General features: G+C 43.4%; 1 protein-coding gene across 3 annotated transcripts; it reads left to right on the top strand.

Moving 5' to 3' along the window:
- Positions 1-40399: 40399 nt before the first annotated feature.
- RYK (receptor like tyrosine kinase) lies at positions 40400-131983 on the top strand. 3 transcript variants are annotated; one of them, XM_054729881.1, is made up of 15 exons: positions 40400-40828; positions 68179-68300; positions 78911-79010; positions 80663-80797; positions 81915-81968; positions 84531-84675; positions 90268-90368; positions 93584-93709; positions 95184-95270; positions 105383-105452; positions 109093-109225; positions 110440-110549; positions 110714-110873; positions 128743-128879; positions 130873-131983. In XM_054729881.1, the coding sequence occupies exons 1-15, from the start codon at positions 40600-40602 to the stop codon at positions 130982-130984; spliced, it is 1821 nt and encodes a 606-aa protein (XP_054585856.1). In that variant the 5' UTR covers positions 40400-40599; the 3' UTR covers positions 130985-131983. The 3 variants fall into 3 exon arrangements, with proteins under 3 accessions (XP_054585856.1, XP_054585854.1, XP_054585857.1); XM_054729879.1 differs by having other exon boundaries at positions 90268-90369; positions 93576-93709; XM_054729882.1 differs by lacking the exon at positions 93584-93709.
- Positions 131984-144179: the final 12196 nt, after the last annotated feature.

Genomic DNA, 144179 nt, shown 5'->3' with positions numbered 1-144179 from the left:
TTGAGTGATTCATGGAGCCACCTTCTTCTCCCTAAGGCCCGCCTCACTCTCCGGTCTCTCCAAATTCCTGTGCTTATTCAAAGCCCATCTCAATTCCTGCCTCCTGAGGGAAGCGCTCCCTGGCTGCCTCAGCTGCAGTGACCACTTTCCTCTGAAGTCCCCTGTCACTTAGGACCTGTGTCACATGCCACACATAGCCTTCGGTTGGCCAGTATTTGTGCTGTCTACAAATTGGGCAATCTGTTTCCCTGGGGCCAGGTACTCTGTTGCATATTATGCTTCCTTGTAACCCACCAACCTATCACCTACCACCATCCATTGCCCATCTGATATGCTCAGCTAGTATTTTGGGGCTGACTTGCATTCTACTGCATGTCAACATTTCAGGCAATCTTGGTGAGAGAGTGGAAAGAAAGTCTGATCCAAATTAGTGCTTTTAATGTTGATCAGCAATTGATTGTGGTTATAGAGGTATGTGTGGTGGGAATGGGGTGGAAATGGCTGCAGGAAGAATGGCCAAGAAATGCCAGTTAGGCTATCTTCCAGGAATGTATGTGTGATCCACCGAACCCAGCCCTCGCGTGGCCCATCTCTGCACTGAACATCTTCAAAGACACAGCCGTTCCAGGGAGCGGTGGGCAGGGGAGGGGGGTGAACTAATTAAGAGCACTTTGAATATTTACTGCAGCCTCTCTTTTTTGTTTTTTGTTTTTGTTAATCCTCACCTGAGGGTATTTTTCCCATTGCTTTTCAGAGAGAGTGGAAGGGAGGGGGGAGGGAGGAAGGGAGGAAGGGAGAGTGAGAGGGAGGGAGAGAGGGAGAGACAGAGAGAGAGAGACAGAGAAAGAGAGAGAAACATCAGTGTGAGAGAGACACTTCAACTGGTTGCCTCCTGCACATATCCCAACTGGGAGGCGAGGAGCAAACCCATAACCCAGGTGCATGCCCTTGACCAGGAATCAAACCCACGACCCTTGGTTCCATGGGCTGATGCTCTAACCACTGAGCAACCAGCTAGGGTTTTACCGCAGTCTCTTAAGGAAACTAGAACGTGGCAAATCTCAGAAGCCGACATATCAGCTAGGCCTTGAGGGATGGAGAAAAACAGGAGAGGTGTTCCAGGCGGAGAGACTAGCTATGATGGATGCAAAGGGACACAGTGCCTCCTGGGTCCTCAGAATGGCCAGTGAGTGTGGGAGGAAGTAAAGGATGGCGATGATTAAAGAGAGGCCGGAAAGGAAGACAAGAGCCAGTATATGCAAGGTCTGGGACGCAGGTGAGGGAGGTAGCCTCCAGGTGGCACCACCCAAAGCTTAGGATGGAGAAGTGGTGTGATGGGATCACTCTGGCAACTTACAAAGGGTGGGAGGGAGACCAGTCGGCACAACAGCAGGCCCTGGGAGAGGCGTCCGGGCCAGAGAGAGGCTGCGGACGAGGGCTGGCACAGTCAGTCCACCTGCGCTACCTGGGAGGCTGCATCTGAGCCCCATGCCCTGTGTGGTATGTTCTCAGGCCTGGGGCCAGCGTTGGAGGGGCTCCCACACACCTTACGCAAGAGACCCTTCCAGAGGTCCTGGCCTGCCTGGCTGGTCACCACCAGACCCAGCCCGGCCACTCCATACTGTTCCCCCAGCATTTGAGCTGAGATCAGAATCCCCCCGGCTGTTGGCAGGACCAGCCTCAGCTGCTTTCACCCACAGGGCGACATTTTCCATTTATGTCCAAGCCAAAGGGTATTTATAGCCACCACCAAATAGGAAGAACAAACAAACAAACAAAAAAGAAGCAAATCTTTAGACTCAAACAACATGAAATATATTTCAATAAAAAAATTTTAACAGAGGAATGTCCATTTTTACCAAAAGATTTTAGGAGTCTGGGCTGCTTGGGTTTACCAGGAAGCTGATGCTGAGATGGAGATAGGAATGCAAGATGACTTAAAGGGGAAGGAGGTAACGCCTGGGAAAGAGGAGGGAGAAAACAGACTTGTACCACCACCTGTTTCAGTCGTTGGCCAAGGCCACCTCAAGAGCATAAAAGCTCTGGCCAGTGTTTCTCAGTGGTTAGAACGCCAGCCCGACCACCAAAGGCTTGCGGGTTTGATTTCCCGTCAAGGGCATGTACCTCCGTTGCAAGCCCATGTGTCTCTCTCACATCAATGTTTCTCTCGCTCTCTCTCCCTCTCCCTCCTTCCCTTCCACTCTCTCAGAAAAGCAATGGGGAAAAATATCCTCAAGTGAGGATTAAAAAAAATAAATAAAAAGAGCATAAATGTGGTTCCAAAGCTGAGTAGACCCTCCAGGGGCCAACAGCTGTAGACTACCAGCTGACCACAGCCTTGTAGCTGGACAGTCCTTTCTTGGAGAGAAATCTTTGTGTCTGCCATGGAGCCCTTCCTCCTCCCACCCTCAGCTCAAGTGGGCCACACCTGGTGTGCTTGAGTCGTAAGGGGTCCCCTGCACTCTCTCCATCACCCTCCTTCCCTCCTGCCTCACTCGGCAGAGGGTATCTCTCTCCAGAATCTGTTCTGAGTTCTCCCTCCCTCCACTTCCCAACCCTCAAGCCTTTTCTTCACTTACCTCCTCACAATACTATGTCCCAAACTCGCCAGAAGCAAAATTAGAATATGGATGACTACCTGGGAAAAGATCTGTGTAACCTGAATCACCAAGGACTCGTCTTCCTAAAATATGAAAAGCTCAACACAAATCATAGATGTAACCAAAGAGAAAAGTGAGCAAAAGATATAAATGAGTGGGCTATGGAAAAGGAAATAAGATGGCCCTTAGATGAAAAGATGCTCAACCTGACTCATAGTTTAAAAAAAAACTCAAGTTAAGACTACACAGAGATACCATGTTCACCTATCAGATTGGCAAAGATCAAAAAGTTTGACTCAGCACAGCGTTGGCGGGGAATCAAGCACGCTCACACGCTGCTGGTGGGAACAGCAACTGGGAAAACTTGTATGGAGGACAATTTGGCAATGTCCCTCTAAGTTACAAATTCCCCAGATCTTCAAAAGGCAACAGAATGCAATGGTTAAGAGAATGGCCTGGAGCCAGAGCACCTGGGTCGGAACCTCAGCTGTCATCTAACGTCTCCCTGCCTCAGTTTTTCTCCTCTGTAAAATGGGATGATAATAGTACCCACCTCTGGAGATTCATGTAAGGATTAAAACACATTAATGATTGTAAAGCACTTACCACACCTGCCCAGCCCTTGGTAAATGCCATGCAAATGTTAACTATCATCATTATTAATTGACCCAGCAATTCCACTGCTAGGAATTTACCCTAGAGATATGTTTGCACATGTGTTAAAGGAGTTTACAATGTTATTCATTACAGCGCTGATGCAACAGGGGAGAAAACTGGAAATAATCCAAATGTCCATAAACAGGCTAAATTAATTGCGATGCCTGTATCTAATAGAATGACACACACACACACACACACAAAAGCTCTTTAGTACTGATCCAATGTGTACAGAATACTACCATAAGTTTTTAAGTAAGGAGTAGTATAAACACAAGTCCACATTCCCTTATCCACAATTATGAAATTGAAAAATCTCTAAAAGAACAGAAGTTTTAAAAAAAATTATTATCTTTTTTTTTTCCCCCAAACAACATTTGGTAGCAAAACCTGAATTTAACCGAACTGACTTAAGGCTGATTACAGCTTTATTTACCCTACCTGGTGCAGAAATATTAGCGTGCGTTATCACAGTCCCTGCTGAGGTGTGACATATACACACACTACCTTTGTTGTTCCAGGAGTAGAGGGTGCTGTCCCATCCCAGGGCTTTCAAGGTAAGAAAGATAAAGAAAGATAAAGTTTGAGCACAGATAAAGTTTTAGCACAGCCTCTGCTGCGGAGTGTGGTCCTGCCGTCACCACCACCCAGTAACCACCACCTGCGGAATGAAGTTCCCCTGCAGGGCTACCTTTGTACGCACGTTGAGTTCCGAATTCCCAAACACACCTGCCCCCAAAGGTTCCAGATAAGGAACTGTGGGCCTTTATCTGCCTTTTTTTTTTTTTGGTTTTGTTTTCCCATTAAAACACCCCTTTAAGGAAACTGGCTCTAATGAAAGAAACCGCCTGGCTGTGGGACAGGAACGTGAGAAACAATTTCCCTGTGTTTGAATCCAAGAACTCTGACGAGTCTATGGGTGTTTTACTCATTCTGAACAGAAATAAATACCACCGAGGACTTCCTCAGCCCCGCTGCCGGGTCCTGTTAAAGCCTGGATGCCCGCTCCCGGGCATCTCCGTGGCAGGCAGCCTGGGAACTTCAACCTGGGAACCAGGGCTCCAGGGTGGGGGCCGGCAGGACGGGAGCCTCATCTCTGACTCACGTGCTGCCCTGGGCATGGCGGCCAGGCCTCCTCCCTAGAAAAGTGGAGATAATGAGAGTGACTAAGTGGCGAGCGCCCCGATGGGCCGATTGGTGGGGAAGCCAGGTTTCTGCACCAGCACCGTCTGCACACCTTTACCCTCCGGGAGGGCGAGAGCCACGCGCCACAGGCCGCCTCGGCTCCTCTCCTAACAGAGACCCGGAGGGGGTGGGAGGACGGCCGAGGCATCTGTGCGTGTAGGGGCCCGCAGATTGAGGCTCAGGGTGGAGAGCAGGGTTCCCAAACCAACCCCACTGAGCCACGCCCACCAGGCTCATCAACTTTTCTTATCGTTATCTAAGGAAAATGTGTCACTAGTGTAGTTCTATTTCATTCTTTTTCATGACTGTATAGCATTCCTACATATGGATGTGCCATAACTTGCACAGCCATTTACCTGTGACCGGACATTCAATTCTAACTTCTGGGACACTATGGAAATGCCACAATAAATATCCTTATTTGGAACAAATATTTGAGAACAGATGATAAGGAATGGGCTGGTGGTCAAAATATACGTATACACATGTAATGTGTATGTTATACTTAATTTTATATAATAATTTTAATTGATATTGCCAGATTGATTTTTTAAAGACTATTAAATGCACATTTTTATAAACAATGTAGTATATGAATATCCCTTTCTCTGTGTGTCCACTAGCAATAGGTATTACCAATCCATTTCATTTTTTCACTAACTTCTAGTGCTTTTTCATATTTTTTGGCTCTTTGAAACTGCTCTTCCATAACTCACCAATATTTGTATTGGTTAAATAATCTTTTTCCTGTCAATTTGTAAAAGTTTTTTGCACCTTTTGTTCAGATTTAAAATACGGTTTCCAAATCTCTTGACTTGTTGTCATTGCGTTATCTTTTGCCACAAAAATTTTAAAAGTTTGCCCTGGCCAGGTGGCTCAGTGGGTTGGAGCGTCAACCTGTTCACCAAAAGGTCTTGGGTTTGATTCCTGATCAGGGCACATACCTAGATTTCGGGTTCAGTCCCAGGTCAGGGCAGGGCGGGTATAGGAGGCAACCCATAGATGTTTGTCTCTCACATCAATGTTTTTCTCTCTCTCTCTCTCTTTGCTCTCTCTCTAAAATCAATTTTTAAAAACAACAACATATCTTCAGATGAGGATAAAAAATAAAAAGTTTAAAAGTTTAATCTAGTCAAATATGTTCATTTTTTCTTTCATTGCTTCTGAGTTTCTGGTATTTGTTAAAGCTTTCTCCCACCTCAAGTCTTCATGGTCCAAGAAGGCTGCCAGTGCTCCAGCCATCACATCTGTATTACAGGCAGCAGGATGAAGAAATGGACAAGAAGAGCATCCCACCTCCCTTGAAAGAAACTTAAACAGAAATTTCCACATGGGAATTCTACTTACATGTCTTTGGTCATAACTCAGTTACCCAGCCAGAGCTAGGTGCAAGGAAAATACTATCGCGGCTGCCTTTGGGATATGCCATCTGCCACACCGATGCTTAGAACCAAGGGCACGCTTGCTTCGTGGCATTCTGTAGACAAGCAGAGACCATACACTGCTGAGGGTGATCTGGAACCTGGCAACCCATCTCTTAGGAGAGAAAAGGCCTCTATTTTGTCCCCCAGAGGCATCAGGCTTAAGACATAGGCCTACTAAGTCACAGAGAGGGCACCCAGGAGGGTCTCAGCTCTGAGGCTGTGGAAGCACAACCCACAGTAGCCGCAGGTCCAGAGGTGGCACCTCTGCCTTGGGTCCCTCTCCTGGAGTCTTCCCCGCAGAGGGGCTAAGGTTTGTGGCTGGCGGGGAATAGCTAAGCCTGCTGGCATGCAGGGCTGATGGCTTCTGAACTCTGGGAAGAACCGCCAGGCATTTCCAGGCAGATGGGGGCTTTAGGGGATGACTCATGATTCATGCCAGTCTGCGGAGTGTGTCTGTGCCAGAGAGAAAAACACAACATTGCACATACTTTCTCAGTCACTCAGAAGCCCACTCGTCATCCACCGAGGGCCCAAAGAGGGGCCAGCCACATCTGCCCAGATATTTCTTGCAGGTTTTCTTCCGAAGGTTCTGCTCTCAGGTGAGAAAAGCACCAAATGGGAAGAGGTAGGGCAAGGGAGGACAGCTGGCCACGAGGAAGAGAGACCTCGAAGGTTCAGCTTGGAAGAAGCTGGAAGCAAAAGACAGCATTCCATGCTCTGGGCGATGTGGATCCCAGCAGGATGGCCTGCAGGCACAGGCCCATACCACCATGCCCCAGATGGCTACTCTTTTTTTTTTTTTTTTCCTAGCCCGGAGGGTCTGTTTATTGATTTTGGAGAGAGAAAGTGTAAAAGAGAAAGAGAGAGAGAGAAACACTGATGTGAGAGATAAACATCAATCGGTTGCCTCCCAAACATGTCCCAACCTGGGATCAAACCCACAATTTAGGTACTTGCCCTGACTGGGAATCAAACCTGCAACCTTTTAGTGTCCGGGCCAATGCTCCAACCAGCTGGGCCACCTGGCCAAGGCCAGATGGCTGCTCTTCTCCTAGTGCCTCCACCTCGCTGAGCCTTGGCTTCTCATTTCTAAAGTGGGGGTGGCCATCCTGGCCCTGCCGCCTGGCCAGTGTGAGAAGGGTTGATCTGGACAGTCCTCTGGGCTCTCAGAGGTCAGAAAGCTCATGCGGACCAGTGTGCTCTGCTACGCTTCTCTTGCGTGTGCGTTTTTTAAAATAACTTTAATAAAATTATATAAGCATTACATGTTCACCGTTAAAATAATCAGGAAGCACAAACAAGAAAAAGGCAGTACGAGAGAGAAAAGAGCTTTTACATCTCCGCATATGCTCTTACAGTTTCTAATACCCAAATATATTTTCAGTAGGAACTTACTTTATATATGGTTGTGTTCTCTCATTTCTCACTCCAATGTATGCCATGAGTTTCTTTCTGTCAACAAGCAAATGCCCACGACATATTTTAATGCTTATATGATGACATTCTCCCAAAGCCGTATTCAGTTCTGATCAGAGGATCAGCATTACTGATTTTTCCTTTGCCTCGGGTCCCAATAGGCCTCGCAGAGAACTGTTACTGATCCTGTCTTTATTTAAAATGTTGCTGTTTTGTTCACCATGGATCGATTTTTATTTCCCAAAATATTACTTATCTTGATTACAGAATTTCTTGGTACCCCTTAGATTCTTCATCCTAGGCAAGTACCTCACTTGCTTTCACCCTCGTCCCAGCCCTGTGTCATGTGAGTAGTCCATACGTTATGTGACGAACTGTTAGGATCCTAAGATTGTTTCCGTTTTTTCCAGTTTATTTGTCTCTGGATTTCCAGCACGGTGCCCAACACCTGGTACGTACTTGCTAAATACTTATCAAATAAGTGCAGGAATGAACGAACGAACGCATTAATGAATGAATCGTGAAGTAAAGAAATACTACAATGATCGTTCTTGGGGGAAGTGGGCGTCAGGAGAGAAGGGCAAGAGGCAGGGGGCCACCTTGTACAGGAAAGCACCCTGCCCCCGTCTGCCACACAGAGCTCAAGAAAGGAGGCAGCCCCGCCAGGCGGGCAGGGGACAGCTCCCTGGTGGCCTGGGTGTCCTCTCAGTGCACGCACTGCACAGGCCCAGCTGAAGGCCCCTTTGGAGGTTCCACCGCGTCCTAACGGAGCCATCGTTACCCTAGCCTGGCCCTGGCCCTGGTCCTGGCCCAGGCAGCTGAAACCAAAACACTGCCACGTCCCCGGGGTGGGACTAGGATATGCTCATGCAGAGGCACACACACCCAGCCCCCAGAGCCTTCCGCACACAGGCTGACTCAGGAGCTACTTGGACACCGGGCTGCAGGCTCCCAGGCCAGGGCAGCGGGCCTGTGCCCCAGTGTACGGCTGCCTCTCCACGGCAACAGCAACAGGGATTTTCCCAGCCCAGCCAGTGTGTGGAATTTCAACCTAACAAAGCCAGCATCCAAGAGAGGAAATTCTAAGAACATGAAATAAGTCAGAGGAGCAGAGCGGGGGGGTGTTTATTTTCCATCCACTGCCTGGCCTTCTGCCTCCCCCTTCAACCTCCACCCCAAAGGGGGCGGGGGGTGGGGTGGGAGGAAGGGGTCCGGATTCAGTTGTCAGCACCACAAATCTAAAGGAAACCCATCTTCCTGTGTTTGCCAAGGAACAATGCTGGAGAGGACAGCCAAGGCCTGCACTTTTCCTCTGCACAGAGGAATTTAGGTCCAGTGCATTCCTGGGAGGGGGGCCGGACAAGGAATTTCTGGATGTAAACATTCCTGTCCCTTCACTCGGGATCATTCGGGACACACAGGTGGGGACATGTAGGACACCCGGTGGCCTCCTGTGATCAGATCCATCCCACCCACACCAGGTAAGGATCTGGTCCCACCTAGCATCTAAGCAGTTAAAAAGAATTGGTCTCATCTGCCGCCTCAGTGTCTAACTCCCAACACTGTTTTCTCTTCTCCCTTCCTCAGCTCTTATCAGCTTTCATCACTCCTTTCCTGGATGGTTGCCCAATTCCGGCCTTCCTGGCCCTGACCCTCCTCGCTTCTTCATTCATTCAGGACCTTACGATAGCCAGTCACACCACTTTCATCTCCAGCATGCTCCGCTCCTCAACCAGGGAGGGTCAAAACAACAGGAAGTTCCATGACGGTGTCCACCTCCACCCGCCCCAAACACCCCCTCAGGGATGTAGGACTGGACAGCTGCCCTTTTCAGAGGTAGAAATGGCTACTTTAAGGGGGAAGATAAAGAGTCCGAGAATCATCCTAGCTGGTTTGGCTCAGTGGGTAGAGCGTCGACCTGCGGACTGAAAGGTCCCGGGTTCAAGGGCACATGCCTGGGTTGCGGGCTCGATCCCTAGTGGGGGTGTGCAGGAGGCAGCTGATTGATGATTCTCTCTCATCATTGATGTTTCTATCTCTCTCTCCCTCCCTCTTCTTTCCTCTCTGAAAGCAATAAAAAAAATATTTTTTTATTTAAAAAAAGAGTCTGAGAATCAGGCCAAGTGTTGAGACCAGTCAGTGTTTACTGAGAACCTGTCAGGTGCCAGGCACCATGCCCGATGCTTATGCGCCTCACCTCTCAGTCTCCACGGTACCCCAAAGCATTATGCCAGGTCCCGATCCTCCTTACCCTCCTCACAGGCCCGCCCCTGTGCCTCCTGCAGAATGGGCTTCATAAACCAACCAAGATCATGGAATCAACTGAGGTGGACACCATGGTCCCTGCTGTGATGCAGCTGGCCACCTGGCAGGTCTGGGGGGGCGGGGGTGGAGCGGGAGGAGGCGGGGGGCAAGCCTAGGCTTTGCTTGGGGACACTCGGACCACATGCTCATCCCTCAGTCTCCACACACAAGGTTCCCTCAGTGTCTAGAACACTCTTCACCCATCTTTTGGGCTACCTTCCTAACTGGCCTTTCAGATCCTTTTACAGCCTCCCCCGAAAATCCCTCCTGGATCCCCACCCTACTCGGAGTGGTTCCTCTGAGCCCCAATACCGTGGGTGGGCTTCCTCACTTTCTCTGGGTGCTTCAGCAACAGTCTCTAGAAGGTCAGCTCCTCAAGGCCAGGGGATGCCTTGTGCACCTCCGTGCTCCCAGAATTTAGCTCAGGGACTGGCACACAGAAGCTCGGCCAGTATTTGTCGAAAGAACGAAATGCTTACTCCTGGGTTTTCAGTCACTCCCTGGCTGGTCAGAAAGCACCTAATCCCAAACTGGATTGTCTGCTCTTCCCTTCTCTCCAGGCCTTGCCATCCACAATATGCCCTGAAGGTGGGCACCTCTCAGGGTCTGATCCCCGCGCCCCCTGAAGCTGGTGGGGGAGAGCGTGGATCCCATCTCCCCTCCCAGCTCTTGGCTGGCCTTCTTGGGGCCTCAGTAGACTGCTTTTGGTTGCTGTCCTTTTCTAAACCACACCTGGTCTCAAAGTGCCCCTGCCCGGGCCCTGGTCCTGAGGCCCCGCTGGCCTGCCAGCCCGCAGGGCCGTGACCTCCACCGGGAGGCTCAGCGGGCTCTGTGGGGGGTGCAGAGGGGGCCAGCTCTGGCCGCTGCCCGGCGTTCTCTGACGGGAGGGACCCAACTCGTGCGTCCAGGGCGCGCAGTGAACACCCTGTTCACATTCCTGCGCCGCCGGAATGTGGACAGGGGACGAGCCAAAGGCCGCATTCCTCGGGACCCGCGGGAGCTCAGCCCGGGCCCCGCCCCGGCCCGCCCTCGGGGAGGCAGGTCCCGAGCCCGGGAGGGCGCCCCCTGGCGGCGCGGGAGGCCCGGCGCCCTCCGCCCTCCACCCTCCACTGCGCTCCCACGGTCCGCCCTCCTCGCCTCCTCCCTGGCTCTCCACGCCCTCACCCAGCCCGCCTTTTGGATCCCCAAATCCCCTTGTTCCTTTTCCCCGAAACTTCTGGGCACTATATTAGGACTCCTTTTGTTGTTTCCATCTCAGCAACCCCGCTCCACTGTTGTCTTTGTTTTTTTTTGTTGTTGTTGTTGTTTGATGCCAACCAAATCAGGTAAAAACCAATTGCCTCCAGACCCCTAACAGTAAAAATCCCAACCCCAGAGTGACTTCCTCTACCGGCTTCCCCTCAGGTACCCGGGGAGCCGACCCTGACCTTCTTCTCTCTAAGGCTCCTGCACCACTGGGCCTGCTCCCAGGCGGATCCCGCTGCAGGAATCTCCCACCCTTGAGTGTCACCTCCTCCCCACAGACCTGGGTGCAGGAGCCTCAGGCCTCACCCTGCGCCATCAGGGTGCCTCCCCCTGCTCCACTGAGGCTTAGGGGAAGGAAATATGGCCCATCCCTAGTCCCGGTGACTCTAGGTTGAAAATTGGGAAAATGGGCCAAGTAGGGCTGTTCCTTGGTCCCCATTGGAAAGAGCACCATTGCCGCATAGCAAGGATCACAGCTACTGATGGGAGTTGAGACGTCAAGAAAGTTGAAAGCCGCTGGGCTACTGTGGCTTAGTTGGTTGAGCGTCCTCCCATGCATCAAAGAGGTTGCAGGTTCAATTCCTGATAGGGGCACATGTCCAGGTTTCTGCCTAGTTTCATCTCTCTCTCTCTCTCTCTCTCTCTCTCTCTCTCTCTCTCTCTCCCCCTTCCTCTCTTTCTAAAAATCAATAAAAACATATTTTTTAAAAAGGAGAAGAAAGAAAGTTGAAGGCCGCAGGGCTGAGGTTTTCCATGATGGTATAGAAACTCCCCATATCACATGCACACACACAACTGCACCAGCATCAAAACACCACTGAAGCAAAAACGTTACTCCTACCCTGTGGACAAACAAAGGGGTTCTATGGAAAATAACCTCACAGGGTGATCTGACCCAAAATTCCTAACCGGGCAGGTCATGGTGGTAGTCACACCCCAGGCATACAAATTCTTTAGTAAAAGTTCGTGTCGTGGCTTTAAGCAAGCACTGTCCATTGTGTTTGTGCACCTAGGCTAACACCCTTTGAAATAAGTCATAAGCACCCTTGAGAGAGCGCATAATTTTAACTAGCCTGTACTCCAATCCCCGCCTTGCTTTCTCCACCCTCAAGTAATCTTCCATTCCTTCCCCCCTTAATCTCAAATGCATAAAAGACACTGCAAAGGAAGCAGAAAACATTCGTAAGTGCAGAGACCAGACGGATGGTTGTCAGAGGGGAGAGCGGTTGGAGAGCTGGGTGACAAAGGTGCAGGGATTAAGAAATGCAAATTGATAGTCACAAAATATATCACAGGGATTTGTCAAGTACAGACCAGGGCATATAGCCAATAATATTGTCATGACTATGCATGGTGCCAGGTGGGTACTTGAATTATTAGGGGGAATCACTTGGTAAATTTGTATAACTGTCTAACCGCTATGCTGTACACCTGAAACTAATATAACATAATATTGAATGTCAACTATAATTGAAAAAGAAAGTTTCAAAACAAAACAAAACACTGCAAAACTGTCATTCTCCAGAGCATTTGCGAAATTGTTCCGCAGCATATGTCATCAGTTTTGGCTCAAACTCTTTTTTTCTTTTTTAATATATTTTATTGATTTTTTTACAGAGAGGAAGGGAGAGGGATAGAGAGCTAGAAACATCAATGAGAGAGAAACACCGATCAGCTGCCTCCTGCACACTCCCTACTGGGGATGTGCCTGCAACCAAGGTACATGCCCTTGACAGGAATCGAACCTGGGACCTTTCAGTCCACAGGCCGACACTCTACCCACTGAGCCAAACCGGTTAGGGCTGGCTCAAACTCTTATAAAAATTCTCTACAGGTTTGGACATTTCTTATGTTGACAACCCCTAACAGGACTGGGCTGTACCTGTTTAAGTCACTTCCCACCCTCTAGGGACTTGAAGGAGAGGAGTGTGTACTGTTTACTAGCTGTGGCATGAGGGGACAGGCAGCTTGGCTCCCCAGATGCCTGGTCACCAGGAATGTGGGACAGTGCTGGGAAGGCCTGGACTCCCACCCATTTTCTGAGCTTGTTGCCATGTGTCAGCCTTAGTGGGAAAGAGGCTGCAGCCGATTGCTGTTTGCATATAGGAATTTGCATGTTTATCAGCCCACAGCGGTTCAGGACTCGCCCTGTGGTTCCAGTGACACCTGGGAAGCCAATAATGAAACAAGGCATGCCTGGAACTTGCATTGCTCACCATCAGGAAGGGCTGTGAAGGTTGCCAGGAAAGGTGGGAAAGCAGAAGCCAGACTCTCATTGGCCACGTACCGTGCGTCCTGGGCTGCAGGAAAAGGTGAGGAGTCGGGAGAGCTGGCTTGGAGGTGGGGTTTGATAGCCGGTTCACCTTGCTGGCTGGGTTTCTCGGCCTCTAGGAGGAAGAAAACGCAGCGGTCCCTTCCTGCCTGGCAGGTGTGCCCGTCGGGAGGTAGGTCCAGAGTGACACGGTGGCAAGAGGCCAGGCAGCCCTGGTTTGAGGTTGCAGCCCTGACTCCCGGTTTGCCTCCTCCCCATGACACAGAAAAATGGACATTCTAGATGTTTCTCACCGCCCTGACATTCATCAAATGGCTGCCAGGGCTCTGTCTCAGCGGGGTCCCAGGGCGCTTGAGGTGATAATGACTTAAGTTAGACACAAGAGAAGCTCCAGGGATGAGCCTGTCCATTTTACAACTGAACCCAGGCCCTACCTCCAAGAGACTGACTGTCCAGGGAGGCAGACACCCAACCTGGCCGGTATAAGGAAGGCAGAGTGATAAGTAACAAGACAGAGGCAGGCCCAGAGACAGTGGGAGGACTGGGGAGTGGCGCCTGCCCAGCCCGGGACAGAGTGTGGGCACAGTGGGTCCTGTGGAAGGGGGTGTTCTCCAGCGAAGCCCTGAAAGAGTTGTGATTGACCAGTGGGTGGGGGGCCGGAGGCGGAGCTCTGATTCCCGCCTGTGCTCTTTAGTATCTGAGGCCAACATGCCATCGTGCTGATCTTCGGCTACAGGATCTCTGTGGGTTTTGCTGGTCATGTGGCTGGATTGGCTAGCCTTTCGGTTGTGAGTTTTAAAGTCATTCTCTGAAGATGAGCGGGATTCTAATTCCTACTGGGCCCAGGTGGGATCTGGTTTCAGGGATGAATTGGCCCCAGAAATTCACCTCCTTCCCCTGGAGTTCCTTCAGGCCAGGGTCCTCTTCATTGATGTGTGGAGCATCATCTCACTCACAACCCTGAGTGTCCAGTTATGTGGGGGAGGACTGGGCGGGGAGGGCCAGGTCCCGCCTGCTGCTAACACTGTCACACACTTAGGTGAATGGCCGTCCCTCTCCCCCTCCTCTTTCCCCCCCTCTCCCATACCACTACCACCGAGCCTCAGTCCACCCTTGTGCTTCAAACCAATAGAAGGCTGTCAGGCCTTACTTTTCCTATGTTAAAAAATAAATAAATTGAGGTAAGAAACTCTTTTTTTTAAAAAAAATATTTTTTATTGATTTTTTACAGAGAGGAAGAGAGAGGGATAGAGAGTTAGAAACATCGATGAGAGAGAAACACCGATCAGCTGCCTCCTGCACACACCCCTACTGGGGATGTGCCCGCAACCAAGGTACATGCTCTTGACCGGAATCGAACCTGGGACCTTTCAGTCCGCAGGCTGACGCTCTATCCACTGAGCCAGACCGGTTTCGGCAAGAAACTCTTTAAAAAACTATAGTTTTTTACAGTATCATTATACAGAGTAATGTTTCTTAAAATTCTGAGTGTGCTTCAGAATGACCAGTTGGTGGGCAATGGGAGAAGGGTTTGTTTAAACTGCATTTTCCTCGGCCCACTCACAGATTCTGAGTCAGGAGGTTGCAAATGGGGCCCAGGAATCTGCATGTTTAAAGTTATTCTAAGGACTCCTGATGCCCTGGGTCTTTGGAAGGCACTTTGGCAAGAAGTGACACAGATGACCTTACGTCTATTCTCAGTAAGCCCACTTAAACGACCTCTGCCTCTGTCAAGCTTTGGACAAATTCCATGAGATTTTTAAACCTTTTGCACCTGAAAGGAAACACATAGGGAAGGGGGCTGAGAGGGCGGCCCTGTGTGTGCAGGATGGGAAAATGTGCAGTGAACCAGGGTGGACCCTCAGGAGTCCACAAAGTAGACATACTCCAGTGAGCAGGGTAGAAGGCTTCACCACAGAAGGCTGCCCCTTCCTCCTCCTCCTCCTCCTCCTCCTCGTCCTCCTCCTCCTCCTCCTCCTCCTCCTCCTCCTCCTCTTCCTCCTCTTTGACAGGAATCAGACACTCATGAAGCAGACCAAAACCAAAGAAAACCACCCAATTTCAAAACTTGGTTCAGGTTTGGGAATCTGAACCAAATCCCAAAGGACCAAAGTGCCAATGTCTGGCACTAAAACAGCATCAGCTACAATCTTCACAAACCCAATGCTTAGGCCCGTGGCCCACAGCCACCTCGAAGAAATGTCAGGACAGGGACGCTGGACTGATGTCAGCCACACGCCCCAGCGATTTCCACGCTCTTTCGATCGGCACCTCAGCCTCCAAACAGGTCTTTGCTTGCACCCCTGACATACCACAGAGTCGAACTGTCTCACTTGCTACTGCTGCCGATATCAAGGCACGGCTACTTTTGATATTATAGTAAGGCCCATCCTAAGTGATAATAGATATACTTTTAAATAGTTTTGACAGGCCTGAGTTTGGGAGTCTGATGTCTTGTCAGATCTGTTTTTATGTCAGAATGCAGCTAAGTGTTCATGCAGGAGTGGAAGCGACAGCTCAGTCATTTATCTTCCCTGGTTCAAAAGTGCAGGGACTCTAGGTGTTACCTTCAAAGCTTGGTTTCTTCGAAGGAGCCCTTAAAACAGGCGTCCTCAAACTATGGCCCGCGGGCCACATGCGGGTGTTTTTGCCGTTTTGTTTTTTTTACTTCAAAATAAGATATGTGCAGGGTGCATAGGGATTTGTTCATAGTTTATTTTAAACTATAGTCCAGCCCTCCAACGGTCTGAGGGACAGTGAACTGGCCCCCTGTTTAAAAAGCTTGAGGACCCCTGCCTTAAAAGCTACCTGTCCGTGCTGTGAGGATTACTTTAGCTAAACTATGTCATAGGCTGCGTGAGTCCTGTCCGCCAGTGCACGTCACTGTGCTGGGTTGGCAAGGCTCCCCCATGCCCCTCTTAGGACACCACGCACGCTTGCTGACACAGGGCTGTCGGGCATACAACATGCATGGCTGAGTCAGAAAGTCCATTATGGCCAGGTAGCTCAGTTGGTTAGAGCATCATACTGATATGCCAAGGTTGTGGGTTCCATCCCTGGTCAGGGCACATACAAGAATCAGGAGTCAGCACCAATCTGGATATCAAATAGTCATGAAGCCACATTCGCATTTTTAGATTAAAAAATATAAATACATAAATAAAAGTTTGGTGTTTCCTTCCTATACCTCCAACAGACCATCTTGCACACCCCAATTTGGAGACCACTGACCTCACTGGAACCTCCCACCCCAGGGGCCCACATCTCTGAAAGCCAGCCTTCCTCTCTCAGGAAGGGGACCCAGCCGTTAGCCAGGCCCCTGAAAACCAGGCAGGCAGGCCCCTACAACAGGAACAGTGCTGACAGCGCAGAAAAATCGTGGCCCGGTTCAGATTTCTACCGTGGCATCTGCCATGGCCAAGCTCCCCATGCCCCCTTTTGTCAGGTTGGGGGGGCACGCAGACTGAAGACTGTGCTGAGGACCCTGGGAAGATGGGGAGGGCTACATAGGATTTGGAGGACTCTCTTAGGGTCTCTGGTTCTAGCGGGGACTGCATTCTTAGAGGGCAGCCAGGTTCCTGGGTTGAGCATGGGGAAACAGCGGCCCCTGGTGGCCCAGACACATCCTGCCTCTGAACCTCAGCATCCCTTCTGCTCTCAGTGTTTCTGCTTTCTTGCTAGGTTGAAAAATAATGGTGCTACAGTATGAGAACTGTCCTGCAAAGTCCGGTATAGCTGTTCAGCTTGGGGGTGGGCTGCAGTGGGAGAGAAGGACTGGGAAGCACCCACCATAAAAAACAAAGCTTCATTGGAGACATTCTGAGGTCAAACGACAGACTCCTAAAGTTTCAGTCCCCGATGGCCGTGGACTGTTCTCCCCTTTCCAGGCCCCAGCCTTTTCCTTCCTCTCGTCTCTCCCTGACACCCTGGTCCTGCCTCTCTTGGCTCTGTCCTCAAACCTCAAGAAGGAGAGAAACAAAGGAATAGGCCAATCCGTGGAAAAGGGCTCTTCCAAATTCAAGTCCTTTAAAATTCCTTTGGGAGGGTTTAGAAGGCCTTAGTTAAAGGCTCATATAAATCTAAGTAATAACAACAATAATAATAATCTCTAGGAAAATCATAATGAACATTTTTTATTTATTGATTTTAGAAAGAGAGGAAAGAGAGAGAGAGAGAGAGAGAGAGAGAGAGAGAGAAGAGAGAGAGAAAGGAACATCAATTTGTTGTTCTACTTACTTTTTCATTCATTGGTTGATTCTTATATGTGCCCTGACCAGGGATAGACCCACAACCTTGGCATATCAGTATGATGCTCTAACCAACTGAGCTACCTGGCCATAATGAACTTTCTGACTCAGCCATGAACTACACTCACATATTAACACCCCCCCCCCCAATAACTAATAATTTAACAGGAAATTGGAACATAACTGCGACAGTAGGATGGAGAGAAGGGCAGTGGGGGCATGGAGGTAGTATTAGTGATAAATCTTCATATCCCATAAAAGGAAGTCAAAGATAATGACTAGTGTTGAGAAATACAGAAGTTCTCAGCAAAAAAAAAAGTTTAATAATGGGTATCAGGAGTAAGACATTGCAGAACAGTGTTATCTGTAAACCATTTAACCATACTTTATTTAAAATGTAACTCTCATGCACTACTTTGACTTTTTAAAAAACCACAGTAATCTAAAAATGTTGTAAAAGCAAGCGAAATGTCAGAGTAGTGTTGAGAAACATTTCCTTTAAGGCAGAGGGAAAAGACCAACAGATGGAAGATGTGAGATAAAAACAAAACTACACGAGGACAAATCCAGATGTCTGGATGCAGGGGTTATAGCAGAGGAGAGAGGTGAGGGAACTGTTGAGGAAGTAACCAGAGGACATTTTCCTGAGGCAAAGAAAGACACAGGTCATTGGAGAAAGGATCCCTTGAGGCCAAGAACAGGAAAAAGAAATCCAGATGGCCAATAAACATAAGAAACAATACCAAGCCATACATTCAGCTAAAGAAATACACATGAAAACACCAATATTTTCATCTATCTAGATTGGCAATACTTAGAAAGCTTGATATCTTTATTATCTATATAATCTTTTTAAAAAGATTCACTTTTTGCTATATGCCAGTATAAATTTTTTTTTTCCTGGATGGATGGATGGATGAGCCAATGTAGATGGGTAGAGGGATTGTAGGTGAGGATGAAGAAGAATTATACTTCCATGTTTCACCCTTTGCATGATATTGTATTATTTTATGCTTTAAAAATGTTAATTGGGATAAAACGTTATTGGGTGGTAACATTATTGACATCTTTGTTTTCCTCATAATACATTTTGGTATTAAATCAAAGAAATGTTTGGTTTTGGTTTTGTGTTCTATTAAGGAACCCACTGAGGGCCAATGAGAATGAGTAAAGAAATAGCACATTTAAATGCACTTGGGTAGAATTTCAGCAGTTAAAGCAGAAAGGGAAAATCATGTGAGTTTACCAAAAGAAAAAGCAGGTTACATATGAAAAAATGAGATTCAGCCTAACATCAGATTTTGCAGGAAATTCACTTGAATCTGTAATTCTATCACCAGCCCAATTACCACTCAAAGTGAAGGCAAAATAAAGACATTTTCTGAAATCCAGGGGGTCAGAAAATACACCAATCAAGCACTACATGTGAAGAAATCACTCAAGATGTCCTACCAAAGTCATTCAACAAAGAATAAGAGATATTTAAAAAAAAAAAAAAAATGAAAGCTGAGTGTAGAAAGAAATATAAACATAGAAAAAAATAATGAATGGATACTAGTTTAGACTTTTATGTCTGGAGTATGTATTGTCCTTTGACCTACAGATGTTTAGTAAGCAATATAAAGTTATTTTCTTCTTAAGTCATACTACTTGATTCTGCAGCAAATAATATTTACACAAACATGGTAATTATATGTTATGTGCAGTTTACTATCTTAGACTCAATCTGTAGACAAAACATATAATAAACAGAACAGAATGTAAATAGTTTAAACCTTGACAAAGTAAAGGGGAAAACAAAAGTGCTGAAGGCCAGGAAGCTAGAGCCTCTCGATTCCTTTAGCTGCAATTAGTGTATGAAAAGCCAGGCCCGGGGCCCTTCTCCTCAGAGAGAGCAGCAGAGGAACCAGGGGGCCTTGGGTGTATGGGTGCTCCCCCGCCCCCCGAAACTTCAGTGGGTACAGTAAGGGCCCTCACATACCCGATAACCAGATGGCATCTTGGGGAGAGGGAGTGAGAGGGACAGAGCTGAGAAAGACCGTGAGTTTTCCAAGTGTGGGAAACCAGCCACACGAGGGAGTTCATCACCAAATGGACGGAATACTTGGACTGAAAGGAGACTTGCTCAGTGTACAAAGACCAGTCTATTGTTCAAGGGCAAGCCCGGGCTTTCCCACTGCACATCACGGGGAGACTGCCAAGGAAGATCCTAATCTCTGCAAGCCTGGATGTGGTGTGCACATTTGCAAGCCTGCTGCCTTGTATCCAAGGCACTTTCTGTCTGAAATACCCTCCTGCCTGCTTTCTCTCCCTTCCCTCCATCTCCTGTAACCCTTGGACACCTGGCTACCTTCTCACCTTCCCACACTCAGCTCAAGTATCTCCTCCCCCAGGAAACCTTCCCTGGATATCTGGGTAAGCGAGGGCCCTTACTGTACGCACTGAAGTTGTGTGTGTGTGTGTGTGGCGGTGGGGGGGAGGGGGTCCTCATATACCCAGGCCCCCTGGTTCCTCTGCTGCTCTCATCGCAATCCACACCCACCTAATTTCAGGGCAGCACTTTGAGTGACAGCAGGCATAGGCCCACAGGCCAGGAGCCAAGGCCTTCCTGATACTCACTCTCATTGAGCCTGTTTCTCCATATGGAAAACGGGGGTAATAATACCAGACTCACCAACTTATAGGATTTTAAAAATTAGTCTATGATCTGGCTAGTGAGGCTTAGTGGTTGAGAGTCCATCTATGAACCAGGAGGTCACAGTTCGATTCTCAATCAGGGCACATGCCTGGGTGGCTGGCTCCATCACCCAGTGTGGGGGCATGCAGGAGGCAGCCAATCAGTGATTCCCTCTTGTCACTGATGTTTCTATCTCTCCCCCCCTCGCCCTTCCTCTCTGAAGTCAATAAAAAATATATATATATATTTTAAAAAAACAATGAATGATTGTTTTTAAAAAATTAGTTTGTGAATGGGTACTACATGCACCTCGTACCCCATTCAAAAGGCCTGTAAGGGCAGAGAATGGGAAGTCACTCTCCTCCCCAGGTCTCTCCGCCAGGGTCTCAGCTCTCTTCTCCAAAGACAATGCCAGCACCAGTTTCTTTAGATTTCCTCATAGAGACGCCATGTGTCTTGGAGCAGTTATATTGCACGTCATCACCCAGGCAGCATTTCAGGGGAGAATGCATAGCCTGAATCTGACTGTGAGGAATCATCAGACAAACTTAAACTGAGGGACATTCTATTTTTTAAAAAAGTGTGGGTTACACAGCGTCACTACCACAGAACAGAGTGATAGATAGGCGGATGTGTTTGTTCCAGAATTAAGGAGAATGGTAGATTAGATAAAAGCATTGTATACATGTTAAATGTACCAAGGTTGATAAATGTACAGTGGTTATGAAAGAGAATCCCTTTTAAAGGAAACGCACACTGACATATTTAGGGGTAAAGGCACACGATGTATATAACCTACCCTCATATTCAGGAACAAGTGTGTGTGTTTGTACATGGGAGGGGGAGGGTGGCTACATGATTGATAAAGCAAAGCGAGTGAAATCTGGGTAAGTTGTTGATGAATATTCATGTCCTATTTTTATTTTTGCAGTTTATGTCTAAGGTTGAGATGGTTTCCCCTATAAAGCTGATGTTCATATTCACAGTTTCATATTTGCACGTTTGTCTACTGCTAACGTTTATTTGTCAGCCCCAAATCAATCCTCTGGGCACTTTGTCAGGCGTAAGCAAACTTGTGCAGAGCAACGAAAAATGCGAGTCCCCCCAGCCGAGGTCAAATGAGGCCACGCTCTGCCTTCCCCGTTCAGCTCTGGTCCTGTAAGTAAGTGTCCTGTTTGCAGTCTATCTAGTGCCACGTTCTTCGCATTTTTGTACTTTTTGTTGATTTCGCTGTTTAGAATGGCCTCCAATCATAGCGCTAAAGTGCTGTCTCGTGTTCCTAAGAACACAGGAAAGCTTTGATGTGCCTTCCGAGCAAACACATGCGTTAGGTGAGCTTTGTTCAGGCATGAGTTACGTGCTGCTGGCTCACGTAACGCATGAGTTCAATGTTAATGAATCAACCGTATACGTGAAGTAAGAAGTCTTTAAAAGAAACACACATAAAATAAGGTTATATATGCATTGATTGGCTAGTGAAAATACTGTGACCAGAACCTCACGGAAACCCAACCCTGCATTTCTCCCGGGAGCCATAGTTCAGTATCTGCTAATTCAGTGTTCCCGGCAACTTCATAGAACACAACTACCCTGAGTAACAACAACCAACTGTGTGTGTGTGTGTGTGTGTGTGTGTGTGTGTGTGTGTGGGTGTGTTTCTGCACAAATGATAGAATACAATACCCACTGTTCTGTACCTTATATGTTTTTTTTTAATAATTTTAGAAATCATGGTATTAGTTTATATTTATTCTTTTGAACAGATGCCTGGAATGCCCTGTGTGGATATATCCTAATGGATCCAATTAGCCCTTTAATGACACACATTTGGATTTTATCTTCTCAAAATGCAAATCTGATCAAGTTGCAGTCCTGCTTAATTTAAAGCACTTCCATGACATCTTCTGGCTCCTGGGATAAAAATTAAAGTCCTTCTGCGTGACCTGCCAGACGCTCTCACAGCCTCCTGCCTCTGCATTTCTCCCCTCCAGTCTTCTTTCAGGCGCCGGTGTTATCCACACTCCCTCTCACCACAGAGCATCTGCACAGGCCTTCCCCGTGGGACACCTTGCCCATCTCTCACCCTTGACCTGGTTAACTATTCTTTTCCTTTAAACCTCAGCTTCACAGTCCAGTCTTGGTCCTCCCATGCATCCCTGGGCCTGGCACAGAACTTGGCATCTAGAGGATGCTCAATGTACTTTTGTTGAACAATTGAAGGAATGAGGCAGGAGGCAGGCAAGGAGGCACGCCAGCTGGTAAGGATTATGTGGGTCTCTTTTGACCAAACACATGGTCTTAAACTCTTAGCGGAATACAAAACGGTACAGCTGCCTTATCTTCTCCTCTCAGCCTCTCAGCTCATCAGCACTGAAGTGATTTCTGGTGAACTAGACAAGTGATGATGATGGGAAATCAGTGAGTCCTGCAGAACGACCCTGAGGAGGTTGCCATGTCTTTCTGTGCCAGGTCCTCGTCCGTGAAAAGGGTGAAAATATCTGGATCTGGCTTGTTGTGAGTCACGCACCAGGCACTTAGACACGTTGCGAGGGCTCTCCTCCCTCTCTCCATCGCCAACAATTTGTTAGATGTTGACCCTGTCCTCGGAGAACACCCTCAGCATATTGGCTCCAAACGAAAGATCTGAAAAGAAAGATCCAGTTCCAGGTCACCATTTCCCCAACCATTCTCCAGCCAGGAGATGCCTGGTGGCCACAGGGGAAGGAACCACAGAGGAGGTGTCATAGCAAAGTGTTCTGCCATCTCCCCGGAGGCTGATCCCCTGGTCCCTGGGCAGGGAGGGCAGCGCTCTTTCAGAGCTGCCACCTGAGCTTTGTCTCCTTTCTACCTTGGAGCGACTCATTCTATTCTCCTGGGTTCTCTAAAACTATATGAAAACTGTAGTAAAACCCATATCCTACCCATATACCAAAAGGCCCCCGGCCACATCCTCCCAGTGACCATCACCCCTTTCCCTAGCTCACATAAAAGGAGAGGGAATGGGAGAGAGAGGGACAGAAAGAGAGGGAGAGAGGGAGAGAGATTACACAGGGTACATCATATACCCAGAATCCAACCTGCTACTTCTCGCCACCTACCATCCACCTCCCTGGTCTGATCCACCTTCATCCCTCACCTGGTTTATGGCAACACCCCTAGCTGACCTTCCTGCTTTCACCTTGATGCTCTAAATCTTTCTCCATATATAAAGAAAATACAGGATACTGAGTTAAATTTGCATTTCAGATGAAAGACACATTTTTAGAATAAATATGTCATAAATATATGGGATGTCCTTCTACTAAAATATTCATTTCTATAAAATGCAAGTTTAACTGGACAGTGTGAAGTTTTATTTACTAAATCTGGCAACCCTATCCACGTGGCAACCAGAGTCGTTCTTTTAAAATGTAAAGTGGCTCATAACATCCCTTTGCTCAAAATCTACCAAGAGCTTCCTGTCGCTGAGCAAAGTCCTTACCGTGATCTGCCTTCCTCAGTACTTCTTGGGTCTCGTCCCTACCACTCTCTTCTCCACCTCTGGATCCAGCCATACACATGGCTTCCTTGTTGTTCCTTGCACTTCTCCCAGATAGCTGCATTGCCAGCTCCTGCTTTAGGTTTTTGCTCAGTGTTACTTTCTCAGCGGGGCCTTCTCTGACCATCCTTCAAAAACGGGAGCCACCCTACCTTCTATCACCTCTCCCTGCTTTTTCTCCATCACGTGTGTCCTCGCCTAACATACCACCTTACACATAGTTATTGGTTTGCTCTCTGTCTCCCCACTAAAATGTATGGTCCATGAGGACAGCTACTGCATTTTGATTTTGTTCGAGCTGGATAGCCGCACCAGAACCCTGCTTGGTACATAGTAGACACTCAAATATTTGTTAAACTAATGATGAAACCCATAATTTATGGTTAGGCACTTAGATTATTTCTAATTTTTCAATATTGTAAGTATAATTAGCCCTTCCCGGTTTCACTGTGTTTATAGTTGGGGCCACACTGTCATTGATACCGCTGTATTGTCAGGGCTGAGTCACCACCCATTCATGCAGTGCCTCGGCTCCTATCCCCACCCAGATCAGCCCCAACTACTTCCCAGTGTCCTCAGGTGGGTGATGACCACTAAAATTCTTTTGCCCATTCAGAAATATGCACCGCGTGCTTGTTGTATGCGAGATACTATGTCCGACATACATCTGAGGATACGGCAGAAAATGAGACAGATGTAGTCCCCACCCTCACATACTCTGTTTATGCTGTTCTTCTCTGCCCATACCACGTCTGCTTCCAGGAACCCTGTGGAATGCTGCTGAGAACTCTGCCCGGACAGTCTGCTGCTGGTCTGTGGTAGAGTGGAGAGGGGAGGAGATGCTCCTATTGCTGCTCCGCATGGCACTCAACCATTAGGCTCTGCAGCTGCACTGCTTGGATGAGGACTCTCGTGGCCCTTTTATTAATTCTGCTCCTTCTGCTTTTCCCATGAAGCATTAACACCAGCGAGGCAGCCAGTCCTAGGGTGGAGACTCAAACCCTTCCATCCTCCCTGGTCCTCATCTTGATCGTCCCAAGGAAACTTTTCTTCATTCTTAAACTATAATCCCAAAGTTGCCACATACGTCAACTCATGCAAACACACACTTGTGGAGAAGGGTGGCTCCAGTGCCACCCACAAGGAGCATTGTAGGCTCAGGGCCAGGTCTTCCAGACCCCCTTGAGACGACAGTAACACTCAGTGGACATCACCAAGAAGATTGCTTTCTTTTAGGTTATTTCCCTAGGATAAATTCCCAGATGTGGGTCAAAGTATTAGGATACTTTTTATGGCCCGAGCAGGTATGGCTCAGTGGATAGAGCATCAGGCTGTGGACCGAGGGTCCCGAATTCAATTCTGGTCAAGGGCAACATACCTCAGTTGCAGGCTCCCAGCCCTGGTCGGGGGCATGTGGGAGGCAACCAATCAATGTGTCTCTCTCACAGCGGTGTTTCTCTCCCTCTCCTTTCCACTCTCCCTAAAAATCAATGGAAAAAATATCCTCGGGTGAGGATTAAAAAAAAAAAAAAAAAGGTACTTTTTATGGTTATTTATGGTTCTTAAGTCAAGTTGACAAATTGTTTTCCAGGATTTGCATGGAGGATAAGCACTATCTACGGTCATAGCAATGTCTTGCATGTCACCAGGATTAGAAATTATCATTTAAAATTTTGTCACTGTGATGGGCAACAGTCATTCTTTTTCCTTCAGTCTGTACTTCTGTGATCACCACAGGCTTTAATCTTGTGCCACATTTGTTTGTGGCAATGTTTCCACTTTGGTTTGTCAGCACAGCTGTTGATTCATTATTTATTCCAGCCTTAATTTCTTAAACCAATTTTTATAAATACTTTTATAAGGAAGAAGTTAGTCTTCTGGTCATGGTTATTGCCTCTTAGAGCCTCCACCCTACCGCCCCCTTTCTGGTCTCTTTGACTTTTTGTTTTGGTTATTTTATTTTCATTGCTTTTGCAGAAGTTTTGCATCAGTTTTGCATTATTTGTGCAGAAGTTTTACATTTTTATTTAGTCAAATTCATCAGTCTTTTCCTCTGTGGTTTCTTCTTCTTTTTTGTCTTTTTTTTTTAATTTTCACTTCAATGCTTACAAATATATATATTTCCTGTCCAGAAAATTGATCAATACTTGATTCTATTTTCTTCTAGTTTGTCTTTTTATGGTTTTTTTTTGTTTGTTTGTTTGTTTGTTTAAATATATTTTATTGCTTTTTTACAGAGAGGAAGGGAGAGGGCTAGAGAGTTAGAAACATTGATGAGAGAGAAACATCCATCAGTTGCCTCCTGCACACCCCCTACTGGGGATGTGCCTGCAACCAAGGTACATGCCCTGGACTGGAATCAAACCCGGGACCCCTCAGTCCGCAGGCCCACGCTCTATCCACTGAGCCAAACCGGCCAGGGCTATGATTTGTTTTTGATATTTAAATCTTTAACCCAAATGAAACTTACTTTAGTGCTGTGCCATTTGTTTTTCCAACAAGTAGGAAATGCAAGACTTCCTACAATTCCTTGAGCCAAATAAATACATTTTAAAAAGCACATTAATAAAAAATAAATAAAAGAGTGAAGTTTAATCAAAAGTACCTTGGGACATGTGAGGTCTGGGAATGGGCCTGGTTATAGAAATTCCCCTCCCTCCCCGCATTCCCTCATGTTCCTGATGAATGAACAGTGTTGGGAATGGCCCATCCATTTAACCCCTTTCCCAACAGAGCACCTCCAGAGGAATGGAATGAACTCCAATTGGTAAAATCCTTCTTTCTTCTTGAGTGTCACATCTACTAGCCATCTCAAACATTCAGACCTGTCAAGCCTCCAGCTGACTCTGGCCCCAGTTGTTAGCTGACTGCAGCAGCATGCAAGGCCCTAAGAAGGAACCATCCAGCTGAGTTCAGGCAACCCCTAGAACTGTGATCAACACAAATAAATTGTTATTTTAATCCACTACATTTTGAGGTAGGTTGTTACAAAGCAATAGATGTATAGGGCATACCTATGCCTTTGAGGAACCCAGAACAGGTTTAGGCAGGGTGCCAGATACTGGGGAGGCTACCAAAAAGTTTCAGATATTGGTAGAGAAGATAATTAAATGGGTCATCGATAAATAGTAAAGAATAAATATCATAGGGTTATGGAGGAAGGAGAAATCACTTCTGGAGGTCAAGGATGGTTTTCCTGGAGAAAGTGAGTCTTGAAGGCTGGGTAGGCTTTCATAGGTAGAGCACAGAGAGACTATATCTGACAGACATCACATAGACAGCAATAGTAAACCAAAAGAATGAAGGGTAGATAGGAACTCTGAGTAGAATTTGTTGAAAACACTCATCTTTCAAGATTCAGTGCAAGGGTGCCCTCTACCAGGCACAGATAGCCAGTGCCTGCCCCTTTCTTCCATTTGCCTACTTTCTGCCCTACCTGAACCGATTTTTCCACTTTTGTCATAGCACTAGGAGTACTTTGGCTGCTGTTTTTTTGTTTTGTTTTGTTTTGTTTTATGTTCCTGATATGGTTAGGGTAAAAGTAAGTGTCTATAACAAAGAGTTCCCAAAATACAATGGCTTAAGTTATATGGATGTTTATTTTTTCCCTCCCATATAACAGTTATGAGATGAGACCTGCCCCTCATTGTCATTCAAGGACCCAGGTCCTTCTAAGTCATTGCTCTGCTATCCCCTTGGGCAACGTCAACAACTGCATGATAGAAACTTGGTCAGCATCAGATGCAGGCTCTAGCCAATCTGGAAAGTGGAGGAGAAGTGGAGGAGGCGGGCCTTGTGTCCTGGACCTGGAAGTGGCACTCAGCACTTCCAGCACAGGCCTTTGTCAGGAACTTGGTCACAGGACCTCTCCTAAGCCCGAGGGAGGTGGGGAAACGTAGTCCAGTGGGGTAACCATAGAGAACAGTACATCTTTCACTAGGGATGAGGGGGATTTGGGGCGGGCAGTGGCAATCTGTACACATCTCCTGAGTCTGGGAGTGCCTTGGTGCAGGAACCACATTTTCTTCATCTCTGGTCCCCAGTGCTGAGTTTGCTTCTTGACACAGAATAGTGTCCAATCCACGCCCGCTGAATGGATGAAGCTGTTGCAGTGGCCTAGGCTGGCTGTGATAAAGGTGTAAACCAGGGTTGGGACCTGAGAAAGAAGAGAGAGGACAGATGTGGAAGAGTTCACTAGGGAAATGCATGGGGCTTGATGAATCTTGCCAGAAGAGAGAGCTTTTAATGTTATGATCTTTTGTGATCTAGGTTGACAGCTCTTTGGCACAAGTTTAAAGAAGTTGAATTGAATACCTCGCTTAACAGAAATTTATTGAATACATTCCAAAGTTAAGAAATTCCTCAACTGTTTCAAAATCACTTTAGGAAAGAGCATGCCTTGAGCTGGATACTTTCAGGGTTCTTGTTCAATACTTGCCTCTGCTACTGTTAACAGGTTAGAGCACCTACCTGCACATCTGGGCTCTCACCTGGCGGCCATTCCACACCATGGACCACACCTTCCTGCTGCAACAACACCTTTCTGGAGTGAAAACAAACTCTCCACTAAAGAGAAAGTGATGTCCAGACACTATCTACCAGAAATCAGGCCCTGTGGCTAAGCACGGGTTGGACGTGTCATCCTTCAATGTCAGTACAGATTTTGGCATCAGTACAGAATGAGTCTGAATTCTGGCTCTGCCATTTACTACCTATTTTGGTCAACTTCATTTGTTTAAATCCCAATTCCTTCACCTGTGAAGTGGGGGTTGAAAGGGGACTCCATCACTTGGTGGGTGAGGGTTTAATGAGGTTCTAGGTATAAAGCACTTGGCCTTTAACAGTTCTTAAACTCTTATGACAAGTAGGTTTTCAGGCCACTGTGGCCTCTTGAGTTAAAGGATATTAACAAGTGCAACAGAAATAATAGCCCGTTATGGCCATTCATAAAACTCAAGTGTGCAAACCTGAACCTTGATCATTTCTTACGCTGGCCTTCGTTTCTGACTTTATGGTTCTGTCCTGGCTTCCGGAGGACAATCTGATCCTAATGTATGCCGTCCCACCCCATGACGTCTTGGCCAAATTTGGGATGAGTCTCAAATTGGAGCTCAGAGTTCCATTTCTACTTCCTCTCCTCCTCCCTGGTCTGGCATAATCTGAGAACTCTGATCATCAGCATAGTCACCATGTAGATGGAGAAGTGGGTCCCTTTTTGACCTCCTAAGCTTCTGGGACCCATGTTCTTGTCAGCGACTGATGTCCTGTGGTCTGTGGCACTCTCTTAGAGATGACAGTGTGGCAGCTCTGGTCAGAGACACATTCTGTTCCATCTCAAGGAACCCAACCTCATCCTTCCCTCACTTCTAAGGAACAGGCCTGTCCCTCCCTTACCTCCTGGAGCAGGCCATGCTCATTCCCCAATCAGGCCAGCTAACCCGTGGCTCCCTATGAGCTCATAGAAGTCCTCCAAGCTACACCTGGGCCTGTGAAAAACTGTAGCCCACTCATGTCTAAATGCACCATGCCACCATCCCTCTTGCTTCTCTTGTCAGAAGGTGCAAAACCAATCTGAGCGACTGCAGCTGGGAAACTGAGCCCATCACCCTTGCCTTCCTTTGTCTTGGATCCCCCTGTCCTTCCCAGAGCAATGCTTTCCCCCCTTCCCTTTCTCCTCATATCAGAACTAATGTTGAGGGGGAGGAGTTCTTCCTCTAGAGTTCTGGCTCCTCTTTTCCCTCCTCTCCCAGCACAAAGCTCTTTTTATGTAGGTGGAAGGGATACACACACACACACACACACACACGCGCACACACACACACACACACACACGCACACACACACGCGCGCACGATGATGGAAACCAGTTCTCCGAGTTGGTGCACACTTTCCAGACTGTTTTGTCTCCCATCCACCAGAGAACAGAACGTCTTTGAAATGGTAAGCTAACCAGTCTGCCCTTTTTGTTGTTGCTGTCTTTGCGCGGTGGTTGAGGGGAGGGAACTTGCTATTTGATGTCTCGGCTATTATTCTGCTGCAAACTAATACTTCATGTTCGATCCTGTCTCGGGCGGTACATGGCTTTTTACTAAGTTAATGTAGTTGGAAAGAGGTCTACTGGGCTGCCTAATTCCCGCAGCGGGCAGAACCCCTTGATTGTGCTCCAGTTGACCCCTCTATATTCCATTCCAATCTTTTAATTTAATTTTTATCAAAATTGTAGACTCATGTAGTTTTAAAAGTCAAACAATTCTCTAAAACACCAGAAAAACAGCAGTCTTCTGGTCCCCTCTCCAGTCCTCCGCTCCCAGTCTCACTTTAGCTGATTATCTTGATATTTTCTTCTATGTGGCTAGAGAGTGGGATTGTACTGCTACTTCTTGATTTTTAGGCACTTTTTTTACTGATTTCAAAGTAGGGGAGATGAAAATTTAGCTCTTTTTAAAGATTCCCACATGCTACCTTCCCCTTCGTCCATCAATATTTAGGGTTTGCATTGTTTGGGCAAGGTACATCCTAGTCACAGGTGAGCCCTGTGGTATCCTTTAATTGCCTTTCATTTCTCAGAACAACTTTTTCTTTTGCTTGGAGTTAATAATTGCCCCTTTCCTCCTTTGCTTAATCTTCTATGTATTTATCTCTAAATCATTGCCCTCTTCTTGGAGACTGCTCCTCGATCCTTCTATCTAACCATGTAGGCTGTTGCTCTCTTGGTCGGCAGCGCAGCTATCAGCTCATATTAATTCTCTTTTCTCTCCTATTTTCTATCTCTATATCTTTGTTCTACTTTCTGGGATATTTCTTTAACTTTCTATTTCAACTTTTATATTGGCTTTTACATTTTTATTGTCATAGTTTATTTTCTAAAAGTCGTCTTTGTTTTTTGACTGTTTTTATTTCATGAATTCTATATTATCTCTAATTTATCTAGGATTATTATTAATATCATCAAATTTTCAGTATTTTCTTCTATTCTTGGTATTGTCTATTTATACCAATTTCTTTTTTTTCTGTCTATTTGGGTTTTTGCCCTTTTTTTGAGAGAGAGAGAGAGAAAGAGAAAGAGAGAGAGAGAGAGAGAGAGAGAGGAAGAGAGAGAGAAACATCGATTTGTTGGTTCACTTATTTATGTATTCATTGGTTGCTTCTTGTATGTACCCAGACCAGGAATCAAACCCACAACTTTGGTGTATCAATATGATGCTTTAACCAACTGAGTTACTTGGCCAGGGAAGTCTTTGCCTTTCATGTTCAAGAATTACCTCAAATGTCTAGTGGCCTTTAATGTCTGTTGCTTTTCCTTTCACTTTTAGGCGTGAGGCTAAAAATTTTATTCTTCACTGGTAACCTTTACCTCGAGTAATAAAGGTGGAAGGGGTACCAAATGTCAGTATCTTTAGATATCTTTTTCTGGGCTGATCAGATTCCCTGGAGAAAATCTTCCAGTCTCCCGCCTGGCTGCCAGCATCCTGGGAAGTGAGTTTGGGAAGAGAGCTGAAAGTAAGAGGGTGGGGGGTTCTTCTCTATTCAGTGTTCAGACATTCACTGTGTCCTCCTAATTTTAGTACGGAGCCTTGGCTCTCATCAGTGCCTGATGTCCTCTAGCCTAAAGACCTCTGTTGTAGCCTTTCCAGATCATAAACTTTTAGCTTTGTGCTTAGGTTGGAGAGAAGACCTGGGCATCTCTAGGCCTCTCAGAGAGACACTCAATCCATCTTCCATTCTTAGCCCTTCCTGCACTCCCCTTTCAGAGATACTGGTGCCTCAATCCCTGACTTAGGTTTCAGCTAAGTCAGTCACCACTGTTCATCTGCTTTCAACTTCCAAAATATAGTTACCATTGTCTTTATTCCTATTCCCCTTTGTCACTTGGGTTTATGCCCTTAAAAAAAAAAATCCCTTTCCTTCCATCTTAGTAGGGTTCAGGGAGACTGCAGAGACAAAAGCTGTGTTCAATCTGCCATCTTTAAGCAGAAGTGTCTCATTCTACTTTAGCCCTTCCTGGTTTCACTTGGGAACTATCTAAGCTAGACACGATGGCATCGCCTCCACGACCTTACTCCTTTTCCCTTCCACTGCTCTGAAAGGTTATTCTCTATCCATCACAATGGCACCACCGCCGCCTGGTCCTACTTCAAACACTTGGGATTCGTCCTTTGCCTCCCCTCCTCCCCCCAATCTTATTCAATCTATCATCAACCCTATTGATCCTAACCCATATACATCCCTCCTATCAGGTTCCACCTTCCCATCCCATTGCCCTCTCCTGTGCAGTCCCAATCCTCTCTCACCTGATTTATTGGAGAGGTCATGCTGCCTGGTTTACCAGCCTCGGATCTTACCATTTCACTTCTAGTCCGTTCTCTGAATCTTCCCCAAAATGATCCATCTAACATGCTTGTCTGACTGTCATGCCTCTCCTAGGCATATTTAAGCAATAATTCTAATTGTAGCAGAGAGGGAGGAAAGCTAATATTTAAAATCATAACAGACTGCAGCTGCATCTTCCCCTCAGGCATGCATTCCTCCTGAGCACAAGGCTCTTTGTTTGACAAAACACCTGGGTAGATGTGGAAGGTGAGCAGTTGAGAGTATAAAACAAAGAGATAGTTAAACTCCTCTGCAGAGGACATAAACCAGAGTTGGGGAGTTAAAAGGCATCCTGAAAGGGAAGAGAACTGAGTGAAGTCTTGAGGGGTGGGAGGGTGAGATACCATCTCACCATCTCAGTGGGTGGCTGGAGAGAAGTGGGCAGTGGTAGGAGTGGGACTATCATGTAGAGATTAGAGGTGTCTAACTTGTCCTCGCAAGATTTGGACCCATCTGTGCTGGTCTAGAACCCCTCCCATTCTGCCCTCAACCCTACTTCCCTTTGCTTGACATCTTTAATAAAGTTTATTACATAAACACTGCCTCATATGATCCTGCAAATGGAGGAAAGGGGTTGTGTTCTGTCAGGATCTGCTCTGTATAGAAAACTAAGAGCAGAGGTGGAGTGTGTCCCTGGTGTCCCTGGGAATTCTGGGTAGGACGAAATTAGAGCCTGCACATCCTAGGAACAAAAGGGCTTTCTTCTTATTATTATTTTCTCTTTGTGGATCTGGTAAACCAATTGGAAGCAAAGGTGGGGTTTCAAATCAATCATATTTAAACTAGAGGCCCGGTGCACATCCTTAGCACTGCTGCGATAGCGGAAGAGGCACCCACCAATGCCGCTGTGCTTGCCAGCTGTGAGCCCGGCTTCTGGCTGAGCAGTGCCCTCCTGTGGGAGCACATTGACCACCAGGGGGCAGCTCCTGCATTGAGCGTCTGCCCCCTAGTGGTCAGTGCACATCATAGCAACTGGTCGTTCTACCATTCGGTCGACTTGCAATTAGCCTTTTATTATATTACTAGAGACCCGGTGCACAAAATTCGTGCATGGGTGGGGGTGGAGTGTGTCCCTCAGCCCAGCCTGCACCCTCTCCAATCTGGAACCCCTCGAGGGATGTCGGACTAAATGGGCAGTCAGACATCCCTCTCACAATCCAGGACTACTGGCTCCCAACCGCTCACCTGCCTGCCTGCCTGATTGCCCCTAACCACTTCTGCCTGCCAGCCTGATCACCCCTAACCACTCCCCTGCCAGTCTGATCAACGCCTAACTGCTCTCCTGCCGGCCCGATTGCCCCTAACTGCTCGCCCCTGCCCACCTGGTCACCCCCAACTGCCCTCCCCTGCCGGCCTGGTCGCCCCCAACTGCCTTCCCCTGCTGGCCTAGTCACCCCTAACTTCCCTCCCTTGCCAGCCTGGTCACCCCTAACTTCCCTCCCCTGCAGGCCTGGTCCCCCTCAACTGCCCTCCCCCGCAGACCTGGTCCCCCACAACTGCCCTCCCCTGCAGGCCTGGTCACCCCTAACTGCCCTCCGCTGCCAGCCTGGTTGCCCCTAACTGCTCTCCCCTGCAGGCCTGGTTTCCCCCAACTGCCCTCCCCTGCAGGCCTTGGTTCCCCCCCCCCAACTGTCCTCCCCTGCAGGCCTGGTTGCCCACAACTGCCCTCCTCTGCCAGCCTGGTCATCCCTAATTGCCCTCCCCTGCCGGCCATCTTGTGGTGGCCATTTTTGACTACATGGGGGCGGCCATCTTGTGTGTTGGCATGACAGTCAATTTTCATATTACATCTTTATTATATAGGATATTAGCTACATTTCCTATGGGCCAGGCAACAGGTTGGGTACCTTGTATGCACAGTCTCTTGACCTCCTCTCTGAATTCCAGCTGCAGAGTTGGTGTTAACTCCATTTACAACGAAGGACTTTAACTTGCCTGGGGTCACAGAGCTGGAGGGGGATTAGGGAGTTGGGGGTCTCAGCCTTGCTCTGTCTCACTGCTATTCAGTGCTCTCTCTTTGCTCTTGGATAAGCTCTCAGCTATTCCCATAGGTCTCAATTTTCTAATTGTGGTCAAGTCTAAATAAAAATATCAAGTCTATCCACCCTGTTTTGCAAACTAGATGAGTTACTCCAAAGAAGCACAGGGGCCCTGTCAAGGGGCTCAGTAGACTAGGACAACGTTCCCTTCGCTCCAAGCCCCATGCTCCTTCCACTGCACCAGTGTTCCAAACTTGGTCTATAGAACTGTTGATGCCAATAAGTGTGCCATGAGAAACGTGTCCTGGAAATTACTGAGTTAAGAAAAGTTTAACAGGACTTCTCGTGATCTTCAATACGTCCATGTGCATTTGATTTTCCCAAACCAGGCATTGCTGTGCCACGTTTCCCAAATAAACTGGATAAACTCTTAACCTCTTACCAAGCTGGTGTATTGTGGAATAGAGTTTGGGGACTCTGGCTTCCCTTACAGAAAAGCACTTTGAGGAAATGCAGGCACTTAGCCTCCTCACAGAACCTGACATACTTCCCCTTCGCAGCCTCCATGAAGTTTTCTTGGCAGCGATATGCATCCCTCCTTCCCTGGAAACCCTAACCTAGCCCCCAGCCCCACTTCCAATCCATCCAATTTAGCTTCTTTAACCGAGCTCCTGAGAGCACAGATCTGGTAACTCTCTCCTTGGGGTGAGGAGAGCCAGGCTGACCTTAAGCATTTAAGGGTACCATAAGCTAAAGTTCCTCTTGAACAGGGAGGAAACAATGCCTTCTCTTTCTTTGGCGGATGAATTCACAGCAGGAACTCCTAACAGGCACCACTGAAACAAGAAGATGTTTTCCAAGAATGCATCTGTCACAAATATATTGTTTATTTGTTATGATTATATTTGTAGTAAAAGAAAGGAAAAAGCTAGGGGTAGTTTCAGTGAAACAGGGAAGCCTGGGAAGGGAAATTCAGTGAAATCCTACTCCCAGGGGAGCTTCCTGTGTGGGGCTGGGAAAACCATGCAGTGATTCGGACACTTGAGTGAAAATGACACCCTACGTTCGGTAGCACTAACGCCTGGAGTGCTGTGTGGCTGAGCGCGGGAGTCAACAGGTCATGAACACTGGTTGCTCAACATCAATAACCATGAATAACAATAAACAACCATACACAGTGAAAAGGAAAAGAATAGGAAGTCTGGCTGCAATAGCTCACTTTATGTGTTACCTTGTGCCCAGTTGTTTGGTCAAACACCAGTCTACATGCTGCTGTGGAAGTGCTTTATAGATGCGGTCGACATTTAAATCAGTTGATTGGAAATAAAGCTGATTGCCTTCCACAATGTGGGTGGACCCCAATGTAATCAGTTGAAGGCTTTAGAGAGCAAAGACTGAGGTTCCCTGAAGAAGAGATTTGGCCTCCAGAACATAGAAATTCTGCTTGAGTTTCTAGCCTGCAGGTTTTGGACTCAAGGCTACAACATCAACTGAATTTCCAGCCTACCAGCCTGCTGTACAAATTTCAAACGTGCCAGCCCCCACAATGACATAAGCCCATTCCTTAAAATCGTTTTACCTCTACCTCTACTTCCATCTCCTGTAGCTTCTGTTTCTCTGGAGAACCCCGACTAATACAGTTGGTTACAACCACTAAGAGCAGGATATTCAATAAATACAATAAATAGTGTGTGAAACAAATGCCTCCCCATATGGAAAAAATAAAATCATGTCATATACCATACATAAATATAAATTCCAGATGGACTGAGGAGCTCATTTTTTTAAAAGAGAAAAGTACAAAAGCATTAGAAAAATATAAAACATTATTAATTGGGAAGTCCTTCTTAAGCAAGACACAAAGTCCAGAAGCCATAAAGGAAAAGATTGGAGGATTTGTCTAAAATAAAAATCCAAAATTTAAATTGGGCAAAGGATATCATAACCAAAGTTAAACGAGATGAGATAGAGTAAAAGAAATTATCTACAAATCGATAAGACACAAACAACCGACTAGAAAAGTTGTCAAAAGATGTGGACAGATACTGCACAAAGTAAACTGAGTGGGCAATAAATATATATGAGAAGATGCTCAACCTCATTAGTGAGGGAAATACAGATTGAACAACAAGTTATTTTTCTTTCCCCAGACTGTCCAAAGCAAAATGAAAAACACTGATGTTCTGTGTTACCTTGTCTCCTTCATTTATGCCATTGGTGGTAGTGTATATTGGCAAAGTCTTTGGAAGGGCAATTAAGCAGGATCTATCAACATGAAAAGGTAACTCCCTTTGACTCAGCAATTCCACCTCTGAGAACCTACCCTCCTGATTATCTACATATGTGCACAAAGAAGCATGTGCAAGGATGCACAGTCCATCATGATCCATCCCAACCAAAAGAGCACGGTTGCTGTGCCTCTGTGTGCCCTGCTGTGCAAGTATCCTCAAGTCCTCAACTTATTTTGATCAGTGAAAAAAGCAAATTATGTAGACCATTACTTTTTGTCTGATTCCATTAATATAAAACTGAAAAAAAACCCTATACACATGTATAGTGGCATGTCTAAATGCATCTATATGTAGGTAAATGTCTAGATAAAAGGCTAAAGAACATACACCAAACTGGGAGGTTGGGGAGAGGCGGGGCGATTTGTGTCAAGGAGGTTGTTCATATTTCACTCCATGCACTTCTGTGCCACTTGACTCCTTCACAGCGCAACAGGTTAATATATTCCTTGTGGAGGGGGAAGTTGTAAAAAGTAAACTGCCCTCTAGTACACAGAATAGCATCCCCAACTGCTTTTGGCAAAGGAAGGAGGTATTTTGAGAACTTAGAGCCACCGCTTTTTAGATCCCTTCCCCAGCTGTGAGCACAGTCCAGGTTGGGGATTTTTTTTCCCAGGGCTTTCTGAGCTGGGTGTCTATCCTTGTGGACATGAGCTGGGACTTTAAGTGGGGCACCAGACTCCATGCATGGAACACCCCAGTCATTTCTATTATAGTAAAGGCCTCACCCTATGCCTCTCTCACCACCACCCCCTCCCCCACCCCGCACCTCCCAAGTGCTCCCACCCACCCACCCTGCTGCGTCTCGAGCCCAAGGCTGTCCTTTCTTAAGCAGTAGTGAAACAAGTCCTGGTGATGCTATTTTCCAGTCCTTCTGAAATTTGACTCCAGGAGGAACAGAATAAGGTCAACCACAGTGAAAAGCAAAACCAAGAGCCGGGGCAGGGCATAGCGTATGGTGGTGAGTGTGGCCTTCATTTCCTCCAGGCAAAGAAACCTCAGGAGGCTGAGGTCAGGGTTTCCCAGCATTTTCACGCTGAGGCTTATTGGGAAATGTCAAAAGGTGCCACCCACACTTTGGCTGGGAAGGGAAAGGGGACTCCTTCTCCAGGGATGGGTTCGGGGTTGTGGGAAGACCTTTGCGTGAAACCAAGTTACTCTGGAGAGTCAGGAGAGATGGAACCGGTTCCTCCTCTGGGGAGTTACAGTGTTGGGAAGTTCACACTTTTAATCTTATTTAGAAGTTAACCTTTCAGCATAGATTTGAAGAGGTGAGAGGTGAGGCCATGTAGATCTCTGAGGAAGAGCATTCCAAGTTCAGGGAACAGCACTGCAAAGGATTGTGTCTGGTGTGTTGGAAATATAGCAAGGAAGCCATTGTGGCTGGAGCTGAGTGAGTAGGAGGAGAATAGAAGGAGATGAGATCAGAAGGGAAGAGGAAAAAGGTAGAGTGTGAGCACTGCCTTGATATCTTTAAAAAAAAACTAGTTGGTGACTTATGAAATGCCTTGATATCTTGTAAGGCCTTTGCCTTTTATCCTAGAGGAGTTAGGGAGCCATTGGCAGTCTACGAGCCAGGGAGCAGCACGATCTGGCTCATGTTTGACAGGATGGCTCTGGCTGCTGTGTTGAGAACAGACTGAAGGAGTAAGGGGAAAGCAGGGGGTGGCCAGTGAGATGACAAATGCAACAGCCCAAAGGAGAGACAGCGTGGCTGAGTTTCCCGTGACAGAGTGGCCAGCATCACCTGGAGGGCCCATGACGCTCTTTGGGGTACAAGGACTCCTTAGCACAAACAATAAAGTGCATATGCCAGCTCTCTGTGTGTTGCTAACAAAAGTTACTTCCTGTTAGTCCGGGGTGAGGCTTAGGAATTTGCATGTCCACCAGGTTCCAGGTGAGAATTCTGCTTGTCTGGCAACCACAATTTGAGAACCCACTAATTTTCCCTTCAGAGCACCGATGGTAGTGTGCAACAATCACACCATCACGGCACATCCTCGAGAAAGCACCTTGCTCACCTCTGTGTCCCCGTGCCAAGCGTGATGCCTGGCACGAGTGTATTGAGCTTGGCTCTGGCCCAGATATGGTGCTCTATCGAATGACCTTCTTGAGGATCCCTGGTTTGAACGGTCTGGTGGTTCCCGGTGATGAAACTTTCCACAAAGTGGCCATCAGAGGGAAGGGATTAATTATGATAGCAATAACAATGGGTGTGACTGAGTCTTGGTCCAGAGTCTGCCTAGGTGTTTTACTCACCTCTTCTCCAATGAAATCTTGTAAAAGCCCCGTGAGTCTGGCATCATCACCCCGATTTCGTGAATGAGAAAACCAAGGCTTGCAGAGTTTAATTTTCTCAAGGTCACCCCATTAACAAGTACCAGACCCCAGCCAGGCTGGACTGACTGCTCTGCTCTGTTTATATCACAGACTGCCTCAAGGAGTCCCTGATAAGAGGAGATTGCCTTGCCCACAGGAACTTCCTTACTTGGGGACTGTGAGCCATATTAAAAAACTCAGGGAATATGCCACCCTTTAAAAAAAAAAAAAAGGCCTCCTGTCTGAATGGGGAGCCCTGTTCACATAGCACACTCCCAGGCCCCAAGCTATTCTTGATAGAAAACCCTGGTCCCCTAATAGGCAGTGCCTTTTCCAACGTAAGTATTTTTTGCTGATCTGTGTGGTTTTGATCAGTCTCTGGGGGAACAGTTTCCTCAACCCTCCACGCTCTGCCCAGCCTCCTCCTGCAGGATGTTGGGTACAGTATTGCGCTGGGGGGCTGAAGCTTGAATAAGTCGAGGCCAGCTAACCTCCAAAACAGTAAAAGAAAATCAAGTTCCAAGACTTCCGGCCTGATCAGCCTCTCTCCTCCCGCAGCCTCCCCAGAGGATAAAAATAGCCGCCGCCTCCGAGGGCCGCACTGTGGTGGAGCAACTGCCCATGGAAGCTGCCTGGCCCAGGAGCAGCTGCTCCCCCAGGCTCCGGCCAACAGGAAGGCTTGGGGGTCAGGCCCGGGACCTGCCCATAAGGGGCGAGGTGACCCGGGCCAGGCAGGGACGCTTAGAGGCCTCACGGAAAGAGGGAGCACTGGAGCAAATTTGACCGCGTCGGTGGGTGGCTCGCATTCATCAGGAGGCCTGGAGATACTCCGTGGCTTCGCTGCCTGCCTCTGAAAAAGACCATGTATCCGTGATTCTTAACCTCCTTGGGGTACAGGGACCCCCTACAACACACGTTGAGATGTACATACCACACTTCTCTGTGTGTGCTCAAGCATACAAAGACATAGATGTTGTACACCGACACACGCAGAGATACAAACACACTTTTGCACACAATGTTACATTCTTGGGAGAGGGGCTGTCAAAGCCTGGCTGGACCACAGGTTAACAACCCCAGATGCGGGTTGGTAATAGGGACGCAGAACAACTATAAAAAATAAAAATTTGGCCCTAACTGGTTTGGCTCAGTGGCTAGAGCATCGGCCTGCGGACTCAAGAGTCCCAGGTTCGATTCCAGTCAAGGCATGTACCTTGGTTGCAGGCACATCCCCAGTAGGGAGTGTGCAGGAGGCAGCCGATTGATGTTTCTCTCTCATCGATGTTTCTAACTCTCTATCCCTCTCCCTTCCTCTCTGTAAAAAAAAAATCAATAAAATATATTTTTTAAAAATAAAAATAAATAAAAATTTGTAACATTTAACAATAGGCGACTGAAGTTTCCTAAGCTCTTTTTGGAGAATAAATGTATGGAGTATATATGCATGAGAACAAACACAGGAATGTTAACGTGGACCTCTGATGGTGGGATACAAGGTGATTTATATTTTTCTCCATTTTCTCACTAAACAAAAAAGTAACTTTTTCTTTTGCAACCAGAGCGGCCGCATCCAGGCATTTCCTTGGACCTGGGGAGCCCCCTAGGCTGCAGGCGCGGCCCCGGCCGGCCTGGCCGCACTCCCCGCCGCGGTGAGGGTGTTGCAGACAATAGACAAGCAAACATCAGGCTGGTGACAACGTGGGGCAGGGGCGGGCTCCTTTCGAGGGTGACCAGAGAGCCCTTCGCGGGCGACGGCACTTTAAAATCAAAGCGCTCCGCGCCCGGCCCGGCCCCGCACGGAGCGGACGATGCCTGCGCGCGCGCTCCCGGGGCGGCGGCGACGCGCACGGGCGCGCCCCCGCGGCCAGCCCCCCGCAGTGGACGATGCCGCCGAGGAGGAGGCGGCGGCGGCGGCGCGCTCCGGCGGTCTGAAGCGGCGGCCGGCTGCCACGGGCCGGCGGCGCGATGAGCTGGGCGGCCGCCCCCGGCTCGGGGCTGTGAGGGGCTCGGGGCCGGGGGTGGGCGGCGGCGGCGCGGCGGGCGGCCAGCGCTCTTTCCCGGCGGCGGCGGCGGTGGCCATGCGCGGGACGGCGCGGCCGGGGCCGCCGTGCCGGGGCCGCCTCCTGGGGGCCCGCGGCCTGAGGGTCCCGCCGCCGCCGCTGCTGCTCCTGCTTGCGCTGCTGCCGCTGCAGCCCGCGCCCGGCGCTGCCGCCGCCCCGGCCCCGCGGCCCCCGGCGCTGCTGCCCGCGGCCGCGGGGCCCAGCGTGAGCCTCTACCTGAGCGAGGACGAGGTGCGCCGGCTCATCGGTGAGTGGGGCCGCCTGCGCCGGGGCGGGCAGGTCGGGCCCGGCCCGGGCTGCTTCCGGCCGTCGGCGGCCCAGTCCGCGCGCGGTGGACCGTGGGCCGGTCCCCGCCGGGTCCCCTGGTGCTCCCTATCCCGCCCCAGCACCCGGGGTCGCCTCCGGGGCCCGGCCTCTGCCTGCCGTGCTGGCTGGGAGGTGTGGTCCCTGCCTCGCCCCAGCGCCCCGGGTCAGCCTTCTGGCTTCTCCCCTGCGCCCTGGCTGCTCCGCCACTGAAGGACCTGGGGATACCTTGGCCGCCGCGAAATACCCGGGTGGCACCCCATTCCCTCCTCCACATAGCCTCTTCAGCCCTTCACCCCATTCCCTAGAGTCAAGCACCCTTCCAGCTTGTCTTCCCCGCCGCACCAAGTTTCTTTGACCCTTTCTACTATGCGTGTCACTCTAGGGCCCTGGATTTGGGATATCCCGAAATCCACGTTTTATGTAGACGAACCCCTGTAAACCCTTGGCGGGTGGTTTTGATGCCCCAGTAGAGGCCACACTACTGAGCTCATATTTTCTGGTTATCACGCTTTAAAAAAAAAAAAAATGCGAGAGAGAGGTTATAGGGGCATTGCATGCTCATGGCAGTCTCCAAATCTTGCGACCGAGAGGCATACTTTTAAATAGTGAATGGGTCTCCAGGTAGCCTGCACCTTTGAGCTTCTTAGCTGGGATGTGCTGGAGTTTGACTGATCCTGATTCCTGGGCCACTGTCCTACTTTGAATACTTTGTAGGGAAAGGAGAACTTGGCTTTGGGTCAGTTGGTTCTGTTCTACTTAATTAGTTAGCTTTGTCGTTTGGGAATTAATTAAAAAAAAAAATAATGGTGTTCTCATGTTGGGACTTGGTGGATTTTGGAAATGACCCCTCCGAGGAAGGTCTGATAGAAATGGCCCCAAATGGGAAGTTTTTGATAGTTGCAGATACTTAGACATTTAACTTTCTTTTGTGTGTTATTTCATCTCAGGTTTGTGGTGCATCTGAGGGATCGATTATCGGTCAGTTTCATTTTTTTTTTTAAAGTTGTAAGACCTTGAGGTCTTTTAAGGAATTGCTTTTAGCAGACTGTTTAGATATTGTTACATATAAGGGTTTGCAGTCTTTAACCAAAGAAGAATGCTGTGTTTTTATAATGTCTTGCATTCTTAATCCTCTTTCTAGTCTAGCTGAATCAACTGAACTTAGTTTAGCTGAATTAAAACTGCAAATTGGGTTAGTACTTGGAACATAAAACTAAGGTTTAGGAAAAAGTATGAATACTTATAGATCTGCTCATATAATTAATTTAAAAAAATTTTTAATGTATTATGCATGGTGTTGTAAAGTTGTTGTTTTTTGTTGTTGTTGTTGTTAAAAGCATGTATATTATTTGTGCTTTGTTTACATGTCAGAAACCAGTCTGGGTGGGGGTAGAGGATGGGACAACCAGAGGCTGACATTGATTGAGTGCCTGTGCCATATACCTGCCCTTACTTGTTTTATATACATCATTTCCTCGACTTTTCTTGTGACCCAGTGAGATAGGTATTACTATTCCCATTTTAGAGATGAGTAAAGTAAGTCTTTAAGTAACTTGCTCAAGATCACAAAATTTATTATCTTTTAAAAAAATCAAATATACTGTTGATATAAGCTGCAAAGTTTTATTGAATGAAGAAGATATTGTTTATTCTATAGCAGCTTGATTATGGCATGGTGGAAAAATAATGATTGCTAATGAATACTTGAAATGATGTATTTGTTACCCAATTGATGAGCAGAATGGGCTGTTGGGAGCAAAGAGGGTTTGCCTTGATGATGAACCTCGTCCACCTTTGGGCCAGAGGGATCTCCAGCAGTATTTTCTCTAATGCAAACAGAGTTGACCTGTTACAGTGGGTCTCTTGACTATACACCCTGCCAGATCCAGGTCCTATCCTTCCAGTCCCCTTCCCATGTCCCTTATACATTCTACCTTTAAAGTATTCCTTGGATGCACCTGGGTGCAGAAGAGCAAGTGGGTAGGACTGGGGTGTATACCAGGCATCCTGAGTTCTTAGAATGCAGTTTCCCACGGAAAATCTTATGGTATTTACAACTACTTGAAATAATACTTTGTACCATATTTTTGTATCCCTATGGGTTAAATGCCTTCAGAAAGCTGACTTGGGAAGCTAACCATCATTTTATAATATTTCTAAGACAATGAGTTTGGAATTCCGAGTAGGAAACTTATAAATGAAGTTGATAGTGACAGTGCTATAAGTTGAACTGATTGCCTGGATATGAGACTAAGTTGTTGTTTTAGTCAGTTACTACATGCACATAATTTATAAAATAATCAAATAGCGCTAAAAAGTTCAAAGTGAAGAACAGCAGACTCCTTCCTACCTTTGGCATTTTAATCCCCCAGGCTGTACTCCAGTGGAAGCTGCTATCCTATCTAATAAAAGGGTAATATGCAAATTAACCGTCACTCCGTCACAAATATGGAGGTGCTCATAGCCACAAGATGGCGGCGCCCAGTCCTCTCAGCCCCACCTGAGTCCCCCCAGTCCCGGGGGCGAGGGACGACCGCTGAGAGTGGGCAGCGTGAACGGCCTGGCGGAATGCTTGCTTCGTCGCTGCGGCGATGAGGCAAGCGTTCCACCCCGGCAACAGATGGCCCTCTGGCCAGGCTGGGGCGTGGAACACTTGTGTTGTCACCCCGGTGATGAGGCAAGCGTTCCGCGCCCGGCTGCGGATGGGCCTCTGGGCCGTGGAGAGCCTCTGGGCAGTGGGCGCAGAGCGGCCAGGCCCCGCAGAGAGCTACTGGCGCACGGATTCGTGCACAGGGCTACTACTCTTAAACTAGTTCTGCTTATTCCCTGCCCCCTGTTTTTTACTTTCATATTTCTAAATCAGTGTATAATAAGCATTTGACTTGCCAGTATCATAACTGAGTACTTGCCCTCTTCTCTTCCCCAATTCCCCCAATATAGTTATATAACAACTAGAGGCCCAGTGCATGAAATTCATGCACAGGGGGGTGGGGTCCCCTCAGCCCAGCCTGCACCCTCTCCAATCCGGGACCCCTCTCACAATCCTGGACTGTTGGCTCCTAATTGCTCACCTGTCTGCCTGCCTGGTCACCCCTAACTGACCTCCCCCCTCCGCCCCGCCGCTGACCTGATTGCCCCTCACTGCCTCTGCATGCTGGCCTGATTGCCCCCAACTGCCCCTCGCTGCCTCTGCATGCTGGCCTGGTTGCCCCAAACTGCCCCCTCCCTGCCAGCCTGGTCGCCCTAACTGCCCCCCCCCCCCTGGCCTGGTCGCCCCCAACCACACTCTCGCGTTCCCCCCCCCCCCCGCCAACCTGGTTGCCCCCAACTGCCCCACCTGCTGGTCTGGTTGCCCCTCACGGTCCCCCCAGCCAGCCTGGTTGCCCCATGCAGCCTGCTGTTCAGTCGTTTGGTCGTCCCTCACTAACCCCCCTGCTGGCCTGGTCGTAGGCAGCCATCTTGTGAGGATGTGAGGGTTAATTTGCATATTACCTCTTTATTATATAGGATTTTTGGTAAAATGATGGTTAGCAGTCAGTATTTACATTATTGTGTATATATTTATTGCTCATTTATGAGTTAAGTAGTGACCCATGATTATATTTTTTCCCCTATATATATTTTGGTCTTTCCTGGAGCAAGTAATTAATTGCCTTTTAATTTAAAAATATTTTTTATTCATTTCAGAGAGGGAGAGAGCGATAGAAACATCAGTGATGAGAGAGAATCATGGATCGGCTGCCTCCTGCATGCCCCCTAACGGGGATCGAGCCTGCAACTAGGGTGTGTGCCCTTGACCCAGAATTGAATCTGGGACCCTTCAGTCTTCAGGCCAACACTCGATTCACTGAGCCAAACTGGCTAGGGCAATTAATTGCCTTTTAAGTTTTTTGATTATTTTTTTATATGTACCTATGGCTACATTCCTTCAAATATTCCAAGAAATACATTAAATGCCTTTTGATTTCCCCCCAGGTAGCACATCAGATCATTTATCAGTTCCACTTCGTTTCCCCTCACAGACTTGTCCCTCCAGAGCCTCCCATCCTCTTACTCCAATCTGGACAGTAGGATTGTTTTTCCTGTGGCTTCTGTTCCTTTCCTCTCTTAGAGCCTGTTTCCTAGATCTCCTGTCTTCCTTTCTCTTGGTTTGCTTTGTTTTGTTAAAGTGCACCCGCTTTAGAAGGGGTGCATGGGAGGTAAATCATTTGAGGCCTTGCATGTCTGAAGGTGTCTGTCTGTCTTCACGCTTTATAGGTTACTTGGCTGAATTTAGTGTATTAGGTTGAAAATAATGCCCCCCTCACAATTTTGGTGGCATTTTCACACTGTTTTTTTGCCTTAAGAGATTTTCTGATGGAAATCCAAAGCAATAGATTCCTTTTCTTTTTCTTTATGTCTTTAAATCTTTTTCTCGGGTGCTCTGAAATTTATAAGCTTCTGTGTGGGTCCTTTCTGTCTGTCTGTCTGTCTGTCTGGGCCCTTTCAGTCTAGAGGCTCATATCCCTCAGTTTTCAAAAACGTTGATTACTTCTTTGATAATTTCCTACCCTCTACTTTTTGTTCTTTCTTTCTGAGATGTCTGTTGGTTTGGTTATCGAATCTTCTGGAATTGATGTTCAGGTTTTCTTAACTTACGTTGCCTCTTATTTATATTTTTATATTAGAGGTGGTAAAAGGGGAGAACTTCTTAATTTTGTTTCCCAAGTTTTTATTTGTAAAAATTTAATGATGGCCCTAGTTGGTTTGGCTCAGTGGATAAAGCATTGACCTGCGGATAGAAGGGTCCTGGGTTAGATTCTGGTCAAGGGCACAGCCCTTGGTTATAGTCTCTATCCCCAGCCCTGGCCAGGGCATGTGCAGGAGGCAACCAATCGATATGTCTCTCTCACATTGATATTCTCTCTCTCTCTGTCTCTCCTCTTCCCTTCCACTCTCTCTAGAAATCAATGAAAAAATATCCTTAGGTGAGAATTAACAAAATAAAATAAAATTTTAATGATGATGTTTTTAAATTTTATAAGCTCTTTTTGTTCTCTGTGTCCATTTCCATTTTATTCTTATTTTATAAATGTACTAGAGGCCCAGTGCATGACATTCGTGCACTTGGCGGGGGGGGGGCGGGGGGGAAGGTGTGGTCCTCAGCCCGGCCTGCGCCCTTTCGCAGTCCAGGAGTCCTCGGGGGATGTCTGACTGACAGCTTAGTGCTGCCCTGGAGGCGGGAGAGGCTCCTGCCATCTCCACTGCACTCACCAGCCATGAGCCTGGCTTCTGGCTGATGGGAGCGCACAGAGCACCAGGGGGCAGCTCCTGCGTTGAGCATCTGCCCCCTGGTGGTTAGTGCGCGTCATAGTGACCAGTCATTCCGCCGGTCGATTTGCATATTACCCTTTTATTATATAGGATTATCTTCCCTTATCTTTGAGGTGTGTGTGTGCATGTTGTTTTTAATTTTTCTATATATTTAATATGTTTTTAATATTCTGCTTCCTCCAGTGTGCTGTTAATTTCAGGGTTCTTTTTAAGTTTGTTTATATCATAAATGTCTGGTGACCCTTGGCTGTCTGTTACTAAGAGCGAGATGCTGAAAAGTTGAATAGGTAAGAGAAAGCATGTGTGTGTGTGCATGAGCTCTAGTGGTCTAATTTGACTACTCTTGGGGTGCAGGTGGAATCTACCCCACATATCAGCACTTTCACGTCTTCTTTGGGACTAGTGTCTACAGAGAAGACACCTCCAATTTCCTGCCTCTGGTATGTTTGGCGATACACCAGCAGCCTGGGTGTGGGTTAGATTTTGACTTCTGTTTACATGTGATCCTGCCAACATGGCTCAGTTTTTCAGAAACAACTTTAGGTCTCCTGCTGGACCTGGGGGCCCAACTGCTTTGAATACTTCCTTCAGAAGCCCCCCCCCCTTTGTCAGGCCTTTGGTGGCTCCATTGCTGAGCCCCTCAGGAGTCCTGAGGGACAGTGACCATTCCTTCAACTGCTTAACTTCTTACAAACGTTGTTGAAATGTATGATGTGCTGTTGTCTCCTTTTCCTTCTGTTTGTCTTTGTGGTTTAATGCCTTTATGATTTCATTGCTATCATTTTAGGGGAGTTTTGGGAGGAAATGGGGATAAAGGCTAGTGGCCATTCCCTAATGTGTAACTGGCACTTAGGGTTGGCTTTGACTATTGAAGAACTAACTGGTGCCGTGTAGCAGTTTTTTGGTAATAACACTATTAAAACTAGTAGTGGTGGCTGAAGTAGCTAACATTTTAGAACAGGGGTCCTTACACTTTTTAAACAGGGGGCCAGTTTCACTGTCCCTCAGACCGTTGGAGGGCCGGACTATAGTTTAAAAAAAAAAACTATGAACAAATTCCTATGCACACTGCACATATCTTATTTTGAAGTAAAAAAACAAAACGGCAAAAACACCCGCATGTGGCCCGCAGGCCGTAGTTTGAGGACGCCTTCTTCAGAAAGCTGCTGACCAGTGGAATCTTTCGTCTGTCAGGTCCTAAGACAGTCACCGTGTTAGGTGTGTACTGTTATTTCCGCTTTACAGACGAGGAAACAGCTCGGAGGAGGCTGTGCCCTTGACCAGACCAGCCCAGTTCCTTGGTAGTGGCCATGCAGTCCTATGGAAGTCCATTGGTCCAGAGACTCCAAAGCCTCAGGAGCTTTTCATCAGATGTGCCCCTGGGCCCTGCTCCATTGCTCTCAGTTACTCTTCTTAACACTCTGCATTCTAGGCATCCATTTCCTCCTTTTACTGCGGAGGACTCTGATTCTGGGCCCTTGGGGTAGCCAGGAGAGTGTCAGGCCTTGACTAAGTCCTGCCTGCGTCCTGAATCCCTACTGTCGCTTTGTCAACTCTAGAGGAGCTAGTAACCAAAATACTCGGAGAGTACAATCTGCAAGCCTGCTGCCATGTGTGCTTGCCGTAGTCTGGGTCCTTATCTGCATCCTCCCGGGGTCTCTAAGTGAGTTTCCTGAGGTCCAGAGCTTGTGCAAGTGGCATGTGGCTGGGTCAGTGCTGGGGTTTAGGAATAACATGCTGGTGAGGGGGGGGTATGGTGTAAACTGGTCATGACAGCAGTATTGGTGGTGATAGGGAATCTGTAGTGGTCAGAGGGACTCCTAAGAATAGACTCTGCCTCCCACCAATTAGAATTTCGCTTGGGACAACTTGCTTCCCCTGGAAGAGTTAAGCATTCATTGTTCGTATCTTATTTAAAATCAGGTCAATGCTAGTTGAGGTCGTTGCTCTCCAAATCAGTCCAGTGAAGAATTTTGAAGCCCATATTGTGGTAGAAAATGGTGATTCGAAATTATTAAACTTTTCTTGAGGAACTTAGAATTTTGTAGGGAAGACTTATATCTACAACTATAACACTGAGATAAGAGTTATACTGCTGGTTGATATAAGTAAGTTATTGTAGATGACTTTTGACTATAGAAGGAGGGAGGGGGGGAGAAGCTTAGAGAGTTTCAGGAAAGGTGTTCCAGGAAAGGAGACATTTGAGTGTCGTCTTGAAGGATGAGTTAGATGGGCAGAAAAGAGAAACAGGTCATGCTAGGCAGAGAAAAGAGTATGACCAAAGCCATAGTCCTGTGGAATCAGAGGTGTGTGAAATCAAGGAGTAGAAAGCCCCTAATGTGGTTAAGATGAAAAAAAATTGGCAAAGTCAGAGAGTGGTAGAATATAAAGCTGAGAGGTAGGTTGAGATTGGATTGGGAATTTATCTGATAGGTAATGAGGAGCTGTTGAAGAACTTAGGAAAGGAGTGTGCACAATCAGGACTGAGTTATAGAAAAGATAGCTTTGGCCCCAGTGAGAATGGTGGTTTGTAGACCGAAAAACTGGATCTGGGAACGGGGACAAAGCCAGCCTTGTGATAAGGGGATCAACTAGGGCAGTTGAAGGGGTGGGACGGATTTGTGAGGAATTTACAGGGAGTTTGTAGGAGACTTAGTGGAGACAGGAGGGTTAAAGAAAAGTCATAGAGGAATCCAGGGTTTCAGATTTGGGCAGCTGAATGGAAGGACTCTCTCTTTTTGGGAAGTGGCTGAGGGAAAGAAAAAAGAGATGAGCCATGTGTTCCTCTTCTCCCAGCCTCTTCTTTCCTCTTCAACCTCAGGCCAAGTGCTTGGTGTGGGAGGGCATGAGGGTGTCCTCTCTGCTGTTGAGTCTGGCATAACCTACCACTGCTGACACCCCCAGGAGGTGGGGTGCTGGTGGAGGTGGGTTAGCACCCTACTGCAACCTCTTCACCCTGGGCCTTCTGGGTGGGGTTGGTGGCATTGGCGCAGCATCAGTTTGAATCCATGTGTTCTTCATTGGGAGAGCAAGGCTGAGTGAGACATTGTGCAATTGTGGGTTTTGAGTTATTTTTTCCTTCTTCGTGCTACACATGTGGGAGAACTCTATCCAATTATAGCTAAACCTGTCCCCTATGAGTCACATCCTGAGTTGACTAGTCAGTTCTGAAGGTGCTGCCTAAAATACTTTTCAGATTTTAAGAGTCACTTTAGAAACAAATGAAAACATGGAGATATTCTTTGAGCACCATGAACTGAGGAGTTCCACAGCATTACTTTTGGGGTTTTAATGCAGTTATGCCAGTGTTCTGAAAAAACTCTCCAGCTCTACAAAAACTAAAAACTATAGCACACAAAAACTTGGACATGAAACAGAGCCATTAACTAACTCTGAAATTATATTACACTTAAAAGTATGTTTTTTTTGGTGTTATTCTTATTGATGTACATCAATAATAATATTTCTAATTAGAATGTTTTTAAACAGCTTTCATTTATGAAGGGCCTCTTTAAATGTGCCAAAAAATAATGCATGCGTATTGCTGAGTTACATAATACATACTTATCGAAGGATTCTTTTTACTGTGCCTAGCGAGGGACAGTGTGAATTGTAGAATATTTCTGAAAAGTAATTTCATAGGTCCCATTCATAAGAAAAATAAGTTATGTCTCGTTCATAAATAAATATGTTCTTGTATAAATATGTCTGTTTTAGTGCACCTCTTGCTGGGTGACAAGTACTTCACGTGTGTTCTCTTTTGTCAACTGTAGGAGTTAGGTGGCATTGACATTTTTGTCAGATAAAGCTGAGGCTCTGGGGAGTTACAGAATTTTCTGGAGGTCACAGAGATGTCTGGGGCTCCGTGACTCCAGAGTACGTGCTTTCTCTGTTGTGCTGCCTCTGAAGGTTAGCAGTTTAGTCTTTTATCTGGCCAGAATCATCCGAGGGATGTAAACAAAATGCAGTTTGTTTAGGAGATCCGAGATGGGCCACAGCTAATGAACCTTTTGAATGCCATGTTTCATTGATTGTAAAATGTGTAGTTTTTCTACATTTGAACATCTCTGAAATTGGAACCATTTTACAGTCAATGGAGAGTCATCAGTTAATTGACAGTTTATTTTTAATTCTTTAGATTAAAGAAAGCTTACACATAATTTTCCACCCTTTTTTTTTTTTTTGGTGCCTGTTACAATTTCCAGAGTTGTGAAATTCACTGGTGGTATTTATTATTTGCTTACTAGAGGCCCGGTGCACAAAATTCATGCACTGGCGGGCGGGGGGGGGGGGTGTCCCTCAGCCCAGCCTGCACCCTCTCCAATCTGGGACCGCAATCTGTCTGACTGCCAGTTTAGGCCTGATCCCACAGGGACTGCTGGTTCCTAACCACTTGCCTGCCTGCCTGCCTGATTGTCCCTAACCACTTCTGCCTGCCAGCTTGATCGCCCCCTAACTGCTCCTCTGCCAGCCTGATTGACACCTAACTGCTCCCCTGCCAGCCTGATGGCCCCCAACTGCCCTCCCCTGCCGGCCTGGTCATCCCCAACTGCCCTTTCCTGCAGGCCTGGTGGCCCACAACTGCCCTACCCTGCCGGCCTGATCACTTCCCTCCCCTGCTGGCCATCTTATGGTGGCCATCTTGTGACGTGGGGGTGGCCATCTTGTGATTATGCGAGTGTCACCTAGCCTTTTATTAGTATAGATGGTAATGTCTGTGTCTTTGCAGGGAATCCAAATGACTGCAGTGTGATATTACCATTAGGTTTAAAAGCAAAAGCAGTTCAGTGTTTAGCTAGGAAGTTGCTGGCAAGGGTAATGTCAGTGGTTCTCAACCATTTTTTGTGTGAAAGCCTTACGGCCTTTTGCTAGACAAAGGCATGGGTACCCCACATGATAAGCACCTAAAACGTAAGTTTTGTACACTGTGTATGGGATTCTTGGACTTTGGGGGCCTTGCAGGGACACCTGTTGAAAGCTTATGGGTGTATCTGAGTCCCACAAAAGCTGGTTCTGGAAAGGGGCATCTGTTACATTCTGTATTTCATCCTGGATTCACTGACCTCCTACAGCAAGCATGTCAAACTTGCGTCCGTCAGGCCACATGCGGCCCATAAGGAATATTTTTGCGGCCCAGCCGATATAACGGTACGTAAGACACGTTTTAATAAAAATTTTGTAACTTAATTTTTATAAAATCCTGTTATACATAATTATTAATAACGAACTACAACGTTCGATAATGACTAATTACAATAATCCTGTTGCGCAGGCACACTGTTTCTCTCCACTCATACTAGCAGCAAATATTTTAGCACCAATTGCCATGTCATTAGTCTTGTATGACTTGCTTGGTGTGCACAACAGGAAATATTTTGCTTTCGGAGAACAAGAAAAATAAGTTTATTTGTGTTGTGCTTATTAATATGTGCAGTTATTCAGTGTCTGGTAAGTTAAGTTCAAGAAACAATATTAATTTTTATTAAAATGTTCTATTATTTTATGTTAACCATTACTCATTTATTTCAGCCCTTTATATTCAGCATGTCTCTATTGAAATAAACCTATGTTTCTATGAAAATTGAAGCTTTTGTTTTTTTGCGGCCCACATAAACTTAATTAAACCTTGTTTATTTGGCCCGTGTTAGCCTTTGAGTTTGACATGCTTGTCCTGTAGAATTTAAAAAAATTTGCATTCTTTGAGGTTCTTAATGTTTTATGGGTTTTGACAAATGTACAGTGCCATGTATCCACCAGATTATCATACAGAATAGTTTTTCTACCCTAAAAAAACCCTGTGAGTAGGGGGCATTTATATTTATAAATACTCCCCTGATATTTTAAATAATTTTGCTTTTTAAAAAACATATTCATTATGGAAAATCTCAAACAATAACTCATGGCCAATTTTGTTTTGTCTATACCACTCCACTCCCCAATCCACTCCCTTACCCTCACTTCCCCATTCTTCACTTCAATTATTTTGAAGCAAACCCAGACATACAATTTTGTAAAACTTTTTATTATGTATCTCTAAAAGATAGAGACTCTGTAAAAATTTATAATAATTATCATTATACCTAAGAAATAAACAATAATTGGTACATATCAAACATCTAGGCTGTTCAGATCTTCCTGGTTTATAAATGAACTAGAGGCCTGGTGCATGAAATTCATGCACTCGGGGGGGGGGGGGGGTCCTCCAGCCTGGCCTGTGCCCTGTCACAGTGCTAGAGCCCCACAATCAATCACCCCAAAGAGGTAGGCCCCGCCCACCCATCCAGGGCTCCTCGATGGATTGCTCCAAAGAGGTAGGCCGGAGCCGGGGGTCCCGCCTCTGTGCCTACAGGCGGGACCCCCAGGACCCCCAGGCAGGCCTCACTGAGTGGAGGCGGGACTCCCAGGCAGGCCTCACTGTGCAGAGCCGGGGACCCCAGGCAGGCCTTGCTGGACCCCCAGGCAGCCTTGCCTCACGGAGCTGGGGGACCCCCAGGCAGGCCTCGCCGGACTCCCAGGCAGGACTCCCAGGCAGGCTCCGTGCTGCACATGCAGTGTCAAGCCCAGCCCTGCCCACCTGCACGTGCCTGCTGTGCGCACAGCCATCTTGTGACGGCGTGAGGGCATCACGGCGTGGTGACCACTTAGGCTTTTATTAGTAAGGATGTTTATATTGAGACTCTTGCCTGACACTGGTTTCCTCTCCTAACCCTGCCATGTGTTTAGTTACCTGGTGCCATGCTCCTTCTTACCCTGGGGTCTGCCTCACATACTTTCCCAGATCTTTACATGGTTAGAGCCTTCTTGATCTTGATTGAACATGCCACTTTCTCAGAGCCTTGCCTTTCTAGGTTTGTGCCATTCTGTTCTCTCACCTCTGTTTTATTTTAAGCAATTAATACTTTTGTTGTTTCTATACCCCATCCCTCCCATAGGAAAGTTTATTTTCTTTGAGTAGAGACCTTATTTATATTTCTACTCTATATCCCTAGCACCTAAAACTTAGTATGTATTAGATGCTCAGTAAAAGATCAGTGAATGAATCCTACCTTTTTTTTTTTTTTTCACTATCTTGTACCTCACTGAGGCCATCATTCTCTTGATCTTTTCTCATTGTCTGATAAGTCTCAAAAGGGGAATTGGACTGAACTTATACTTATGAATGGAAGTTTAAATAAATTAGTTTTTAATAGCTTATTTTCTTTGAAGTTGCTTAATTTCCCCAAGTCTCTGCCCCTTGTACCCGACTCCCTGGGTCAGGTGCTCCCCATCTTGGCTTCCGTAATTCCCTACAAACAAGTCCCTGTCACTGTACCCATCACATTGTCTTTCCTCTACTGCACTAAGGCCACCTCCTATCTTGGCACATAGCAGTCTCTCAGGAGACTCTTGGTACACACTCCAGTTAAAGGGTGTGAAGTATTAAAGAGAGATTCTGTGTGTTTTTTTCCAATAATTAAAAGCTGGGAAATATAATTTCTAATCTTTTCATCTGAAATGCATAACCTGCTGTTAATTCTATCCAGTGTATTTTTTCATCTCATAACATCTCATAACTTTGATTTGGGTCTTTTTATATCTTCCATGTCTCTACTTAACTTTTGATCATCTGGATGGGTTACAGTTATAATAGTTGTTTCAAATTGTTTAAATGTCCTTGTCTGCTCATTCTAACATCTGTGCCAGTTCTAGGTTGGTTTCAATTGATCTGTGTATCTATCTATCTATCTCCCATGCCTGGTAGTTTTTGACTGGATGTGACACATTGTGAGTTTTTCCTGGTGGGTGCTGGATATTTTTGTATTTATATAAATATTCTTGGCTTTTTAAAAAATAACTTTTTTTTTATTGATTTCAGAGAGGAAGGGATAATGAGAGAGAGAGAAACATCAATGATGAGAGAGAATCATTGATCAGCTGCCTCCTGCACACCCCCTAATGGGGATCTGCCTCCTGCACACTCCCTACTGAGGGTCAAGCCCACAACCTGGGGATGTGTCCTGACTGGGAATCGAACCATGAGCCCCTGGTTTGTAGGTCGACGTTCAACTACTGAGCCACTCCAGCCTGCTAAATATTCTTGGTTTTTGTTCTAGGACTCAGTTAAGTTACTTGTAAAAAGTTTGATGCTTTCAGGTCTTGCTTTTAAGACTTGTTAGGTAGCACAGGAGCAGTGCTCAGTGTAGGGCTAATTATTCCCCACTACCTAGTCAAGTCTATTTTGTGTCCTTTCTCCAGTGACTGGGAATCATGAGGCTTTCCAGTCTGGCTGGTGGGAATAGGCAATGTTTCAGATCCTATGTAGGTGCTAGACACTTACCTTTTATCCTTTTTCTGTGCTTGCTCTGATCAGTACTCAGCTGAAGGCTGGAGGGTAACCCTCTGCAATCTTGCAAGTTCTCTCCTCTCTGGTTCTTTGTCCTACATATTATAGCTGTCTTTTTCTTTATGAATTCTTACATATTTTGTTTGTTTTTTGGTTATTACAAATGAGAGGGTTAATCTGGTCCTGTTATTCTATCTGGTCCAGAATTAGAAATAACCAAGGATTATCTTTTTTATTGTTTGCATCTTTCCCACAGTTGTTTAACTCCTTAAATTATTTGTTAAAGGAGAGAATTTAGTCCAATTTAAAGAAAAAGATTCCAAGGCTTTGTATGTATGCGTGCATGGGTACATAAGTATAGATATATAGTAGATAACATGGTGTGGGACAATATTGGACTTGGAATCAGCATATTGAGTTTTAATTCTCCTGCTATCTGTGTAGGCAAGTAATTAATGTTTCTGAGTGTAGGTGGGTTTCTTCATATTAAGATGCTTTTCAACCAGCAATAGATGTGTATTACTATAGTTGCTATGATGTATATGAAAATGCTACATAAATCTCAAAGCAATTTATTTTAGTGATTGGTGGGGGATTTGCGTGTTTTTGGATGAAAACTAGAATCATAGAATGTTAAAAAGAGAGGTCATTTAGATATCACATGGTTGATTGATTGCCTTTAGTAGCAACATTTATCACTCACTCACTGAACAATTATTTATTGAGTATATACTAGGCTGTATTTGGGGGGTATGGGACATATTCTGGTGAATAAAACAAAGATCTTTGCCTTCATGGAACTGACTTCTAGCAGAGCACTAAGTGACTTGCCTGAGAAAATAATTCAGGTAGCTTTGGATCTGGACTCGAAGTTAGCACTTTGCAGTGCTTCCTGTTGCTGGCAGGGAGAAATGTGTTTGTGAGTTTTCCATTGTGCTTTGAGACCATGAACAAAACAGCAAACTAAGTTACTAATGGCCTCCACAGCTGACTGTGGAGCATGCTCCTGTTAGGAGTTGCCTGTGAAAGAAGTTGAATGGTGATTATGTCAAACTATGTGCAAATTGCTGCATCTCTCTTATAGGGCAGGAACCAATGACAAATTATTTCCCAGTATCTTTTAAAAAAATATATATATTTTATTGATTTCAGAGAGAAAGGGAGAAGGAGAGAGAGAGAGAAACATCAATGATGAGAGAGAATCATTGATTGGCTGCCTCCTGCATGCTCCTTACTGGGGATTGTGCCCTCAACCTGGGCTTGTGCCCCTGACCGGAACTGAACCTGGGACCTTTCAGTCTGCAGGCCAACGCTCTATGCACTGAGCCAAACCAGCCAGGGTTTTCCCAGTATCTTTTTACCAGATAGTGAAACATTCTGGCACTATGGCTGGGCATGCTTCATATTTTACGTTATAGTGCTTGAGATCTGGGTTATGTTTTTATTCCTTATTATCCTTGGATAGGATTTGGGAATCACCTTTAACATCGGTGCAGTTGTGGTACAAATCACATCTTTGGGGGAATTCTTTTATGGTTTTTTTTTTTTAAAAAAGACATATATTAATTGGAGGTGAAATCTTGTTCCCTGATCCTGTATTTTAGTGTCTAGCTCTCTCTGTAATTTCTTCTCCAACTGCCGTAGTATTTTCCCATAGGGAGGTGACAGTGCATCATCCAAGTCATCCATTTGAAATCACAAGTGACCTTGCTTTCCCTCTGATTTCACATAACTTCTTCCAAAGATGCCATTATCACAAGTATTAGGGAGGTGGACAGCTTTGGGGGATCTGAAATGTAATCTCTGGAAATGAGGAGGGCAGGGGCAGAGATGCTTAAAAATGGACCTTTGCACCCTGTAGCTTGGTTTGTTAATGCAGTGGTAACTAAGAGCCACTCCAATGGATTGTTTTTAAGTGAACTATTGATTTTGACCTCATATCATGTTTTCTTCCTGAAGTGGCCAAGTGCGGAAAGGTGCTCAGAGACTACAGATGCCTGGCTTTTTGGGAGGATCAGGAGATTCTCTTCCTTGAAGCTGACTCCTTATTCACCTCTCAGGGTCTAAAAGGGGGTGGGGGTCCTCTTGCCTTTCCTTGGAGGAGGCTAGTCCAGTCTCAGGCAGGAGATGTGGAGGCATCCTGGAGGAAGGGCATGGAGGGTGGTGGCATATTTACCTTGTCTTCTGTTGTTGATCCTGCATATCTTCTTTCTCTTAGAAACTCACTTTAGTTCTTTTTTATACTCTCTGTGTGTACTTGTATACACCTCAACCCAGCTCTGCCAAGGCACGTTAGGTCACCTGAGGATAGGAGGCCAATGCTGAATGGACAGAGGATTACATGAAAAATTGTATTTAATCTATAAGATTATTGTTTAAACAGCTATAGCGATTGAAGATTTACATGCCTTTTCTTTTTTAGTTATGAAGAAATGCCCTTTCTAGTTAAATATTAGGTCTCAGCTAATTTTCTTGGTATAATTTGACTATAGATTTATTGGATTCTGATGGACAAATTATTTTATTATATCTATTTCAGCTTGTTAGTTTCTATAAACTAGAAACATTTGAAATAAGACTCCATATTTATTATCTTTTAGTGTCGGTTAAACTATATGTAATGATTTCATACGTATTGAGTGATTTTGGCTTTTTTCCACCTGGCTCATATACCATACTGTCCTCAGAACCTAGATCATTTTGACTAAATACATTTTTTTACTTGAGTTTGACTAGCATTTGGAAACCATGGATGATATCATAGAATAATGGAGTTTTGGCTGACATTTGGAAACCGTGGATGATATCATAGAATAATAGGATTTTGTGGCTGGGGAGGGACATTAACATCATCTGGTTTACCTCCCTTGTTTTAGAGTTGAGAAAAATTGATGCCTGGAGAAGGTGGTTAAATAATTGATTGCCAAAAGTCACTCAGCTACTGATTAACAAAACTCTGCTTTAGTTCTCTTTCTATGACATCACTTTTATCTTCTTGCCTTAACTGATTTCTGAATTTAAAGAACACACACAGAAAACCCATTTCATTCAATTCATCAGAATCCATCTTTGATGTAGTTGACCTTTACCAACAGCCAGCCATTCATGGGTTTTACATTTGAGTAGCTACCAGTTCTAAGATTGAACCCTGCTTGTGAGGTATTGGGGAAGACAGACATGTGAGTAATTCCCTGGAATGTATTTCATCAAGTGCTATAAAGGTAGCTCTTTTTATAAAGGGAGGTGGCTTGCTCAGTGACACTAAACAACCAATGTTGTAGCTTTGGGAAATAAGTAGTTAACTTTTAAGATCATTTGGAATAAATTTTGAACTATTAAATGATTTGAACTTGAGCTAGACAGGCCAGGTCATGCAGAATAAATACACGCCTGAATTAAGTTTGAACTTAAGATTGTCTGGGGAAAAAAGAATTTTTCTTAATGGGTGTTGAGTTTTGCAGGAATAACTTTGGTTTTTCAGCTTGGATTTTGGATGTTTGAAGTTATGAACAAAAGTCATATTTTCTAACAAGAGAGCAACATTCCTACTTTGCTGGAATTGGCAGCCTGGTGATGGTAATTGAACAACTAGGTTAGAAGAGAAAAGTTCTATGCTTTCTAATAAAATGCTACCTCTTCAATCCACAGCTGTCCACTCCTGTTGCTATCTGCCTTCCTGCAGAGGCCTTTTCCTCCCTCTACCCACTCTGCTTCACCTGCTCAATCCTCTTTCCTGCTGGTCTTTCACTGTTATCTCCGGAGCTCCAGTTTTGTTTGGAGGTCTCCTCTGGCTCTTTTCATAGTGCTTCTTTATCTCTTCAGTTGAACTGAAACCTGATTTTCTCTTGTAAGTAATAGTTTCCTCATAATCCTTTCACGTCTCTGGAAGCCGGTTTTATTACACTCCCTCCTCATTTATGGGTCAGGGGTCAACTCTTTTTCTTTTCTTTTAAAAAAAAAATAATTTTTTGAAGTCAAATTTGCATAACATAAAATTAATCACTTTAAAGTGAACAATTCAATAACATTTAGTATGTATATGTGTAGTTGTACAACCACCAACTCTAGTTTAAAAACATTTCCAATGCTCAAAGTAAAACTCCTTACCTGTTAAGCAGTTTCTTCTCACTCCCCTTTCCCCCTAGCCTCTGGCAATGACCAATTTGCATTCTATCTCTATGGATTTATCTATTCTGTATATTTCATATAAATGGAATCATACAGTATGAGACCTTTTGTGTCTGGCTTTTATTCAGCATAATGTTTTAGAAGTTCATCCACATTGTAGCATGTATCAGTATTTCATTCCTTTCTATGGCTGAATAATATTTCATTCTACATATATATATACCATAATTTGTTTATTCATTTATCTCTCAGTGGACATTAGGACTAGCTCCACATTTTCACTATTATGAATAATGCTGTCATGAGCACATGTATAAATATACTTGATTGAGTACCTGTTTTCAATTTTGGATGTATACTAGTATCTAGGAGTGGAATTGTGGGTCATATGGTAATTCCTTGTTTAACTTTTGAAGAACCACTGAACTGTTTTTCACAGTGGCTGAATCATTTTGCATTCCCACCAGCAGTGTACAAAAGTTCTAATTTCTCTACATCCTCACTTACACTTGCTATTTTATTTTTTTAATTAACATGATCCTAGTGGGTGTGAAGTGATACCTCATTATGGTTTTGATATGCATTTCCCTAATGATTCATGATGTTGAGCATCTTTTCATATGTTTGTTGGCCATTTGTGTATCTTTGGAAAAACGTCTATTCGAGTCCCTTGCCCATAATTGAGTTGTCTTTTTAATATTTTTATTAATTTCAGAGAGAAGAGGGAGAGGGAGAGGGAGAGGGAGAGAGAAACATCAGTGATGAGAGGGAATCATTGATTGGCTGCCTCCTGCACGCCGCTTACTAGGGATTGAGCCCGCAACCCAGGCATGTGCCCTGAATGGAACCGTGACCTCCTGGTTCATAGGCCGATGCTCAACCACTGAGCCATGGCCAGGCTGAGTTGTCTTTTTGTTGTTGAGTTATGAGTTCTTTATATATTATGGATACTGGGCCTTCATCAGATACACTAGAGGCCCGGTGCACGAAATTGGTGCACTGGGTGGGTGTCCCTCAGCCCAGCCTGCCCCTTCTCACAGTCTGGGAGCCCTCAGGGGATGTCCTATTGACAGCTTAGGCCTGCTCCGCATGGGGAGGGGGCTTAAGCCACAGTCTGGCCACGGCAGCTCGGAGTACGCCCCCCTGGGCGGGTCCGCTGGGGGCCTTGGTCCTGGCCGCGGTGTGGCTTGAAGCACGCCTCCCTGAGCGGGTCCTTGGGTCCGCTGGGGGCCTTGCTCCCAGGGCAGGCGGTGTGCTGTGCCTGCCCGTGAACCCCTGGCAGGAGTGGCCTGGGAACTGGTGGCGCCAGGGCTGGGGCGGGCTCTGAGCAGCCGCGGCGCGGCTCGGAGTCCACCCCCAGCTCTGGTGTGTGGTGTGTGTCTGCTGGGGCTGGAGGTGGGCTCTGAGCTGGTCATGACACAGCATCCTGAGCTGGTCATGATGTTCCGGCCTAATTTGCATATTTCTCTCTTATTAATAGGATAGGATAATTTGCAAACATTTTCCTCCATTCTTTAGGTTGTTCTCACCTTCTTGATAATGTTGATGCACAAAAGCTTTTCATTTTTATGAAGTCCAATTTACTACTTTTGCTCGTGCTTTTAATGTTGTATCTGAAAATCCATTGCCACATCCAAAGTCATGAAGCCCTGTGTTTTCTTCTAAGAGTTTTATAGCATAATATCTTATATTTAGGTTGTTGATCTATTTTCATTAGTTTTTATTTATGGTATTTGGTAATGGTCTGAATTCATTATTTTGCCTGTGAATATCTTCTCCCAGCACCATTTGTTGAAGAAGCTATTCTTTCCCCATTAAATGGTCTTGGCATCCTTGCCAAAAATCAACTGACTAGAAATATATAGGCTTATTTCTGGGCTTGGTGTGCATGTCCTCGTTATGTTGGTACCACAATGTTTTGGTTTCTGTGGGTTTGTGGTGAGTTTTGAAATGGGGAAGTGTGAATTCTTCAATTGTGTTCTCATTTTTCAAGATTCTTTGGCTCTTGGTGGCCACTTGCAATTCCATATTAATTTGAGAATCTGCTTTTCCATTTCTGCAAAAAAAAAAAAAAAGATGGTTAGAATTTTGATAGGGATTGTACTGATAGATCTCTTTGGGTAGTATTGCCACCTTAACAATAAATAGTAAGTCTTCCAATCCATGAAGATGACCTGTCTCCATAATTAGGTCTTTCCCGTGTTATTCTCACTTAAAATAGTGAGCATGGGTAGTCTAAGAATTTTCTTCTCAATCTTGTTGTCAATGTTTAGTGTGGAAATTCTGAGCTTTCATGTTCTCCTTCAGTTCATAGTGCTTTGCCAAATTTAACTTTTAGTATATTTGGGTACTTTAAGGGAAAGTCAGAGGAAAGTTTTAATAACTTATTATTACTAGTGTTAATCTTGATATATCAGAGATGTTACCATTACCAATGTAATGGTGTGATTTTTTTTCAGTTGTGTTTTGTTATTTGAGGGCTTTCTCTACCTCCCACTGGCCTTTATATATTATTTTAGGCAGTAATTGGATTTTTGTTTAGTTAATTGCTGCAGCTGTATGTGTATTTCTTTAAACTTTTTTGAAAACTTTTTTTTTTCCAGTTAGCTTTCATAGAAAAACATGAAAGCTAAGAGAAGAAAAAAAACTAAAGCATGCAATAAAAGTAACCCATAATTCACCATTCATCATTAACCACTGTTAATATTATTTTGGTGTTTCCTTTCTTTTTTGAGAAATGGAGCACACACATTGTACATATACATATGCTTTTAACTTTAATCCACTGGACATTTATTATTACCTGCTATGTGTAGAACTATTCTAGGTCAGACATTATTAAAAATTTGCTGTATGCATTTTGTATCTTACCTGTTTTTATTTAACATTACACTCTAAGCAAAACCCAGTTCATTAAAATTTATTACTATAGTGCTGTTCATGGCTTCCTGGTCTTTTTCAGTATTTTTTGGTCCTTAAAGCCTGTCTTTGTAGGGGAAGCTCAATATGTCACATAGATGAACAGGGAGAGATTTGATTGAAGGGATATAGTGGCTTGAGGTACCATCTCTTCTCCTCCAAAGAAGAGAAACTGTGAAAACTATTGTTCTCTGTTATGGATGCATTATAGTTTATTAATCAATGCTCTAATGCCAGATGTATATTCTTTCTTTTCTTCAATTTTAAATATTTCTTTGATTAACATCTTTTTACATAAGAATTTGTATCTACATTTGGTTTCATTAGGATTGATTTTTAGAAGTGGAGTTACTGGATCAAAGAGTATAAATATTTATAGAACTGTGATATATATTGACAAATTGCTTACTTAACTATACCCTGCCTAACATTTAATATTATATTTAAAGAATGTAAGTGTTTCTGTTACTACATCACATACATTCCTTAAAAAAACACACCTTTAAGATTACTTATTCATTAAAAATAACAGGCTTTATGGGAAAAATAAGGTTAAGGGTAAACCACTCAAGACCTCTGCAATTTTCAAACAAGTACTAACAAAAGCATAATTGGTACCTTATGAGATAACTTGGATAGCCCAGTCAAGCCACTTATAATGGCTGAGGCTGCTTCAGAGGAGAGTTAAAGATATTAATACATAACAGGATGGAAATACTGGCTTGCATCGCCTTGGAATCGTGCAGCTGAGGGTACCTTTCTAAGCTGATGGGGCTGCCATAGAGATGGCACAAGAGGAAGTACAGCTTGCTGGGATCCGGGATCCATGCTCAGGCCGGCAGTGCTCCTCTGAGGGGGGAGCTCTGAGTTCAGGTGCTCATTTTTAGTTTTCTTAAAATAGGGCTGAGGGGGCTCCCGCCTGCTAGTATCTGAGCCGAGTAAGGGTCTTTTCCTTTCCCACTGAAAATTGTAATTCTTTACCAGCTTTTGCAGTTTCCCTGGCCTGGGAAAATTCAAATGGTAACCCACACAATTTCTATGTTATATGGGCAATTGTTATTTTATTTACTAACCACTTATAAGCTAATTGGTGTTCTTATGACAGAACAGACTGTATTTGCTAATTTGATAGGCAAAACTTTGCATCTCATTTTAATGGTTTCTTTGAAAAATACAAACCCTTTCCAACTAGGAGTTAACTACCTTAGTTAATAAAGAATGTTTATTTCAAAACAGTGTCCTCAAAATCTGTAGTCAGAAAACAGCAACTTGTTTAGCGATGGCATTACAATTTCAATACCTCAATTGCAGTGAATTTCAAATTTTCAATATATTTTGGTGGGTCACAGGGCTCTAAACTGTCAGCAGCTTATGAATATTAATTTATTTGTTGAGGATAGTAGTTATGGTTTTGTAGTGACTCATTTGTGGGAATGGCTTCATCCAGGATTATGCAGCATTCAATTACTAGTATACCACCAGAGAAAACACCAAGTAGGGGAATCAAGTCAGTTCAAAATTGGGTGTTTTTATGGTGGCATATGCTTATCTGACATAGGCTGGTGGGGAAAAGTTGAAAGTACTGATAAGTAACTGAAGTATTGGTATTGAGGCCGGTAAGAAGAAAATGAGAAATTATTGGTATAATAGAATGGGAGAAACGAGGATTATAGACACTTGAGAAATGAGCCTAGAGAACAGCTAGTGTCACAACAATAAAGGGAAGGAGCTAAAGAGCTGCTAGCTATTGAGATATACAGCTCAAGATTTTGGAGGTGGAGCAATTTACATATTGTTACTGTTCATAGAAATGGATTGCTTTGGTTTGGATAAAAGTTGTTGGGAATTGAAGAATAAAAGGACCATTGAAGGACAGGTTGAGAGTGAGTTGGTCTCAGGGACATTGGAGTCTGTCATAATAAGTCACAGGAGAAGGATGTGTAGAAACCTTATAAATTGGTTCCAGAGTCCTTAGTGAACGAGGTAGCTAAGATAATGGGAGGATAGAAGGTGGCATGGTTTGATGGCATGTGCCTAAATGGAAACAGGACTTTTAATAAGGGTGCTCAAATAATCATCTGAGGAGGTCGTAGGGATCCGGGGCAGTGCCCACTAAGGGTAGGAGAATGGGTCATTCGGTCTCTACAGGGCCAGTGATGCTTCAAGAAGGTGAGGTGATTGTGGAAGTCACAGTGGCATTAGGGGAGGACAGTATACAGAAGGGTCATTGATGAGAAGGGATCATGGATGGATGACCAGGTAGTAAGCATGCCAGCAAAAGTTGAAATCCAGATAGGTTTTAGAAGGTTAAGGAAGTTACAGACTCCAATCTTTGCCCAGCCGTCAATTAGAATGGTGTGAAGTTGCTCAGATGTGTTCCAAAGAATGTTTACGAGTTAGGAACCATGGTTTCTATCCAGAATTTGAGTTGGTAGAACAGGAGAGACCTTGAGCAATTTGGGAGAACAGATGTCCCCAGGATGTTGGAAAGGGAATTGGCTGTATCCCTCAGTTTCACGAGAGTAAGAATTTAGAGAATTTCAAGTAGGACATAAACCACAAATTATTAAATGACTGAGTGAATGGCTTGAGGATGTGTTCTCCTTTTGTTCTTTATTTCTTTTCTACTTACAGCTCTTTTTAACCTGCTATTTAAGGCAGTTGGATTTACAGAACTCCTATATGTTCTTGATATTTTGAACTGTGTCTGGGAAACTTAAATATTTACACATTGTTGTTATTATTACCAGTAATAACTATAACTGCTATTTATTAGGACCAGAGTTCTTTTTTCCCTGTAAAAGATGTTTGAAGTGTAAATTCGGAAGTTGTTGATTATGTAAGGTTAATTAGTTTTCCTAAAACTTTTATGTTAGTGCTAGTAACATTCTGTGGTATGTAAGCTTTTTAAGATTAGAACAAAGAGGTAAAATCTATTGTTGACTCTTTTTTCCCCCCCTCTTTTAAAAATTTTTGGTAAACTTTATATGTAATGAAATGCTCATATTTAATAAGTATAGTTGTTTGAGTTTTGGAAAATGCATACACTACCCCAACTAGAAATAGAGCATTTCCATCATCCCAGAAAGTTCCCTGGTGCCCCTTTGCAATCAGTTCACCAGTCTTCCTCCCACCCCGCTTCCCAGGTAGTCACACTTATCTGACTTCTATCAGAATAAATTAGTTTTGCCTGTTCTAGAACTTTATATAAATAGAATTATATAGTATATACTCTTGGGTATAGCTTCTTTCTTCACTCATAGAGTCTTTGAGATTTACCCCTTTTGTTACAAATCCTCAATAGTTAATTTTCTTAGCAGAATGGTATTCCATCGTACAAATATACCAAAATTGGCTATCCAACATGGACATTTGTATTGTTTCCAGTTTTGGCTATTCTGAATAAAAGTGCTGTAAACATTCATGTACAAGTATTTTATGTGGACATATGTTTTCATTTCTTTTGGATACCTAGGAGTGGAATTACTGGGTCATAGAATAGTTGTATTGTTTAACTTTATGCTTTTTGTCTTGTCTTAATACATTGGCTAGGACCTGCAATACAAGGTTGAATAGAAATGATGAAGTGGACATCCTTGCCTTGTTTCTGATCTTAGAAATAAGAATTTAATAAATCAATTATGTTGATTTTTAAAGGTTAACCTTTCATATACACTTGGTCATGATGTTTTATCCTAATATATAAAAACCCTGGGTTGTAACGACCAGTAACAACCCAGGCTTGACAAACCTGAAGTCAGTCCTGCAGTCAGCACTATGGCAACCCAACGCTGACTGCTTCCGCTGCAGGCGTGGTGCCCCAGCACTGACTGCTGAGGGTGCTGCCAGTCAGGGCCAGAGAGAGACCTGAAGAGAGAAGCAGGACTGATCCGTTGCCTCTGAGGTAGCTTTTGATCAGCACTTGCCTCTCTTTCTCTCCCAGTCTGTCCAGCAGCTGCGCCTTCATTTCTCTCCAGGCCTCCATCAGGGCTGCTGATCAGCCCCGCCTTTCTGATCAGGCCCTGTTGATAGGCCCAGAGACGCTGACTGGCATAGGAACTGACCAATCAGAACGAAATGTGGGTGCTGTGAAGAACCAATGGATGCCTAGGAGGCAGAGCTTCTGACACTGACTGGCATAGACACCGACCAATCAGAACCAAATGTGGATGCTGTAGGGAGCCAATGGCTGCCTAGGAGGTGGAGCTTCTGATGCTGACTGTCATAGAAACCGACCAATCAGAACCAAATCTGGGTGCTGTGGGGAGCCAATGGCTGCCTAGGAGGTGGAGCTTTTGACGCTGACTGGCATAGCAACCGACCAATCAGAATCAAATTGGCCAGCAGAGGAAGGCAGTTGTGGGCGAGATCAGGCCTGCAGGGGAGGGCAGTTGGGGGCAACCAGCTGGCAGGGGAGGGCAATTAGGGGCAATCAGGCAGGCAGGCAGAGGCAGTTAAGGGCAACCAGGCCGGCAGGGGAGGACAGTTAGATGTGATCAGGCTAGCAGGTAGAGGCAGTTAGGGGCAATAGGGCAGGCAAGCAGGTGAGCAGTTAGGACCCAACAGTCCCAGATTGTGAGAGGGATGTCCGACCGCCGGTTTAGGCCCGATCCCACAGGGCCTAAACTGGCAGTTGGACATCCCCCAAGAGGTCCCCAATTGGAGAGGGTGCAGGCTAGGCTGAGGGAACTCCCCCCTCCGTGCATGAATTTCGTGCACCAGGCCTCTAGTAATTTTTATATATTGCTGGATTCAGTTTGCTTATATTTTATGGAGAATGTTTGCACCTATGTTCATTAGAGATGTCTTTCTATAATTTTCTTAGGTTTTCGTTAGGTCTTAATATTAGTGTGATGCTGACCTCATAAAATGAATTAGGAAGTATTCAACTGTTTTCTGAAAGAGTTTATGTAAAATTGGTATTATATCTTTTTTAAATGTTTGATATAATTTATCTGGACCTAGAGCTTTTTAATTATTTGGATTTTTAATTCTTTGTCAGTTCTGGTAAATTTTGTTTTTCAAAGATTTTTCTATTTTATATGTTATTGAATTTATTGTCATAAACTTTATAATTTTTTTTATCTTTTTAACGTCTGTAGGATTTGTAATTATATTCCCTCTTCATTCCTAATATTGGTAATTTGTATTTTCTTTTTTTTCTTAATCAGACTTGCAAAGGTTTTAACTATTTAATTGATCTTTTCAAATAATCATCTTTTGGCTTTATTCTATCTTATGGTTAATTTCTTTATCATGGTATTTGATTTGTCTTTATTCTATCTTATGGTTAATTTCTTTATCATGGTATTTGATTGGATAGGCTCAGTACATATGAAGTTTACATTTCATTTGGTTTATCTGTATCTTTTCCCTCCAATGTGTGAAATACATATGTCATGCATTACTAGAGGGGTCACCTGAACACAACTTTAAATAACAATAAATCAACTGAAAGTTACTCCCTGCTCTTATTCTTTCAGTTATTTTGGATTATCATGGAAAAGTCTCTATTTGATTCTTTACCTCTCTTAAACACTTGTTAATCCCACCCTCCCCCCCACACCCTTTTTGTAAGGGCTCAAGCTCACTTCTTTGATGGACACTAGTATTTAGCTAGAAATTAGTAATATTGTTTTATTTTTTTAATTGATTTTTGGGGGGTTACCTTGTATTTTTTCATAGTTATTACTGATTTTTTATTCAAGAAAGTGATAAACTTAGGCCTTAAAATTTTTTCTTTTAAAAATTTAATCACTTTTAAAGAAAAATATTAAATGCATGAAGGATGGAGGAGTATGACGAAATTGGAGAATGTGGTATGTGTTGGAAGTTGGATGTGGCCCTGGTTAAGAATGTGGTCTGGGAATGAGTGAAATTTGAGTGACTCCCCCAGCATTTCTCAGGCGTCCCAGTTATTTCTCCTTCATCTGCAGTACTGACTTGTTGTTGAACAAGTACTTGTTGAACATGTACTTTGTGCAGAAAACTGTGTGAGAATACAAGGAGAAACATGGTTTGCTCCACCTTATAGTCCAGGTAGAGGGGAGGATGTATGTTTGTGCAACAACTGCTGTGCGTGTGCTGTGGTCAGTGCTGCCAGAGCCGCCAGGCGGCATGCCTGTGGGGCAGGCTGCAGGCCGAGGTCCTCTCTGGCTGGGGGGCTTGAGGCCTTGGCTCACACTAGTGTTCTCACCCAGGTGCCTTTCTTCCTTCCATTGGACTCTCTCTTCCTAAATCCACATCAGTTCTGGGGGGAGAAGGGGCTGTTGTTTGTGGGCGTTACTCTGAGAAGCACTGTGTCCAAAGGAAGAGTGTCACGTTGGCCCGCAGAAGACGGGATGGTTACCAGAGTTCTGGTTCCAGCACCCTGTGTTCAGCCAGATAACTACTTAATTGTTTTGAACCCCAGTTTCTTCACCTTTGTGGGTGTTGATGAAGCCCGGTGTCCTTCCTGCTTCATAAGGCAGCACTATGGGAGACATTTGCGATGTGCGTTTGTGCATCATTTTTATTTTCACTCTGTTATTTGTACTTGAAATACTGATGGTTAATGATTTTGAGAGTATTTTAGGAGTTTAATTATTTTTTCTTTATTTTTTTTCTAGGTCTCGATGCAGAACTTTATTATGTGAGAAATGACCTTGTTAGTCACTACGCTCTCTCCTTTAACCTATTAGTACCCAGTGAGACAAATTTCCTGCACTTCACTTGGCATGCAAAGTCCAAGGTAAGAGCGTGGTCAACTAAAGATGCCAACCTAGCCCCACCTAGGCCCAGAGGCTGAGGCAAGGGCTACATCTGAGGGGTGGGCTGCCATCTGCACAAAGGGTCAGTGGGTGGAGGGCTGTAGCAGTACTAGGTCCTTTCAGATTTTATTTTTTTTTAATCTTTAGCCTATTCCTCTAGGCTTCCTTAAGTCTTTTAAAATGAGGTAGCCATCATGTATGTGCCTAGCTTATGACAGAACACGTACATCCCTTCAGGCTTTTCAAGCAGGGATGAAGGTCTAGTTTGAAGGGGCATTTGCACCTGCTAATGAGTATGCAGTTATGGTGAAGCAGTATGAGTGGGGGTGGGAGAATTGGTGAGATAGGTGTTTTTGTCATGTTTGATATAATGGATATCGTTCTCCCATCTATGGAGAAACGGTGAAAGTGAGGTGCAGCTGATTCAGGCACCCATGTGTGCTGTGGCTAAGCTGCCTTAACCGTAAGGCACATCTTGCTTGGTTTGCTGAATTCTTCACATTTCCTCAGACTCCTTGAATACAAATTTTCTCAAAAGTCAAAGAGTGGGAGGCTCAGTGTGGAGCCCACCTCCTCCGTTCAGCTTTATAAATAGGCTTCTGAGTAGGATTTTATTTGGGAAATAAAAATAATTTTGCTACTATAAAACAAATAAGAATACCTATTGTCAGAGTGTGTTTTTTTAAAAATATGTTTTTTATTGATTTCAGAGAGTAAGGATAGGGAGAAAGAGAAAGGGGGTATGGAGGGGGGGGAGAGAGAGAGAGAGAGAGAGAGAGAAACATCAATCAATGATGAGAGAGAATCATTGATTGGCTGCTTCCTGCACACCCCCCATTGGGGATCGAGCTGAAATCTGGACACGTGCCCTGACTGGGAATTGAACCCTGACCTCCTGGTTCATAGGCCAACGCTCAACCGCTGAGCCACGCCAGTCGGGCTGGAGTGGTTTTTTTTTTTAAGTATTGTAAAGTGGTGGCTGTTCTGTATTTTTGCAAAGTCTTTTAAATTTGACCACTTTAATATAGATTTTTATTTCTACTTGTAAAGAAATAATGGTTTTTGGGAAAATTCAAATATTATAGAATTGTTTTAAGAACTTTTAAAACTTTGTAGATCTGTACCCAGAAGTAATAATTGTTTATAGTTTGGTATACTTCAAGGCTCATTTTTTTTCCCCTCTTTTTAAACAAAAAGGGGATTTTATGACACATGTGTTGTACAGTATTTTCCCCCTACCTAATACTATATCTTGGCATTTTTCCATTTCTCTACTTATAGATTTAACTCATTCTCTTTAGTGGCTTTGTAATATGATATTGTAAGGAAGTATGATTTATAGTTATTTAAGTGCCTCATTGACACATGGATTTTTAATAGCATTTTACTATTTCAAACAGTGCTTCCTTTCACTCCTACAAATAGTTTCCTTTACTTCATTTGGCTGGCAGAATCCATGGTAACAGGATGATGAAAACAACTGGTAGTTGCTGTTTCTACCTTGTTATTGATGACTATAGAAACATAAGACATTTAATTATGTTTCTATAATGTCACTTGAGACATTTTAATCTGAAATGTGTCCGTTTCAATGAGTATGCACCTGAATTCTTCAAGGAAACCGGGCTTACACATTTTTCATTATTCTTGCATAAAAATTATGTGACCTTATTTGGAGGGGGCTGGTAAACTTAATTTTGCCTATTTCAAACATAAAGAAAAATTTTAAGTATATTAAAAAGAATTCTCATATATTCTTTACCCAGATTCACTAGTTGTTACTGGTTTGTTCCATTTACTTACTTTATCATTCATTCTATCTTTCTTTCTCCCCACTCTCATGTGACCACACTTGTTCCTCCTTGAACTATGTGGAAGGGAATTACAAGCATCACGTCCCTTTAACCTAAATACATCAGTGTATATTTTCTAAGAACAAGTACATTCTTTACATAACATGGTCAAAGTCAGGAAACTTAACACTGATACAATAATATTATTTTACCACAGGACTCACATTTTGTCAGTTATCCCAATCTTTATAGCTCTTTTTTTCACCCAATTTAGGAATCATGCATGCAATTAGTTGATGTCCCTTTAGTCCCATCTTAAACTGGATATATCCGTGGCCTTTGTTTGTTTCTTGACTTTGACACTTTGGAAGCATACAGGCCAGTTACTTTGTAGAAAGTCCTTCATTTTGAGTTGTCTGAGGTTTCCTCTTGATTCGATTCAGGAGCGTCTCTGGCGGTAAACACCACAGAAGTTCTGTTCTTCACAGTGCACACTCTGCCAGCTTGTCCCGTCGCTGGTGCTGTTAGCTCTGATCTCCCAGTTCACCAGGTTTTCCACACTGCCGTTTTCTTCTCTGTGATGGATAAGTAATTGTGGAGAGAGAATTTGAAATTGTATTTAAAAAATCCCATTCCTTACCACACTTTCAACCACTAGCTTTTGCATATCTGCTAAAAATAGTTTCACTTTCCAGCCAGTGCTGCCATGGAGAGTAGTGTGTTCCCTCTCAGGGGAAGCAGTCAGATCTGCACTGGGCAGCCACGTGGTAGAACTGTTGTAGAAGGAATTCAGGCATTAGTGGAGTGGCGGATCTTGAATTTTAAATTTCCCTACAACTCTGAGATCTACTTTGTGTGAACAGCTTTCAGGCAGAGAAGCTTCTATGTTCTCCAAAAACACGGATAGGTAATCAATCCTTTGTTACCTTTTCTACCTTTAATGTTGATGAACATAAAAACAAGTAATAGATGGACTTTTAAAATAGAGAAAAATCTAATGAAGTAGTAGAGATTCTATTCTAGGTACTCTACTAACCTTGAACAAGGTGACTATTTCTGGGCCCACTTAAGGAAAAAAGAGTGCTGATGTATTATGAGAATGTTTCCTGGGCAAGTGTATGGGGGAACCTGTAGCTAAAAAGACAACGTGGATGTCACAGTTACAGTTGAACTAAACTAAACTATGGGGGGAAGATGGGGAACGTATTTAATACTTTCAACAATAAAGATTTATACACACACACACACACACACTGATGATTTTATTTGGAATTAGTTTCAGGGATCTGACATCACTGTTAGAGGGTGCATGAGGAGTTTTTAGGAGCTTGTCATGGGAGGAACTTGGAGTGGAGGAGCGTAGATAGAAGAAGGGGCTCAGATGAACACACGTTTGAATGGGAAGCAGTGTCGGCCTGTGGTACATGTTGCATAGCTCTATTTTACATCCATTTTCTTCACATTATCATGTACAGCATAATTTCTAAACTACTTCTGTGGCAGATATTAAATACTATCATCTAGTTGCTTCTTTCTCATAATTACACCTTAAATTAATTTCCTCCCTATGTCGGGACCTAATGCCTCATCCTTAATTTGGACCTTAATTTATTTCTTACCTACATATGCAAATGGTCTTGTGAATGGTCTTTTTTTTTTAAGTTTATTTTATTTTTTATTAAGGTATTATATGTGTACATATCTTACCATTGGCCCACCCCCACCCCACTCCCATACATGCCCTCACCCCCCAGTGTTTTGCGTCCATTGGTTATGCTTATATGCATGCATACAAGTCCTTCGGATGTGGTCTTGCCTCTGGATGGCCTTTTGGTGCACCCAGCACAAAGCTGCTCCAGGTTTTCAGTTGCCACCAGAATCAAGTTCTGGTTTCTTAGGAAGCCTTCATGATCTCGTCCCTGCCTTTCTCTTCTGTGTCCTCTCCAGCTAATTGGTTAGTGCCATTTTGTCTGTTCGGCAATTTCTTGAATGCCCTGTGCTCTGTTACATTGCTGCTATTGGCTCTGCTAGAAATGTGCTTTCCTCATTCTTTATCTCATTAACTCCCACTTATCTCATAAAACCATAAGACTTGGTGTCACCTCTCCTTGGCGGTGTCAGTGCCCTTTTCTGTACCCACAATACAGTGCTCTTTCCTCCCCCATAGCCCTCATCATGTTCTAAGCGTGTTGTAGTAGTGATTTCTTTTCTGCTTTCCTCCTCGATGCTCAGCACCCCAAGGTGGGAATCCCTTTCATATTTCTCTGTGTCCTCTGTGCCTGGTGTGACACCTGGTACTTAGTTACAGGTGCTCCTTAATGGACTGCAGAAGAGATGCTGGGGGTACAAGCCACAGGGCAAAGCTCATCAGACAGGGAACTTGTGAACAGTAGAGCTTTTTAGAATATAGTGTGCTCCTTTAGGAGCTGTGAATTTCCTGTTTCTAGGAGCATGAGAACATAGCCTGGGTACATTTGACACCAGTTGCACACATGGGCTTTTTCAGGTGTTTTACTCTGAATAAAGTTGTAAATGTGAATAAATGAATGGAATTCATAGCCTGACTATATAGCTAAACTAATTTCACAAGTTCACGTGTAACAGGTATAAGAATTTAGAGAAAAGTAACCATCTTGTATCTTAAAACATTTTATAATAAAAAACAACAACACTAAAGTAATGTGTGTGTGTGAATCTCGTTTCAGGCTTTGGCCACCATTGCAGCTCATAATTCCAGTTTTAGTACAGTTGATTAATTGAAGATTTTAGCACAGTTGATTAATTGAAGTTTTTTATTTTCAAAATTAATCTTTTAAATATTCGATATATGCTCATAGTACAAAATTCAAGAGGCACAAGGGGTATATAGTGAAAAATAAGTCTCTTACTCCTTCTTAGTACCACTCCAAGCCATCCAGCCACCTAGTCCCCTTCCCCGTGGCAACCACTGTTACCTGATTCTAGCCTCCCCTTCTAGAGATGATCTGTGCATGGATAAGGTGTGTATGTGTGTGTGTGTGCAATTTTGAACAAGTAATATACTGCATATTTTCCAGTGTATCCTGGTAAAGTGTCTCATTGCTTATAGAGTTGAATTTCCCCCCCCCCTCTAGATGACTATATCAGATACAATTATACAGTTGTACTTTGGTTTATTGATCCGTTATTATAAGAGGAAACTAAGACTTGGGAGGAAGCAGGAAGTAGAGTTGACTTGAAATGGAAAAGTCATGCAAGAAGGCAGGAGGGAATAGAGAAGGCTCTTCACCTGGTCATGTTGGCCCTGGGATGTAGTCATGAGCTTTCACAAGGAGGGCAGTGGCTCCCAAGCTCTGACACTTTATCAGAAACTCTTGGTTCTTGCCTTTTAAGACTGTGCCAGAAGATGCAGTATTTGCTTCCAAAGATCCCTGGGCTCGTTGGTATGTCAGTTCACATTGTAGAAATTTTAACATTCGTTTTCACACATCAAAGCTTTTGCTCTTAGTGCTGTTCTTCAGTGTTTACACAACTCTGTTTTGTCTTGCCAAACAGACTGGTCTCCTCGGAGGCTGGAGATGAATCTTATTTTCGATATGTGTCACATTGCCGTAGTGAGTGGTGGATAAATACCATTGGCTAATTGCATTTCCAGATGGGATGAGAACTCTGATATTGCGTCTCTTTCACAAGGCCACACACTTTTTAAAAAAGCAAAAGCTACTGGGTTGTTTTAACAAATAATTAGTTTCTTCTGTATTCCGGAACATTCTCCTGTGTCCAGAAAAAAACCCTGCATTTGATAAGTGTCTATATTTTAGATAGCTGAAATGCAAAAATACATGAAAGGGTAGCAGAATACTTCCCCTACACATGCCCACCCCATAGCTGTTCTCTGGTTTCGGGAATTTTTCATCATTATCAAGAGGGTTTGAGGGAACTCGTCCAGAGTTCCAACAGCAGCCCCAGGGAGCAGTCTGCGGTGTCCCCAGCAGAGTGGGGCTTTTCTGTGAGAAATTCAGATGAATTAAAAGGCTATTAGGCTGTAGGCAAATGTATTCACTTTAAATCTGTACTGTGTTTCAGAAGGAAATGGCTTTACTCATCGGTTGCCTATTTGCAGTAGCCATTCATTTCCAAGTAAGGGAAGATTACCAAAAATGTTTATTTTTTAGCTTATTCAAATATTTATTTTTTCCCCTAGTTTCTTTTCTGAAGTCTTTTGGTTCATTCTTTTTTTCTGACAAACAACTGCTGTTCAGATTTCCTTTGTTGCCATAGATTATGAATGTTAGCTGTAGAATAGATCGGTTTCTTCAAAGGATTATTGGCAAGTGCGTTTCCGTATAGATCATCAGTACATGCCAAAGTACAGAAAATGGGATGTAGCAATGGACAGTTTCTTCCCTGACCCCAGAAACAGCAGTTTTAAACTTTGTATCTTAGGATTCCAGAGGGAGAAGAGAACTGCCTAGTGAATGCCGCACATGTTTTGAGGGACCCTCAAAAAGAGAGCCAGCAACAGGCAGGCTTCCACACCTCCAGACTTACTCTGCCAGGCTGCGGTTCTGTCCTTCTCAAACCTGCTACTGAGCCCCTTCACCGCCTCTCCTCATGCCCCTCACTCTACCCTGCTCCACTCACAAGCTCACTTCCCTGCCTCTTGCCCTTCTCCCCACTCCTGTCCTGGGCGCTGCCGTTAGAGCCCTGGCCCCGGGTGCTGTTCTCTGCTTCCCTAGGGGTTCTGGTCCCTGTAGCTGTGCCTCTGTTATAATAACAGTCCTACAGTAAAGGAGACAGTGCGTGTGGAGAAACATAAGTTTGGCTTTGAATCTGTTAAATTTGAGGGCTGTAAGGTTGTTAGGTAGATATGTTTAGTAGGTAATTGGGCACATGGGAGAGATTGAAGATAGAGGAGAGTGAGGCAGACGGGTTGGTAATACGAGATCCCCCTGGGCTAGAACCTAGTGTGCTAGATAGAAGGGTTTGTCATTTGGAGAGGAGAATAGATCTTTCCTTGGGACTGGGTGCAAAGGATGGGTGTTCTAACAGATGTTCCTGGTGCTGAAAAGAAAGGCAGAAAGGGGGCTGCTCTGTGCTCACCAAAAGGGACAAGGACGTTGTTGAGTGAGGAAGCAGGTGGTGAAGCATGGGGTCCTGTGAGGTTTGGAATGAGAAAACTAGGGAGAAAGGGTTGGTGAGGAAGGATAGCTGAGCAGGAGTAAGGGCCTACCCTGAGCCTGGAGTCAACGTTGTGTGAGAGCACCTTTCCCTCCTGGGATGTGATCGCCTCTGGCAGTGCTGGGTAGCAGGAGTAGAGTGAGGGGCATCAGGAGCTGGGTCTGCCCCCTAAGGGGGCAGGGAGTGAACCTAGGGTGTTGATGTGAGTGTCAGTAACATTGTCTTCTTTGGTGTGGGAAAGTAAAACCAGGTCACTGGCTGGGCTGGAAAGGAGGGAAATAATTGGCTATTACATCTCAGCTGTGAGAGCACAGCCTTTGCTTATAAATGTGCTTCATAAATGTTGGCTGAATTAGAGGAGAGAGAAAGAACTAGTTATGTGGGAATCAGAGGTAGTGATGGGATCTTGGATAGAGTGGATTTTTGCATTGTTTGGTTATGGAGCAAGCTCTTTAGTAGGTAGGAATATTGAATATTGAAGCCACCAGGAAGATGGCAGGAGATAAAGAGGGCCAAGGGCCAAGGCCTCTGCAAAGACCTGTGTCTGTTGTTTATGTTGATGGCATGAGAAATAGCTGTTGGGAGTAGAACTTGCGAGCTTCAGAATGTAGGTGGTTTTGCATGAGGAAGGGATGTCCAGAAAGGACCTAATGATTCTGAAAGAATGCTGCCCCTACTGCCTAGTCCCTGAGGGTCAGGTGTTGTAGGAATTGAATGATAAACAGGGGAGGACACAACTTCTGAGGAAAGCCATGTTGGGGGACAAGGTGGGGAAGACATTTGTGAAGAGGCCAAGAGTGTGAGGGCTGTTTAGAATAGTGGAGTTCTCAGGGTGGGGGACAAAACAGAAGGGCTGCAGCAGGGATCTTGGCAGAGCACAGGAAGGCTGTGTCAGGATCTCTAGGGTCAGGAGTAGGCTGGTGCTTATGGGACGTGCAGTGGGACAATAGGGTAGCTACTCCGGAATAACTACTGATGCCACTGGACTCTTCATTCATCAGGGGGAACGTGTGCCACACTGACAGATGTGCTGCGTTATTGTCCTGTTTGATCCTCATAACAGGTTCCCTTATCTTCATTTTACAACAACTGAAACTTGGAAAAGTTAATAATTTTCCTAAGGATCACATAGTCTAACAGTTCCAAACCCAGTTCTTGCTGACTGCCAATTTGTGCACTTGCTCTCCATGTATGGTCCTGTTCAGAGATAGCGTGGATACAGGGATACAGTGAGTGCATTCTCTCACTGTTGGTCAATGAGAATTGTTGAAAAGCCTGCTAGCACCTCCTGGTGGCAGTGACCATGTGCTAAGGTGAGAGTGAACACTTCCTAGCCAAGGCACCACTAAGTCACTTACTGATGTGCAGCAGCAAGAACATTTCCTTTATGGACAGTTGCACTTATCAAATACAGCCATGCACAGTCATTTGTATACCTATTGTAACTGCAAAGCAGTAGTTTAACGTTGGCATCTCCCTGCAGCATTCAGGGACTTTCAGATAGAGTGTGAAAGGAGAGTTAAATTCGTTGGATTGAGTCCCTTTTCCTATCCATGGGTAGACATCCCCTTCTCTGGAGCCATACCAGAGGCCAGCCCTTTCTCTTACAGAGGGGTGGGGAACATCACCAGGCCAGCGGGCCAGATAAGGTCTGCAGAATCATTTGGTCTGGCCTGCCAAGGCATTAGGGGTGAGTTCATTAAATGTTTGACCTAATATAGCAGGCTAATTTTTAAGTTGATAATTTTGTATAGTTCTTGAATGGTGTTATAAATATCCAAATGGCCCTTGGCAGAAAAAAGGTTCCCCACCGTCTTACATATGGGATGATACTCTTTCCCAGTTTCCTTTCATCTTTATGATGTCCCATTTCATTGGCTTTTTTCATTAGCATATACATTTGAATACCTCCCATTGATAAAAGAAGACTGAAAAGCTTTGGGATTCCACCCCCCGCACCCCTGCTATCTGGTTCCAATTCTTCCTTGTTGTTTCTTAAAGAAGATTTGCAAATTGCCAATTATAAAGTACAGTATAGGGAATGTAGTCATTAATATCATAATAACTATGTATGATTTCAGATGGGTACTAGACTTATTGGGGTGACCACTTGGTAAGTTACACAAATGTCTAATCACTATGTTGTACACCTGAAACGAGTATAATATTGTATGTTAACTATAACTGAAAAAATAATTGTTTTTTAAAGAATGGGTTCTCGAACCTCTTTCCTGCTACTCTTTTCCCAACCCACTGCCCCTTGGCTTCCACCTATCCTAGCCTTCCACCAAAGCTGCTCTTGTGACCCCTGAATGGAAGCAGGTACTAGTCTTATCAAGACGCCATGGGCCCTGGCCATTGTGGCTCATGGTGAGGGCGTGGTCCACACACCAAAGGATCATGGGTTCGATTCCCAGTTGGGGCACATACTGAGGTTGCGGGTTCGAACCCCAATGGGAAACAGCCAATTGATGGTTCTCCCTCTCCCTCTCTTCCTCTCCTACCCCTCTCCCTCCCTCCCCTCTCCTCCCCCTCTCCCTCCCTCTCCCCCTTCCCTTCTTCCCCCTCCCTCTCCTCTCTCTCCCTCTCCCTCTCTCCCTTCCCTCTCCCTTCTCCCCCCTTCCCTCTCCCCCTCTCTCCTCCCCCTTCTCCTTCCCTCTCTCCCTCTTCCTCTATTCCTGTTCCTCTCCCTCTCTTCCTGTTCCTCTCCCTCTCTCTCCCTCCCCTCCCCTCCCCCTCTCCCTCTTCCCTCCCCCTCTCCCTCTCCCCCTTTCCCTCCCCCTCCCCCTCTCCCTCTCCCTTTCCTCGCTCTTTGGATTCAATGAAAAAAATGTCCTTGGGTGAGGATTAAAAAAAGAAGAAAAGGCCCCATGGGCAGAACAAAGAATAATGAGAGATATAAGGCCTTATTGAAGGTGGCAGCCATTCTGAATTTCAACTATTGCTTTGCAGTTTGAGCTGTTTCTTCCATGAACATCTTTTTAAGCAGCAAGACTATTTATTTATTGATGCTAGTTGGTTCTTTTAAGTCATACTGTGTAGGGCAGGTATTTGATAGATAAATATTGGTATTCCAGAGATATCTTCTTAGTCACCTCTTTTCCCTTTTGGATTCTGACTCACTTGAGAAACAGATTCAGAAGTTAGATGGGCATCCAACCATGAATTTGCTTAATGGTGAAAGTTGGATTAGAGAACGTGGTTTAGATATTCTATTAGAAATTCCTGCCTTGGAATCTGCTTGTGGGAGTGGGTCTGCCAGCCACATGTAGCCCATCAGAGCTTGGCTTTTATCAGCTAGAGAAGGCATTGCTGGCTAATCTTGGTCTGTGAATTACACATCTCAGTGGCTCTCCAGGGCTTCTTTTTCAATGGCTGTGTAGTTCTCAGTAGAATTTCTGAAATCTACATGGCAGATTTTACAGGAGTGTGGTGGATATGAAGTAGACAGTGGCTTACTGGGCTGAATTTTTGTCCAGTTGAAAATTCCTAGGACTGTTTCTATTTGCATTTTTTAATAGCTAAATTGTACATCTGAAAGGCGCACATATTCATTAATGAGCCAAATCAGTGAAATCAGGTTATCAGTGTCCTTTCTGTTATCACGGGTCCAGTTTGTTTATTTCTCCATTTTACAGGTTGAATATAAGCTGGGATTCCAAGTAGACAACTTTGTGGCAATGGACATGCCCCAGGTCAACATTTCTGCTCAGGGGGAAGTTCCACGCACTTTATCAGGTGAGTCTCAAAGACAGTGTTTAACCTACTGATTACAACAGTGTCTCCCATATCCCAAAAAGAACAAGTTATATTCCACACTGCTGTGTAGTGCATCTTACTTGATAGGCATAAGATATATAAGTACTTTGAAAAGTAATTTTTATAAATATTGATGATTTGTACTGAGTTTTAAACCATTCCCTCTTTTCCATCGCCTCCAGAACTATCTGTGCTCAGCTCTTCCTTATCTCCTTTTCTGCCTTGCTGGCATTGGCCTCTGTATGAGTCCCCGTGTTTGGGTCTTGTTCCTCTGGGAGTAATTCCCACACCGTGTCCCCCGCCTCCATCAACTGAATGCATCCCAGACGCTCCAGCCAGCGTGCTGTAGGTTGACTGTCCCTGCCTGTCTGGCCTTGTTGCTGCACTTGCCCCAGTGTTCCAGCAGCTCCACATCCATGCAGTTCTCATATCCATGTCTTTTTGCATGTGCTGGTCTCTGTATTTGAAACCATCTTTTCCTCTTGTGAACTCCCATTCACATGTAATAGTCTACAAGTCTCAAAATCTGCACTGTTCTTTTCCTGCCTCCTCCTCTCCCTCCAATCGTTAACCCTTTCTTCTCTTCTTTCTTCCCCATAGAATCTTTATTTCACTATTTTTGAACAGATATACATTATCTTGTAATTCTTTGTTGTTGTTGTTGGTTGTTTTTCTCTCCCTCCTAGCCTGTGGCCACCCAAGGGCAGGTGCTGTCTTTTTCAATTCTCTGCCGTTGGCACCTAGCATAGCATCTGGCCTGGGATAGGCACTCAGGGCTTGTCTGAGTAAATGATTGAAGTGTCATATTTACAACAGTTTAATTACTTTTGGACCAGCCTTTTGAGAAAGGTTCCTGAAGATGTGAAATTTTAAGAAAATGGAAATTGTTTAAACCTGGAAGTATAAGCCACAGCGGTGTTGACGAAGTCTTCCTGCAGCCTTATTCACTGTTACATGTTCTTATTGATCTCAGAGAGGACGGGAGAGGGAGACAGAGAGAGAAACATCAGTGAGGAGGGAGAATCATTGATCAGCTGCCTCCTGCACGCCCCTCACCGGGGATCGAGCCCGCAACCCAGGCATGTGCCCTGACTGGGAATTGAACCGTGACCTCCTGGTTCATGGGTCGATGCTCAACCACTGAACCACACTGGCCAGGCCACACAGCTTTATATTTAATTTCTTCATTAAGAGCAGTACATATTGCATTCAGGTGGTGAATTCTTTCCTTTTTATCAAGTAATGTTTATTATTGTCGATGTGGCTGGTAAGGTGGCAGGGTTTGCTTTATGTTTCTGTAGCTTAACTATATCACAGTAAGAGAACACATGAGACATAGTGATTATCAGAATTTATTATCTTGCAACAAATACTAATATGAGCAAGAGTTGAAAATAATTTCTTGGTTAGTTCTTTAACACTAACTTTTACATCTGTAATAAATGAAATAATATCTTAAGCTGTGTAGTCTGAAGATAAGTCTTCGGAAAATTTCTGCTTAGAATTTTATGTAAATGTATTTTTAGTTTTATTAAAACAAAAATCAGATAATTTAAAGATATTTAATGGGCTTTAGTGTTGAGTTTTAGAAAATTAAAATAAACTTTCTTTTTTTTTTTTTTTTTAAACAGTGTTCCGGGTTGAGCTTTCCTGTACTGGCAAAGTAGATTCTGAGGTTATGATTCTAATGCAGCTCAACTTGACAGTAACCTCTTCAAAAAACTTTACAGTCTTAAATTTTAAACGAAGGAAAATGTGCTACAAAAGTAAGGAATTTGTTTACCAATTTATGTATTCTATATAGATTGTAAGAAGGTCAAAAATAGATTTTTTAGTGTTTTTTACAGATTTGTAACCAAATCTCGATTATAATTGTAAATGGGGAAAGAAAGAGCACTGCTGAATGAAATTCCCAGAAAATCGCCAGGTCATCTTATAGCCAGGAACCAGTCCCTGCTTTCTCAAATCTTTTGTCATAATTGCTAGGGAATTTTATATTAGGAATGTGAAGTAGTGCTGTAATAGTTGAAGACTTAAAGAAATCAGGTGATTCTGACAGGGGCCCTGAGTAAAGGAGTATTTACTGTATTTATCTTACAAAGTTACTACTATACAGAAGCATTGCCTGAGGTCAGATAGACCTGGGTTAGAATTATGGCTCTGCTCTTGGCAGAAGTTTGGGACAAATTACTTAATCCAAATCTCAGGGGTTTTTTAATCTGAAAATTGGGCATAATAACCTGTTTCAGAGGTGTGTTTTATTTGTTTTAGATCGAATCTAGCCTAAAGTTTAGAATACTATTTGTGGGTACTTAAATATTAGGTATTTTTGCTTTTGAATAATTTGTTACTCAAATTATTATGCTTACAATGTTCCAAGTACTTTACAGCATTAAACCCATTTATTTTATTTTATTTATTTTATTTTATTATTATTTTTAAAAAGTATATTATTGATTTCAGAGAGAGGAAGGGAGAGGGAGAGAGAGAGATAGAAACATCAATGCTGAGAGAGAATCATTGATTGGCTGCCTCCTGCGCGCCCCTTACTGGGGATATAACCTGCAACCCAGGTATGTGCCCTGACTGGGAATCGAACCATGTCCTCCTTGTTCATGGGTCGACACTAAGCCACTTGGCCACACCAGCTGGGCACAGAAACTCTTTTTCATTGAGCATCTATCTAAAGAACACTCTTTGGTTATTGATTTTTATAGTGATGATTATCAGAATTTATTATCTTGCAACAAATATCTTAGTTCAGGCAGTGTTCTGCTAAACATAAAACTATGTTAGAGAAAATTTAGAAAATGTAATTATAATATTTAAGGATTTTCACGGAAAATAATTTCTAAAGCATTTTCTTTCTCCTTTTTAATTCAGAACTTGAAGAAGTAAAAACTTCAGCATTGGACAAAAACACTAGCAGAACTATTTGTAAGTGTTTCTGTATTATCTTTCTCCTTCATTAGGGATGAAAAATGGTGATTGGAAATGAACATGATTACATGAAGCTTGGAGGCCTTGTGGTTTCCAGTTTGTCAAAAGATAAACACCATGCTGTTTAATTTGCTGTTTTGTATATTGGTATAGTCAGATGAAACTACTAGAATACTAAACATTTCCTGAAGTAAAATTCATATCCTGTATAATAAAAGCCTAATATGCTAAATGTTCAGTCGTCTGGTTGGCCGTTCAACCAATCAAAGCGTAATATGCTAATGATATGCTAAGGCCACTCAACCGTTCTCCATGATATGCACTGACCATGAGGGGGCAGATGCTCCAACTCGTAGGTTAGCTTGCTGCTGGGGTCCAGCTAATCTGGACGGACATGCCCTGGAGCCCTCCCGCAATCCCTCCCCAGCTGGCCAACCTTCCGCGTCCCTCCCTGGCCCCGAACGTGCACCAATGGGGTCCCTCAGCCTGGTCTGCACCTTCTTGCAATCCAGGACCCCTCGGGGGATGTCGGAGAGCTGGTTTTGGCCCGATCCCACAGGCCAGGCCAAGGGACCCCACTGGTGCACAAATTCGTGCACCAAGCCTCTAGTATTTCATAACAAGTGATCTAGAAAAACTATTAAGCAAGAATTCATATCACATTTCAAATGGTTGTAATTAAAGTGTGAACGTGAAATACGTGTAAGATCTTCATCTCTTGAGCAGGTTAGAAACTCTGATTTGTGACCTGGACCTAACCCTCAGCTAATTTCTTCCAGGTGAACGTGTCAGCTTAAAGACAGATGCCATGTTATTTAAACCTACAGAGCAGAAACTCAAAGTAGATTTTTGTTTTTATGGTAATGGTGTATTTAGATAGTAACTTCCGTTTTCCTTTTCTGACATGGACACATCATTGAGACACTCTCCCTGAGGTAGTTTTAATAGCAGTACCTTAAAAGGTTACTAGATTGTACTTGTGCAGTCAGGTCTGGAGGACCAAGAAGCCATTCTGTCTCTTTGCATTAATCTGTTCTGATTTCTCATTTGTGGACTTCAAGTTTAAGTTTTAGAAAGCAGTCTTTTCCCCAAGGGCTTGAAAGCTCTAACTTTTACCTTTTGTCCCAACTTATCCCCACACTTGACATCTCCACAAAGATGTGCACGAAGTATTCTTGGACAGAACAAAGCTCTGGATTCTCCTCCTCTGGCCTGCTTCCTCCTTGTCTTTGTAAAGGTGCCATTTTTCATCTGATTCTTTAAACCTTTTGCACTCGGATGTCGAGTGTGACTCGACACGGTTAGCATTAGAATAAAGGAATCGAGAAAAAAGCAAGCGAGTGCAAAGGGTTAAGCCAAAGCTTTGATTCCTCTTTTTCTTTCCACTTCAGTATAATCCACGAGCAAGGCCTGTTAATCTGCTTCCCAATCCATTCACTTCTCTCTCCACTCCACACTCTTGCTCCATCCACTGCTGTCTCTTTCTTGGACCTCTCACTCTCTCCCTGCATCTGCTCTGTTGCCCCCACAGCATTCTCTACACAGCGTGCAGTCAGTCGTCTTTGTTTTTTCTTCTACTGTGATAATGAGTGTCATTCTTTTGCTTAAACCTTGCAATGATTTCCCATCTCACTTGGGATAAAACCCAAATTCCTCAGGTTTTATTCAGTAGAATTACCATGTAAGTACTCATCAAAACTTACTTAAATCTCTAATCACGCCAGATCTGTTCTCCGTCTTCTACTCTGTTCCTCATTTTTCTGTGTCTCTTTCTCAGTTTGCTTCTGTGTGTGTGTGTCTCTGTCTTCTGAGTTATTTTCTCTATCGCTGAGGCTTCCTTTCTCTCTCTTTTTTGAATAATATAACTCTGAATATTATCTTACTTTATGAATAGTCTTATTTTTCTGCTTTTATCTTTAAAAACAGATAAGCAAAATAATTTGTTACTCTCAAAAGAGAAAAAGGTTAAATGCTTATTGTTGTTGTTTTTAAACATATGGGTTGCTGTGTTATATATTCCTTCTCCTGGGAGCAGTGTGGTTGGCTGATCTGCCTACTTCAGCATCACTGCTGAGGAAGTATGAGGATCTAGAGATCTGTGCTGTCCAATATGATAACTCCTAGCCACATGCAGTTATTTAACTTTAATTATAATGAAATAAAAGTAATTCTTCAGTTCCTCCGTTGCACTAGCTACATTTCAAGTGCTTAGTAGCCACAGGTGGCCAGTGGCTGCTGTGTTGGCCAGCTCACTTAGAACATTTCCATCACCATAGGTGGTTTATTATATGGAGCCACTGTGACCTGTATACTCATTAACCAAAAGTTCTATTTAAAACTCCTTTCTAAAAAGCTACAACAAAACATTTAAAAAATTTGTGTGAGCTTACATCAACACACTACCGGTAACTGATCTTATCAGAGAATGGACACATGAAACGAAAACCTTTTTTTTTTTTTTTTTTTACAAAGAACAGGATACTTATAGTGTATATTAGGTCACAAAGCAATTGGTGAATTTATTTAAAAAGCTTGATGTGCTTTTCATTTTTGTTTCAGATGATCCTGTACATGCAGCTCCCACCACTTCTACGCGTGTGTTTTATATCAGCGTAGGGGTTTGCTGTGCAGTAATATTTCTCGTAGCAATAATATTAGCTGTTTTGCACCTTCATAGTATGAAAAGGATTGAACTGGATGACAGGTATTGTACATACTTTGGGAAAGTAAAGAAATAAAAGCAATTATCTGCATTTGCCTGGGAGCCCACAGACACCCACGCATGCTGGTGTGCTGTGGTGCAAGGGAGGGAGGGAGGATGATCAAGTCCCTAAGCAAAGGAAAAATTACTGTCTCTGTGATTGCTGTCATTGTGTTTCTCTAATTTTTTTTTTTTAATTTGTGAAGTCAGAAATTACAGTTTATTAGTTGGTAGAGAAGTCGAGATCAAAATTTCTGCCTCATCCCCTTTGATATGATCCTACAGCAGACTCCTAGTACCTTTTAAAAATAGCCCTGTTACTTCCTCCTACTTTGTTCCTTCATCATTAGCCATTCATCCATCTATCCATCCATCCATCCATTAACATTTCTTTAAAAAAAATGTTTTTATTGATTTTAGAGAAAGAGATAGAGAAATAGAAACATTGGTGAGAGGGAAACATTAATCAGCTGCCTCCTGCACGTCCCCTACTGGAGATTGAGCCCACAACCTGGGCATGTGCCCTAACCCGGAATCAAACTGGCGACCTCTTGGTTCATGGGTCGACGCTCAACCACTGAGCCATACTGGCTGGGCCCCAGTAAACATTTGTTGAGAACCTGCTATAATTTAAACCATCGGTTCTCATCCTGGTTGCATGTTAGAATCATGGGTAAACTTTTAAAACATACCAGTCCTTGGGTCCCACCTTCCAGAGAATCTGACATAATTGGTCGGTGGTGTTCGGGCATCATTTTTTTTTTTTTCTTAAAGCTTCCTGGATGATTTTAACGTGTAGACTTTGAGATAAACTAGGTTATATATGCTAAGTGCTGGGAATAATAAAATTAATGATATACCCCTTAGCTTCAGGTATTTAATCTTTGACATGAACCCATAATTATGAAGTTTTATGAAGTTGATGATTATGGTATGTGTATTGTAGTGTGGGATACAAAAGGTGCTGGTCCTAGCCTGGGTGACTCAGAGATGACAAGGAAGACATTACAACCAGGATAGGGTAAAAGGTCAAGAAGGAGTGATAGACAGTTTTATTTTTCCAAGACACCATTCTTGTTTCCCGCCTCAGGGGTTCCCAGTTGCTGACTGAAGACGTCCCCAGCAGCATGGGTTGGCTGTCAAAGCTCTGCTTTATGCAGAGATGTATCTCCCATGCTCTTTGAACCTTTCTCCCTTTCTTTCCATGTTCTTTCCAGCTGCTCTAGTCAGGTGATTACTTGTCCCTCACTTTAGCCCTACACTCTGCCCTTCAGGACTTCTGTTCAAAGTTTCATTTTGTCCACAAGGCTCCCTACATTTCCACCAGTCCAAACTCTGTTCATTCTTCACATTTCAACTTTATTGCCACCTCTTTCGTGAAGTCTTTTCTAAGCCTCCCAACTACCCATTTTGCTCTCCTCTCTGTCTCTCTCCCCCTCCCTTTCTGTCTCTCTCTCTCTTTGGGGTAACAGTTACTATACCTTTTCCTCCCGAAATCGTTTTTCTGTGTACTTGTCTCTCCTACTAGAATGTAAGCTTTTTCCAATTAGAGAGCAGTGTGTGTTACTTACTGCTGAATCCCCAGTCCTAACGCAGTGTTGTTCATTCGTTGGGTAAGCACATTTGTGGCCCAAACAAAGCCCCAGGGGACAGGGAGCCTGGTTGAATTCAGTACCTGCCCTGAAGTTCTCTCTGTTCCCATTGTTTTTACTTTCTTTACCTGAGTCTGAGAAAAAAACGAGAAAGGAGATGCGAATGAAAAGAGAAATACATGGGTGATGTGTTTCAGAATATGTTTTGTATATATGGTCGTGTTGAAGTTAGAAGTTCGGTTTTATAGAGGAAGAAATGGTCTTTGGAAGCACCGAGGGAGAAATGAGGTGAGGGAACTGGTAGTGTTAGAGGGCATTGAAGAGCATGACACTTAGAGGTCAGTCTCGATGCACACATTCTCCTTGAGTGCTTGCCTGTGTGCCAGGGCTGGGAACCCACATAGGCCAGAGTTGTGCAGGCACTTCCCGATTCCTCGGGGTATATACCTCTGCCTGCGGAAATAATCTGCTACCACCCATGAATTGGGCCCAGTTCTCTCTAGCTTTCAGGTGAATGTTTCCAGACATTGCCTGAATAAAAGCAACTTACACTATCACCTGTTTTCAGAGCATAGCTTAGTAGTTAAGAGCTTGGCCTCTGGAGCCAGAGCATCTCTGAATTCTGTGTCCTGCTTACTAGCTTTCTGGCCTCAAGAATGTTATGTCGCCTCTTTATGTGTCCGTGTCCCTCATCTCTAACGTGGAGACAATAGTGGCACATACTGGGGATGTTGTGAACTTACATACAGTAAGGGCCATTATTACAATTTTGTTTTCAGAAAGGTTCAGTGTGTTAGTAGTGATGGACTAATTTCTTCCGCCTTTTTTCTGTTCTGTTAGCCACTGTTTATTATGTGCCTGGCAAGCTAACTGTGGTGACTAGAAAGTTCCCATCAGTAGTCCAACAGCATTTAAGAGACACATTCTTCCCTCTGCACAGGGCCCACTGAGATCTCAGTGGCTGCCGTTGTATTGAGTGTTTTCTGTTTACTAGCACTGTACAAGCACTTTACATGTATTATCTGATTTGACACTCACATCACCTATTGGTGTGAAATTGTCCTCATTTTAAAGATGAACAAACAGGCTCAAAGAGATTAACTTTTCCAGGATAGCAGTGCTAGCACCAGGGCAGAGCAGCAGGAGACATTATTGCAGTAGCTCAGTATTATAATTGTACAAAGCATTTGTTGCGTGCCAGGCACTGTTACACATGCTTGACCCCCGTAACCTCCCCTAGTCCCCTAAACCGCAGCCCTGTGCGGTTTGATGGGGACCCGTGGCTCCATGGAATTCCTGGGACAGGGATGATGGAGAGAGTTCCTCGATTCCAGGCATTCAGGAGCCGAGTCCTGCTGTACACAGAGTTTCTTTAGAGGCAGAGAATAAACTCCCTGGGCTTGCTCCTGCCAGGGTCACTGGGTCCCATGTGTGTAGCTGTCCCTGTCCTGACACCATAAGGTGATCTTTCCGTCTCAGTGTTATGCTCGGTGAGACTGTCCTGAGAGGCAGAGCTTCTCACCACATTCACTCCGGGGCTCTCCCCCAGTGTGATGCTCTGCACCTGTCCACACTGTGGTCTTCCCCTGTTAGTTCATGACTGCAGGGAAGTTCGTTCCTCTTTTGTGGGGTACTTGAACTTGCTATTTCGCAATATCTTCATTTTCCATTATCTCCACTACCCCACCACCCTCACCATTACTAGTGACGAGGTCACCTATATTTCTTTTTGTTTCTATATCTAGTGCCTAACAGGTCTCAGCCGAAGGAATGTCGGATGAAAAATTTGTTGATTGAAGAATGAGTAGAGAGAGGCAAAAACCACTTTTTATACCAGGGGTGGGGAACCTTTTTTCTGCCAAAGGCTATTTGGATATTTCATAACATCATTCATGGGCCATGCAAAATTATCAACTTGAAAATTAGCCTGCTATATTTGGTCAAGCATTTAATTACTCACCCCTAATGCCTTGGCAGCACTGAGAGAGAAGTGAGGTAACGGGAACGAGGCAGGGCCAGACCAAATGATTTCTTGGGCCTTATACTGTCGCCCACGTCCTGGACGTTCCCAACCTCTGCATTAAACCAATAATTTTTTGCCTCTTTCAGTATATGTCACCAACTCATGTCAGAAGCAACTGTTCTGTCTTTTTGTTACAAGGAAGTGTGGTTTTCTCTGCTCAGTGATGGAGTCAGTCGTTGTTCACTGAGCTGTCACTGAGGCCTGCAGTGCCGCTGGGCCTGCAGTGCCAGGCGCTGGCTTCAGTGCTGGGGAGGAAGAAGTGAACAAGCACACGCTCTCCCAACCGCAGGGCCTGATAGCGGCCTGAGCAAGGCAGACAGTGAAGAAGAAATCCCTGCTGTCCAGCTTCATGAGGGGGGTCTTTGCATGTTATGTCCACTGCCGGGTCCCCAGCACAGCATCTGGCATGTAGTAGACACTTAACAAGTGTTTGTGGAATGAATAAATAAAGTTACAGAGAAACACAAATTGTAACAAGTGCTGTGAAGGAAAATGATGCTCTTTGCCCTAACTCCTAACTTCAACTCTGAAGCAGAGTTAATATCCCCATAACTAATCTTACTTCCTTATGAAAATCAAATTAGGTAATTTATTTATTCTGGTTTTAAACTATTAAGTGCTAGAAAACGTACACTTTTATCCCATTTTTTACCTCATGTGATACAGCTACCGTATATAGATTACGGGTTTAATAGTTACCAGGGGTGGATCCCCAACTGCTGCCCGCTTCTTTTTTAACAGTAAGTCTGGGGTTTAAAGGTTTGTTTAACCACTTAGCATAGTGCTTTACTCATTGTAGGGGCTCACTAAATATCTGTTGAACAAACAAAAAATTGGCATGGACATACTCATAACATCTTGGTATGCCCACAGTATTTTCAAGGATTCTAAATTGGTACAAGAGTGCCACCTACTGGAGATAGTAAATAATTTGGGGTCTGAGCATTCTCCCACTAGTGTATGTTGGTTGCAAGGGAATATTTAACTAGTGTTTTCATATATGTTATACAACTTGAGCCTCAAGAAATCCTGGGTGTAGGTTTTTCTTTATTCCATTTTGTGGGAAATAAATTGAAGTTCCTTATTTACCCCCTTTGGGGGGATGGGGATGCTTCTTTTCCCTCCTTGTTATTGAATCCTGGACTTTTTTTTTTTTAATATATTTTATTGATTTTTTACAGAGAGGGAGGGAGAGGATAGAGAGTCAGAAACATCGATGAGAGAGAAACATCGATCAGCTGCCTCCTGCACACTCCCTACTGGGTATGTGCCCGCAACCAAGGTACATGCCCTTGACCGGAATCGAACCTGGGACCCTTGAGTCTGCAGGCCGACGCTCTATCCACTGAGCCAAACTGGTTAGGGCGAATCCTGGACTTTTAACAACTTTGTTTTCTAGGGTGATCTTTGAGTAGCACTCCAAAAACGGGTGCCTTGTGCTTCCTTGTCATTCTAAGGCTTGGGATGCGTAATATTAGTAATAACAAAAATAATTGATAATAATAATAATTTGTAAATGCTCTGTTATTCCATCATCTGTATGCCATTTGATTTTGGGCCATCATTAAAAGAGACCTCTCTTTCTGATTCCTTTTCTTAAAAACAATCTAATTGAATGGCATGGGCTCTTTTCGTAAGAGGTGATTCATAGTTCCGTAACGTATTGTTTATCATGGTATGAGGTTCAGGACAGCTACTATCTGTGGTGTCTTAGGACTGGCACCTACATTTCTGTATGACTTTGATAGGTGAACCTGCTTAATGATTGTGGAAGTAGAAGGGAAAGAAAACATTTAGCTTTGTATTATGAGGTAGTTAAATTTTTCAATATGAAACATTTGTGATGGAGATCCATGCATTATTGCCATCTCCATCAGGACTTTAAATTAGTTATAATGTCTACATGCTTTTTGTGTGTATGGAGAAAGGTAATTTCTCATTGAAGCTGACTTGCCAAATATTTCTCTTAATTATTTGCAGCATCAGTGCCAGCAGCAGTTCCCAAGGGCTGTCTCAGCCATCTACCCAGACGACTCAGTATCTGAGAGCCGACACACCCAACAATGCAACTCCTATCACCAGTAAGAGTTAATTTAATTCTAAAGTTGATTTACTAAAGTTGTCCGTGGTCTGTCTGTCAGTGGTCCTGTGTGGTTAGTTACTTATAGGACATGTTTACCATACTACATACATAGTGTCTGATTGCAGAATTAGGCCTGATCCTCAACTTTTGCTTTCTAGAACATTGAATGAAACATTCTGCAATTGGAGTGTGAAAAATAAAATTTAAGTTTAATTGCTATATTTAGTTTCGTGGAGATTTCCATAGATTAAGTATATTAAAGAGGTATAAAATCACTCCTATAGAAATTCAGAAGGAAGGTTTTCAGGTATTTAGGTAGTATAAGCCATTGAACTGCATGAAGACAGAGATTTGGATTTTAATACATTGTTTGATGGTCTTATGGGCTATGGTAAGGACTTGACATTGTTTCCTAATCTAGATAGGACACTAGCTGCTATTAGAATTGAGAGCTCGAGATCTGATTTCCTGTTTTTTGAATAAGGGTTTTGTTTTGTTTTGTTAAAGTTCACCTGAGGATATTTTTAGAGAGAATGGTGGGGGAGGGAGGGGAAAAAACATTGATGTGAGAGAAGAAACATCAATTGGTTGCCCCACACACACATCCCAACTAGGTCCAGGTATTGAACCTGCAACACAGGTATATGCCCTTGACCAGGAATTGATCCCATGACCAAACAGTGTGTGGGCCAATGTTCTAACCACATAGCAACACTGGCCAGGGCTTGAACAGGGTTTTGATAAAAGTTTTTATACTGGAACATGCAGATGGGAAATTATCATTCATAGAGTATAAGGTAGACAAAGAGGAATCAATCGCCATACAAATAAGGAACAAGGTAACATCAAGATAGACACTAGGTCACAAGTCAGGGCTCCACTCATTGGTGCTGTTGATGAATTAGCTTCTTGTAGGTATTAACTGTTACCTTCCTTGGGCTAGCATTTTTCTTTAGTAAACTAATACTAAGAATATCTGTTCATCACCCACTACCCTATTGTGGTCTTTCAATACCATTTCCCAATAAAAAGAACTGGAATTGTTTGGCGAAATGCATGGTTCCAGGATTGAATCAGGAACTGACCAGATAAACCAGTTGCTGAGCCAAAAATCATGGGAGCTGCGAAAGACTTGAAGAGCTCCCAAAATGGGCCCATTTGAACATCTAAACCGATGATGACTGCAGTGGACTTTAACATAAACTGTATAAATCCACGAGTTCATAATGATACCTTTTTAAAAAAATTGATCATTCTCAGGTAACTAAGGTACCAACAATACCTTACTCTGACAACTGGCTCCATGAACTGTATTTCTGAGTAACCAGATAGTGCTGGTTCATGAGGCAAAATGTTTCCTCACAGAAGACTCTCAGCTGATAAATATGGAAGGAATCATAGAATTAGAAATTATATTTGTAATCCCAATAAAATGTTTGATTCAGGGAAAGATCATCAATATTTAAAACCCTGTGAACAAAGGGAAATGGGCACTTAACCATTTGAGGGATCAGATTGTCACACCTGAACCCACTCATGAATCTAGCATCATGAAAAGTAGGACAAGTAGATATTTTGCACTCAAATTTGTGAAGCACCGGCCCTGGGCTTTTCCTGTTTCTCCTCCCACCCTCAAGAGTTAACCTGGACCTAACCAGATCTAATCAAGGCTATAGAACTGATTTATAATTTATAAAATATACAGAAGTTAAATGATATTCGAAAAAGCAGGTGCCAGATATTCTCTGGAATAACTGACCGGGTTTCTTTAATAAGATAGTGGCAAGAAAAAAAAAAGGGGGGGGGGGGACTGGTGGTTAAGGGGGCTCTCTAGATGAAAATAAATTTAAAAGAAATCTTAATAGTAATTGCCATCACCACCAACAAAAGAAAAAAATATATGCTCCTCAGGAAATATGATGATCGATGTGCAAGTAGTCCAGACTATTCAGCATAAACAAAACATTGCTTTTACTAGTAATGTTCACATGTCAGGCTTTGCTCTTGGGAGTCAATTTGTGATTGTGGATATAACCTTAAAGAGGCAGATAATTATTGTATAAGCTGAAAGCAAAATACTTTTTAAAAAAGTTAATGGGAATACATTTATTTATTAAAATACTTTTTTAGTTACCATCAATAAAAAATTTCCTTATTTCTGTGGATATAACCTTAAGTAGATAGATAATTTATTTATTATAGGTGATAAGACGAATACTTTAAAAAAAAACTCAATGGAAATGCATTTGTTTATAAATTTAAAAAAGAAAAGAAAAAGGAGCAGAAAAAAATATTTGAAGACATAATGGCCAAGAATTTTCCAAAATAACAAAACACAACAGACCACAGGTCCAAGAAACTCAGAGAACTCTAGGCCGGATTAAACAGATACGGATACTCACATTATACTCACACTTAGGCATGTCTTGGTCAAGCTGCTGATAGTGCCATCGGGTTGTCAGGCTAATCCATCCATTATGAAGCTCCCCAATGCCTTGCATGTCGTTCTTCAGGCAGCCATTGATGACCACTGTCTAGGTCCACTAATATTTCTGGGATTTTTTCCCCCAGTCTCTCCCAAAGCAAATAAACCATTGGAGATACCATTCCAATTTTCCCTTGCTAACACTGGATCTTCCTTTTATTCTAACTTTGGCCGGGGGCGGGCGGGGGGGGGGGGGCGGGGAGACATGAGAATTTTAATTTATAGCTAGAATTTTTTTTTTCTGTCATGTTAAAAAATGAGTGAGTTAAGGGAACTGAAAAACAAATATGAATCTCACAACGGTAGGACTAGGCTCTGTGGATATCAGAATGATTTAATTGAGTACACATTTTGTTAGACATTTTTACATCTCTTCCTTTGAAAAGTTCTTTTGTTAGGAGACTATATTAGAAAATCTTTTGGGAAGCAAACAGTCCATAAGATGGATTAAATTGAATTCCATGAATCAAAGCTTGTTTCATTTGGCTGAAAGGCAATTGAAGTGGCAGTAATGGTAATATTATTTTTAGTGTTTCTTATTTTAATTCTTCATTTTAAGATTTTGGGTAGGTGGAAAAGTTTTTCTTTAAAATAATTTCCCCTGTTCATGTGTGTGCACATTCATTCATTCCTGTGACTTGAGTCCTGAGGTCCTAACCAGCCTAGTTGACCATGATGCCATACTTAGGGTATTTATATTTCTTGGTTTGGCTTTGTTGGCTCCTCAGGTTATCCTACCCTGCGAATAGAGAAAAACGACCTAAGAAGTGTCACTCTTTTGGAGGCCAAAGCTAAGGTGAAGGATATAGCAATCTCCAGGGAGAGGATAACTCTAAAAGATGTACTCCAAGAAGGTATTTATTATCTCAAAATCAGGTTTTCACAGAAGATTTAATGTTAGCACTAACAAATTTTTTGTTTCAGATTTTAAGAATTTGATTTTATGTCTAAGGATAGAAAGCAGTGCATAATTTATTTCCTTTATAAAATTGATTTTATTTTCCCCTTCTTTAGATCTTTAATTCAACTTAGTACGGCTTTGGTGTAATTCTTGATTTTCAAGTATATTGAAGCACTTGTATTAGTGCTTGTTCCCTTTAAAGTATATTTTCTTTCTGTTTAGTTCTTGTTTAAAGATGATCACAACCTAGCAGGCCTCTTTGAAATATTCTAAGTAATTTTCTCTGTGGCATATAGTGTGGGGTCCCAGCAGAAGGAGCGTGCATGGGCTTTGGAGTTACACCCAACTTCCAGTTCCATTCCTACAACCTTGGAGAAATCACTTCATATATTCTGTGTCCAATTTTCTCTTCTGTAGATTTGGACTACCCGGTCTACTCTTAGGCTAGTTACAATGAAATGATGCACATTAAATGAACTAACACATTTAAGTGTTTGATAGATATTAGTACCCTTTCCTTCCCCACTTATTGGTCCTTGCTTTGAGTTTTAGAATATTGATTGGAGAGATGCTGAAAGAAGAGGACAGAAGTTAATAATAAATACTTTTTGAGCTCTTCAAGTTGTTAAATACAGAGTTACACTCTCCCCACCCCACCCCATAATTTGGTTAGGAATGTTTTGGATACATGAGTCATTTGAATTTATCTGTTGGTTGGGATGCAATAGGTCAATCACAGTTAATTGGGGATCTTGAACTGTCCCCAATGGCAAATAGTAATTAACAGAAGCAGATTTTTTGTGTCTGTTTTTGAATGCGTGAGAATAGTCCATTTCTCTCCTTTGTCATTGTGTTGAGGCTAAGCCCAGAAATTCAGATGCCTCTGTGGATACCCCGCTCCTGAGCTTCAGTGCTCCTGGCTGTATCACTGGTTTATTTAGGATAATTCAGAAAGAATTCTCATGTATTTGTGAGATCTGGTATTTCTGAAAGCAAATTATTTCTTTTAAAAAATATATATTTTTATTTATTTCAGAGAGAAAGGGAGAGGGAGAGGTAGAAACATCAATGATGAAAGAGAATCACTAATTGGCTGCCTCCTGCATGCCCCCGTACTGGGGATCGAGCCCACAACCTGGGCATGTGCCCTTGACCTGGAATCGAACCTAGGACCCTTCAGTCTGCAGGTCGATGCTCTATCCACTGAGCCAAACCAGCTAGGGCGAAAGCAAATTATTTCATAGTAACAAAGAACTTCTAACAGTCATTAAAAAAACAAAGATTTGGGTCTTCTCACTCCAGGGCTATAGTAATGTTGTTGATCACATATACCCTTGTTATGTTTAAGTTATATTGTGCCAGAAAGTTTTGTACTTATAATTTTATGAAGGTTATTTTATGATCTCTTTCATTTCTTTCCCGTTTAGGTACTTTTGGGCGTATTTTCCATGGGATTTTAATAGATGAAAAAGATCCAAATAAAGAAAAGCAAGCATTTGTAAAAACAGTTAAAGGTAGGAATTTTTTCCATACTATTTCCATAATGCTTTCCTGTCTAAGGTGGCTTATGCCAGCTAAATTCTGCCTTAAATTCTCAGTGTGTGCCAGACCTTTATAAATCAGTCCATGTAAATTTAGCTCATATGAGACTATTAAAGGGTTTTGGGTAGTTCTCATTAAGGTATAGAAAATAGAAGTCTAATAAATTAAGACCTTAAACATTTATTAGATATTACTCAGGCTTTTAGTTAAACTGCATCCACTTGACTTCATTATTGCTACATATAATATTGTAGTTTTCCTAAGTTAAAAGTCTTTGGTTTTCACCCTTAAAAAAACACATTGTTAAAGGGGGTGAGGGGGAGTAGAAGAGAGCATAGGGGGGATAAATGTTGACAGGCTTTGACTTGGGGTGCTGAATACATTGTACAATATACAGATGATATGTTACAGAATTATACACTTGAAACTTACATCATTTTATTAACCAGTGTCACCCCAATAAATTCAATTAGAAAAACATTGTTAATAATTTTCCCTCCTCTCTCTCCACCTGCCCAGTACTGAACACTATAAAGAAAAAAGATGGGCCCTGGCTCAGTTGGTTGGAGCATCGTCCCGTGCGCCAAGGGGTTGTAGGTTTGATTCAATTCCCAGTCAGAGCACATACAGCAGGCAACCCATTAATGTTTCTCTCTCTCTCTCTCTCTTTCCTTTCCTCTCTTTCTAGAATCAATAGAAATATATCCTCAGGTAAGGATTTTTTTTAAAAAAAGGGTGACCCATTGTACCTTATGTGAATTTCCTTCCTCCTGCCCCTGCCTTTGCTACATAATGCTGCAGAAAATATCCATATCCATGTGGCCATGTGTGGGTATGTCTTGGTATAGTTTTGCGTGTATAGCCATAGTTGGACTTGGCTGCCCCAAGAGATACTACATTTAAAATTTTGAAAGATATTGCCAGATTGTTTTCTAAAAGGTGTACTGTAATACTAGTTTATATTTTCATGAATATATTAACCACTTGGAGAAATGTGATACCTACTTTTTCAATTATTGATTTTTATCAAAATTTTAAAAGATTTTTTTTTAATTGAAATTTTTAGAGAGAGAGGAAGGAAGAGGGAGTGAGAGAAATATCGATGTGAGAGTGAAACATTGATCATGCAGCTGCCTCCTGCACGAACCCGACCAGGGATCAAGCCCAAGACCTGGGCATGTGCCCTGACTGGGAACCGAACTGGCCACTCCTCAGTGCATGGAATGGTGCCCAATCAACTGAGCCACACTGCTAGGGCATGATTTACATAAATATTTTAATTAGAGGTTTCCTAACAAAATATATTAGAATATTATTTATATATGGCTTATTTCCTAATATTAATAAATTAAATACTAGTAAGACTTTAAAAATTAGAATTTTAATTATTTATAATTGATGTTTCTAAGAGCTTAAATAATTCTTATTATTTAAGAGAAAGAAAATGTAATTTATAAGGTGCTTAATGTCTGACACTGATATAGATTGAGATGACAAGATACTAATTTTGAAAAAACAAATTTAGCATTTTGAATGCAGAAATTGAGGGAAAAATTCAATTCAATTTTATGAATAGGAGGTGACAACTTTATGAATTTTACAAAGTTGGTTTGAGAGAACTTGTTTCTAAATTTACTTAAAGGGATTCATGGAAAGCATGTTTATTGTTTCTAAAAAGTTGGGTTGTACTCATCTAACAATAATTCTTTGGGATTTGAATTTGATTCTTTGAATTTAGCAAAATTGCTTGTTTAAAGGTGGTACAAATACACACACTTTTTATCTTTTCTAAGTAGATGGTTTAACTCACTATATTGTTCAGTGTTTATATTATTCACCTACTTTTTCTAGCCCCAAAATAATTTTAAAGGTTAACATTTAAATCAGGTCCCACCAGATTTTCTGCCTAGTTTTTTGTTGTTGTTGTTTTTTTGAAGGGGTAGTGTCTTTATTGATTAAGGTATTACATATGTGTCCTTATCCCCCCATTCCTGCCTAGTTTTGAGGAATAGTGTACATAGTACTCTTCGTAAATAGAAACTTTGAACTCTAAATTTAATAACCACTGCCTTTGGTTACACTTTCCCCATATTTTAAGGAAACATTTCCCCTTAATTATAATATTTCTTTTGGGCTTTATAAATATTCTTTGGACAGTTTAGACTGGGCTGTTATTAATTTGTTCTGAATGAATCTCGAATTAACAAAAGAGATTTCTGTACAGAATTGGGTTGATATAGGATTGGAAGGGGAGAAAGAAGGAAATAATAGTGATAAGAAAACACAATGTGGATACTGGGACTGTTTCACAAGATAAGATTTCTCTTTCCGTATGCACTTGAATTGGAGTCACTTGCTTGGTTCTACGCCTAACCAGTGTAATGACAATGTTCTTTTTGAGCCAGGCGGAAACAAGAGAAAGCACATTGAGTCCTCAGTCAATATATGGTCATGATTTGCCTGGAAACAAAGAGGAAGTGCTTTGACCACAGCCCTTGCCTCCAAATTGTTAGAGAACTTCACATGATTTTCTCTGTGATTTATTTTTTTACAATGTTATGTTTATTTCTTAATTAAGCCTATATGTAACTGAAAGTACTTTCACAAATCGGTATACTTTGTTACATGCTACACAATTAAAAGTGCAGCGTAAATGCAAAAATATATGTTTTGAAATGATCATTGACATTTACCGTAGGATAAACTTTGTTTATTTATTTATTTATTTATTTATTTTTATTGAGGTATTATATGTGTACATATCTTACCATTACCCCCCCCCCACACCCATACATGCCCTCGCCCCCCAGAGTTTTGCGTCCATTGTTTATGCTTATATGCATGCATACAAGTCCTTCGTTTGATTTCATATCTTCCCCACCTCACCCTAACTTTCCCCCTATAATTTGAAAGTCTGTTTGATGCTTTACTGTCTCTGTATCTATCTTTTTGTTCATCACTTTATAATGTTCTTTACTATCCATAAATGAGTGAGATCATGTGGTATTTTTCTTTCATTGACTGGCTTATTTCACTTAGCATAATGTTCTCCAATTCCATCCAGGTTGCTGCAAATGATGAGAATTCCTTCTTTTTTATGGCAGCATAGTATTTCATTGTGTAGATGTACCACAGTTTTCTGATCCAGTCATCTGCTGATGGGCACCTAGGCTGTTTCCAAATCTTAGCTATTGTAAATTGTGCTGCTATGAACATAGTGGTGCATATATCCTTTCTGATTGGTGTTTCTAGTTTCTTCGGATATATTCCCAGGAGTGGGATTACTGGGTCAAATGGGAGTTCCATTTTCAGTTTTTTGAGGAAACTCCATACTGTTCTCCACAGTGGCTGCACCAGTCTGCATTCCCACCAGCAGTGCACGAGGGTTCCTTTTTCTCCGCATGTAGGATAAACTTTGGCTTTAAAAATTCATAGTTTTGCACAGACACTTAATAGATATTCCAATATAAGTTTCTAGAGATTAAAGTTAGGAATCTGAATATTTTACACAGGATTGCAAAATTGAATTTAATAAAATAAATGAATTAATTTGAGGGTTTTTTTATGTTAAGTTCTTATATAATAGCTAATCTTTTGTAACTTGTGAATGTGTTTTTTTTTATATCATTTTGTTCTCTCGTAGTTTTTACAATGTGCATTATTTTATGGTATTCTTTTCAAGTGTATACATCTTGAAAATAGATCTTTCAGTATTTAAAATTAAAAGATTAGGACTAGACTGGAAAAGGGATCCAGGAAAATTATTTTTTCTTAATAAGTGGGTAAAATTATTTTCTCTCCAATTCAGTAGTTTCTTAGATCATCATCCAGTCCAGGTATCTCTTACTTAATAGAACATGTTTATACCAAAGTTAAGAACTGGAAAAATATTATGCATAAAATGACATATCCTGAAATTACCTTTTGTTCTATTTGGGTCTCTGTACCAGTTAATGGGAAAGTGGTATATGCTTACCAACTGGTGTGGACCTCCAATGATTACTAGTTTTTGATCCTAAAAACATCCTGCAAGCCCCCAAATAGTCTGGCTATAATTTTGTTAAAAATTATTTAGATTACAGAAAGATTAATAATAAGACACATCCTGTCATTTACTGAGCGATCCTAAATGTTTAGCAGTTTTCAGACAACTAGAGTTTATTTCACTGGACATTGGTGTGGATCACCGTTTCCAAAGAAGTACCAAGCGTTCCACATCCTTGGCTTTTTGTCCACGTATTTGACATTCCGACAGAAGTCTTAACTAAGTGAAGTTTCCTGGAAAGGGGACACTAATAACAAGTCGTGGGAGAGGGAAGTAAATGAAACATCTGTTAGAGTTGGAAGGAAATGAAATTCGCAATTTATCAGCTTTAAGGAGTGAATGTGACATGTAATCCAAGTGCCTGCGCTCAGTGGTCCAGATTTCACTGTTGGTTCTGCATTTGACTAGGTAGGGCTGGGATGTGGATCTTGACTTTGCCAATCTTTATATCTTCTCCTCCCTCTAATGCTGCATTGGTCAGAAGCTTTATAAATTACTATTACTATTTTTACTGTTGACAGTAAAAACTATTTTTATGGTTTCTTTGGAAGTGTTTTTGTTTTTTTTTTTTGTTTTTTTTTTTTTTTTTTTTTTTTTTTTTTTTTTAATTTCTTTATTGATTAAGGTGTCACATATTTGTCCTCATCCCCCCATTCCCATCCCACCCCTCTCCCCACGCATGCCCCAATCCCCTGTTGAACTTAACCGTTGGATAGGCTTATATGCATGCATACAGGTCCTTTGGTTGAACTCTCCCCCTCCCCCCCACCCTCCCCCTACCCTCCCCTATCCTCCCTCTGAGGCCCGACAGTCCGATCGATGCCTCCTTGCTTCTGGTTCTGTTCTTGTTCCTCAGTCTATGTTGTTCATCATTTCCCCTAGATGAGCGAGATCATATGTCACTAGATATATACTAATAAGAACTGAATGTGAGATGAGCAATAATAGTTATGCTGACAGGCAAATGAATCAATCTGTAGCGAGCTTCCCCCTGGACCAACAGTTCTTTTGAGACCCAATTTCAATGTCCAGTAGTTCCTTATGTGTACATGTCAGCACTGACCCCTCAGCTCTGGATGGTGGACAAATGGTGGTAATGGAGGTCCGACTCCCTCTGGTTTGGTCTCGGCCGAACCCAGGGGCACGGCGTCACCCGGACTAAGGGGCACGTGGCCTCACCCATACCCAAGGGGCGCGTGGTCTCACCCGGGCCTGGGACCCAGCCTCACCCGGATGGATCCAGGGGCGCACGGCCTCACCCGGACCCAGAATCTGGCTTCACCCGTACCCAGGGACGCTTGGCCTCTCCCAGACCCAGGGCCACTTGGGCTCACCCGGGCCTAGGTGCACGAGGCCTCACCCAGATCCAGGGACACATGGTCTCACCCGGACCCAGGGACGCTTGGCCTCTCCCAGACCCAGGGCCACTTGGGCTCACCCGGGCCTAGGTGCACGAGGCCTCACCCGGATCCAGGGACACATGGTCTCACCCGGACCCAGGGACGCTTGGCCTCTCCCAGACCCAGGGCCACTTGGGCTCACCCGGGCCTAGGTGCACGAGGCCTCACCCGGATCCAGGGACACATGGTCTCACCCGGACCCAGGGAAGCTTGGCCTCTCCCAGACCCAGGGCCACTTGGGCTCACCCGGGCCTAGGTGCACGAGGCCTCACCCGGATCCAGGGACACATGGTCTCACCCGGACCCAGGGACGCTTGGCCTCTCCCAGACCCAGGGCCACTTGGGCTCACCCGGGCCTAGGTGCACGAGGCCTCACCCGGATCCAGGGACACATGGTCTCACCCGGACCCAGGGACGCTTGGCCTCTCCCAGACCCAGGGCCACTTGGGCTCACCCGGGCCTAGGTGCACGAGGCCTCACCCGGATCCAGGGACACATGGTCTCACCCGGACCCAGGGAAGCTTGGCCTCTCCCAGACCCAGGGCCACTTGGGCTCACCCGGGCCTAGGTGCACGAGGCTTCACCCGGATCCAGGGACACATGGTCTCACCCGGACCCAGGGACGCTTGGCCTCTCCCAGACCCAGGGCCACTTGGGCTCACCCGGGCCTAGGTGCACGAGGCCTCACCCAGATCCAGGGACACATGGTCTCACCCGGACCCAGGGACGCTTGGCCTCTCCCAGACCCAGGGCCACTTGGGCTCACCCGGGCCTAGGTGCACGAGGCCACACCCGGATCCAGGGACACATGGTCTCACCCGGACCCAGGGACGCTTGGCCTCTCCCAGACCCAGGGCCACTTGGGCTCACCCGGGCCTAGGTGCACGAGGCCTCACCCGGATCCAGGGACACATGGTCTCACCCGGACCCAGGGACGCTTGGCCTCTCCCAGACCCAGGGCCACTTGGGCTCACCCGAGCCTAGGTGCACGAGGCCTCACCCGGATCCAGGGACACATGGTCTCACCCGGATCCAGGGACGCTTGGCCTCTCCCAGACCCAGGGCCACTTGGGCTCACCCGGGCCTAGATGCACGAGGCCTCACCCGGATCCTGGGACGCATGGTCTCACCCGGACCCAGGGACGCTTGGCCTCTCCCAGACCCAGGGGCACGTGGCCTCACCTGGGCCTAGGTGCACGAGGCCTCACCCGGATCCAGGGACACATGGTCTCACCCGGACCCAGGGACGCTTGGCCTCTTCCAGACCCAGGGCCACTTGGGCTCACCCGGGCCTAGGTGCACGAGGCCTCACCCGGATCCGGGGACACATGGTCTCACCCGGACCCAGGGACGCTTGGCCTCTCCCAGACCCAGGGGCACGTGGCCTCACCCGGGCCTAGGTGCACGAGGCCTCATCCGGCTCCAGGGACACATGGTCGCACCCGGACCCAGGGACGCTTGGCCTCTCCCAGACCCAGGGCCACTTGGGCTCACCCGGGTCTAGGTGCACTCGTCCTCACCCGGATCCAGGGACACATGGTCTCACCGGGACCCAGGGACACTTGGCCTCTCAGACCCCGGGGCACGTAACCTCACCCATGCCTAGGTGCACGAGGTCTCACCCGGATCCAGGGACACACGGTCTCACCCGGACCCAGGGACGCCTGGCCTCCCCCAGACCCAGGGGCACGTGGCCTCACCCGGGCCTAGGCGCACGAGGCCTCACCCGGATCCAGGCACTCACGGTCTCACCCGGACCCAGGGACGCCTGGCCTCCCCCAGACCCAGGGGCACGCGGCCCCACCCGGGCCTAGGTGCACGAGGCCCCACCCGGATCCAGGGACACATGGTCTCGCCCGGACCCAGGGGTGCGTGGCCTCTCTCAGACCCAGGGGCACGTGGCCTCACCTGGACCTAGGTGCACGAAGCCACCCGGACCCAGGGGCGCGTTACCTCTCTCAGACCCCTGGTCGCGTGGTCTCACCCGGATCCAGGGGCTCACGGCCTCACCCGTACTCGGGACCCAGCCTTACCCGGATCCAGGGGTCCACGGCCTCACCCGGACCCAGGGTTCAGATTCGCCCGGACCCAGGGGCACATGGCCTCACCCGAACCCGGAATCCAGCTTCACCTGGACCCAGGGGCGCATGGCCTCACCCAAACCCAGGGGCGTGAGGCCTCACCTAGACCCAGAGGCGTGTGACCACATCTGAGCCCAGAGGCTCGCAGGCTCGCCTGGACTTGGGTCTCAGCGGGGTTTCGTCTTCTTGATCCCAATTCCTGTTGGTCAATTCCCTCTCAGCAATTCCTTCGGTCATTTTCTCAGAGCTCCAGGGCGGCTGCCGCAGAACTCGTTGGGCGGCGGGCTCGGCAAGGCTCTGGTGTGCCCGGTGCCCGGCGGTGGGCTGGTCCGGTGTCGCTGCGTCGGCCCTTGGGTCTGCAACGGTGGCCAGTCGCTGAGCGTGCGCACCTGGCCACTTCGGGGCATTGAGATTCTTGAAGGACTCGGAGGTCAGCAAGCACGGAGTCTCCCTCCCCATGTCTCCCAGGGGCTCATCTGTCCGTGCTCGGCAGCGAGTGGAGCCGTCCCCTCAGCCGGAGACCGCCGGGGGAACTGCGCCGAGCACGTTCCAGGCCACCATTGTGTCGCCTGAGCCATAGTTCTTAAAGTGTGGACTTTGGGTCACCGGCATCAGCATCATCCTGCGTACCCCTCTCTTTTATTCTAGTTGTAGAGCATCTGCTCAGCCAGCCCCCCGGTCTTTCTGGCTGGTGTCTGCTCTGCTCTCCCGTCGTAGTCTCAATACTGTTGTTGTAGGCAACGATCAGGCTGCCGCCCTATGTCTCCATCTTGGTCCTCCTTTGTACAGTTAAGTCTTGATTGTTGTTGGTGTCACTGGGAGGAATTGTCCTCCAGGCCATTTGGCCGTGAGGACCCTCTTTGTCTATATAGGAAGAGTTGCTGTGCAGGAGACATGTTTGTGGGCCGGGTCTTGATGCAGCAATGCCTTGGCGCTCACTGAGTCTGCCTCTAGAATGCCTCCCTTATGCAAGTGATTGAAATCTGGTGTCATCTCCCACCAACCACTAGATGCCCTCGTTTCTGGGTCTCCAATGTAGTGTGGGTCAGCCACTACCTGAGGCACTCAGCAGGAAAAAGCTTCTGCTCAGCTTGGCTGGGGCGGAGCTACAGGGTGGAGCCTACAACCTTGGCTTCCTGTCAGCCCCGCCCTATGAGGCTCCTGCGTCTGTGTCCCTCTGTATTCCTTGCAAACACCTCTGAGAGAAACGCGCCCTGGAGTTTCGCCCACTGCCAAACAGTCCAGTCCCTCCTCTAATGAATCTGGACTCCCAGATTCTCACCTGGAACTGGGTTTCAGTGTAGTTGGAACTGGGTCTCAGCGCAGTCTGGCGTCCCTGTCTCCTTCCCAGCAGGGCCACCCAGTGGCGCAGGCAAAAGTCCGTCCTCTGCGCGCGAAGGTGCGCGCGTCTGGAGCCGCCGCTTCTCTGTGCCTCCGCCACCACAGCCCAAATTCATTCCCCCAGCGTGCGCCTGGCTTCCCAGGGTTTCGCCCGGAACTGGGGTTCAGTGCAGTCAGAACTGGGGTTCAGCACGGTCCTGAGCTTATGTCTCCTTCCCGCTAGGGCAGTTCAGTGGCGCAGGCAACAGTCCGTCCTTTGCGCCCCTTCCCGTGCGCGCCTCTGGAGCTCTGCCTTCCCCCGCTCCTCTGTGCCTGCGCCCCACAGCCCAGATTCATTCCCCCAGCCTGCGCCTGGCTTCCCAGGGTTTCGCCCGGAACTGGCGCTCAGTGCAGTCGGAGCCGGCGCTTAGCGCACTCCGGAGCCTTTATCTCCTTCCTGCCAGTGAACGCCAGGCCGTCAGCCGCCCCTTCCTCTCCGGCTCCATCCTCCCCGCAGGCGCGCGTGCTCGTGTCTCCGCCAGTTTCTCCATACCTCAGGCTTTTACGGCTCCCCCGATTGTCCCCGTGGCCTTCTCCTTCCCCCCAGCTGTGGGCATTTCAGTCCGCCAGCTCTCCTGTGGTTCTGGACGATGTCCGTTCTGACCTCTAGTTGTGCCTTTGAAATTGTTGTGCCCGGCTGCAGGTTAGGTGTTTCACCTATGCCGCCATCTTGGTTTCTTTGGAAGTGTTTTTAAGGATATACTTTACTCTTATGTTTTTAGCATCTAAGACCTTTTTTTTTTTAAATGACACTCATTTTTAATTTTATAATGAAAATATACTTTTTGCTTATTGGAAATGTTCTTTTCAAAGAGTAGAGAAATGCCTTGTCTTTAATTTTTTTTCTTATTGATTTGTATAAACTCTTTAAAGAAGGGGGACAGAAAGGAAATTAGCCCTTTGTGTGCATTATGTGTTGCAGATATTCTTCCAGTCTGTTATTAACTTCTCTACTTTGTTTATAGGCCCTTAATTTCTAACTTTTATGTAGTCAAATTTATTTTTAATGACTTCTGTTAGTGTTGACCTATTCAACAAGACACTACCTACTGCAATAGAATTTTAAGCAAGACCTATTTTAATTTACTTGAGACAATTATTTACTAATAGCAAAGAATAGTAATGCCATATGTATATATAGTATTGTCATTCAAGATAATGTCTTTTTCTTGATGTAGATCAAGCTTCTGAAATTCAGGTGACAATGATGCTCACTGAAAGTTGTAAGCTGCGAGGCCTTCATCACAGGTGAGAGGAAAAACCACCAGCACTTGCTAAGCATGATGGCATTGTATTTCACATTTTTATTTTAAGAACATTGTGATGTGTTCTGAATTTAATAGTGTCTTTTTGGATAGTTTGGGTTTTGTTTGTTTTCTGAGTATAAAAGGGAAATGCATGCTCATAGCATAAAGTTTAAAAATGCAGAAAAGTCTATTCAAGAGCATGTGAGCCCACATCTGGACAATCAGAGCTAAGCATTGGAGAGTTTGTACATATTTATGTGCATATTTCCCTTTAAAAATAGAATAATGATAATACATGTGATAAAAAACTTTGTTATGAAATTTTTGAACCTAGAGAATGCTAAAGTCAAGAATAATAAACACAAAAAGACTGGTTCCTAAATTCATTGTTAGTTACTAACATTTTGCCATTTTTATTTGCATGTGTACATATAAGTGTATGTGTAACATCTGTCTAGATAGATGATAGATATTTGTGCTTGTAGAAGTATTTTAAAGTAAATTGGACATCTTAACACTTTCGATGCATTTAAAGGAATATTTTTCTATATAATCATATACTATTATTATCCTTAGCAAGGTTAACATGCTTCTTGGAATAACAAAACAACATCTACCTTTTCATGTCAGTCACTATAAATTCATGTCCACATTTAAAAAGGCTACTTAGTAGTTCATTAAATCAGTGGACTACCACATTTTATTTAACCAATCTCTTGTTAGGTCATAGTATGATTTTTTTGTTGTTGTTGTTGTTAATCCTCACCCGAGGTTATTTTTCCATTGATTTTTAGGGAGAGTAGAAGAGAGAGGGAAAGACAGAGAGAAACATCGATGTGAGAGAAACACATCGATTGGTTGCCTCCTGCAAGAGCCTCGACCAGGGCCTGGGCCAGGGAGGAGCCTGCAACCAAGGTATGTGCCCTTGACTGGAACCAAACCCGGGACCCTTCGGTCTGCAGGCCAATGCTCTATCTACTGAGCCAAACTGGCAAGTGTGGTCATAGTATGATTTTTAAAGATACTTATAGTTGTATATGAAGAGCTTTTAAAAATATATTTTATTGATCTTTAGAGAGAGGGGAAGAGAAAGAAAAACATTGGTATGAGAGTAGAACATGATCAGCTGCCTCCGGAATGCCCCCTGCTGGGATCAAACCTGAAATCTGGGCATATGCCCTGACTGGGAATCGAACCAGCAACCTTTGGTGCACGGCATGACACCCAACCAACTGAGCCACACCAGCCAGGGCTAAAGAGCTTTTTCAAAGCTTGATGCTAGTCCTCTTCATAGAACTATAACAAAAAGCTTTTACCTTCTGAGCCAGCACAATAGCCGTTGGTGTGAATGAATCAAAATTACACCTTTTTTTTTTTATCAGATTGGCAAAAAATGTTTTTTTGGGGTGCCACGGATTTTAGTAATTTATGTGTGCCACAAGATGAAAAGGTTGAGCATCGCTGCATTCCGGCTCTGACTCTGCAAGGACACTCAGCAAGACTGAGAGCTGGATGCAGTTCTTGTCTCAGTTCCCACAGAATCCACCCTCCTCCACCTTGTTCTTCTCTATGGCACCTGCTTCTGCCCTCATCCCCTCTTCTTAGATCCCAGACCTTCCTCCTCGTCCTCCTTTACTTTATGAAATAGGTGGAATGAAGAGCAGCCATTTGTACCTTGAAACATTTTCGTGCCACTTATTACCTTTCCCAGAGGGGATTTTAATCCTCTGATGATAGAAAAATGATGTGATCTCCTCTAGCAAACTTGCTGTGCATGGATAAATGCCTTAAACTCTGCTCAGGGAATTTCAGTCATGAGGAAAGGAGCAGAGGAATAATTTTGGAGGAGGTGGTGGTAAGAGATCAGGCACCTCTTCACATCCCCCCTGAAATGCTCATTTAATCCTGAGTGCAAACTTGCTGTAGTCACTTCAGTGTGCCTGGGGCTTCCAGGAGTTTTCATCTCCCCTCTGCTCCCTTTTGTTCCCCTGGGAGGAAATGTCCAGGGGAAAGTATGAGGGTTTTGGAATCAGATAAAGATTTGCCTTTTATTCTTTGTGTACTTGCTTTTTGACCTTGACAGATTACCTAACCTCTCTCTTCACTGCTGCCTGTGAAATGGGCTCATCGTCACTGCCACTCTAAGGCGGTAGTGCCAGCAGAAGCCTTACGGAGAGGTTACCGCACACAGGCTTACTTATCGAGTCCACATGTCCCCAGCTCCTCGAGCCAGTGCTTTCCCTGCTGGGAACTCCTGCACACACAGGGGAGCCCACAGCTTTCATGTGCACACTGACGGTCAGGACACAAATATGTGATGGTGGATTTAGAGGAGATGCACGTATGCTCAATTGAGACAGTTTAGGAAATGCAGAAAAGCAAGTTAGAACTGATCCAGAGTCCCACACTCAAAACAACAACTCCTTAATCGTGGCATCTTTCTGTGCAGTTTTAAACGCCCCCCCCCCCCCCCATGACTGTAATTATCCTGCAAACAGGTGACTTTTGTGTCTTGCTTTCCTATGAGATCAGCTTTTACTCACGTTCTCATAACAGCTCTTGTTGACCGTGTTCTTGGTAGATACTCTCGTATTGTTTGGGTGTGCTCTCCTTTACTTACTTTTTGGACATTCAAGTTGTTTGCAACTTTCTGCAATTAATATTAATTGTCCTTGCTCTTGTAGCTTTTTTTCTTTATCAAACATGTTTAGAAGCAGATTATGCTAAGTTAAGGAACAGGAATGTTTTTAAAGCTATATTATTTCTGTGTTTATCAACTATTTATTAAATGCTTGCTTTCTGTGATATAAAATATGAGGCATTAGGTGTAAAAATAAGAGTCTGTATTAGTTTTTGCCTCCTAGGAGTTTTCAGCTTAAGGGGAAGATAAGGTAATTGTATACAAAGTTACATAACTGTGGGAAAAATTAACGGTTATTTCCAGAAACCAATTAGGCAATAAGGTGAAATGTATTTATTGTGCCATAGAAATTAAAAAAGGAGTAAGATTGTTTTCCACATGCTTAACTTTGCACGTTACAGCAACGTTTTATGGTTAGTGGGATTCCTATGTTAGAGGTATGGAAACTAAGGCCCAAAGAGATGGTCGCACAGAGAGTTAATGGTAAGTTATGGATTTGGAAATTGGATTCTAAATACCATGTGACCAGCTAAGACCATCTTGGCTTTTGTGACAGTTTCAGCCCCTTAAAGGCCTTCTTGATTGTTGTATTCTTGTCCACAGTCTGCATCAGGGCTTTTTTTTTTTTTAAGTGTAATGATGGACAGAATCGGGTATTATCATAATATGCTCGTAGTCAAACATTTGTCTCTAATTATCCTGTAGAGTAAAGATTTAGTGTGGCCAGATGTGTCTTCAGAGAATCCAGTCCACAGGAAGCAGCTTTGAGCTTATAACTTTCCCTATCGAGAGAGTGCATCTATGGGAAATGTTTAAGTCTAGTTTAAAGGAGCATTTATAATTTTATATTTTTAATGGTAATCATGTTTCTAAGTACGTATGTTAGAGATAATTCTTATTTTATTTTAGGTTTTCTTTATTTTATTGCTTTTTATTACAAATAAGCCCCTAAAGTTTTAAGTTTCACTTGTATTTCTCCTGATTTCTGATTATTTTATAGAAATCTTCTTCCTATTACCCATGTGTGTATAGAAGAAGGAGAAAAGCCCATGGTGATATTGCCTTACATGAATTGGGGGAATCTAAAATTGTTTTTACGGCAGTGCAAATTAGTAGAGGCCAATAATCCTCAGGTGAGAAAATTTGCCAAATACCAGTTATTTACCAGTAGTTTCTGATATTGTCTTTGAAAGCAGATGTTTACATTCTTAACTATAATCTGTGTGAAGGCCTGCAAAAAGAAACTCAAAGTGAATCAGATGATGTTTATAACCTGTTGGTCTGGAGGAAGATTGCTTTATGATTCCTGCCTAAAGGTGTACACTTTGCTGATGCTGAAGTTTTTCTTTGTATACCCATTGTGTGTTTATTTAGAATCACCTCAAAATCTCTGGAACACCCTTCCAGTCATTTCTCTAATAACTCTGGAAGGTACTTGAACTAGGTCTCCCTTCTAGGCATGGAAACAGGCCTATTTAGTCCATATTCAGAGCCATCGGTCCATATAGTACCAAAAGCTGGTGATGACTGGAGGGTGTATTTTTAATATGCGCGGCTGTAAGATGTTAGTCATGTAAGCATTTCTTTCTCTGCACTGCTTGTGCCATAGCTGTGAAGCATTAGTCAGATTGCAAACGCATCGTGATGGTAGTGGTGCTAAAACCTAGTAGGTGTTTGCTGCCACTGTATCTTGTAGCCCCATTAAGTTTGTTTCAAGATGTATAATAATTTACTTACTACGGTTGCCAAGAGAACATGGATTCAGAGGCTGCATTGAGTATTTGGCTTCATACATTTGACGTGCTTTGGAAACAGACAGGATTAAAGCTGGTTCCTAACCAGTGGGTGGAGGCTGAAGCCTCAGCATCACTTGGGGAGGAATGTCGTTCCTCCGCCCACAGTACTGGCATCCTGGCTCCAGGGAGCACACCAGGGTGGAAAGAGCTGTAGGCTTGTAGTCTTAAAAATGGCCCGTAGGGGATAATCTCCTACTAAAAACTATTTGAAAAGAAAAGAACTGGTTATTGAGTAATAAGCATCTGTAATGTTACCTTGTGTGTTCAGCATTGAGCAGACACTTATGAGCAGCTAGCTGCTGTGTGTGCTGGATGCTGGGGAGATATACCTAACAGATGAGAGAAGTAAATGGTAAATTATTTTACAGAGTAAGGACTATAGTAGATATAAGTACAGGGAATATATTCTCAGTTACAAAGTAGCTTTAAAAAAACACAGTGTGTAAGTATTAAAAGTATTTTGGGATAGAGTGGGATTATGGAATAAAATAAGCAGCTGCCATGATAATTTTTGTGCTAACTGCAAACATTGTCATTTTCTGTTCCCACAGGCAATTTCTCAGCAAGACCTGGTACACATGGCAATTCAGATTGCCTGTGGGATGAGCTATCTGGCCAGAAGGGAAGTCATCCACAAAGACCTGGCTGCTAGGAACTGTGTGTAGGTGCCACGGGCTCATCACTGTCATCTGATGTTTAGTATTCCTTGGATTTGGGCTTCTTCCCAGAAATCACAGTGGGAATTACGTTGTATTTAAGAGTAACTGTGACCCATATTTTTCAAATACTCTGATTGCATTTGATATTTGTATCTTTACTTTTCAGCATTGATGACACACTTCAAGTTAAGATCACAGACAATGCCCTCTCCAGAGACTTGTTCCCCATGGACTACCACTGTCTGGGGGACAATGAAAACAGGCCAGTTCGGTGGATGGCTCTGGAAAGTCTGGTTAATAATGAGTTCTCCAGCGCTAGTGATGTGGTAAGTGCTGGGGCCTGGATTTCAACAAAATGGAAACAAGCCTTTCTGGTTTATTATTATTCTTATTCTTATTCTTATTCTTATTCTTATTATTATTATTACTACTAGAGGCCTGATGCACGAAATTCATGCAAAGGGCTCGGCCCTCGCAGCAACAGCTTCGTCCAGAAGGTCATCTGGACAGTCTTTCTGCTGTTCAGTCTAATTAGCATATTAGCTCTTTATTATATAGGATTATTATTATTATTGAAATCTAGCAACTTTTCTCTGAAATTTTTCATTGAGAAAGCAAGTGTAGTTAGCTCAGTCAGCCAGGTTTATGGAGAGAAGCTGGTGACCCAAACCATGGCCCATCATTGTGTGGCATCTCACAATAACCACATGAGGAGCACTGTTAACACTATGGGGTAGGCAACTACGATTATCTCAGTATTAAAGGTAACAACATTGAGGCTTAGAGAGGTTACAATATTTGATTATTCTTATTTTCTTATTGAAGTCTCAGAATGACCAAGTGGTTCCAAGATCACAAAAATTTACTGCTTTCTTTTTTAAAATGACCTCTTCTAAGTATTACGACCTGTGTAATTTATAATTCCTCAGATGTCACTCTTTCCCTCTATCAGCTTCTGGGTGGTCTGCCCCCTCGAGCAGATCACGAAGTGGGATTCTTTATACTTAGTAATGTTCAGTTTCAGAAGTCACATCTACTTATGGGTGTTTTGCAGGCATTTTTAATCTGTTTTGAAAGATGAATTTATTTTCCTGTCTATTGTGAATATTCAGAGGTTAGCTTAAACTGCAGATAAGGTAGGTATAAGTACAGGCAGCTATGGAAACATATTCTTGGTCACAAAGTAGCTTTTAAAAACATTCAGAGTGTAGGTAAAGAAGTATTTTGGGATAGAATGGGATTGTGGAATAAAATAAAGAGTTGTGCCCGGCTGGTGTGGCTCAGTGGTTGAATAGTCGACCCATGAACCAGGAGGTCATGGTTCGATTCCCGGTCAGGGCACATGCCTGAGTTGAGGGCTTGATTCCCTGGGTTGTGCAGGAGGTAGCTAGTCAATAATTCTATCTCATCATTGTTGTTTCTCTCTCTCCCTTCTTCTCTAAAATCAATAAAAACATACTTTAAAAAAGAAGCAATTGCTATTATAATTTTTGTGCTAACTGCAAACACTGAATGATCAGTGATACCTGTTAGTGTTACATGTAAAATCCTAATAGAATAATTTGTTTCAAAGTTACAACTGTAAAAAATGGGCTTGCTATATTATATATTGTGTCTCATTTTATTTATAGTATCGAGTTATCCTTTTACTTATACTAGTAAGTGTGTGTGCTTGAAGGATTACTCTTTTAACGCACTTTCCCTCAGTGGATTAGTGTCCTGTGGCTGCTGTAACAAATTACAACAACCTTGGTGGTTTGCAGTGACAGAGATTAATTCTCTCGGAGTTGAGTTCTGGAAGCCAAATGTTTGGAATCCAGATGCAGGCAGGGCTGAGCTTCCTCCAGAGGCTCTCAGAGGCAAACCTTCCTTACCTCTCCCAGCTGCAGGGGGCGGTTGCCGTTGCCTGGCTTGGCGCTGCCTCTCCCTGCTGCATATTCAGACCACTTTCTCCTCCCTGTGTTTGTCTCTCAAAACGCTCTCTGCCTCTCATAATGATGGATATGAGTGTATTTCGGACCCAGCTATGTAAGCTAGGATAAGCTTCTATTCTCAAGGTCTTTAACTTAATCACTTTTTTTGCCACATAAGATAATATTTACAAGTCTCAGGGGTTTGAATGTGAACATATCTTTGGGCCATCTTTCAACGTACTACATTCAGTAATTGAAATTATTTAAGACTTCCGTATTGAAATCCTGATATTTTAATTTAAAATCTTTGACATTAGAATGAGTTGATAAGGGGAGAAACCCTCTCTTGTTAATTAAAATCTGATTACCTTTTTTTTCTTTTTTCAGAAGTGAGGTTAGCTATTTGATAATAGGGTGCCTTTTTTATATACCAAGTGTCCTGGTTAAATGTGTTCACTTGATGTGGGTGAACAATTTACTTACGTTGTCTTTTGCCTTTTTTCTGTTAATTAAGGTCTTCTGTTGTGCATATCTTCAAAAGACTTGGTTTTAACTTAATTTAAAATCAACCACTCTCAGGGGAAAAAAACGACGTACCTGACACTTGTCATAGGGGCAGAGTAAACATGAGTGAGGATGAGGAAGGGAGGTTTTCCTTTAGGAGCAGCTGTACAAGTTCACAGTGGACAGAAACTTGCTTCTTGTTGCCATAGCCGTTCCAGCCAGAGGCTTGGGTGGGGAAATACATCCAGTCTCTTAGATCTGAACCCTAAGGGCTCAGCTTGTATAGCAGTGGGGAACTAGGCCTCATCTGTTTTCTCAGAGCTTTCATAATAGAATAAAACTTCTCTAAGATTGTCAAGAAGTTACAATTTCAAGTAAAACCATACAAATATGCAAAGCATCTAAAGAAAACGTGGAACTTTTCTTTAGCGGGGGAGGGTTGTTTTTTGTTTTTGATTTTTCTCAAATAATATAAAAAGAGAAAACAGAATTGGAGTTTCGGCCAGCACACAGCGGCTGTATTGAATGACAGTCAGGACCAACTGTACTTGTTTTTAGGGTTACCAAGTCTTTAGTCAGGAGTTCTGAATCGTAGCTGGAATTCTTCACCAGTTTCTACATTAAGCAAAACTTTGTTTATAGGGTGTGGGGGGAAACAGGTTTAACTTTGGCTTTAAAACAGTTTTTTTTTTTTGTTTTTTTTTAAAATATATTTTATTGCCAAAACTGGTTTGGCTCAGTGGATAGAGCGTCGGCCTGCGGACTGAAGGGTCCCAGGTTCGATTCCGGTCAAGGGCATGTACATTGGTTGCGGGCACATCCCCGGTAGGGGGTGTGCAGGAGGCAGCTGGTCGATGTTTCTCTCTCATCGATGTTTCTGGCTCTCTATCCCTCTCCCTTCCTCTCTGTGGAAAATAAATAAAATATATTTTAAAATATATTCTTATTGGTTTCAGAGAGGAAGAGAGAGGGAGAGATAGAAACATCAATGATGAGAGAGAATCATCAATGGGCTGCCTCCTGCATGCCCCCTACTGGGGATCGAGCCTGAAACCCAGGCATGTGCCCTGATTGGATATTGAACCCTCCCAAATATGTTTTGCCTTGGATAATTGAGGTTTAAAGGAAGAGGAATATCTCTCTGTTTCCTAAGACTATGATGTGGCTGTTAGTGTAAAAATCCTGCTTTTCAGTTTCATAGGATTGAATACTTTTTTGAATTCTTATGTCAGCTACATCAATGATAATAACAATAAAAATTACTTGATAAAAAGGAAAGATAATTCACCATCCAAACGCAATATGTACTGCTCTTAATGAAGAGATTAAACATAAAGCTGTGTGGCCTGGCCAGTGTGGCTCAGTGGTTGAGTGTCAACCCACGCACCAGAAGGCCACAGTTTGGTTCCCAGTCAGGGCACATGCCTGGGTTGCAGGCTCGATCCCCTGTAGAGGGCATGCAGGAGGCAGCCGATCAATGATCCTCTTTCATCATTGATGTTTCTATCTCTCCCTCTCCCTTCCTCTCTGAAATCAATAAAAACATTAAAAACAAACACCATGTTTTAAAAAAGAAAAATGTGAAACAAATGAAACAGAAATGATCCCATAGATACAGAGAACAAACGAATGGTTCCCAGAGGGGAAGGTAAGTGGGAGGATTAACAGAAAAGGGGAAGGTAATTAAGAAGTACAAAATTCCAGTTATAATTGTTTGGGAGTGTAATATACAGCATAGGGAATAGTTATTAATAATATTGTAATAGCAAAGTTATTAATATTGTAATAACTTTTTGAGGGACAGATGGTTACTAGACTTATTGTGGGTCACTTCATAAGGTATATAAATATTGTGTCACTGTATTGTATTCCTGAAACTAATATAATATTGTATGTTAACTATAATTCAAAATATATTTAAAAAATAATAGTATAAATCAGAAAAAATGTATAGGTATAATTATTATTTTTTCTTTATGAATGGAGTTGGGAGTTTAAAAGCTACACTTAATTTTCTGCTTTTGTGCTGAAAAACATCATGCAGATTCACATGCAAAACAAGTAATATAACCTCACTCCCACCAGAATCTCTACACATGTAAAATACATATTTTGGGTATAAATGTAACAACTAATTATATTACTGCCTTGGAGGGGACATTTTCTTTGTCCTTTTAACATTTTGTATTTTTTTTTTATAGTTAAAAACTCTACATGATTTTTTTAGGAATATACTAATGTTTTCCATCGTACAAATAATACATTGTATCTCTGGATTGTGTTTTCACAATTTTTAATGGAAAGATTCTATATTTCAATGTCAAGATTCTTATAAAGCTAATATCAGCTTCTAACTGTTGAACTTAGGAAATGCACACAACTAGATTTGACTAGTTATAAATCTCTTTCAAACATTATTTTAAGCTATGATGTCATCATGGGCATTCTTAAGAATTTCTGGATATTGTTTTTATTCTGTTTTCATCAGATGTGAATTCCATCATAGATTTTTTTGGTGACTTTCTTTTCCTTTATTTGAAAATAATTTTTTGATTTATATCTTTGAATTATTTAGCTAATTATAGTAGCTAACAATTCTGTTAAAAGACTATCTTTTATTAAGAGACTAAATGCAATCAAGAATGCACAATTAAGAGTTTCGTTCTTGTTGGTTTTATTGTCTTTATGGTATTACATTGTGTTTAAAAAGCATTTTCTTGGGATAAACAAGTCAAGGAAATGGTTTTAATGCTAATCACATCAGTGTGGTTTACGGCCACAAGGAGATCCTTCAAGATATTTGAACAGTTTTTAGGGTGCAGGGTCCTATACTGTTTATTTTGTAAACATGAAACATTACCTAGAGGAGGGAAATCTATAAAGTTATCTAGGTAGGACATTTATAGCAGAATAATTCTTATTACTCGTAAGCACTGCCCAGTCCCTTGGAAAGTCATTGCCACACCCTGAGCAGACCTGAGCAGGAGAAACTCATATTCGGACTTACCCATGAGGATTGGTCTTTTGACCTAGAACTACTCTAGTACCAAAGACAAAACCATACTTTTCAGAGAATCCTTTTTCCCCCATCACCATTATCTCTGATATACCTTCTCCACCTCCCCACCCCACACAGTCACCACACTGTTATCCATGTCCATGAGCTCTCTTTCTTTTTCTTTTTCTTCCTCAATTCCGCTAGAAAACTATTTATTTTATTTTTTATCTTCATTATTAATTTTAGAATAATGCTTAGATGCTTAATATGTATTTTCTGCCATTATGGTTGTAGATTTTATACATTAACAATCTTATACTTACTGTTTAAATATTAAATTCAGGTTAAGAGGAATTGACATTAAGATATTAAGGAAAAGCTAAAGAGGTGGTAGTGTCTTTCAGACACAAGGAAATAAAGATTTGAAGTTTAAAATTAAGATATTGTTTAGTTTTATTTAAAAGTATTTATTACACCTAATATTTCCTGTGAATGAGGAATAAATGGATTTACTTCAAGAACAGTTAATATATTTTCAGAGGTGACTAGTTGCTATTTTTTGATTGAGTAATTGCCCTTGATGTATTTCCTGTGTTTGGCTCTCCCTAAGAATAGATATTTTCCTTAGGAGATCTTGTTAACATTCCTGCCCTGCCCTTTGTATGTAACATTCCCTTCAGATAGACCCAGTGCTCTGATGGAGCAGTGTCTAAGCATCTGGGACAGTGGAGGGACATGCCATAAATTTCAGAAATGTATGACGGCCTGGTAGGCATCCAATGTTGGCTCTTCTGTCTTCCCTAATCACAGATCCTAGGACAGATTTACAGCATAAGGAGTATCTTTTCAGTCACGTGTAATACTATGCTTAAAGATAGTTGATTTTTGAAGTTGTGTTAGCAACACGTACTAAATTTGATATGAGATGCAATCAATGCATTTTATATAGTCATTGTACATCTGGATATGTTTGTTTAGCTGGAATAAAAAAAAATATTAGCCACAGTGATAAAATCTGGAGGAGTATTAAGAGTTTTAGTTAATAGTTACATTGAAGAATTATTAAAAGGACCCAATACCTTCAAGGGTTACTTGTATAAATTTATTGGATCTTAAAGTTTAAATAGTAAAACTTTTTTAGAGTAACATAATCTTGTAGATGTATACCAGGTATTTCAGTTAAAGTTATTGAAAAGGCCTAGAAAATGTGTCTGAAAAATTAAAATTCACAGAATAATAAAATCTTAAAAAATTGAATATTTAGAAGGGATATCCTATCTAATAGAGGGAATATGCTACTTGACCCTCATGCCGTTGCAAAGATGGCAGCGCTCACAACCAATAAGGAGGGAATATGCTAATTGACTGCCCCGCCCTCAAAGATGGCAGTGCCCACAGCCAATAAGGAGGGAATATGCTAATTGACTGCCACACCCTCAAAGATGGTGGCGCCCACAGCCACAAGATGGTGGCGCCCAGTCCCCTCAGCCCCCCAGCCACCCAGGGCTGGCCTGAGGCACAGGCAAGCCTCGGTTGGTGGCTGCCCAGCCGCCCAGGGCCGCCTCAGGCTCAGGTAACCAGGGCCGGCCGAAGCTTGCGCTGCCGGCAGTGGCAGCAGCAGAGGTGTGATGGAGGCGTCGCCTTCCCCTGATCGCCGGGTCGCCTCCCGCCCCTGAGGACTCCCGGACTGTGAGAGGGGGTAGGCTGGGCTGAGGGACCCCCCCCCCCTCCAGTGCATGAATTTTCATGCACCGGGCCTTTAGTATGCTCTAATAAAGCCTGTATCTTGTACACAGTGGAGTGTCAGATTTGAAAACTTGTGAAAATTGCTTAATGTTAATAAGTCCAGTAAACTCAATCTTCCACTGCTAGGAATATTGCTCCGTGATGGTTTGATCTTCAAAGTGAAGGCTTGAAGATCCAAACTCCTTCCCCTGTTTTTTAGAGCCCCTGTTCCTTAATCTTAGTGTCCTTGTCCTTTTTTAGCTTCATAAATCCCTGTACATTTCCTTATATTCTGCATTTCAGCAAATCTGGAATTCCTGCTGGTTCCAAACATACCAAGGCCTTTTATGATCTTTTTTTTTTTTTAAATCCTCACCTGAGGATGTTTTTCATTGATTTTAGAGAGAGAAACATTGGTCAGTTAGTTGCCTCCCATACTCCCCAACTGGGGATCAAGCCTGCAACCTTTTGGTGCATGGAACTACACTTCAACCAACTAAACCACCTTGCCAAGGCCCTTTATGACCTTCGATTTTGTCTTTTTTCGATTCCCCAGAGATTTTTGTACCTACCTAACACCACCTATCACATTCTGCCTTATATATTTATGGACAGGTCATTCTTCCCAGAATGGGCAATGGGAACGCTGCCTTACTTATTTTCCCTTAGCAGATGTTCCATAGTCACAGAATTGAAGTTGACATCCATATATATGCCTTTGGGGTCATTTATTTTGAGAACAGTCTCAGCCAGCAGTACTGATCTTATCTTTGGAGAGCTGTGTACTCGACTGTGTAAGAGTCCTGAATGGCCTTACACTGGCCTCTTCTCTCTATTTCCATGTTGAATCCTCACATTTCTCCTTGTCCCACTCCCACAGACTTCCCATCAGATATCCCATTTGTTCTCTTGACCACAGTTATTATCTGAGTAAATGATTTATTAATTCACCTTTGTGGCTAGAACTCCCCCACCCACTTACCCTTTTAACTATTAGATCTATTGCATAAATGTCTACTGTGCCTTTTACCTCATGGCCCATGTTTCTGAAAACTTGAATGCAATCTTTGATTTGTACTTTTATTTAGTTCTGCTGTTGCAATAAATCATAAGCCACTGTGAAGATATAACATAATTGAAGACAGTGGGTAGAATATCTGGTTTGGGGAAACATGATTAATTTGATATGGGGCATGTTGAGTTCAAGAATGTGGGTCTGGAATTCTGTAAATGCATAGAAGCAGGATATTAGAAACTGGACATTAACTTACTAAAAGTGGTGATTGAATGAACAAGCGCATTTGACCCCAGAAGTAGTGACTATCTAGAGAGAAGAAAGCCAAGGGGATAGGAAATGTTTATTTTTAATTAGTGAGAAAAGAAAGAAAATGGAGAGAGAGGAAGAGAATCTAGAGAATGCTGTGTCATAGAAGCCAGGGAAGAAAATAGTTTCAAGGAGAATCTAGTCTGTAAACATATTTGCAGTGGTCAGAAAGAATGAGGATATCATTGGGGGGGAGGGAGGGGTGAAGAAAGAGGCTTTTAAACAAGCAACTTTAGTAAATAATTAAAGATAGATTGATATTTGACACTGTGGAAAGTGAAAACATGGCGGCAATAAATGTATTACACTTTGAAGTTCAGCTATGACGAGAAATGGAAAGATCATAGCTTGATGGGATGGCAGGATCAAGAGAGGCTCTATTTTGTTATGTTTGTGTTTTGTTTTTATTATATTGGGTTGTTAGGTTTGTTTTTAGGCCAGGTAAGCAATAGGGAGAAAGAGGTTGGAAACGTGGTGATTGGAGGGGAGGTCTAAGAGATGATGGGTGAATGCGCCCAGGAGTCCAGGTAAAGATACAGTCTTGGCACAAGAGGAAGTCTACCTCCCTTCTGCGATGGGAGTAAAGCAAGAGAAAGGAGAGAGAAGACACAGAAAATTCCTGAAGAAGGCTCTCTTATTGAGCTGGTGGACAGCTTCAGTTAGCTGAATATATGTGTAATTGAGGTCCCCAAAGACATGAGTGGAGGTTCGGGTGGATAGAAAGAATAAAGAAGAAGTAACCACTGAAATATTTCCAGATTTTAGGAAAAATATAACCCCATAGATCTAAGGACTCAGCAAACCCCAAACATAGGAAGCCTGAAGAAACTAAACCACAGCACATAGTCAAATTGCTCAAAACTAGTGATAAAGAGAAAATATTAAAAGCAGCCAGAAAAACAACAATACATGTTAATATGTTTAACAAAGGAACCAGGGAAAGGATGGAAGCAAATACCTCATTGGAAGCAATGCAAGAGAGAAAACAGTGAAGCAATGTTTTTAAAGCACTGTAAGAAAAAGCTATGAACATAGAGTTCTATACCCAGGAAAAGTATCTTTCAAAAATGAAAGAGAAATAAAGACTTTTTCAGAACAAAATAGCTGAAAAATCCATCACCAGCAAACCCACACTTCAAGAAATATTGAAGGAAATCCTTTAGGAACCAATGATACCACGTGGAAATACGGATCTATACAAAGGAACAAAGGGCACCAGAAATGGTAACTGCAGGGGTAATACATAAGATTTTTTCTTACTATTTATATCTCTTTAAAAGATCATTGAAACATTTCCAAGCCCTCTCAGTAAGTGATCAAATAGCAAGTCAGTAAGTTGAATGACAATGTCAACCAACTAGATCTAATTAACAATTATAGAAGACTCCATTCCAACAACAGCAGAATGCATATTCTTTTCAAGAGCACATAGAATGTTTACTAAGCTAGACCATATTCTGGGCCATAAAACAAGTCAATAAATTAAAAAATACTTCATTAATAAAAATAGGGTTTTATGAATACAGTATAATTAATTTAAAAATAAAAAATAGGAATCTAGAAAATCCCCAAATATTTAGAAACTAAATAATATACTTCTAGATAACTCATGTGTCAAAGAAAAAAGCAAAAGGAAAATTACAAAGTATTTAGACTTGAATTAAACACATTTCAAAAATTTAGGGATATATACTAATAAACATCAATATTAGAAAAGGAGAAAAGTCTCAAATTAGTAATCTTAATTTTCACCTTAAAAAACTAGAAAAAGAACAAATTAAAAACCAAGTAAGTAGATAAAGGCAAATAATAAAGATTTAACAGAAGACAGTGAAATGCAAAACAGAAAAACGAGAGAAAATCAGTGAAACCAATGTTTAACTCTTTGAGTATATCATTAACCATCTCTTTCCAAACTAAGGAAAAGAAAAACGAGAGAAAATCAGTGAAACCAATGTTTAACTCTTTGAGTATATCATTAACCATCTCTTTCCAAACTAAGGAAAAAAAAATAGAAGTTGCAAATTAACAATATAATGAGTAAGAGGTAATATCATTACAGATTCTCATAGGTATTCAGTAGTAAAATATTATGAACAGCTGCTTCCCAATAAATTTAGACATGGACAGATTCTTTGGGGGATAAGGACTTTCAAAGCTCACTCGGGGAGTAGATAATTAGAATAGCCCTATATACCTATTAAATAAACTGGATCTTTAATTAAAAGCCTGTCCTAAAAGAAAACTCCAGGTCCATAGAGAATTCTAGAACACTGTTGAGTATCTCAAACATTCCAGGAAAAAATAATACATATTCTACATAATTTTCAGAAAATTGAGGAAAGAATACTTTCTAATTCATCCTATAAGGTTAGCATTACCTGAAACAATATCAGACAAAGATGAGAAAACTATAGCTCATTATTCCTCATGATCCTAAATTCAAAAATTTTAACCTAAAGTTTAGTAAATAGAATTCAAAAATATATTTTAAAAATAATATGACCACATAAGCTTTATCCTAAGAATACAAATTTATTTTACCATTTGAAAATCAAACAGGGCAATTTTCTGTATTAACACACTAAAAAAGAAAAACCAGATGATCATCTCAGTAGATGCAGAAAAGAATTAGAAGAAAATTCAAAATTCATTCCTAATAAAAATTGTTAGCAGTCTAGGAATAGAAGAGAACTCAATCTGATGAAGGGCATCTACAAAAACCAAAATCTACAGCTAACATCATACTGCTGAAAGACAGAATGCTCTTTACCTGATAACAGGGACAAAAGGGATACCAGCTCTCATCACTTCTCTTCAGTATTGTACTTGAGGTTTCAGCCAGCACACTAAGGCAAGAAGAGGAAATAAAAGGCAATAAAAGATTGGACAGGAAAAAGTACTATTTGTGGATATGACCATCTATGAAGAAAATCAATGAGATATACAAAATAGCTACTAGAACTAACAGATGCGTTTATAAAGGTTTTAGGATACAAGATCAATGCACAATAATTCATTGGATTACTGTACACTAATAATGAAAAATCAGAAATCAAAGGGTTGTTTTTTTAAACATAAAAAGCATCAAAAATATGAAATTCTTAGGAATATATCTGACAAAACATGGGAAGACCTATACAATGAAAGCTATAAAACATCCTTATGAGAACTAAAGACCTGTGTAAATGAAAAATTATACCATGTTTACTAGTTAGAAAACTCGTTAAGATGTTTGTTCTCTCTAAGTTGACGTAAAGATTTAACATAGTCCCAAAGAAAATCTTTGCAAGCTTTTTAATTTTTTTGGTAGAAATTGGCAGGTTGATTCTAAAATTCATGTGAACATACATAGGACCTAGGGTAGCCACTACAGCTTTGAAAAGAGAAGAGAATTGGAGGTCTGATTTCAAATTATAGTAACCAAGACAGTCTGGTGTTAGCCTTAAGGTAGACAGGAACAAAATAAAGTATCTAAAAGTTGACCCACATAATGTATGGCCAACTAATTTGCAACAAAAGTGCAAAGGCAATTCAGAGGAGAGAGAATTTTCTGTTAAACACACAATCCTGGAGCAATGGGTATCCAGCTACAGAAAAATGAATTGGACCCATACCTTCCTCCATGCACAAAAATTAACTCAATAGACTATAAACCAAATTTAAAATCTAAAACTATAAAATGTCTAGAAAAGTACATAGAAGAAAATCTTGTGTTAAAGATTTCATAGATAAAGACACCAAGATCTATAAAAGAACAATTTAGACAACATAAAAATTTAAAATTTGTTGTTTTTGAAATATAGTGTTAAGAGAATGAAAAGACAAGTCATATGGAGAAAAATATTTGCAACACATATCTGATAATGGACATATATACAGAATATGTAAAAGTACTCTCAAAACTCAGTAATAAAAAAGCAACCCAAGGCAAAAATGGGCAAATATTTGAAGAGACACTTCACCAGCAAAGATATATGAATGGCAAATAATCACATGAAAATAGGGTCAACATCATTAGTCATCAGGAAAGGGCAAACTGAAACCACAATGAAATACCATTACACACCCACCAGTATGACTAAAATGGAGAAGACGAAGTGTTTACAAGGATATGGAGGAACTACAGCTCTCACACTGCTGGTGGAGATCTAATTTGTACATTCACTTTGGAAAACAGTTTGGCAGTTTCTTAAAAAGTTAAACATATATGTACCACATCAGTCATTTTGCTGGTGGATAAATGAAAGCGTATGTCCTTACAAATACTTGTACACAAATGTTCATAGCAGCTTTATTTTTAGTAGCGGAACCTGGAAATAATCCAGATGTCCATCAACAGGTAAATGGATAAACAAATCACTATATTCATACAATGGACTACTTATTCAACATCGAAAAAGGATGAACTGTTGAAACATGCTGCGCCAGGGACAAATCTCAGAATCCTTACTCTGAGTGAAAGAAGCTCGGCAAAAAAGAAAAAAGTATACAGTTTAAATAATTGCATTTATGTATAATTTTAGAAAATACAAACATCTCTAATGACAGAAAGCAGATGGTTACGTAGGAGTGAAAGGACAAGGATTAGAGCAGGAAGAATCTTTTGGAGATTATGGAGGTGTCTATTTTCTTGATGTGGCAGTGGTTTCTGGGGTGTATACGTAGGTCAGAACTTACAAACCGAACACTTTATGCGCAGGCAGGTCATTGTATGTCGGCCATACTCCAATAAAAATGAAAACTGTCTTTGCTATCTGACCACCTCTGCTAACATATCTAAGACGAGTGCCTGAATTTGCTGGATCTTAAGACACAGCTAGGATTCTTGTTAAAAATCCTGTGTTCCAGGCCTCCGAACTTTCAAGATAGGACCGGGAAGTCTGTACTTTAAACAAGCAACCCCAGATAATTCTTCTTATTAGTCAGGCTTGGAAAGCACTTGGCCCAGATTAAATTAATTGCACTTTGGTAGGATTGGAACCCATTTCCACTTTCCACGAGAAAGGGATGTTAGGTATCTCGTATTAACAGAAAGGCCTAGCCATAGAACACTTAATTATGCCCTTACTGTGGTCAGATGGAATAATCAAGAATTTGACAACATTTTTTTCTCATCCATGTAGTATACTGAGGTCAGCCTTGCATTTTAAGTTCCTGAAGTAACAGCATGGAAATCTCTTAGTAGCCCCAGCGTTAGTTAACATGACATAATAGAGTAAAAAATAATTTTATTTATACCGTTTTTGACAAGTCACATCAGAATACATTGTTAGTTGAAAAGAATGCTTTATATCCTGTATATTTAAAATCTATAAAATAACGTAAGTTGTGAGAAGAGGAATAAAATGAATAGAACTTGTTATTCTCTAAACGTTCTTTAAATGGACATAGCGTTACTGAACTCAAGGGGTTCAGGGCTTGTTGCAAGGTAGTTTTGTTTTCTTTCAGCAAGTGAAAAAGATGGGACTCGAAGCCATAGCTCTGCCTCTCTGCAGGGAGACTTAGCCATTGCTTATATACACTATGGGGTCAAATACATGTTGATTTCTTCATTGTAATGGGCTTTCCTTATCTGGTTGAGTTCCTGTCAGCTCTTTCTGTTTACAGCTGCATCTGCAAAATACTCAACCACATTTTAACATTTAGTAAGAATAGCACTGAGTAAGAATGGCCCAGACCTTGAGACCCTTCTAACGGTAGCAGCAGCCTTTTATAAAACTCTGGAAAAAACAACTTGACCTTCTTATCACTCCCTTTCCAGTGACGTCAAACACAAGGAAATTATAGAATAAGTCTGTCTGAGTTTTAAATGGTTCAGTTATCAGAAGACTTGCAGAGAACAAGTTTTCCACAAATCATCCTTGTGCTATTGGTCTTGGTTTTTTTTGAAGGGCTGGTGAGCCAACATGCAATTAATCACTTGTTGGCTTTTAAGGCAGTGAAACTGCAGTGCACCCTTTGGCTTTATTGTCCTTTTTTGGCATTTATTACCATTGCAGTTTTTAATATGAGGACCTTGGGTGAGTGCTCAGCAATGATAACGTGTTCAAAACAATGCAAAAGAAGTAATTTTTAAAAGTCGGTTTCTACTCTTTGAACTGTTGCAATACCTGTGCACACTCCAGGCCTCAGACACCACTAACATGACTGTGAAAGTCCCTTACAGTCCGAAGTTGTTAGAACGTTCCTCCCTTGTCAGGGTGGAGCTATTCTCGTGTACAAAGTGGCAGTATTCATTTGTTATCACTTCCCACCATTTCTTCCTCCAAAATCTGGTTTGGATTGATTATCCTTCCCCACAGCTGCTCCTTGGGTGGGAATCCCTTCTAACCAGTTTCCCTTCTTTGGATTCTATTCTGTGTAGGGAGCTACCTTCCCGGTGGAAGTTGGACACACTTTTAAAAATTAAGCATCATTTGTACTAATCAGTGTCAGTACTAAAAGTTCATAGAGAGGAAGGTATTAAAGTAGACAAATAAATACCTGTATGTAAGCATGCAGGTTCCTTTAACTTTTATTAACTTGACAGCATTTTTTCATTTTTAAGTGGACTAGAATGTCCCCCTTAAACCAATAGGCTCTGCTTCTATGGAGATTTAAAATGTTCCTTCCATCTCCATCAATTTCCTGTCCCCCCCACACTCCACCACCACCAAAAAGCACAGATTCCCAAGGCTGGCCATTGCTGCTCCCTGATGGTCACTGTTAATGGAAAAGATACCAAGTGCCCAAAGGCTGAACTCTTTGGTTTTGGTATTTCTGGTAATGCTGGCCTCAGAATGAGTTTAGAAGTGTTCCCTCCTTCCGAAAGAGTTAGAGTTACTGTTGGGTTGTGTTGTGGATTGAATTGTGTGCCCCCCCCCCCACACACACACAAAATAGGCACAGTACCTCAGAATATGGCTTTATTTGGGAATAGGGTCATTGCAATAAAATGTTAAGATGAAGTCATACTCATTTAGGGTGGACTTTTTAATCCAATATGACTAATATAAGAAAAGACACCAACATGATATTTGAGGGAAGAATGTCATTTGAGAACAGGCAGAGATTGAAACGTTTCAGCTACATTTCACCAAGGATTGCCAGCAAACCACCAGAACTAGGAACAGGCCGGGAGGGATGCTCCCCACGGGCTTCACCTCCGTGCTGGACTTCTAGCCTGCAGAGCTGTGAGGAAGTAACTTCTGTTAAGCCACCCAGTTTATGGCACTTCGTTGTGGCAGCTCTAAGAAACTAATACAGATTTGTTTTTTGTTTGTTTTTTTCTTTCAAGTTGGATAGAATTCACCCAGTGAAACTGGATACATAGTTTTTTGTGTGTGGAAAGATTTTTAATTATGAACTCTTTCTTTACTAGGTATAGGGCTATAAGTATTTTCAAGTTGTTCTTGTGTCTGTTTTGGTAATTTGTGTATTTCAAGGAATTTGTTCATCTAACATTACATTTATTGGCATAAAGCTGAGTTCATAATATTTTTTTTATGTCCATAGGACCTGAAATGACATTCTCTCTTTCATTCCTGATATTGGTAATCCGTGTCTTTATTTCTTTGATCAGTCTACTTTAGTGTTTCTCAACCGGGGGCAATTTATCATACCCCACACCCACAACCCCCAGCCAGGGGATATTTGGCAATGCCTGGAGGCGTTTTTAGTTATCACAACTTGGGGTGCTTATGCAGCATCCTCCAAAACACAAAACCTCTCGCGACAAAGAATTACCCGTCCCACGGTATCATGAGGGCTGAGGTTGGGAAACCTGTTGTAGAGTTTACAATATAGACCTACTTTCAAATAGTATTCTGCCACTTCATGTTTAATATAAGCAGCTTGCAATAAAATATTTCCACTCACCTCCTTCTACCCTTTAAGTGCTATCATGGGCATGCATTGTACTTCTCTAGATATTATAAACCCCACAATACGGGGTTGCTGTTGCTGCTGTAAACAATCTAGGGAGGACATTTTCACAAGAGAAAAAATACCTAGTTGTTACTCGTAGGTTTTCAGCACTCTCTCCATTCTTTGTGCGGGTCCACGTTTCTGTCTGGGGTTCTTTCTTTCCACGTGAAGAGCTGCTCTCCTGGGTCTGGCAGTGCAGGCCCACTGGTGACATTCGCTCAGCTTTTGTTTGTCTGAAAAACTGTAGTTTGCTTTCATTTTTGAAGTATATTTTGATTTGGTATAGTATTCTCCAGTAGCAGTTTTTAAAAAATTCTGTAAGATATCGTTCCATTGTTTTTTTGTTTACAAAGATTATGATAAGAAATAAAGCTTTTCTTTAATAGAGGTTTTAAAAAAAAACACACAAAAAAAAAAACCTGTGTATTTTAGGGAGTATTTCAAGAATATGTTATTGAAAAAATAGTAACATAAAATTTAATGCACTATACTCAGATTTTGAAAACAGACTTGTTTTTGTCTTGTGGTTTTTTTTTCCTTTTCTTTTTTTTCTATTTTTTTTTTCTCCTTCATTCAAAAGTTTTTGAGGCAAGTTATTTCTCAGCCTCAGTTTTTTCACCTGTAAAAAATCATGCTGCCAGTGATTCTCACCCATTTGTTGTGAAACTTAAGTGAGATACAGGACACACAACTTCTAGAACTTGAAAGGACATAAATACGATACCAGGGTACACAGGTGTCCTCCTTTGTGCCTGCTTTCTGACCTTGGGGCTCACAGGTGGCAGCAGATCAGTGGGAGCCCCCGCAGTGCATCCTTCCCGGCCACATGGCGGCAGCTCTGTGTGGACACTTTGCCTGCCCTCCACACACTCCGGGAGCCACGGGGTAGCCAGGGTGGACCAGGAATGAGCACTGTGGCCTCTGCTTAGGAGTGCTGCTCCTGTCAGTAGTTCACAGGTTACTTTTAAATAAATCTGATCTTTTACTCAAGCAAGCTTGGGAGATATCTTCTCAGGGTACTTTCACCTGTTAATTTAAATTATGTGAATATGCCCTAACTGATTTGGCTCAGTGGATAGAGCATCGGCCTGTGGACTGAAAGGTTTGGGGAAACATGTGGTGTCTGAGGCCTGGAGTGTGCACAGGTATTGCAACAGTTCAAAGAGTTCAATTCCGGTCAAGGGCATGTACCTTGGTTGCGGGCACATCCCCAGTAGGAGGTGTGCAGGAGGCAGCTGATTGATGTTTCTCGTTCATCGATGTTTCTAACTCTCTATCCCTCTCCCTTCCTCTCTGTAAAAACATCAATAAAATATATTTTAAAGAAAGAAATCACATCTTAAAAAAATAAAATAAAAAAATAAATTATGTGAATGTAGTAAAAAAAACCCCTGGCATTCTATATTTTACATATTTCACTGATTCAGATGCTCTTTCCTCTAGTTAGGTTAAAGTCATATTCATTTTCCACTTCTCAATTGTGGATACGAGCTACAGTATTTAACCAAGTTTCATATTAGGAAAATCTGTAATTAACAGTTTTGGGTTGTGGGCTTATAATCAATAGTAAAAAAATTTTTTTCCAATGCATCTAATCACCTTAGAATATCGATTAATGATATTCACATTAAAGGATGCATCCACTAAAATGCCTTTTTTTTTTTTTTTTGTCCCAGCAAGATAAACTAACTGGGCGTGGTAGATAATATTTTGCCTTTCCGCAGGAGTTGGTGAATATGCTGTTTTGGGTCTGTCCCTGGTCTCAGGCAGCAGCACTCTGACAACTGTTCTAAATACCCCTCCTGTGCTTTCCTTCTCCTCAGTGGGCCTTCGGAGTGACGCTGTGGGAGCTCATGACTCTGGGCCAAACGCCCTATGTGGACATCGACCCCTTTGAGATGGCCGCGTACCTGAAAGATGGTTACCGAATAGCCCAGCCTATCAACTGTCCTGATGAACTGTAAGTTTTTCTGCACTTGAAGACATGGGTTTCATTCCTTTCACGATGTTGGGGTAAAAGAAAAGCAGCGGGTGTCCAGAGGCTTCCCTTTGAGAATAATGACTCCTCAGAGGTGAATTAGACTCTTCCAGAGAACCATGGAGTCAGCCAGACTCGTCCACTCTTTAACGCATTTGACATTAGGACTTTTTGCATCTTACGTTTGTAGCACTTAATCCATCCAAGAGACTAATGTACGTAGTGAGAAAACGCTGAACATTATGTGAGTTACCCTATGCAGAGTGAAGGATGACTTTTATTTATACTAGCAGAGTCTTAAGGACATATCTATATATACAAAAGGCTAATATGCTAAGTGTCTGACCATCCGACCGGTTGCTGTGACGCACACTGACCATCAGGGGCCAGACGCTCAATGCAGGAGCTGCCGTGACATGCACTGGCTATTTACAGAGAAACAGCGCTGCGGAGCTGGCACCCACAAAGCAACATTCGGCTTCCCCCAAGTGGGACACAGGCCCCACCACCACCCCAGAGCGACAGCCCACCAAATCACAGCCAATGCTGCCAAGACTCCATGGCGCAAAATGAGACTCACAGCCCAGTCCAGCCCGGAAACAGTCGCTGTGGGCACTGGGTAATGACATCACATAGCAACACCTGGCTTCCTCTCCCTAGCAACTAGCCTCCTTGCAGTTTCTTCAGCCCAGGAACACAGCTTGCTTTATAGCCATGTGGAAACATTTCACACTGTAATCAAATGTCTGTGAAGTATTTTCCCATGCCTCATCTCATTTGAGCCTCACAGAAGTCCTGGAGTGTAGGTAGATAGGAGAATCAGTGGAACCCTATTTTCTTTTCATTAGCCAGAAAACGGAGATTTAGAAACTTGACCTGACTGAAAAGAAGTAAGAAATGGTGGACCTTGAAAATGACTTCAGGTTTTCTCACTGTGCAGAATATAATAAAACACTGCTACAGTTAAATATTTTACCCTGTATGATTACAATAATAATCTGCTTCGTGTTGACATTTACTGCTGTGTTGCTGACAATTACCTGAAAGAGAAGTTGGGGTGCTTCACTGGGCTGGAAAAAGTTTAGCTAAATCAGAAAGCAGGTCTAATTAAGCAAGTTTATTCTATGTATATAAAAGGCTAGGTTAACTCATGCATGCACAATACATATAAAGCTCTCGCTGGCACCAATCACACATGTGTGTTTTGACCTGTCATTGTCGATCATGAATTTGGTTGGCACTTCTATTATAGAGAAAGGGCGAATAGCAATATTAAAATATTTTTTCTAATTAATTTCCTTTCAATGTGCACGAATTTGTGCCCTGGGCCACTAGTTTAGTTATAAAAAGGCTTCCTCATTGTCATATTGCCGTTCCAGTTGGTGTCAATTGATCTATAAAGAAGTTTTGAGCTGGCAAGTGAAGTAGTTCCTGTTTCCTGCTTTCATCACATAGCTCAGCTTCCCCTGTAATGGGACTCGGTCAGGGGTTGATGAGTGCAGGGGTGAGTGTCATCTCATTCTAGAGTCCTCTGTCAGGGGTTGATGAGTGCAGGGGTGAGTGTCATCTCATTCTAGAATCCTCTGAGGTTTCTACACCACGGCAGGGTGACAGCGTTTGCCCTAATTTTACTGAAAACCCAAGGTTCTTAGAACTTAGCTAAAGCTTCCTCTTCCTCCAGGTTCTTCCTCTCAGAACATAAATACAGGATAACACAGGTATTTACATGAAATCTCTGTATTTGCTGATAAATTCTGGTATGCTCTTATGAAGAATTGAAACCCACATATAAAATTCACATCACTCCTTTTAGCTTCTTTTCATTCGAGAGTTCCCAACAGGTAGTAATGGTGATTGATTTTTAATATGTCATCCTCTCCACGCCCATGTGTGGACAGAAAACATAACTGGCATCAGATCTACTAAAAAGTTGGGAGTTCTGCATCGTCACTGTACCGTCTCTGTCACTCTGCAGATTTGCTGTGATGGCTTGTTGCTGGGCCTTGGATCCGGAGGAGAGGCCCAAGTTCCAGCAGCTGGTGCAGTGCCTCACGGAGTTCCACGCAGCCCTGGGGGCCTATGTTTGACTCTCACATCCCACAGCGTCCAGGCGGAGGTTCCCGCCAGGCTCACTGGGAGCCAGTCATGGACGCTCACCCATCCCGCGACGCCAGCAGAAGCACATTCGTCTTCCAGAACACTGTGCCTTAGAAATGCGTTAGAATCTGAACTTTTAAAGACAGACTTAATAATGGGGAATATTTTCTAGATATCACTTTTATTAGGTTGAACTGAAAAGGTTTTTGTAAATTTTTTGGCCAAAAATTTTTAAAACATAGTTACTTTGGACTAGGGGTACCTTCTTACAAAATAAATAAACAGTTTTTAAAATTGTTTAAACACTTGGAATAGCCATTTTAGTGCCAACTGCTTTTTATTTTTTTTACTTCATCAAGGTAAAATGTAGGTGATTCACCTTTAAAGTTTTTAAAATATTTATCACTAGTCTTGGGAATGGTTTGTCTTCGAGATGAAGTACTTTTTCTTAGGAAAAGAAAAACAGCATACAAAGATGTCTGGTTTGCCTTGTACAAGAAAAGGCAATATTGGAGAAAGAAAACGGAAAAGCTAGAATAAAAAAAGAAATAAAAAAATACTTATTAGAAATGGAAACTGCCCTTTCGTGGAAAATTGTTTGTTTTTTATTTTTTTAATGAGAAGGAGTTCTGTTTTTTTATTTTTTGAGGACGTAGGAGTTGAGTTCATTGAAACATCATAAATTTGGCAGAAATTAGCTTTTCCAGGAGCCAGAAGTAGGTTTGGGGCAAGTCAGTAGTAAAGAATGGTGATTTTATTTATTTTCACTCTCTGGAAAAGGTGATGATACAATTTCAGAGAGGGAAGTCACGTTTCTAAGGTTAGGAATCCCTTTATAGCACCTAGGCTAGTGCTATGCACAGAGCGGGTGCTCAAGTTGTGAGTTAAAAAAAATGTAAACTGGTAAATTTTGTGCTTATCTTCTAGGCTGACAAGTATAAAATTGTTCTTTAAAACACTTGAAAAATTAAAGGATTTGTTTTCTATTATGGCAGTATTAAAAATATCGTTCCTAGTCGATGATTGGTGTGAACATGCAGCAGGTAGATGAGATGTTGTATTTCATGGGTGTTTTGCTAAGGCTCCCAGCCTCTGATACAATTACAGCTAACTCTGCTCAGCCTCCAGGTTCGAATAAAAAGTTGGAATTATGATTACAAAGAAGTGTCACAACACTGACACTTTTCTCCAGAACCTTTGAATTAGAGGTGTGTGTGTATTGGTGCTTGGTTATAGTTGGCCTAATGCATAGTTGAATGGGCCTCCTAGATGGTTAGGCCTAAGGGTGCCTCCCGCTACTCCCATCCTCATAGGTATACAGGGGGGAATGCACAGCAGTTGGAGGCCTTTGCTGTTGTGAAAGAAGCTTTATGAGTTAGCAGCACATCTGGAAAAATAGCTCACACAGTCCGTCCTCTGTCACAAACAGGCCAAGAGCATGGTTTTTCTATGTACGATTTATTAACACTGGCTCTTTGGTTTTTTGAAGTACTCAACACCCTGAATGGCCAGTTTTTAAAAAACTCTTTGAACTCTTTGTAAGTTATAGATGTTTTCATTCACAACCTGCAATCTTAGAAGGCATCCAATCAACACATATTGTTTAGCACTAACTATGGTATTATGCACAACGCTGGCTTCCCTTCCAACATTCAGTGCATTCCTTTTTTTGTATTCAGGTTAGTGCACTGTTTAGAAGTCACAGTTCTTTGTACAAGGTCAGCTCAAAAGAAAAAGTACTGACATCTGACTTCTGCCCCAAATTGGCGAGTAGTAGAGGTGCTGTCCACTAGCTGGGCTGGTGGTGCCTTTAACCTTATCAATTTGATTGTAAGCTGTTGTATGTATGTATATTTATTTCATAGTAGGTGGTTTAAGAATTTAAATAGATTTTTCTTGACAACCTACTTGGAGTCATAGGAAGAAAAGAGCAGTTAAAGGATTTTCATGGCTGGTCTTCCAGTTGTTTTGTCATAGATTGTGAATGTCACGGAGCAGACTTTGCAGAAAATGATATTTTTATAGGAAATAAACAAGTTGACAAAGCACTGACATGATATTATAAGCTGGCTCTAGTCACCCCTCTGTTCTTCTTGTGATACCGCTATTATAAGAATATTTTATTTGTAGAAGCAAGGAGGATTGGCTATTTATTCAGTATATATGTATTGAGTGCCCACTGTGTATTTGGCTCTAAGATATGCAGGGAACAAGACAGATGAGGTTCTGCCCTTTCTAGGGCTTATATTCTGGTTAGGAGAAGCCGATAATAAACTTAAGGTTTTGGTAAGTGCTATGAAAATAAAGTAGAGTGCTATTATAGCTTTAGATGAATATTTAGCCAGGCTTCTCTGAGCAGGTGGCATTTGAGTTGAGATCTGAATGCCAAGAACACAGCATTGAGAAGGGACATAATTGCAGAGGACTTAAAGCAGGAACGAGTGGGCCTCCAGGCTCGGCCCTTCCTGTTTATCTTCCAGTGGCTGTGGCTGTGGCTGCTGCTGGAAGAAGAGAACAGAGGTCGGTGTGGCCAGACTGTAGTCAGGGAAGGGCGGGTTCTGCATGAAGTCGGGGAGACACGCACGGGCAGCAGGGTCTTACAAACTATTGGGCTCATTTATATTTTCTTTACATACAATGGAATTTTAAGGATTTTTTTTCCAGTAGGATTGATTGACATGACCTGATTTATCATTTTAAAAAAAGGTTATGCCAACTCTTTTGTGAAGATTGCATTGTAGGAAGGCAAAGATGAAAGTCATGAGACTTTTAAGAAACTGTTGCAGTTTAGGAAAAAAAGTATAGTGGTTTGGGAGATTGGAAGGACAGATTGGAGGTATGTTTTGAAGGTAACAGACAGGGTGGAGTGGAGAAGGAAAGAGAGTGATCAGGGATGACTAATTTGTTTGGGGCTTGAGCATCTGACTGTATGGCTAAGCTATATAATGAGATGGAAAAAACCCTAGGAGGAACAGGATTTTGCCGTGGCAGGGGGATCAGTAATTTGTTGTAGGCTATGTTTGAGTTGCCAAATGGTCATCTGAATGGGGTAGATACATGGGAGTATAGCTCAGGGAGGAGGTCTCATTGAACATGTAAATGGAGGAGTGTAATGTACTTTATCTTTAAAAGCCATGGCACTGGATGAACTTGCTTCAGGCAATGGTGTAGATGGAGAGGAGGTCTTAGGCCTGAGTCCTAAGCACACCAGCATTTAATGGTCTGAGTAGAAGACTGAGAAGAAGCCACTGCTGTTGGAAAAAGCAACAACAAAAACAGGAAAATGAGGTGTCATGGAAACCCAGGGGAGAAAATGTTTCCAGTGGAGAGAGAATCTTCTGTGGGACTTGGCGTTTGGAGGGTACAGTATTGACAAAACCAGCAGGGATCAGAGCAAGTTGAAGTGTGAACACGTGGGAAAGGGGAGATTCTTCTGTAATCAGAGCTATTGGGAAATGGAGTGGTAACTAGGGAAAGTCAAAGAAGTGTTCTGGGTGGGATTTTTTTTGGTGGGAGTATGGGACAGGGAGGAGAGCGTGTTTGTTTTCCAGATGAAGATACGGGTACCAGAGAATGTTGCTTTCACAGGCTAATGGGAATGATCCAGTAGAGGGAGAAAAACCCCTTTGGAGTATGGGACATGCATCTTGCCTTTTGGTCCACAGGCATGAAAGCCTCTGCCCTCCACCTCCCAATCCCTTTGGTTGTGGTAAGGGCTGTTTTTAATGGGGAAATAATGTGAGGGTGAGGGTAGGTGGTATACAAAACGTGAAACATTCCCACTGAATGACATTCTATTGAGTTGACTAACCTAGAACCTCAGACCCATCATGGTGTCTTGCTAGCTGCGATCTTTTCCCTGTTGCCTCTGTAACTGCTAACTGCTCTTGGCCCTTAACCCATCCAGCCAACCTCTGCCAGAGTAACGCTTCCCACACTCCCACACGGAGCTGCTGCCGTTCCTGCTTGACACTCTTCAGCAGTTTCCCGGAGCCTTCAGGGTGGGGATGAGAACTCCTAGGTGCAGTCTCCACTTGTCTCTGCAGTTCCCTTGCTTCTCCACCAGCTGGCTCACTACTGCTGTTCCACCTGTTCCTTCTTTTGCATGTGCTGCTGTTTTTAGAATACAAGGCTTTGGGTTAGATTGCCCGGTGCCAGGAGGCTCCTCTGACACCTTCCCCTACCCCTGCCGGAGCTTTTCAGCCTGTTCCCTGGGTGTGCACTCCCACAAAGGTAAGACGGGGGCACATGTAGTTATTTATTTTAACCACTTGGCTGTGCATTCTCTGAGGATAGAAACTTGTGTTTCCCTGAGATCTCAGTCTCCCTTGCTTAATTAGCACTTGACATATGGTAGGCTTGAATATTTAATGCATTGATGAGTAAAATATCTAAATTTACATAAGAGAGCAATTAGAGAGGCTTAAAAGAAAAAAAAATCTAATTCCTTTAAAGGATTATCTCATATTTAAAGTATTGTGTTTTAACACCAGTGATATTTGTATTCAAATTGAAGAGTTTTTTTATGCAATATAAACCAACAAGGCATGAAATAAAAAGAGACAGATTGTTGGGGAAGACGGTATCCCACTGCAGTGCTGGCTTAAGCACCCCCCCATCCTCATTTCCCAACACCCCTTTTACTTTATTTTCCTGCTTTTTCTTTGGTCACAGGAATAATTAAGCCTGATTGCAAATTCTGCTTCATGCTTCTCTGCAAGGCCAACTTCGTTTGGAGTTATACATGACGTAATTCATTGACTTTGAAGATTGTTTTCCAGGTGTTATTCTCCCATGCCCCTCATTCACGCCAACACCATATAATAAAAAGGAGGTGATATAATTTATGGGGCTAAAAAGAAAAATTTAAACAGTTGCTTATTAATAATTTTTGTTTCTACATTCATTTTCACCTTTAATATTTCAGGATAACACTGAACTTAATTTTCTGGGACACAATACAGTTATCTTGTATACCTGTATTTGAGTACAGTCATGTGCCACTTAACCGACAGAATACCTTCTGGGAAAAGTCTCCTTCGGTGACTAAGTTGTGCAAATATTATATGACTGGCAGCGCAGTAGGCTTATTTACACCAGCATCACCACAAATGCATGAGTAATGCGTTGAGCTACATATGGCCTTACGCTGCTGTGTTACTAGGAGGTAGGAATTTTTCAGCTCCATTATAAGCTTATGGGACCATGTTGTATATGTGGTGTGTTGTGGATAGAAATGTTATGCCACACATTGTACGTTTTATATATAAGTAAACTGAATCTGTGGGTTCTGTTTTCTTTTTGAGAATGCTGTTCTTTAAGTAATTCAGGCTAACCAGGCCTAGAGGGCTTAGTAGAAGATGTCTCCTAACCCTTCAAAGAACAGATGTTAATATTTATTTTTTAGCTCTGCCTGTATGGTTCAGTGGTTAGCATGTTGGCTCATGCACTGAAGGGTCTCAGGTTCAATTCTCAATGTTTCTCTCCTCTCTCTCTCTCTCTCTCTCTCTCTCTCTCTCTCTCTCTCTCTCTCTCCCTCCCTCTCTCCCTTCTCCCTCCCTCTCTCTCTCTCTTCTCTCTCTCTCTTTCTCTCCATCAGGATACTCCAGAGACTGGTGGACTTGAGGAGGAATTGGTCATGGGCCCTGGCAACAGAAAAGCACCAGAGTTATTTAATGTTCTGAATAAACTTCCTCTAACTCTGACTTTCCTCAGGCCAAATGGGTTTGACTTGACCTTAATCTCTTCATCAGGAAGTGCAGTGTCTTGATATTCCTATAGTTTAAGTTTTGTGTTGGAATCTCTAGGCAGTGTCCCTCTGGCCTTTGCTCTTTTGTTTTTTTTCTTTTTTCTTCCCGAGAAAGACCCACAGATGACTTAGCAGAAAGAGGGGCAGCTTTATTTGACCTGATAGACATTCTTGGTCAGCTAAGCAGACGCCTGTCTTGTGTGAAGTGCTCCCCAGGGTCCTGCTTGCCCCTTCTGGGAAGGCAGGAAAAGGAAGCCCTGGCACTGCGGGGCTTCATGGAAACCTGGTATTGGCTCCACCCAAGGGCCTTCCCCTGTCCCCACCGTCCTCTGGCCACTGGGAACTTCTTCCTGTTCTTTAGCATCCCTTTATTGCCAGCCTCACCGTCCGGCTCATGTATTACATGTCCCTCTTAAAGGAACCTCAGTCCCTTTCCACAGGATGTGATATTTCAAGTTCATTTAAACAATATAATATGATTTAAAAGGAGCTATTAAATTGTTTTCCCCCCTCTAGCCACCTTAGCATAGCATTGCATTTTAGTGCTAAAAGGAGAGTAACCTAATACTTTTATCATTAAGGAAACGGAATTCAGTATCACTTTCTAGACACAAGATAAAAAATAGGCTCTTTCACCAAAACTGGTTTGGCTCAGTGGATAGAGCGTCGGTCTGTGGACTGAAAGGTCCCAGGTTCGATTCCAGTCAAAGGCATGTACATTGGTTGCGGGCACATCCCCAGTAGGGGGTGTGCGGGAGGCAGCTGGTCGGTGTTTCTCTCTCATCGATGTTTCTGGCTCTCTATCCCTCTTCCTTCCTCTCTGTAAAAAAATCAATAAAATATATTTTTAAAAAAATAGGCTCTTTCTCTTTTAGGGAGGTAGGTGTTCCTTCCCAGGGAGAGGAATTAATATTGGAGTGTGCTCCAAATAATGCTCCAAAAGGGGGCATTTTAATATACAGCTGTTGAATTAGTGAACATTGATTTTATTTTAGTTTTTCAGCTCTGTGGGCAGTTTGATATTGGAGCACTAGAGGCCCAGTGCACGAAATTCGTGAACAGGGGGGCGGGGGGGGGGGGGTGTCCCTCAGCCCAGCCTGCACCCTCTCCAATCTGGGACCCCTCGAGGGATGTCCGACTGCTGGCTCCCAACTGCTCGCCTGCCTGCCTTCCTGATTGCCCCTAACTGCTTCTGCCTGCCAGCCTGATCACCCCCTAACCACTCCCCTGCTAGCCTGATTGATGCCTAACTGCTCCCCTGCCAGCCTGTTTGCCCCTAACTGCCCTCCCTTGCAGGCCTGGTCCCCCCCAACTGCTCTCCCTGGCAGGCCTGGGTCCCCCCCAACTGCCCTTCCCTGCAGGTCTGGTTGCCCCCAACTTCCCTCCTCTGCCGGCCTGGTCACCCCTAACTGCCCTCCCCTGCAGGCTTGATCGCCCCCAACTGCCCTCCCTTGCAGGCCTGGTCCCTCCCAACTGCCCTCACCTGCTGACCTGATCTCCCACAACTGCCCTCCCTTGCAGGCCTGGTCCCTCCCTACTGCACTCCCCTGCTGGCCATCTTGTGGCGGCAATCTTGTGTCCACATGGGGGCAGCCATCTTTGACCACATGGGGGCAGCCATCTTGTGTGTTTGAGTGATGGTCAATTTGCATATTACTCTTTTATTAGATAGGATAGTATTCAAGGCAGGGAGTGGCAAGAGAGACTCTATTTGGTGGTCTCAACATTTGTAGAAATATAAGGAATTGGATAGACCTCTGATAAACATCATGAGAGTTGGAATCCTTTACTGGGGGGAGTTTGCAAGGGAGCTGAAGATCAAGCAAAAGTGGAACTGAGCTGAGGTTGGAGATAAGAAATGTATGGTGGCTTTGTCCTGATTGGTTATGGCACTTTCTCCACGAATTTGATTACAATAGAATCTCTTACAACAAGGAGTGGATTATATAAGATAAATGTTTATTTCTCTCTCACCTTACAGTCCAAGGCTGGTGGAGTAGCTCAATTTCCAGAACCACTCAGAGTCCTAGGTCCCTCCAATCTTATTCTGCCATTCCGTAGACTATGCTAATATGGCTGCATGGCCAACACTGGGGCTCTGAAAGGGGGTAAGAGAAGTAGAAAGCAAATAATTTCCTTTTAGGTAAGAGAGAGAGAAGTTGTACACATCACTTCTGCTCATATTTCATTGGTGAGAACGTAGGCACCTAGTGCAAGGAAGTCTGGGAAATGGGTCTAGCTGGGCAGCCATGTGCCCAACTAAAATCCTATTTCTATGGAAAAAGAGAATAGATTTGGGGGACCAGCAAGCAATCTGCCACAGAAGATGAAGGTAACTGTTAATTACCTAACTGTTAGGTTAACGGATGAAGGGTTGGGTTTTTCTGGACAGGTGTGAGGATAGCAGTGCAAGAGAGTTTAGAGTGTTGAGGCGTATGTAGTTCAGGGGGCCAGCTAAGAGCTCCAGCTGGACAAGGTAGTTAGGCCAGGATATTGAGGGCCTTGGAAGCCTTGAGTCCAGAAGGTTGCAGAGTAGATGTGAGACTAAAGGAGGAAGTGGCTGGGATAGGAATTACTTATTCACGGTTAGAACAGGAGCTGGAGCTGCATGTAAAGGTGGCTTAGTTCTGGGAGACAAGACCTGTGGTGGAGCCATGGGTGCAGGAGGTTGACCTGGTGAGGGGGGGGTTTGCAGAGTTGAGGCAGTCACAGGACATGTTTGGTGCACCCTGCACAGTGGTCAGATCTCCTGTCTTGGCACTGAGTACCCTTCACCATTTGGCCCCTGGCTGTCTCACCTTCTCTCCTCCCTTCCTCGCTACCTAATACTAAATCAGTGTTCATACCCCCCTTCCTATCAATCCAGGTTACTCCCCTCACCTATAAAAACCACCTCATGTGTCATCTCTCCCAAAGGCCATCCTTGATCCCTAGCCTCTTGAAGTCTCTTTCTGTCCATCTGGATACCAGCTGTCTTCCTTTGCTTAGTTATAGTTTGTAACTTAACCTTACATCAGACCAGTTTGGCCTTTCAAACCTATTATATATGCACTACATATCTACTAATGGGCAGTTTCTGTATTTACTTTTGTATCAAATTTTTGAGACAATCTGATTGGCCCAGTTCATCTCTTCTTTTCACACTGGACCATAGCTGTCCTGGATGTGAGCTACCAGCAGCTGGTCACTCGTGTGCAGGGGAACAGAATGGGCAGATCAGGACACGAACCTGGCTGCTTGCCATGCTGGTTCAGTGCCGAGGCTGTGACCTGTGGGGGCAGAGCCGTGGGAAGGAATACAACCCCATCATTGCTGATCTTCCTGCCAGGCCTTGAGCAGGGAAGGGGTTTTTAGGGAGATAAAAGTTGGCTGTTTCTCCTTACCATCAGGAACAATAAGTTTATACTGTACCGGAGGGATCTGATCTTTGGTCTGTTCATTCAACTAGAACATCTAGTTGAATGAACAGACACTCTGCCAGGCCCTGGTAATTGGGAAGGCAAGGAGGCCACCTTGTCCTCACAGTCGGTAGTGTGGGGAGGGCAAAGGGGGACCTAGGGCACATAAGCAGGAGTTATGGTGCTGTGGACACCCCCCAGGTTCCAGACCCAGAGAGCCTTCTTCAAGAGCCTGGTAAAACCCAAAAGTCCCATTTGGGGAGGGCATCTCCAGAGACATGAAGGAGCAGTGTCCCGGCTCTAAAGAGGAATGGCTCAAACTATTGCCCATGAGTGGCCATCACTTCTGTCCTTGAGTTTGGTTTCCTAATTGGCCCCATTGTTACGAGGAGAAACTGCATCTATGAACTTCAAGCCCCCCTTCCCCAACCCTCGCCCCTCTAAACCCAGGGGCCCAGACCACCCGGTCCCAGGGTGTGAGGGCCTCGTCCTCACTGTGTGGAAACCACTTGCGGCATCAGCTGGAATCAGTCAGGCTGCCTTCCTCTGTTCCCTGCCTCCCTATTTTTATTAAAACTTCTACTTGTAAATCCAGCCCTTTCTATCCAAGAATCTGTTTCTTGGAAAACAAATATCCCATTTCCCAGAGGTAAAAAATGAAAAATGCTCATTTTGTGGAAAGCTGCATCACATAGGTCAAGGGGGATTTCTCTTCTCAGGATGGTGAGGAGTCCGGCCAGGCCCCCAGGCCCTGACTGCATGGTGCCCCAGGCAGGAGCTGGGAGAAGCTGAGGGGCAGGCCTGAGGTGGTCTCACTAGACCGGACCTCCCACAGCCTCCCTGGAGCTGAGTCTGAGACTGTGGCCCCGTGTCTTTGAGGGAAGTCCCTGCTGAGGCTGGACGTGAAGAGTGGCCCCTCATGCTCCCATCCAGTCATCCCGAGGTCCTCCTCCCCTCAGGAGAGCAGACATCTCTGTCTTCCCTGAGGTTTCCCAGGCAAGGAAGATGCACTCTGGGCGGTCACACAGTCACCTACTACACTCCTGATTAGAAGTCTGTCTTTCAGATGACAACACTCCATGCTACTCAGTCAGTATGAGAGATCAGCCTTGGTTCCTCTCCCTCTCTCACCCCCATACTCCCAAAATGTGTCTCTGTAACCCCCATTTCACTCCATCACCACCCTCTCTGGTCCAGGCATTCACCACTACTGCCTGGACAGCTACCATCCCTTCCTAACGGGCTGCCCTCCAACCTCCCCCACTTCAGTCCACTCTCCTCACAGCTGCCTGAGCCCTCCTGTGACGGGATCTTGCTGACCAAGGACCTATCTGGATCACCACAGTGGACAAGTATGGCACAGCTTGATTTTCCAGAACAGCTGGAGACCCCACAAGCCTGCACAAGAATTCCAGAAGGAATTGCACAGGAAGCATCACCTCCTTACCCTGGAAACTGGGTGAGGGGAGGAAGCCCCAGGAAACAAACCAAGGCCAGGGTGGTTATGCTAGACAGAGAACTACCTGAACTTTCAGAAGAGCTTTCTCATATCTCCCTTGGCCAACATTACTGTCCTCTGCCACCCTGGATCCCCTGGGCTTTGTTCTATTTATGGTCTGTGGGTGTGGGGCTAGCCAGTCCCCTGTCTTCACCCCTCCTCCCAGTCTCCATGCAGCTTCTTTAATTCCCTAGTTATAGGACTTCCATTCTGCTATATTTCAGGCAGTTCTGAATGATGGTTTTTCTGTAGTTTAGTTGTAATTTTGATGTGGTTGTGGGAGGAGGCGTGTACCGCATTTACCCACTGTGCCATCTTGCCCAGAAGTCTCAAAGACTTGAATTTTTTGGTCTGTTACATTGTAGCTCCCTAAGCAAAGAAGAGCCACTCCATCCTCTCCTCTGCAACTTCTTTTAGCACTTAGGGTTTATTAAATACATGATTTCTTGGAGAAAGGAGTAATTTTACTGACCAAACAAAGGTAGTCTTCCCACTTCCAATGAGAAATACAGATAAGGAATTCATTATTCCAAGAGTAATACTGGCAGAAAAAAAAAGTAAATGTATGTAAAATTCTTAGAGAAAGGTATGCCAGAGATGGTTTCTAAGACACATTCCTGAAAGAAACTGGGAGGGAAGGAGTGAAGGAAGGAGAGAGAGAGCCAGCCAACCAGCCAGATAATCATTAATGTTGATCTACAGGGTGAGATGGCCATGTATAGGGAGTTTTTACATGAACTCCACTGATTATGTGGGTACCTTTCCTCTCCCACATCTGTGTCCCCATGACATTGAACAGATTCTGGCTCATCTATTCATACATTCACTCATATTTATACTCCTACACAATCTAGCTAGAGTGTCTAGAGTTGCTTTTCTAGTAGTGGCAACAACTTCGGACCAATGGCCCTGACCTCTGGACCCGGACCTGAGACCACAGGCGCCTACTGGGGTTGGGCTGCTGCCTGTGGCCATGAGCCACTAAGGAAATGACCCATGACCTAGACATCACCAACTCCCTGCTCCAATTCACCAGCACAAACACCACCTAGAATGTCATTCGGAAGACTTGATACTGTTGGCTGACCTACCATGAAAGGAAAGCACTGGCAACTGCCATGGTGACTTCATGACAAATGGCCTTCCCTCCTTCCTGCCCCAGGATTTATTTATTCCTTTATTTATTTTTTATGCAATGAAATTAGAAAGTGCACAGTACTTTTGTTACATACTTTCTCATCTAGGCACAGATACCAGGAAGTGGCTTTGAAATTGTTTTTGAAGATCTAAGGAAAACATATTTTTTATAACGTATACTTGCTACATTAAGCATTTGCTTAACTTCCTGTTGTCTCGGAGGAAAATGCCAAGCTGTAGGGTTAGGACTAGAGTTTATTGTCAGGTTAATTAAACCCTAACAAAAAGAGGGAGAGAAAATATTTTTGAAGGGGGATGTTGTCGCTTCATGTTCTCTCTTCGGTCTCGTAACCTCTCTCTAATATTTTTCTCATTTTAACTTGATCCTGCATTCTGGGTAACATTTTTTACCCTGCCTTCTAATTCATCAATTCTTTTTTTCAGATGTGGTTCTTCCATTTTTTAATGGACTTAGGTTTTTGAAGTTTAATGGCTGTGTTTTTCATTTCTAAAAGCTTTTTTTCCTTGTAAAACATATACCTTTTTTTTCTAAGTAGTTGCTTATGTTTTCCACTGCATCTTTATTGTTTTAATCATTGTACATATGCCTTTTTAATCTGAACCTGTTAATTCCATTTCTTGAAGCTGCTTGTGCTTTTGCTGATTCTCAATTAGAACTAATAAAACTATTAGACAAACTATTGGAACTAATTTTAAAAAACAAAAGGCCTAATAAAGATTAACTTACCAGAATTATTAGCCTTCCAATAAGCCATAATAACTGCTTATAGCAGTTCATTATACCCAGTACATCATGTCCAGCTATCAAGAAAAATAAATAAATGCAAGGTATACTAAAAGGCAAAAAACAATTTGAAGAGAGAGAGCAAGCAAGCATCAGACCCAGACATGGCAGGGATGTTGGACTTACCAGACCAGGAATTTAAAGCAATAATGATTAATATGCTGAGGCTTCTAATGGGTACAGCAGATAGCATGCAAGAGCAGTGGGCCATGTAAGTAGAGGAAGCAATGCTAGAGCTCGAAATACTAACAGAAAGAAGAATTCCTTTGATAACTTATTGGACTGACACTGCTTTGGAAAGAATCTGAGCTTGAGGTCAGATCAATAGAAACCTCCAAAACTGAAAATCAAAGAGAACAAAGGCTGGAAAAAAAAATACCCAAGGACTGTGGGACAACTACAAAAGGTGTAACATATGTGATAAGGGAATACTAGAAGGAGAAGAAAGAAAGGAACCTAAATACTTAAAACATGACTGAAGGTTTCCCCAAATTAATGTCAGACACCAAACTACAGATATAGGAACTAGGAAACTGAGAGAACACTAAGAATGATAATCCGCTGCCCACCCCCCCCCCCCAAAAAAAACCCCATAGAT

Source organism: Eptesicus fuscus, chromosome 18 (assembly GCF_027574615.1).
Source record: "Eptesicus fuscus isolate TK198812 chromosome 18, DD_ASM_mEF_20220401, whole genome shotgun sequence".
Taxonomy (NCBI): domain Eukaryota; kingdom Metazoa; phylum Chordata; class Mammalia; order Chiroptera; family Vespertilionidae; genus Eptesicus; species Eptesicus fuscus.
The sequence above is the reverse complement of the archived record's forward strand: the minus strand, read 5'-3'. Positions and strand labels throughout refer to the sequence as shown.

What these genes read in the sequence shown, in the direction of transcription:
- RYK (XM_054729879.1), top strand. Translation starts at nt 40,600, where the DNA reads ATGCGCGGGACGGCGCGGCCGGGGCCGCCGTGCCGGGGCCGCCTCCTG. An exon ending in AATGCAACTCCTATCACCAG is followed by an intron (nt 90,370 to 93,575) that starts TAAGAGTTAATT and finishes TGGCTTTGTTGG; the next exon opens with CTCCTCAGGTTATCCTACCC. An exon ending in TAGAGGCCAATAATCCTCAG is followed by an intron (nt 109,226 to 110,439) that starts GTGAGAAAATTT and finishes CTGTTCCCACAG; the next exon opens with GCAATTTCTCAGCAAGACCT.